Below are 144,179 nucleotides of genomic sequence, written 5' to 3'. Positions count from 1 at the left end.
TTCGAGGGTCCTTGAGTTGCTTAGGATTTCGAGGATCGCGAGACGAGATGCAAATAAAATATGATATGCATGGATGACTATGTATAACATTCCAAATTGAAAATTTGGGATGTTACAATTCAAAAGATGAGGCTTTAACTTTCTTCAAAAACTACAAAGCTGAAGCGGAGAACCAACTTGATTGAAAAATTAAACGGCTAAGGTCTGATCATGGTGGAGATTATTTTTCTAATGAATTTGATTTGTTTTGTGTGGAACATGGTATAATCCATGAGAGGACGCCTCCCTACTCACCTCAGTCGAATGGGGTGGCCGAAAGGAAGAACCGAACTCTAACTGATCTGGTTAACGCCATGTTAGACACATCGGGTCTTTCCAAGGAATGTGGGGGGGAGGCGCTAATGACTGCTTGTCATGTCCTAAACCGATTTCCAACAAAGCATAAGACCATGACCCCATTTGAGGAATGGGAAAGGAAAAGGTTGAAACTCTCTTACCTACGTACTTGGGGCTGTTTGGCGAAAGTCAATATACCAATTCCCAAGAAGCGCAAGCTTGGACCAAAAACCGTGGATTATGTTCTTCTGGCCTATGCTTTTCATAGCATTGGCTATAGATTTTTGATAATAAAATCTGAGGTATCCGACATGCATGTTGGTAAGATTATGGAGTCGAATGATGCAACTTTCTTTGAGGATATATTTCCTATGAAGGATATGTCGAGTTCATCAAATCAGGAGATACCTACTCCATCTAGTGAGGAATTCGTTGTAATTCCTGAACCCACCATTGCGATGGAACACGTTGAGAATCCTGTTGAGGGTGACAATGAAACTCCTGTAAGGAGTAAGAGATAGAGGACTGGAAGGTCCGTTGGTGATGATTTCATTGTGTACCTCGTGGATGACACACCCAGGACTATTTCAGAAGCCTATGCATCTCCTGATGCTGACTACTAGAAGGAAGCTGTTCGTAGCGAGATGGATTCCATCTTAGCTAACAGAGCTTGGGAGATCACTGACCGTCCTTATGGGTGCAAACTTGTAGGATGTAAGTGGTTGTTTAAGAAGAAACTTAGACCTGATGGTACAATTGAAAAGTACAAGGCACAGCTTGTGGCTGAGGGTTATACCCAAAAAAAGGTGAAGACTTCTTTGATACTTACTCACCCGTGGCTAGACTGACCACTATTCAGGTGCTACTATCACTGGCTGCCTCACATTTGTTGGGGAACATAGTAATTTCAAAAAATTTCCTACGGACACGCAAGATCATGGTGATGCATAGCAACGAGAGGGGAAAGTGTGTCCACATACCCTCGTAGACCGAAAGAGGAAACGTTAGCACAATGCGGTTGATGTAGTCGTACGTCTTCACGATCCGACCGATCAAGTACCGAACGCACGACACCTCCGAGTTCTGCACACGTTCAACTCGATGACGTCCCTCGAACTCCGATCCAGCTGAGTGTTGAGGGAGAGTTTCGTCAGCACAACGGCGTGGTGATGATGATGATGTTCTACCGACGCAGGGCTTCGCCTAAGCACCGCTACGATATGATCGAGGTGGATTATGGTGGAGGGGGGCACCACACACGGCTAATAGATCAAGAGATCAATTGTTGTGTCTTTGGGGTGCCCCTGCCCCCGTATATAAAGGAGTGGAGGAGGGGGAGGGCCGGCCCTCTATGGCGTGCCCTAGGGGAGTCCTACTCCCACCGGGAGTAGGATTTCCCCTTTCCTAGTAGAACTAGGAGCCCTTCCATGTAGTAGGAGTAGGAGGGAAGGAAAGGGAAGGGAAAAGGAGAAGGAAGGAAGGGGGCGACCCCCCTTCCTAGTCCAATTCGGACCAGCCCACGAGGAGGGGTGAGGCCTTTCTCTCCATTCCCGTATGGCCCACTAAGGCCCAATACGAATTCCCGTAACTACCCGGTACTCCCGAAAATATCTGAATCACTCGGAACCTTTCCGATGTCCGAATATAGTCGTCCAATATATGATCTTTACATCTCGACCATTTCGAGACTCCTCGTCATGTCCCCGATCTCATCCGGGACTCCGAACTCGTTCGGTACATCAAAACACATAAACTCATAATATAACCGTCATCGAACTTTAAGCATGCGGACCCTACGGGTTCGAGAACTATGTAGACATGACCGAGACACGTCTCCGGTCAATAACCAATAGCGGAACCTGGATGCTCATATTGGCTCCTACATATTCTACGAAGATCTTTATCGGACAAACCGCATAACAACATACGTTGTTCCCTTTGTCATCGGTATGTTACTTGCCCGAGATTCGATCGTCGGTATCTCAATACCTAGTTCAATCTCATTACCGGCAAGTCTCTTTACTCATTTCGTAACACATCATCCCGCTACTAACTCATTAGTTGCAATGCTTGCAAGGCTTATAGTGATGTGCATTACCGAGTGGGCCCAGAGATACCTCTCCGACAATCGGAGTGACAAATCCTAATCTCGAAATACGCCAACCCAACAAGTACCTTTGGAGACACCTGTAGAGGACCTTTATAATCACCCAATTACGTTGTGACGTTTGGTAGCACACAAAGTGTTCCTCCGGTAAACGGGAGTTGCATAATCTCATAGTCATAGGAACATGTATAAGTCATGAAGAAAGCAATATCAACAAACTAAACGATCAAGTGCTATGCTAACGGAATGGGTCAAGTCAATCACATCATTCTCCTAATGATGTGATCCCGTTAATCAAATGACAACTCTTTGTCTATGGCTAGGAAACTTAACCATCTTTGATCAACGAGCTAGTCAAGTAGAGGCATACTAGTGACACTCTGTTTGTCTATGTATTCACACATGTATCATGTTTCCAGTTAATACAATTCTAGCATGAATAATAAACATTTATCATGATATAAGGAAATAAATAATAACTTTATTATTGCCTCTAGGGCATATTTCCTTCAGTCTCCCACTTGCACTAGAGTCAATAATCTAGTTCACATCGCCATGTGATGTAACACCAATAGTTCACATCACCATGTGATTAACACCCATAGTTCACATCGTCATGTGATCAACACCCAAAGGGTTTACTAGAGTCAATAATCTAGTTCACATCGCTATGTGATTAACACCCAAAGAGTACTAAGGTGTGATCATGTTTTGCTTGTGAGAGAAGTTTAGTCAAAGGGTCTGCCACATTAAGATCCGTAAGTATTTTGCAAATTTCTATGTCAACAATGCTCTGCACGGAGCTATTCTAGCTAATTGCTCCCACTTTCATTATGTATCCAGATTGAGATTTAGAGTCATCTGGGCCAGTGTCAAAACTTGCATCGACGTAACCCTTTACGACAAACCTTTCTGTCACCTCCATAATCGAGAAACATATCCTTATTCCACTAAGGATAATTTGACCGCTGTCCAGTGATCTACCCCTAGATCACTATTCTACTCCCTTGCCAAAAACAGTGTAGGGTATACAATAGATCTGGTACACAACATGGCATATTTTATAGAACCTATGGCCAAGGCATAGGGAATGACTTCCATTCTCTTTCTATCTTCTGCCGTGGTCGGGCTTTGAGTCTTACTCAGTTTCACACCTTGTAACACAGGCAAGAACTCTTTTTTTACTATTCCATTTTGAACTACTTCAAAATCTTGTCAAGGTATGTACTCATTGAAAAACTTATCAAGCGTCTTGATCTATCTCTATAGATCTCGATGCTCAATATGTAAGCAGCTTCACCGAGGTCTTTCTTTGAAAAACTCCTTTCAAACGCTCCTTTATGCTTTGCAGAATAATTCTACATCATCTCCGATCAACAATATGTCATTCACATATACTTATCAGAAATTTTGTAGTACTCCCACTCACTTTCTTGTAAATACAGGCTTCACCGAAAGTCTTTATAAAACTATATGCTTTTATCAACTTATCAAAGCGTATATTCCAACTCCGAGATGCTTGCACCAGTCCATAGATGGATCGCTGGAGCTTGCATATTTTGTTAGCACCTTTAGGATTGACAAAACTTTCTTGTTGCATCATATACAATTCTCTTTAATAAATCCATTAAGGAATGTAGTTTTGTTTATCCATTTGCCAGATTTCATAAAATGTGGCAATTGCTAACATGATTCGGGCAGACTTAAGCATAGATACGAGTGAGAAACTCTCATCATAGTCAACACCTTGAACTTGTCGAAAACCTTTTGCGACAATTCTAGCTTTGTAGATAGTAACACTACTATCAGCGTCCGTCTTCCTCTTGAAGATCCATTTAATCTTAATTGCTTGCCGATCATCGGGCAAGTCAACCAAAGTCCACACTTTGTTCTCATACATGGATCCCATCTGAGATTTCATGGCCTCAAGCCATTTTGCGGAATCTGGGCTCATCATCGCTTCCTCATAATTCGTAGGTTCATCATGGTCAAGTAACATGACCTCCAGAACAGGATTACCGTACCACTCTGGTGCGGATCTCACTCTGGTTTACCTATGAGGTTCGGTAGTAACTTGATCTGAAGTTACATGATCATCATCATTAGCTTCCTCACTAATTGGTGTAGTAGTCACAGGAATAGATTTCTGTGATGAACTGCTTTCCAATAAGGGAGCAGGTACAGTTACCTCATCAAGTTCTACTTTCCTCCCACTCACTTCTTTCGAGAGAAACTCCTTCTCTAGAAAGGATCCATTCTCAGCAATGAATATCTTGCCTTCGGATCTGTGATAGAAGGTGTACCCAACATTTTCTTTTGGTTATCCTATGAAGATGCACTTCTCCGATTTGGGTTTGAGCTTATCAGGTTGAAACTTTTCACATAAGCATTGCAACCTCAAATTTTAAGAAATGATAGCTTAGGTTTCTTGCCAAACCATAGTTCATATGGTGTCATCTCAACGGATTTAGATGGTGCCCTATTTAACGTGAATGTAGCTGTCTCTAATGCATAACCCCAAAATGATAGTGGAAAATTGGTAAGAGACATCATAGATCACACCATATCTAATAAAGTACGGTTACGACGTTCGGACACACCATTACACTATGGTGTTCCAGGTGGCGTGAGTAGTGAAACTATTTCACATTGTTTTAACTGAAGGCCAAACTCGTAACTCAAATATTTTACTTCTACGATCATATCATAGAAACTTTTATTTTTGTTACGATGATTCCCCACTTCACTCTGAAATTCTTTGAACTTTTCAAATGTTTCAGACTTGTGTTTCATTAAGTAGATATACTCATATCTGCTCAAATCATCTGTGAAGATCAGAAAATAATGATACCTACCGCGAGCCTCAATATTCATCGGACCACATACATCAGTATGTATGATTTCCAACAAATCTGTTGCTCGCTCCATTGTTCCGGAAAACGGAGTCTTAGTCATATTGCCCATGAGGCATGGTTCACAAGCATCAACTAATTCATAATCAAGTGATTCCAAAAGCCCATCAGCATGGATTTTCTTCATGCGCTTTACACCAATATGACCTAAACGGCAGTGCCACAAATAAGTTGCACTATCATTATTAACTTTGCATCTTTTGGCTTCAATATTATGAAAATGTGTATCACCACGGTCGAGATCCAACAAACCATTTTCATTGAGTGTATGACCATAGAAGGTTTTATTCATGTAAACAGAACAACAATTATTCTCTAACTTACATGAATAGCCGTATTGCAATAAACATGATCCAATCATATTCATGCTCAACGCAAACACTAAATAACATTTATTTTAGGTTTAACACTAATCCCGAAAGTATAGGGAGTGCGCGATGATGATCATATCAATCTTGGAACCATTTCCAATACGCATCGTCACTTCCCCCTTAACTAGTCTCTGTTCATTCTACAACTCCCGTTTCGAGTTACTATTCTTAGCAACTGAACTAGTATCAAATACTGAGGGGTTGCTATAAACACTAGTAAAGTACACATCAATAACATGTATATCAAATATACCTATGTTCACTTTGCCATCTTTCTTATCCGCCAATTACTTGGGGTAGTTTCGCTTCCAGTGACCAGTCCCTTTGCAGTAGAAGCACTCAGTTTCAGGCTTAGGTCCAGACTTGGGTTTTGTCACTTGAGCAGCAACTTGCTTGTCGTTCTTCTTGAAGTTCCCCTTTCTTCCCTTTGTCCCTTTACTTGAAACTAGTGGTTTTGTATACCATCAACACTTGATGCTTTTCTTGATTTCTACCTTCGTCGATTTCAGCATCACGAAGAGCTTGGGAATCGTTTCTGTTATCCCTTGCATATTATAGTTCATCACGAAGTTCTACTAACTTGGTGATGGTGACTAGAGAATTATGTCAATCACTATTTTATCTGGAAGATTAACTCCCACTTGATTCAAGTGATTGTAGTACCCAGACAATCTGAGCACATGCTCACTGCTTGAGCTATTCTCCTCCATCTTTTAGGTATAGAACTTGTTGGAGACTTCATATCTCTCAACTCGGGTATTTGCTCAAAATATTAACTTCAACTCCTGGAACATCTCATATGGTCCATGACGTTCAAAACGTCTTTGAAGTCCTGATTCTAAGCCACTTAAGCACGGTGCACTAAACTATCAAGTAGTCATCATATTGAGCTAGCCAAAACGTTCATAACGTCTGCATCTGCTCCTGCAATAGGTCTGTCACCTAGCGGTGCATCAAGGACATAATTTTTCTGTGCAGCAATGAGGAAAATCCTCAGATCAGGATCCAATCCGTATCATTTCTACTAACATCTTTCAACTTAGTTTTCTCTAGGAACAAATCAAAAATAAAACAGGGGAGCTAAACGCGAGCAATTGATCTACAACATAGATATGCAAATATTACCAGGACTAAGTTCATGATAAATTTAAGTTCAGTTAATCATATTACTTAAGAACTCCCAGTTAGATAGACATCCCTCTAGTCATCTAAGTGATCACGTGATCCAAATCAACTAAACCATAACTGATCATCACATGAAATGGAGTAGTTTTCAATGGTGAACATCATTATGTTGATCATATCTACTATATGATTCACGCTTGACCTTTTGGTCTCCAGTGTTCCGAGGCCATATCTGCATATGCTAGGCTCGTCAAGTTTAACCTGAGTATTCTGCGTGTGCAAAACTGGCTTGCACCCGTTGTAGATGGACGTAGAGCTTATCACACCCGATCATCACGTGGTGTCTGGGCACGACGAACTTTGGCAACGGTGCATACTCAGGGAGAACACTTTATACCTTGAAATTTTTAGTAAGGGATCATCTTATAAAGCTATCGTCGAACTAAGCAAAATAAGATGCATAAAAGATAAACATCATATGCAATCATAATATGTGACATGATATGGCCATGATCATCTTGCGCCTTTGATCTCCATCTCCAAAGTACGGTCATGATCTCCATCGTCACCGACATGACACCATGATCTCCATCATCTTGATCTATATCAATGTGTCGTCACATGGTCGTCTCGCCAACTATTGCTCTTGCAACTATTGCTATCGCATAGCGGTAAAGTAAAGCAATTATTTGGCGCTTGCATCTTATGCAATAAAGAGACAACCATAAGGCTTCTGCCAGTTGCCGATAACTTCAACAAAACATGACCATCTTATACAACAACTTATATCTCACCACGTCTTGACCATATCACATCACAACATGCCCTGCAAAAACAAGTTAGACGTCCTCTACTTTGTTGTTGCAAGTTTTATGTGGCTGCTACGGGCTTTAGCAAGAACCGTTCTTACCTACGCATCAAAACCGCAACGATAGTTTGTCAAGTTAGTGATGTTTTAACCTTCGCAAGGACCGGGCGTAGCCACACTCGGTTCAACTAAAGTTGGAGAAACTGACACCCGCCAGCCACCTGTGTGCAAAGCACGTTGGTAGAACCAGTCTCGCGTAAGCATACACGTAATGTCGGTCCGGGCCGCTTCATCCAACAATACCGCCAAACCAAAGTAGGACATGCTGGTAAGCAGTATGACTTATATCACCCACAACTCACTTGTGTTCTACTCATGCATATTACATCAACGCATAAAACCTGGCTCGGATGCCACTATTGGGTAACGTAGTAATTTCAAAAAAATACCTACACACACGCAAGATCATGGTGATGCATAGCAACGATAGGGGACAGTGTGTCCACGTACCCTCGTAGACCGAAAGCAGAAGCGTTAGCACAACACGGTTGATGTAGTCGTACGTCTTCATGATCCGACCGATCAAGTACCGAACGCACGACACCTCCGAGTTCTGCACACGTTCAACTCGATGACGTACCTCGAACTCCAATCCAGCCGAGTGTTGAGGGAGAGTTTCGTCAGCACAACGGCGTGGTGACGATGATGATGTTCTACCGACGCAGGGCTTCGCCTAAGCACTGCTACGATATGATCGAGGTGGATTATGGTGGAGGGGGGCACCGCACATGGCTAAGAGATCAAGAGATCAATTGTTGTGTCTTTGGGGTGCCCCTGCCCCCGTATATAAAGGAGTGGAGGAGGGGGAGGGCCGGCCCTCTATGGCGCGCCCTAGGGGAGTCCTACTCCCACCGGGAGTAGGATTTCCCCTCTCCTAGTAGAACTAGGAGCCCTTCCATGTAGTAGGAGTAGGAGGGAAGGAAAGGGAAGGAAAAAGGAGAAGGAAGGAAGGGGGCGCCCCCCTCCCTACTCCAATTTGGACCAGCCCATGGGGAGGGGTGCGGGCACCCTTTGAGGCCTTTCTCTCCTTTCCCGTATGGCCCACTAAGGCCCAATGCGAATTCCCGTAACTCCCCGGTACTCGCGAAAATATCCGAATCACTTGGAACCTTTCTGATGTCCGAATATAGTCGTCCAATATATTGATCTTTACGTCTCGACCATTTCGAGACTCCTCGTCATGTCCCCGATCTCATCCGGGACTTCGAACTCCTTCGGTACATCAAAACACATAAACTCATAATATAACCATCATCGAACTTTAAGCGTGCGGACCCTACGGGTTCGAGAACTATGTAGACATGACCAAGACACGTCTCCGGTCAATAACCAATAGCGGAACCTGGATGCTCATATTGGCTCCTACATATTCTATGAAGATTTATCGGTCAAACCGCATAACAACACACGTTGTTCCCTTTGTCATCGGTATGTTACTTGCCCGAGATTCGATCATCGGTATCTCAATACCTAGTTCAATCTCGTTACCGGCAAGTCTCTTTACTCGTTCCGTAACACATCATCCCGCAACTAACTCATTAGTTGCAATGCTTGCAAGGCTTATAGTGATGTGCATTACCGAGTGGGCCCAGAGATACCTCTCCGACAACCGGAGTGACAAATCCTAATCTCAAAATACGCCAACCCAACAAGTACCTTCGGAGACACCTGTAGAGCACCTTTATAATCACCCAATTATGTTGTGACGTTTCGTAGCACACAAAGTGTTCCTCTGGTAAATGGGAGTTGCATAATCTCATAGTCATAGGAACATGTATAAGTCATGAAGAAAGCAATAGCAACAAACTAAACGATCAAGTGCTATGCTAACGGAATGGGTCTAGTCAATCACATCATTCTCCTAATGATGTGATCCTGTTAATCAAATGACAACTCTTTGTCTATGGCTAGGAAACTTAACCATCTTTTATCAACGAGCTAGTCAAGTAGAGGCATACTAGTGACACTCTGTTTGTCTATGTATTCATACATGTATCATGTTTCCGGTTAATACAATTCTAGCATGAATAATAAACATTTATCATGCTATAAGGAAATAAATAATAAATTTATTATTGCCTCTAGGGCATATTTCCTTCAACATTGTCTTCTCGTTCATCAAAAGGACATTAAGACGGCTTTCCTTGATGGAGAGTTGAAGGAGGAAATTTACATGGATCAACTAGATGGCTTTGTGGTACCTGGTCAGGAAGGAAAGGTGTGCAAGTTATTAAATTCTTTATATGGCCTTAAACAAGCTCATAAGGAGTGGCATGAGAAGTTCGAAAGAACATTAACTCTGTCGGCTTTGTAGTAAACGATGGTGACAAGTGTGTGTACTATCGCCATGGTGGGGGCGAAGGAGTCATTCTTTGTCTGTATGTCGATGACATACTGATCTTTGGAACCAAACTTCATCTAATCAAGGAGGTTAAGGATTTCTTATCTCGCTATTTTGAGATGAAGGATCTAGGAGTAGCTGATGTTATCTTAAACATCAAGCTGTTGAGAGATGAGAATGGTGGGATCACACTACTTCAGTCTCACTATGTGGAAAAAAATCTTGAGTCGTTTTGGGTATAGCGACTGCACGCCTTCTCCAACTCCATATGATGTTAGTGTGTTGCTTCGAAAGAATCGACAGATTGCTAGAGACCAACTGAGGTATTCTCAGATTATTGGCTCGCTGATGTGTTTGGAGAGTGCCACAAGGCCTGATATCTCTTTTGTTCTGAGCAAGCTGAGTCGGTTTGTGTCAATCCTGGGAGATGATCATTGCCGTGCGCTTGAGAGAGTTATGCACTACTTGAAAGGCACTACGAGCTATGGAATTCACTATACCGGGTATCCAAGGGTACTGGAGGGTTATAGAGACTCAAACTGGATATCTAATGCTGATGAGATTAAGGCCACAAGTGGTTATGTTTTTACACTTGGTGGTGGCGCTATTTCCTGGAAGTCTTGCAAGCAGACCATCTTAACGAGGTCAACTATGGAAGCAGAACTCACGACATTAGACACTGCCACTGTTGAAGCAGAGTGGCTTCATGAGCTCTTGATGGACTTACCTATGGTTGAAAAATCAATACCCCCTATCCTGATGAACTGTGATCGTCAAGATAAATAGTTCTAAGGATAATATGAAGTCCTCAAGGCATGTGAAGAGGAGACTAAAATCTATCGGAAAATTGAGGAACTCCAGAGTTATTATGTTGGATTATATCCAAACATCCAAAAACTAGGCAGATCCCTTCACAAAGGGTTTACCACATAATGTGATAGATAATGCATTGATGGGGATGGATTTGAGATCCACCGCATGAGTTGTCCATGAAGGAAATATGCCCTAGAGGCAATAATAAAGTTGTTATTTTATATTTCCTTATATCATGATAAATGTTTATTATTCATGCTAGAATTGTATTAATCGGAAACTTGATACATGTGTGGATACATAGACAAAACACCGTGTCCCTAGTAAGCCTCTACTAGACTAGCTAGTTAATCAAAGATGGTTAAGTTTCCTAACCATAGACATATGTTGTCATTTGATGAACAAGATTACATCATTAGGATAATGATGTGATGGACAAGACCCATCCGTTAGCTTAGCATAATGATTGTTAAGTTTTATTGCTATTGCTTTCTTCATGTCATACACATATTCATTTGACTATGAGATTATGCAACTCCCAGATACCAGAGGAATACCTTGTGTGCTATCAAACGTCACAACGTAACTGGGTGATTATAAAGATGCTCTATAGGTATCTCCGAAGGTGTTTGTTGGGTTGGTATAGATCAAGATTAGGATTTGTCACTCTAAGTATCGGAGAGGTATCTCTGGGCCCTCTCGATAATGCACATCATAATAAGCCTTGCAAGAAATGTGCCTAATGAGTTAGTTGCGGGATGATGCATTACAGAACGAGTAAAGAGACTTGTCGGTAACAAGATTGAACTAGGTATGAAGATACCGACGATTGAATCTCAGGCAAGTAACATACCTATGACAAAGGGAATAACGTATGTTGTCATAACGGTTTGACCAATAAAGATCTTCGTAGAATATGTGGGATCCAATATGAGCATCCAGGTTCAGCTATTGGTTATTGACCGGAGAGGTGTCTCGGTCATGTCTACATAGTTCTCGAACCCGTAGGGTTCGCACGCTTAAATGTTCGATGACGATTTGTATTATATGAGTTATGTGATTTGGTGACCGAATGTTGTTCGGAGTCCCAGATGAGACTACAGACATGATGAGGAGTCTCGAAATGGTTGAGAGGTAAAGATTCATATATAGGACGATAGTATTTGGACACCGGAAGTGTTCCGTGGGGTACCGGGTATGTATCGGGTCACCGGAAGGGGTTCTGGGCAACCCCCGGCAAACTATATGGGCCTAATGGACCAAGATAAGGATAGACCAGCCCCTAAGGGGCTGGTGCACCCCCTCCATATGGGCTGGACAAATTGGAGTAGAAAAGGGGAAGGAGGAAAGGAAAAAAGGGGATAGGATTCCCCCTTCCCTCTCTTGCCTTCCTACTCTGAATAGGAATAAGAAAGGGGGGAGGCCGAATTGGGAGGACCCCAAGAGGCCAAGTAGGATTCCTCCTACTTGAGGCGCCCCCTTGGCTACCTCTCCTCCCCTCCAACCTATATATATATATGAGTGGGGCACCGCTAGAAACCACACCAATGATTGTTAGCCATGTGCGGTGCCCCCCTCGACAATTTACGCCTCTGGTCATATTCACGTAGTGCTTAGGCGAAGCCCTGCGCGGATCACTTCACCATCACCATCACCATGCCGTCTTGCTGACAAAACTCTCCCTCTACACTTTGTTGGATCAAGAGTTCGAGGGACGTCATCGAGCTGAACTTGTGCAGAACTCGGAGGTGTCGTACGTTCGGTACTTGATAGGTTGAATCGAGAAGATGTTCGACTACATCAACTGCGTTAAACTAACGCTTCCGCTTTCGGTCTACGAGGGTACATGGACACACTCCCCCCGCTCGTTGCTATGCATCTCTTAGATAGATCTTGCGTGATCGTAGGATTTTTTTTGAAATTGCATGCTACTTTCCCCAACAGTGGCATCCGAGCTAGGTCTATGCGTAGATGCTATGCATGAGTAGAACACAAAGAGTTGTGGACGATGATAGTCATACTTCTTACCACCAACGTCTTATTTTGATTCGGCGGTATTGTTGGATCAAGCGGCCTGTTTCAACCTTACATGACCACGTTCATGAGATCGGTTCCACCGACAGACATGCAACTTGTTTTGCATAAAGGTGGCTGGTGGGTGTCCGTTTCTCCAACTTTAGTTGAATCGAATTTGACTACGGACGGTCCTTGTTGAAGGTTAAAACAACAAACTTGATGAAACACCATTGTGGTTTTGATGTGTAGGTAAGAATGGTTCTTACTAGAAGCCCATAACAGCCACTTAAAACTTGCAACAACAAAGTAGAGGACATCTAACTTGTTTTTGCAGGGCATGTTGTGATGTGATATGGTCAAGACATGATGTGATATACGTTATTGTATGAGATGATCATGTTTTGTAAAAGTTATCGGCAACTGGCAGGAGCCTTATGGTTGTCGCTTTATTGTATGAAATGCAAACGCCATGTAATTGATTTACTTTATCACTATGTGTTAGTGATAGTTCTAGAAGCAATAGTTGGCGAGACGACCATGAAACTACGATAGAGATCAAGGTGTCATGCCGGTGATGATGGAGATCATGACGGTGTGACGCCCCCGATTCAATCGTACACTAATCATACACGCAAACTGTACGATCAAGATCAGGGACTCATGAGAAGATATCACAACACAACTCTACAAATAAAATAAGTCATACAAGCATCATATTACAAGCCAGGGGCCTTGAAGGCTCGAATACAAGAGCTCGATCATAGACGAGTCAGCGGAAGCAACGATATCTGAGTACAGACATAAGTTAAACAAGTTTGCCTTAAGAAGGCTAGCACAAACTGGGATACCGATCGAAAGAGGCGCAGGCCTCCTGCCTGGGATCCTCCTAAACTACTCCTGGTCGTCGTCAGCGGGTTGCACGTAGTAGTAGGCACCTCCCGAGTAGTAGTAGCTGTCGTCGACAGTGGCGTCTGGCTCCTGGGCTCCATTGCCTGGTCGCATCAATCGGGTATAGAAAGGGGGAAAAGAGGGAGCAAAGCAACCGTGAGTACTCATCCAAAGTACTCGCAAGCAAGGAGCTACACTACATATGTATGCATTGGTATCAAATGGAATGAGGGTATCATATGTGGACTGAACTGCAGAATGCCGGAATAAGAGGGGGATAGCTAGTCATATCAAAGACTACGCTTCTGGCCACCTCCATCTTGCAGCATGTGGAAGAGAGTAGATGGTAAGTTCTCCAAGTAACATCGCATAGCATAAATCTAACCGATGATCCTCCCCTCGTCGCCCTGTGAGAGAGCGATCACCGGTTGTATCTGGTACTTGGAAGGGTGTGTTTTATTAAGTATCCGGTTCTAGTTGTCATAAGGTCAAGGTACAACTCCAAGTCGTCTTGTTACCGAAGATCATAGCTATTCGAATAGATTCACTTCCCTGCAGGGGTGCACCACATTTCCCAACACACTCGATCCCCTTTGTCTGGACACACTTTCCTGGGTCATGCCCGGCCACGGAAGATCAACCCGTCACAGCCCTACCTAGGCACAACAGAGAGGTCAGCACGCCGGTCTAAATCCTATGGCGCAGGGGTCTGTGCCCATCGCCCATTACACACCTGCATGTTGCGAGGGCGGCCGGAAGCAGACCTAGCCTAGCAGGCGTTCTAGTCTAATCCGGCGCCCGCCGCTCAGTCGCTGACGTCACGAAGGCTTCGGCTCATACCACGACGTCGAGTGCCCATAATTGTCCCCGCGTAGTTGGTTAGTGTGTATAGGCCTGTAGCCAGACTTAGATCAAATACCCTGATATCGTTAAGCGTGTTATTTTGAAGTAATCGCGAACGCCGACCAGGGCTAGGCCCACCTCTCTCCTAGGTGGTCTCAACCTGTCCTATCGCTCCGCCTCAAAGTAACAGTTAGGGGCCGTCGGGAACTCAGGCCCACCACTACCTGGATGGAGCCACCTGCCCCTTCAGCCCCCACATCAGAATCACTTGCGGGTACTCAACGAGCCGACCCGACTTTAGTCACCACCTGTATAGTATGAATATATGTATGTATTTACCTGTGACCAACACTCGACGTGATCACGGCCTGATAGTATAACATGGAAGACTGACAAGAATGTAGGGCCACTGATGATAATCTAGCATCCTATACTAAGTATTTAGGATTACAGGTAAGATATCAACAGTTGTAGCAATAATTACAGGCTATGCATCAGAATAGGATTAACGGAAAGCAGTAACATGCTACACTACTCTAATGCAAGAAGTAGAGAGAAGAGTAGGCGATATTTGGTGATCAAAGGGGGGGCTTGCCTGGTTGCTTTGGCAAGCAGGACGTGTCGTCAACATCGTAGTCGAACTGGGGGGTTGCCGGTAGTCTCGGGGTCTACCGGAAAGAAGTAACGGAGGGGGAACACAAAAAATAATAGAGCAATCAAAGTAACACAAAATGTAATGTGGCAATGCGCGATGCTAGAGGTGGCCTAACACAGTACTAGGTGATACCGACGAAGGGGGGAAACATCCGGGAAAGTATTTCCCGGTGTTTCGCGTTTTCAGACAGATGAACCGGAGGGGAAAAGTTGCGTGTTTGCTATGCTAGGGATGTGTGGCGGATGAACGGAGAGTGTATCCGGATTCGTCTCATCGTTCTGAGCAACTTTCATGTAGAAAGTATTTTCATCCAAGCTATGGTTTATTTTATATTGATTTTAAAAGATTTAAATCAATTTTAGGATTTATTTAATTAATTTAATTCAACATTATCCAGAATAGTGTTTGCTAACGTCATCATGACGTCAACAGTTGACCTGGTCAACCTGACAGGTGGGTCCCGTTCGTCATTGACTGTTTAGTCTAATTAGGGTTTAATTAAATTAACTAATTGATTAGATTAATTAAACATGATTAATTAACTTAATTAATTAATTAATTATTTTAATTATTATTTATTTTTAAAATTCGTTTTGGGGGTGGGGCCCCATAGTCAGTGGCTCTAGGGGCCAATGGGATAGGCTACCAGGCGCGGGCAGGAGCACCCGCCGTGCGCCGCGGCTAGCAGACCTCCGGGGGAAAGGGAGCGCGCGGGCGCTGGGGTCCGGCGCCGGTGGCTGTGGCCGCGGCCGCTGCTGGTCCAGCAGCAGCAAGGGCCGGCAAGCGGAGCGAGCAGGGGCTGCCGGGGAGGCGCGGTCGACGCGACACGACAGGGCGCGGGGTAGGCGTGGCTTGCGGGCGCGGGCGGAACGTGGCACAGGCGGGCGGAGGCGACGACGCCGGCGGGCAGAGGCGGCCAGCGGGCGAGGTGGAGTAGCTGGCAGCGGCGGTTGCAGGGGGCGCGAGCAGCGAAGGCAGTAGCGCCAGCGAGATGGAGGCGTGGGAGTGGCCATGACGCGAGGTACGCAGCCAGGTGCTCGCGGGGGCGCGCGTGGGCAGTGCGGGGGCTGTGAGCGCGAGCACACACACAGGCAGGCACACAGTGGCCACATCGTGTCGGGAGGCAGCGGCGGCTAGCAGCGAGGTTGCAGGCGAAGGGCATGGCGCGGGTGAGGGGCATGGGATGTGGGGCAACGGTCGACGCAGTGACCGAACGAGGCAGAGGAGGGAGAGGCCGGGGCCTCACCGGCGTGGACGAGGAGAGGGGGCGGCGAGGCTCGGAGAAGCCGTTCGGGGAGGAGACGGGGAGGTCCGGTGGGGAGGGCGGCGCCGAGCGGTGTTGGCTACGGCGGAGGAGCTCCGGCGAGTGACGAGCGGCGACGGTGGTCCGTGGCGGCGTCGAGGTCATGTGTGCGGTTGTGCTCGCTGGGGCCGCGGGGAGCAGCGGCGAACGCCACTGGGACGGCGAGGCGTCGGCTAGGCGGGGTCTCCGAGGAGGAGGCACCATCGTCGGGGGCGCAGGGCGGCTCAAGATCGGGCGGGGAGGGTGACGGGGGTTGCCTGATCCCGATCCAGGCGGGAACAGGGGAGAGAGGGGGGAGTGGGGTAGTGGGTGGACTAGGGTTTCGAGAGTGGGGTGGTGGTGGCCTAAGTAGGCCAGGGGGTGGGCCGGCAGACCACTCGGCCACACGACCAACTGGGCCAAGGCCCAGTCGGAGGGGGGGGGGTAAAGCTGTTTTCCTTTTATTTTATTTTTGTTTTATTTTATATTTTTGTTTTACTGTTTTTATTTTAGTTTCCTTTTGAATTTGGTTTTATAAACTACACCACTGGTTCCTAATTTAGTTTTAATAAGTATGCCACTGCCCCATAAGTGTTTGGCAATAAAACAAATAGTTTAATATCTTATCAAATTGAAAAGGGTAGTTAGTTAAATGTTTTGCTGCTGTTTTAAATATTTTGGTGCACTTAAACCTTTTATAAAATTGGGGTTTCTCCACAATAATTACCTATGCATTATTTGGCAACACCCCAACATTACAGTTTTAATATTTGAAAATATTTTATTGTTTGCTTGATTTTGAATTTGAATTTGAACCGGTTTCGAACTAACGCAAGATTAGCAACAATAATCAAGGTGACGTGGGATTACTGTTGCCTAATTATCCGGGCGTCACAATTCTCCTCCACTACAAGAAATCTTGTCCCGAGATTTAAGAGGTAGTGAAAAGGGGGAAGGTTTAGTTACGAAATTCTAACGGATCTTCTCGGCCTTGGTTACTCTTCTCGAAGAGCTCGATCCATTAAGTTGATGCCTTTATTCCTCTTCTCCAGGTCATCATGATGAAGTTGCCATCCTTCCTCCAGGATCTTCACCGTACTTACAAAAGGTTAAGAGGGGAAAACTCTATAAGGACGGATTCTAACAGGATTGAGCATCAGACGGTTAACTCGGGGGAAGAAGCATAAGTATCTCTCGAATTGAAACTTAAGAAGATATCGAGAGCAAAGTAAGAAGGTACCATGAGAAGTTTCAAATGGATAGGCAATGGTTCTATGTCTGAAACCAAGTGCGAAAGGGGTCCAGAGCAACGAGATTAAGTATTGCGTCTGTTACGAAAATAGATCACTAGTTAGGTGGCCCGTGAATTACATACGAGGCCACGTGCGAGGAACAACCTTGGGAACAGGGGTGTACAGGAGAGTCAGGTTTCGATCATGTGGAATTGTGGGTTATGGGCCCACCATGTGGGTTAAAAGTAGAGAATAACCGGCCAGTTATGTTGGCAGCATCGTTGGTACCAAGGGTGAGGGACGAAGAGAACTATTTTCCTGCTTGTTGAAACGAGGCGGACCAATAGGCAAAGTTCTCTTCCATCGGTGGTTACTGAAATGTCATCAACAATAGTAACACAGTCTTACTGACACAGTTGTACACCAAGGTGTTTACATAAGCAGAGAATATTACTGCTTAGATCATATAGATCACAAGAAGGGTTAAACAAATCAATGGAAGGAAAATGTGATCATCAGATTAAATAGAACAATGGAAAGGCCAATGTGTTTAAACACATATTTCAAGGGTATATCCTTTGGAAGGACAAGCAGAGCATGATATCCATGACAGGATATCATGTAGAAAACTCTTTAGGTAAGGGGAGAGAAATTTCATGAAATTACCCATACCACGGTGTTTGGATAATTGAGCAAGAAACATTTAGCATTGGGCTTCAAATGATCTTGTTGAAAATTGGAGTATCACAGACATGCTTCGAGATAGCATTGACATGGTCTTCAAGCAAAGGTCGTACTTGGGATACACGAAGGATTCATCAGGAACAACTTATAGAATAAGTCTTACAGTTTCCTCATGGAAGAATGGATAACATTGCTAAAGGGAACTATAACAATAGGGCCTCCGTCCAGGTGGGCTAGGTATGACACCACCTTACCGGGTCATATAAAGAACATCGTTGTAACTCCTGGAAATATGTTTCAACCATCATCTCAGACCGAGATTCGGTTCTGATAGGTGGCAGGATACCTCAGACTCAGGATGCCTAAGAAGGAAAGGTGCAACACAAATTGACGATATGACATTGTTAGATTCTCGGAAATGAACAATGGAAACAAGTTCCGAAACAAGAGTTCATCATTAAAACCAAGGAGAGGATGAAGAGGTGGCTGATGAACTCAGCGACAATTCATTGAGATTTTCAAAAGATGGATTTCCACACTTATGTGAACAAGGAGATAACATTTGTCGGATCAAATGATATAAGGATGTATGCTCGAGAAAAACATACACAATTAAGCATTGGTTGAAAAGTGCACCCAAAATATGGTCTTAGGTAGCATGATCAATGTTAGGAAGGTGATTTAACAACCAATAGTATAAGAATGAAATACCGACCATTAACTTGAAAGCAATAGGGTTGCTAGAAACACGAACAAGTTTGTGTTGAACGGAAGGCAATAAAGTGGTCGATGATAACACAAATCATCGAGGGCAAGGATGGTACTTCTCATCATGAATTCAATTGATATCCTGGAAGGGGTCAAAATGTTGATGATGATCACGACACACTTGTCGAGGGGTTTCATGAGGATATAATCGATCATCGATGACATCAAGGAAAAGGAAGGGTGAAGCGGAAGTTATCAGAACCATGGGTATGAAACATACTCGAAATCAAGTTTGCTATTCAAGGATAAATGATATGACAAGGAAGATCGACTTAAGATTAGCTCACTATCGAAATTTGTGCTCCGTGAAAGCACAGTTAAAAATTAGCCCAATGTGATAGCCAATCAGGCTAGGATTGACATGCTCGAGTACAAACTCGTGAATAAAGGAGATTACTAAGAGTTGTTTAATCGTGGTGCGGACCCGATTTAGTTATTGGTGTCCTTGAGTGACTAACAACTCGGAACCAGGAAACATTGGAATCGGTGAGGAATAATACTCGATGAAGGCTCATAATAAGCAACATGGTTCGATGATATTATCAAGATACCAGAGGGTAATACTCGGAGGTAGAGAAAAATAGAGGTTTGACAAGTGTATTGATCTGCAAAAGACAAGTACTTTAACTTGTCCGAGAAAAGTTATCAAGGAACATCAATATGGCCGAAACCATAGTTGCAAGGGATCCAATTCAAAGACACCGGAAGAATTATCCAACTAATTAAAAGTTTTTCAAGAAGCTTCCATGATAAGTTCCACATCGGGTCCATGGGCATGAACATAAAGTTCAAGGTCGACCCCCATTTCTTCAATGTATAACCTTCCATTCACTTCTCGCGTTCGATGAAGTTGTAGTGTTGAAATTTTATCTAGCAAAATACCAGAAGAGTATAACTCGTGAAAACTTTCGAGTTCACACATATTAAGGAAGAGATAGGTTCAACCCATCGGGGCATTCTGGAAACATATACCACAAGCTTCAATAGTAAATATCACCAGCTCGAAAGCAGAGCATGGTTGTCCAAATCAAGGAATAGGATTTACCAATGGCATTATGTATCGGGGAAAGAACTTTCGAAGTGATTGAATATAAAGGATGTTGTCGGACAAAATCCAACAAAGGTTCTGGTGGTCCACAAGGGATCTGATGTGAGCATCGGTACTCAACCAGTGGAAGGAAGAATGCAAGGAGATCAGACTATAGAAACAACTGACTAACTCAAAGATCAAATGTAAAGGAATTATGATTTCCAAATCAATGCATCAGAAGCAAACGCTCTGATTAAGGACGGATAAGTTGAATAGTCTTAGGGGTACAATCAATGGCAATTTGATTGGTCGAGATCCAGCTCATGTTTAAAAAGCCGTTTGAGCCAGAAGGACAAAACGAAGGATCTGATTAAGGAATGCGAGCATTCACAACATATTGGTTCAACAGACTCAAACTGATAATGACTAAGGATGCCAGTAATACTACCAGACCTATGAGATTAATCATAATGCAAGCAAGCAAGAATTTCAAGAGTAATAGTTGGATGAGGATTTTCGAAAGACCGAATGGTATTTCGAAGACTTTTGTGAAATACTTGAATCAAATGGGATGAGCAGATACTCGGTAAGAGCGAGGAATTATCCACATTGGTATTCATGTGGCAAGGAACTGCAAGGTAGTATGCTCAAAGTATTCTCGGAACAATGAGAGGAATTCGTGGTATCTTATAATAACAAGGTCACGGGGAATGATTGTACGAATGACAAGTGTAAGTAGTCATCCATAAGGAATTTTCGATAGTCGGGAATAACAAAAGTGGTGCGCACAAAGTCTCGAGAGAACATCTGAGAGTAACTTCGGAATCTTCTGGTGCCGTAGATGATCATCGTAATTAGGTGCTCTCCAGGTGGAAGTACTTACGAGAACCTAGAGTCAGAGTTAGTAAATTCATTTTAACCCGAATAGAAGAGAGATCAGAGTCCTAGTGTAAGGATCGAGGAGTAAAAGATCCTAATACCACCCAATTAGCGACGTGGGCCCGTAAGGCACACAGCCATGTTAGTAAAAAGTTTTGCAATGTCTAGACTCAACTTTGGCCAAGGAGTGTGGAAGGGGGATTCCTACAGGCAGTTGGCTCTGATACAAACTTGTGACACCCCCGATTCAATCGTACACTAATCATACACGCAAACGTGTACGACCAAGATCAGGGACTCACGGGAAGATATCACAACACAACTCTACAAATAAAATAAGTCATACAAGCATCATATTACAAGCCAGGGGCCTCGAAGGCTCGAATACAAGAGCTCGATCATAGACGAGTCAGCGGAAGCAACAATATCTGAGTACAGACATAAGTTAAACAAGTTTGCCTTAAGAAGGCTAGCACAAACTGGGATACCGATCGAAAGAGGCGCATGCCTCCTTCCTGAGATCCTCCTAAACTACTCCTAGTCGTCGTCAGCGGGCTGCACGTAGTAGTAGGCACCTCCCGAGTAGTAGTAGTAGTTGTCGACGGTGGCGTCTCACTCCTGGGCTCCATTGCCTGGTCGCAGCAATTGGGTATAGAAAGGGGGGAAAGAGGGAGCAAAGCAATCGTGAGTACTCATCCAAAGTACTCGCAAGCAAGGAGCTACACTACATATGTATGCATTGGTATCACATGGAATGAGGGTATCATATGTGGACTAAACTGCAGAATGCCGGAATAAGAGGGGGATAGTTAGTCATATCAAAGACTACGCTTCTGGCCACCTCCATCTTGCAGCATGTGGAAGAGAGTAGATGGTAAGTTCTCCAAGTAACATCGCATAGCATAAATCTAACCGATGATCCTCCCCTCGGCGCCCTGTGAGAGAGCAATCACCAGTTGTATCTGGCACTTGGAAGGGTGTGTTTTATTAAGTATCCGGTTCTAGTTGTCATAAGGTCAAGGTACAACTCCAAGTCGTCCTGTTACCGAAGATCATGGCTATTCGAATAGATTCACTTCCCTGCAGGGGTGCACCACATTTCCCAACACGCTCGATCCCCTTTGTCCGAACACACTTTCCTGGGTCATGCCCGGCCTCTGAAGATCAACACGTCGCAGCCCTGCCTAGGCACAACACAGAGGTCAGCACGTCGGTCTAAATCCTATGGCACAGGGGTCTGGGCCCATCACCCATTACACACCTGCACGTTGTGAGGGCGGCCGGAAGCAGACCTAGCCTAGAAGGCGTTCCAGTCCAATCCTGCGCGCGCCGCTCAGTCGCTGACGTCACGAAGGCTTCGGGTGATACCACGACGTCGAGTGCCCATAACTGTCCCTGCTTAGTTGGTTAGTGCGTATAGGCCAGTAGCCAGACTCAGATCAAATACCCAGATCTCGTTAAGCGTGTTATTTTGAAGTAACTGCGAACGCCGACCAGGGCCAGGCCCACCTCTCTCCTAGGTGGTCTCAACCTGTCCTATCGCTCCGCCTCAAAGTAACAGTCGGGGGCCGTCGGGAACTCAGGCCCACCACTACCTGGATGGAGCCACCTGCCCCTTCAGCCCCCACATCAGAATCACTTGCGGGTACTCGACGAGCCGACCCGACTTTAGTCACCACCTGTATAGTATGAATATATGTATGTATTTACCCGTGATCAACACCCGACGTGATCATGGCCCGATAGTATAGCATGGCAGACTGACAAGAATGTAGGGCCACTGATGATAATCTAGAATCCTATACTAAGTATTTAGGATTGCAGGTAAGGTATCAATAGTTGTAGCAATAATGACAGGCTATGCATTAGAATAGGATTAACGAAAAGCAGTAACATGCTACACTACTCTAATGCAAGAAGTAGAGAGAAGAGTAGGCGATATTTGGTGATCAAAGGGGGGGCTTGCCTGGTTGCTCTGGCAAGCAGGACGTGTCGTCAACATCGTAGTCGAATTGGGGGGTTGCCGGCAGTCTCGGGGTCTACCGAAAAGAAGTAACGGAGGGGGAAGACAATAAATAACAGAGCAACCAAAGTAACACAAAACGTAATGTGGCATTGCGCGGTGCTAGAGGTGGCCTAAAACAGTACTAGGTGATACCGGCGAAGGGGGGAAAACATCTGGGAAAGTATTTCCCGGTGTTTCGCGTTTTCGGACAGATGAACCGGAGGGGGAAAGTTGCGTGTTTGATATGCTAGGGATGTGTGGCGGACGAACGGATAGTGTATCCGGATTCGTCTCGTCGTTCTGAGCAACTTTCATGTAGAAAGTATTTTCATCCGAGCTACGGTTTATTTTATATTGATTTTAAAAGATTTAAATCAATTTTAGGATTTATTTAATTAATTTAATTCAACATTATCCAGAATAGTGTTTGCTGACATCATCATGACGTCAGCATGACGTTAGCAGTTAACCTGGTCAACCTGACAGGTGGGTCCCTTTCATTATTGACTGTTTAGTCTAATTAGGGTTTCATTAACTTAACTAATTGATTAGATTAAATAAATAGGATTGATTAACTTAATTAATTAATTAATTAATTATTATTTATTTTTTAATTCATTTTGGGGGTGGGGCCCCTAGTCAGTGGCTCTGGGGGCCAAATGGGACGGGCTACCAGGCGCGGGCAGGAGCACCCACCGTGCGCCGTGGCTAGCAGACCTCCAGGGGAGAGGGGGCGCGCGGGCGCTGGGGTCTGGCACCGGCGGCTATGGCCGCGGCCGCTGCTGGTCTAGCAGCAGCAAGGGCCGGCGAGCAGAGCGAGCAGGGGCTGCCGGGGATGCGCGGTCGGCGCGTCACGATAGGGCGCGGGGTAGGCATGGCTATTGGGCGCGGGCGGAACGTGGCACAGGCGGGCAGAGGCGACGATGCCGGCGGGCAGAGGTGGCCAGCGGGCGAGGTGGAGCAGCGGGCAGCGGGGGCGGCCTTGGTCGCGAGCGGCGGTTGCAGGGGGCGCGAGCAGCGAAGGCAGTAGCGCTGGCGAGATGGAGGCGTGGGAGTGGCCATGACGGGAGGCGCGCGGCCAGGTGCTCGCGGGGGCGCGCGGCCAGGTGCTCGCGGGGGCGCGCGTGGGCAGCACGGGGGCTGTGAGCGCGAGCACACACGCAGGCAGGCACGTGGTGGCCACATCGCGTCGGGAGGCAGCGGCCAGCAGCGAGGTTGCAGGCGAAGGGCGTGGCGCGGGTGAGAGGAACACGGCCAATGGGTCCCGGGCGCGGCGGACGCACGGGTAGGGCGACATCGACGAGGGGCACGGGACTGGGGCAACGGTCGATGCAGTGACCGAACGAGGCAGAGGAGGGAGAGGCTGAGGCCTCACCGATGTGGACGAGGAAAGGGGGCGGCGAGGCTCAGAGAAGCCGTTTAGGGAGGAGACGGGGATGTCCGGTGGGGAGGGCGGCGCCGAGCGGTGTTGGCTACGGCGGAGGAGCTCCGACGAGTGACGAGCAACGACGGTGGTCCGTGGCGGCGTCGAGGTCGTGCGCGCGGTTGTGCTCGCCGCGGCCGCGGGGAGCAGCGGCGAACGCCGCTGGGACGGCGAGGCATCGGCTAGCGGGGGCTCCGGGAGGAGGCACCGTCGTCAGGGGCGCAGGGCGGCACGAGATCGGGCGGGGAGGGTGACGGGGGTTGCCCGATCCCGATCCAGGCGGGAACAAGGGAGAGAGGGGGGAGTGGGGTAGTGGGTGGACTAGGGTTTCAGGAGTGGGGGTGGCCTAAGTAGGCCAGGGGGTGGGCCGGCAGGCCACTCGGCCACACGACCAACTGGGCCAAGGCCCAGTCGGAGGGGGAGGGGGGTAAAGCTGTTTTCCTTTCCTTTTATTTTTGTTTTATTTTATATTTTTGTTTTACTGTTTTTATTTTAGTTTTCTTTTGAATTTGGTTTTATAAACTACACCACTGGTTCCTAATTTAGTTTTAATAAGTATGCCACTGCCCGATAAGTTTTTGGCAATAAAACAAATAGTTTAATATCTTATCAAATTGAAAAGGGTAGTTAGTTAAATGTTTTGCTGCTGTTTTAAATATTTTAGTGCACTTAAACCTTCTATAAAATTGGGGTTTCTCCACAATAATTACCTATGCATTATTTGGCAACACCGCAACATTACAGTTTTAACATTTGAAAATATTTTATTGTTTGCTTGATTTTGAATTTGAATTTGAACCAGTTTCGAACTAACGCGAGATTAGCAACAATAATCAAGGTGACATGGCATCATTAACGTGGGATTACTGTAGCCTAATTATCCGGGCATCACAGACGGTGCTTTGGAGATGGAGATCAAAGGCACAAGGAGATGATGGCCATATCATGTCACATATGTTGATTGCATGTGATGTTTATCTTTTATGCATCTTATTTTGCTTAGTACGGTGGTACCATCATAAGATGATCCCTCACCAAAATTTCAAGGTATAAGTGTTCTCCCTAAGTATGCACTGTTGCGATAGTTCGTCGTACTGAGACACCACGTGATGATCGGGTGTGATAAGCTCTACGTTCACATACAACGGGTGCAAGACAGTTTTGCACATGCGGAATACTTGGGTTAAACTTGACGAGCCTAGCATGTACAGACATGGCCTTGGAACACTGGAGACTGAAAGGTCGAACGTGAATCATATAGTAGATATGATCAACATAGAGATGTTCACCATTAAAAACTACTCCATCTCACATGATGATCGGACATGGTTTAGTTTATATGAATCACGTGATCTTTTAGATGACTCGGGGGATGTCTATCTAAGTGGGAGTTCTTAAGTAGTATGATTAACTGAACTTAATTTATCATGAACTTAGTCCTGATAGTATTTGCATATCTTTGTTGTAGATCAATAGCTCGCTTTGTAGCTCCCCTATGTTTTTGATATGTTCCTAGAGAAAACTAAGTTGAAAGATGATAGTACCAATGATGCAGACTGGGTCCGTGATCTGAGGATTGTCCTTGATGCATCGCTAGGTGACAGACCTATTGCCGGAGCAGATGTAGACATTATGAACGTTTGACAAGCTCGGTATGATGACTACTCGATAGTTTAGTGCACCATACTCTACGGCTTAGAACCGGGACTTCAAAAATGTTTTTGAACGCCACAGAGCATATAAGATGTTCCAAGAGTTGAAATTGGTATTTCAGACTCATGCCCATGTCGAGAGGTATGAGACCTCTGACAAGTACTTTGCCTACAAGATGGAGGAGAATGGCTCAAGTAGTGAGCATGTACTCAGAATGTTTGGGTAGTACAATCACTTGAATCAAGTGGGAGTTAATCTTCCAGATAAGATAATGATTGATAGAGTTCTCTAGTCAGTATCACCAAGCTACTAGAACTTCATGATAAACTATAATATGCAAGGGCAGAAAAAAATGATTCCTGAGCTCTTCGCGATGCCGAAATCGGCGAAGGTAGAAATCAAGAAAAAGCCTCAAGTGTTGATGGTTGACAAGACCACTAGTTTCAAGAAAAAGGTCAAAGGAAAAGAAAGGGAACTTCAACAAGAATGACAAGCAAGTTGCCACTCCCCTGAAGAAGCCCAAAGCTAGACCTAAGCCTGAAACTGAGTGCTTCTACTACAATGGAAATGGTCACTGGAAACAGAACTACCCCAAATACTTGGCGGATAAGGAGGATGGCAAAGTGAACTAAAGTATATTTGATATACATGTTGTTGATGTGTATTTTACTAGTGTTCATAGTAACCCCAGGGTATTTGATACTGTTTCAGTTGCTAAGATTAGTAAATCGAAACAGGAGTTACAAAATGAACAGAGACTAGTTAAGGTCGAGGTGACGATGTGTTTTGGAAGTGACTCCAAGGTTGATAAGATCACCATTGCACACTCCCTCTACCTTCGGGATTACTGTTGGACCTAAATAAATGTTATTTGGTGTTTGCGTTGAGCATGAATATGATTGGATCATGTTTATTGCAATACAGTTATTCATTTAAGTCAGAGAATACTTGTTGTTCTGTTTACATGAATAAAACCTTCTAAGGTCATACACCCAGTGATAAATGGTTTATTGAATCTCAAACATAGTGATACTGAAGGAAATATGCCCTAGAGGCAATAATAAATTTGTTATTTATATTTCCTTATATCATGATAAATGTTTATTATTCATGCTAGAATTGTATTAACCGGAAACTTAGTACATGTGTGAATACATACACAAAATGAATGTCACTAGTATGCCTCTACTTGACTAGCTTGTTAATCAAAGATGTTTAAGTTTCCTAGCCAAGGACAATAGTTGTCATTTGATGAACGGGATCACATCATTAGATAATGATGTGATTGACTTGACCCATCCGTTAGCTTAGCAATTTGATCATTTAGTTTACTGCTATTGCTTTCTCCATAACTTATACATGTTCCTATGACTATGAGATTATGCAACTCCCGAATACCGAAGGAACACTTAGTGTGCTATCAAATGTCACAACGTAACTGGGTGGCTATAAAGATACTCTACAGGTGTCTCCGATGGTGTTTTTTGAGTTGGCATAGATCAAGATTAGGATTTGTCACTCCGTGTATCGGAGAGGTATCTCTGGGCCCTCTCGGTAATGCACATCACTATAAGCCTTGCAAGCAATGTGACTAATGAGTTAGTTACAGGATGTTGCATTACGAAACGAGTAAAGAGACTTGCCGGTAACGAGATTGAACTAGGTATTGAGATACCGACGATCTAATCTCAGGCAAGTAACATACCAACGACAAAGGGAAGAACGTAAGTTGTTATGCGGTTTGACCGATAAAGATCTTCATAGAATATGTAGGAACTAGTATGAGCATCCAGGATTCGCTGTTGGTTATTGACCGGAAATGAGTCTCGGTCTTGTCTGCATAGTTCTCGGACTCATAGGGTCCGCACACTTAACGTTCGATGACGATCAGTATTATGAGTTTATGTGTTTTGATGTACCGAATGTAGTTAAGAGTCCCGGATGTGATAACGGACATGACGAGGGGTATCGAAATGGTCGAGATATAAAGATTGATATATTGGACGAATATGTTAGGACACCGGAAGTGTTCCGGAGAAGTTTCGGATAAAACCGGAGTGCCGGAGGATTATCGGAAACCCTGGGGGAACTAATGGGCCTCGATGGGCCTTAGTGGAGAGAGAGAGGGGCGGCCAGGGCAGGCCGTGCGCCCCCTCCCCCTTGAGTCTGAATTGGACTATGAAGGGGGGGCGCCCCCCTTTTCCTTTCCTCTCTCCCTCTCCTTCCTTCCCCCTCTCTCCCTTTTAGTGGAAACCTACTAGGACTTGGAGTCCTAGTAGGATTCCCCTCTTGGGGGCGCGCCAAGGAGGGCCGGTCGGCCTCCCCCTCCCTCATTTATATACGTGGGGAGGGGGCACCGTAGAACACATAAGTTGATTGTTTAGCCGTGTGCGGTGCCCCCTCCACAGATTTCCACCTCGGTCATATCGTTGTAGTGCTTAGGCGAAGCCCTGCGTCGGTAACTTCATCACCACCGTCATCACACCGTCATGCTGACGAAACTCTCCCTCGACCTCAGCTGGATCTAGAGTTCATGGGATGTCACCGAGCTAAACGTGTGCAGATCATGGAGGTGCCGTACCTTCGGTGCTAGGATCGGTCGGATCGTGAAGACGTACGACTACATCAACCGCGTTGTCATAACGCTTCCGCTTACGGTCTATGATGGTACGTGGATGTGACGCCCGGATAATTAAGCTACAGTAAACCTCCGATAATGATGCCATGTCATCACCTTTTTGCTAAGCCAAATATCACTTGGTCAAAATTTCAGTCAAACTCATTTAAAATAAAGTTAAAGAAAATGTTTATTTAAACGGCAAAATAAAAATGCTCGTAGTGTTGCAAATATTCACTAACAACTTGTCTTAAAGACATCAACATCAAATTGTTTTTTAATGCCCTTGATACATTAGAAGGTGAACCAGCAGCTATTATTTGAGCCAATTAATTTAAACAAATAGTTTTACTTTTGAAAATAATTTGAGACTTGGTGTACAGGTTGAAAACCACTTCGTACTAATTATGTGACAAGTTTCAACTCAAACAAAAATTCTTTGCTATTTTAATTAAATGCATAACCGAGGCAAAAATAAAAAAATAAAAATAAACCAAAAGGCCCCTAGTGGGCCTCGTGGCCCAGCTGGCCATTCAGTCAGTCGGCCAGGCCGGCCCATTGCCCCGCACGCCCCACCTGGCCTATATGGCCCCCTCACCCAGTAACCTAACCGAACCCCTCTCCCCCCACGACCCCCACTCCCTCCTCACTCGCTCTCTCCCCCCACTCCCCCGATCCAGATCGGGATCGGGGCGACGACGACCGCGCCCCTACGCCGGTGCCCCACCCCGTCGCCGCACTCCAACTGCACCGGTGCCGCCGCACCACCTCGCCGCCCATCTTCGTCCTCCGCCTCGACCATGCTGCCCCTCCTGCCCCCGAGCTTCATCGCCGGCTCGCCGGGCCACCCCGACCCCATCACTGCTCCGGCGTCGCAGTCGTCCCCGTCTTCCTCCTCAACGGCTCCAGCGAGCCTCGCCGCCCCAGATCCCCTGCAACGGGGGTGAGCAACGACAACCCCCCTCCTTCTTTCCCCTCTCGTCCGGTTGCCACGGCCTCGCCGCGCCTCTTTGTCGTCCGCGCATTCGCGCAGCCCTTCCCGCTGCTGCCGCCGACGGCAGTTCGCCCACGGCCGTCCCACTCTGCCCATACCCGAGCCCCGCCTAGCTGCACCTCGCCACTGTCGCTGCTAGGCTAGGTCTGCTTCCGGCCGCCCTCGCAACGTGCAGGTGTGCAATGGGCGATGGGCCCAGACCCCTGCGCCATAGGATTTAGACCGGCGTGCTGACCTCTCTGTTGTGCCTAGGTAGGGCTGCGACGTGTTGATCTTCCGAGGCCGGGCATGACCCAGGAAAGTGTGTTCGGCCAAATGGGATCGAGCGTGTTGGGTTATGTGGTGCAGCCCTGCAGGGAAGTTAATCTATTCGAATAATCGTGATCTTCGGTAACAGGACGACTTGGAGTTGTACCTTGACCTTATGACAACTAGAACCAGATACTTAATAAAACACACCCATCCAAGTGCCAGATACAACTGGTGATCGCTCTCTAACAGGGCGACGAGGAGAAGGTCGCCGGGTAGGATTATGCTATGCGATGCTACTTGGAGGACTTCAGTCTACTCTCTTCTACATGCTGCAAGACGGAGGCTGCCAGAAGCGTAGTCTTCGACGGGACTAGCTACCCCCCTCTTATTCCGGCATTCTACAGTTCACTCCACATATGATACCCTTATTCCATTTGATACCAATGCATTCATATGTAGTGTAGCTCGTTGCTTGCGAGTACTTTGGATGCGTACTCATGGTTGCTTTTCTCCCCCCTTTCCCCTTTCCTATATCCGATTGCTGCAACCAGACGTTGGAGTCCAGGAGCCAGACGCCACCGTTGATGACGACTACTACTACTCGGGAGGTGCCTACTACTACGTGCAGCCCGCTGACGACGACCAGGAGTAGTTTAGGAGGATCCTAGGCAGGAGGCCTGCGCCTCTTTCGATCTGTATCCCAGTTTGTGCTAGCCTTCTTAAGGCAAGCTTGTTTAACTTATGTCTGTACTCAGATATTGTTGCTTCCGTTGACTCGTCTATGATTGAGCTCTTGTATTCGAGCCTTCGAGGCCCCTGGCTTGTAATATGATGCTTGTATGACTTATTTTATTTGTAGAGTTGTGTTGTGATATCTTCCCGTGAGTCCCTGATCTTGATCGTACACGTTTGTGTGTATGATTAGTGTATGATTGAATCGGGGGCGTCACAAGTTGGTATCAGAGCCGACTGCCTGTAGGAATCCCCCTTCCACACTCCTTGGCCGAAGTCGAGTCTAGACATTACAAAACTTTTTACTAACATGGCCATGTGCCTTACGGGCCCACGTCGCCATCTGGGTGGTATTAGGATCTTTTATTCCTTGACCTATACTTTGGGACTCTGATCTCTCTTCTATTTGGGTTAAATGATTTTACTAAATCTGACTCTAGGTTCTCGTAACTGCTTTCTTGTGGAGAGCCCCTTATAACAGATGATCGCCGACTGCTCCAGAAGATTTTGAAATTATTCTACGATGTTCTCCCGAGAACTTGTGTTCATCGCGTTTGGAATTCCCCTTCCATCGTCAACCCTTATGGATATTTGTATGCACTTGTCATTCTCTTGATCATTCCTCGTCGCTCTTGTTGTTACAAGATGCCTCGAAATATTCGTCGTTGTCCCGAGAATCCTTTGAGTTTACTGTCTTGCAGTTTTATTTCGCATGAAAACCCTTACGGGTTTTTCCTCATATTTATCGAGGATCTATTCTTCTCAATTGTTCATGTGTCTCACATAATTCTTCGGAATACTTTTCGATCTTTCGAAAATCCTCTGCAGCCTGTTACTCTTGAAACTCTTGCCTGCTTGCATTATGGTTAATTCCATATGACTAGTAGTTCCCGTTAACATCCCTTGTCTTAGTCATTTTGAGCCTATTGATCCAATGTGTGCATACGCACGCAGTCATCAGGTTATCCTTTTTAAAATTATCTTTCCGGCTCAGGCGTCATTTCGGACATGAGTTGGTTCTCGGCAATTCAAACCTTTATTAATTGTCCAACTAAGTGTTTTCAACTTATCCATCCTTGATCAGAGCATCTGATTCTGATCCTTCATTTTGGAAACCATGATTTATTTCTATTTAAGCATCAGACTAATCAGGTGATTCTTGAATCTGATGCCTCTACATTCTTTCTTCCTCTGAGTGAGTACCGATACTCACATCAGCTCTGTTGTGGATCGCCCGATCCATTGTTGGATTATTATCCGACAATGTCCTTCATATTCAATCACCTTGTGAGTTCTTCCCCTGATACATAGTGCCTTTGGTAAATTGTACCCTCTGCTTGGCCAACCATGCTCTGCTTTCGGGCTTGTGTATTCACTTTTGAAACTTGTGGTATATGTTACTAACAAGCCCGATGGGTTGAACCTATGCCTTCCCCTAATCCGTGAGAACCCGAAAGTTTTCACAAGTCATACTCTTCTGGTGTTCTACCAGATAAAATTCCAACACTACAGTTATATCAAAGCGAGAGGCGAATGGAAGGTTATACATTGAAGAAGTGGGAGTCGACCTTGAACTTTGTGTTCATGCCCATGGACACGATGTATATCCTATCATGGAAGCTTCTTGTAATAATAACTATTCCCTTGATATAATATCATTTGGTATCGGTGAACTGACCCTTTGCAATCGTGGTTCCGACCATATTTTCTCCTTGATTCCATATTCGGGGACAAGTTAAAGCACTTGTCTTTTGCAGATCAATACACCTCTGCAACCTCTATTATGATCTACCTTCGAGTATTACCCTCTGGTATCTTGATGATATCATCAAACCATGTTGCTTATTATGAGCCTTCATCGAGTATTATTCCTCACTGATTCCAATGTTTCCTGGTTCCGAGTTGTTAGTCACTTGAGGACATCGATAACTGAATCGAGTCTGCACTGCGATTCAAAAACTCTTAGTAATCTTCAATGCTTACGAGTTTGTACTCGATAGTGTCATTCCCAGCTGATTGACTACATCATCGTCGTCAGGCTGACTGCTTGACCATCCTACCTATGCCCTTCAACCTCGGGACACAATCCCGACAGTGCTCTAAGCTTACATCGAACCTTCACCATCATATTGTTTGTCTTGAGAGACAACTCTGAATTCTGAGATGACATCTTATCTATGGTTATAATAACCTTTTGCTTCACCATTCCCTTGGCTTGATGTCATCGCCGAGTGATTGCATCCTCATGGAGCCTCTCGACAAGATTTGTCATGATCATCATCAACATTTTGACCCCTTCCAAGATATTAATTGAATTCATGATGAGCAGTACCCTCCTTGCCCTCGATGATTTGTGTTATCATCGACCACTTTATTGCCTTCCGTTCAACACAAACTTGTTCGTGTCTCTAGCACCCTATTGCTTTCAAGTTAATGGTCGATATTTCAGTCTTAGACTATTGGTTGTTGAATCACCTTTCTAACATTGATCATGCTACCTAAGACCATATTTTGGGTGCACTTTTCAACCAATGCTTAATTGTGTATGTTTTCCTCGAGCATACATCCTTATATCATTTGATCCGACAAATGTTGACTCCTTGTTCACGTAAGTGTGGAAATCCATCTTTTGAAAATCTCAATGAATTGTCGCTGAGTTCATCAGCCACCTCTTCATCCTCCCCTTGGTTTTAATGATGAACTCTTGTTTTGGATCTCGCTTCCATAGTACATTTCTTGAGAATCTTACATTGTCGTCTCATCAATTGTGTTGCACCTTTTCTTCTTAGGCATCCTGAGTCTGAGGCATCCTGGCACCAATCAGATCTGAATCTCAGTCAGATATGATGGTTGGAACATATTTCCAAGAGTTATTACATTGGTAAGGTGGGATCATTCCTATCACACCTGGCCGGAGGACTTGTTGTTATAGATTCCTTTTCAGCAAGGTTATCCCTTCTTCCATGATGGAATTGTAAGACCTATTCTTCAAGTTATTCCTGATGGATCCTTTGTGTCTCCAGAGTCTGATCTTCACCCGTTAACCATGTCAATGCTATCTCGAAGCATGTCTATGGTATTCCGATTTTCATCAAGAACATTGAAGCTAATGCTAAATGTTTCCTGCTTAATTATCCAAACACTGTTGTATGGGTAATATCATGAGCTTCCTCCCCCTTACTTAAGTGGTTTTCTATCTTCTATCCGGTCTTGGATATCATACTCTGCTTGTTCTTGGGAAGGATATACCCCTGAAACATATGTTTAAACACATTTTCCTTCCCATTGATCTGTTTAATCTAATAATCATATTTTCCTTTCCATTGTTCTGTTTAACCTTCTTGAGGTTTAAATGATCTAAGCAGTAATATGTCACTGCTTTTATAAGCACCTCAGTGTACAACTCTGTCAGTAAGACCCGGTTACTATTGTTGTTGACATTCTGGTAACCACCGATGGACGAGAACTTTGCCTATTGGTCCGCCTTGTTCAACGAGCAGGAAGATAGTTCTCTTCGCCCCTCGCCCTTGGTGCCGATGTTGTGGCCGACATAATTGACAGGCTACCCTTTTGACATTCCTTGCTATCATGACCGAGCAAGATGTCACCGCTCCTTCTACTTTTAACCCACATGGTGGGCCCATAACCCACAGTTCCACAGGATCGAAACCTGACTCTCCTGTACATCCCTGTTTCGAAGTTATCCCTTGCGCTTCGTTTCGTATGTAATTTGCGGGCCACATTCCTAATGATCTATTCTGGTATCAGATGCAATACTTATTCTTAATGCTCTGAGCCCCTTTCACACCCTGTTTCAGACATCGAACGATTGCCTATCCGTTTGGAACTTCTCATGGTACCTTCTAACTTTACTCTCGATATCTTCTTAAGTTTCAATTCGAGAGGTACTTATGCTTCTTCCCATGAGTTATCCGTCCGAGGCTAAATCTTGTTAGAACCTGTCCTTATAGAGTTTTTCCCCTCTTATCCTTTCGTAAGTTTGATGAAGATCCTGAAGGTGGGATGACAATTTCATCATGATGCATTGATGCATAGGAATTAAGGCATCAATGTAATGGATCGACCTCTTCGGGAAAAGCAACCAAGACTGAGAAGATTTGTTAGAATTTCGTAACCAAATTTTTCCCCCTCACTCTACCTCTTAAAACTCGGGACGAGATTTCTTATAGTGGAGGAGAATTGTGACGCCCGGATAATTAAGCTACAGTAAACCTCCGATAATGATGCCATGTCATCACCTTTTTGCTAAGCCAAATGTCACTTGGTCAAAATTTCAGTCAAACTCATTTAAAATAAAGTAAAAGAAAATGTTTATTTAAACGGCAAAATAAAAATGCTCGTAGTGTTGCAAATATTCACTAACAACTTGTCTTAAAGACATCAACATCAAATTGTTTTTTAATGCCCTTGATACATTAGAAGGTGAACCAGCAGCTATTATTTGAGCCAATTAATTTAAACAAATAGTTTTACTTTTGAAAATAATTTGAGACTTGGTGTACAAGTTGAAAACCACTTCGTACTAATTATGTGCTAAGTTTCAACTCAAACAAAAATTCTTTGCTATTTTAATTAAATGCATAACTGAGGCAAAAATAAAAAATATAAAAATAAACCAAAAGGCCCCTAGTGGGCCTCGTGGCCCAGCTGGCCATTCAGTCAGTCGGCCAGGCCGGCCCATTGCCCCACACGCCCCACCTGGCCTATATGGCCCCCTCACCCAGTAACCTAACCGAACCCCTCTCCCCCCACGACCCCCACTCCCTCCCCACTCGCTCTCTTCCCCCACTCCCCCGATCCAGATCGGGATCGGGGCGACGACGACCGCGCCCCTACGCCGGCGCCCCACCCCATCACCGCACTCCAACTGCACCGGCGCCGCCCCACCACCTCGCTGCCCATCTTCGTCCTCCGCCTCGACCACGCTGCCCCTCCTGCCCCCGAGCTTCATCGCCGGCTCGCCGGACCACCGCGACCCCATCACTGCTCCGGTGTCGTAGTCGTCCCCGTCTTCCTCCTCAACGGCTCTAGCGAGCCTCGCCGCCCCAGATCCCCTGCAACGGGGGTGAGCAACGACAACCCCCTCCTTTCCCCTCTCGTCCGGTCGCCACGGCCTCGCCGCGCCTCTTTGTCGTCCGCGCATTCGCGCAGCCCTTCCCGCTGCCGCCGCCGGCGGCAGTTCGCCCACGGCCGTCCCACTCTGCCCATGCCCGAGCCCCGCCTAGCTGCACCACGCCACTATCGCTGCCGAGCGAGGCCGCCGTCGCCTCGAGCCCCTGCTCGTCGTGCCCGGCCTCCCTCCTCGGCGTCCACAGCGCCGCTCTGGCGTCGTCCTCGCGCTTGCCGCAGCCTCCTTCCCCCACACGCAGGCGACGCCCCACGCCCACGGCCCCACTCCGGCGCCGCCCTGCTGCCCTCCTGCCGGCGTCCCCCTCCGGTGACCGCCCGGCCTCGCCACGGCGCCCCTGGGCGTGTGCCCGATTGGGTTGCGCCCGAAACCATCGCCGCGCCCGTTTGCCCTCTGCACCCGGTGCCCGTAAACCCCCATTGGCCCAATGACAAGTGGGGCCGCCCCGTTTTAACAAAAAGGAAAAAATAAATAATAATAATAATAATAATAATAATAATAATTAATTAATTAATCTAGTTAATTAAACCTAATTAACCTGCCGATAAATCTAACTACTGTCAATTAGATAACAATGTATGACATGCGGGACCCACCCATTAGTTGACTGGTCAACGGTCAACTTTGACCGCTTGCATCTTGCTGATGTCATGATGACGTCATAAATTCCTTTTGATTTAATTAATTCTGTTAATCCTAAAAATGATTTAAATCTTTTAAAATTAATATAAAATAAACCATTCTCGAATGGGAAAACTTTATACATGAAAGTTGCTCAGAACGACGAGATGAATCCGGATACGCAGCCCGTTCGTCCGCCACGCATCCCTAGCATCGCGAACATGCAACTTTCCCCCTCCGGCTCCTCTGTCCGAAAACGCGAAACACCAGGAATACTTTCCCAGATGTTTCCCCCTTCACCGGTACCACCTCGTAAGACCGACGCCGCTGCTACCCAGTACGACTACGATGTTGACGACCCCTCTCTCTTACCAGAGCAACCAGGCAAGCCCCCCCCCTTGATCACCAGATATCGCCTACTCTTCTCTATACTGCTTGCATTAGAGTAGTGTAGCATGTTACTGCTTTCCGTTAATCCTATCCTGATGCATAGCCTGTCCTTGCTACTACTGTTGATACCTTTACCTGCAATCCTAATGCTTAGTATAGGATGCTAGATTATTATCAGTGGCCCTACACTCTTGTCCGTCTGCCATGCTATACTACTGGGCCGTGATCACTTCGGGAGGTGATCACGGGCATATGCTATATACTTTGCACTGTTACATTACCTGTGGTACTGTTCGGAGTTGGGGGCTGAAGGGGCAGGTGGCTCCATCCCGGTAGAGGTGGGCCTGGGTTCCCGACGGCCCTCGACTGTTACTTTGTGGCGGAGTGACAGGGCAGGTTGAGACCACCTAGGAGAGAGGTGGGCCTGGCCCTGGTCGGCGTTCGCGGATACTTAACACGTTTAACGAGATCTTGGTATTTGATCTGAGTCTGGCCACTGGCCTATACGCACTAACCATCTACGCGGGGACAATTATGGGCACTCGACGTCGTGGTATCAGCCGAAGCCTTCGTGACATCAGCGACTGAGCGGCGCGCGCCGGATTGGACTGGAACGCCTGCTAGGCTAGGTGTGCTTCCGGCCGCCCTCGCAACGTGCAGGTGTGCAGTGGGCGATGGGCCCAGACCCCTGCGCCATAGGATTTAGACCGGCGTGCTGACCTCTCTGTTGTGCCTAGGTAGGGCTGCGACGTGTTGATCTTCCGAGGCCGGGCATGACCCAGGAAAGTGTGTCCGGCCAAATGGGATCGAGCGTGTTGGGTTATGTGGTGCACCCCTGCAGGGAAGTTAATCTATTCGAATAGCCGTGATCTTCGGTAACAGGACGACTTGGAGTTGTACCTTGACCTTATGACAACTAGAACCGGATACTTAATAAAACACACCCTTCCAAGTGCCAGATACAACCGGTGATCGCTCTCTAACATGGCGACGAGGAGAGGGTCGCCGGGTAGGATTATGCTATGCGATGCTACTTGGAGGACTTCAGTCTACTCTCTTCTACATGCTGCAAGATGGAGGCTGCCAGAAGCGTAGTCTTCGACGGGACTAGCTATCCCCCTCTTATTCCGGCATTCTACAATTCAGTCCACATATGATACCCTTATTCCATTTGATACCAATGCATTCATATGTAGTGTAGCTCCTTGCTTGCGAGTACTTTGGATGAGTACTCAGGTTGCTTTTCTCCCCCTTTTCCCCTTTCCTATATCCGATTGCTGCAACCAGACGTTGGAGTCCAGGAGCCAGACGCCACCGTTGATGACGACTACTACTACTTGGGAGGTGCCTACTACTACGTGCAGCCCGCTGACGATGACCATGAGTAGTTTAGGAGGATCCCAGGCAGGAGGCCTGCGCCTCTTTCGATCTGTATCCCAGTTTGTGCTAGCCTTCTTAAGGCAAGCTTGTTTAACTTATGTCTGTACTCAGATATTGTTGCTTTCGCTGACTCGTCTATGATCGAGCTCTTGTATTCGAGCCCTCGAGGCCCCTGGCTTGTAATGTGATGCTTGTATGACTTATTTTATTTGTAGAGTTGTGTTGTGATATCTTCTCGTGAGTCCCTGATCTTGATCGTACACGTTTGCGTGTATGATTAGTGTACGATTGAATCGGGGGCGTCAGTGGACAACACTCTCCCCTCTTATTGCTATGCATTACCTAGTTGGATCTTGCGTGTGCGTAGGATTTTTTTTTGAAATTACTGCGTTCCCCAACAGTGGCATCCGAGCCAGGTTTATGCGTAGATGTTATATGCACAAGTAGAACACAAAGGAGTTGTGAGCGTGGGTATATACATATTGCTTGCTGTCACTAGTTGATTCTTGATTCAACAGTATTGTTGGATGAAGCGGCTCAGACCGACATTACGCGTACGCTTACGCGAGACTGGTTCTACCGACGTGCTTCACACACAGGTGGCTAGTGGGTGTTAGTTTCTCCAACTTTAGTTGAATCGGATTCAATGAACATGGTTCTTTCTGAGGATCAAAAAGCAATCACTATACCGCGTTGTGGTTAATGATGCATAGGTAAGAACGGTTCTTGCTCAGCCCGTAGCAACCACATAAAACTTGCAACAACAAAGTAGAGGACGTCTAACTTGATTTTGCAGGGCATGTTGTGATGTGATATGGTCAAGACATGATGCTAAATTTTATTGTATGAGATGATCATGTTTTGTAACAGAGTTACCGGCAACTGGCAGGAGCCATATGGTTGTCGCTTTATTGTATGAAATGCAATCGCCATGTAATTGCTTTACTTTATCACTAAGCGGCAGCGATAGTCGTAGAAGCAATAGTTGGCGAGACGACAACGATGCTTCGATGGAGATCAAGGTGTCAAGCCGGTGACGATGGTGATCATGATGGTGCTTTGGAGATGGAGATCAAAGGCACAAGATGATGATGGCCATATCATATCTCTTATATTGATTACATGTGATGTTTATCCTTTATGCATCTTATTTTGCTTAGTTTGACGGTAGCATTATAAGATGATCTCTCACTAAATTTCAAGGTACAAGTGTTCTCCCTGAGTATGCACCGTTGCTATAGTTCGTCATGCCGAGACACCACGTGATGATCGGGTGTGATAAGCTCTACGTTCACATACAAGGGGTGCATGCCAGTTTTGCACACGCAGAATACTCGGGTTAAACTTGACGAGCCTAGCATATGCAGATATGGCCTCGAAACACTGAGACCGAAAGGCCGAGCGTGAATCATATAGTAGATATGATCACATAGTGATGTTCTGTTGGGGAACATAGTAATTTCAAAAAAATTCCTACGCACACGCAAGATCATGGTGATGCATAGCAACGAGAGGGGAGAGTGTCATCCACATACCCTCTTAGACCGTTAAGCGGAAGCGTTATAACAACGCGGTTGATGTAGTTGTACATCTTCACGATTGACCGATCCTCAACACCGAACGTATGGCACTTTCGTGTTTAGCACACGTTCAGCTCGGTAACGTCCCGCGAACTCACGATCCAGTAGAGATCGGGGAAGAGTTTCGTCAGCACGACGGCGTGGTGACGAAGTTGATGAAGCTACTGACGCAGGGCTTCGCCTAAGCACCGCTACGATATAACCGAGGTGGATTATGGTGGAGGGGGGAACCGCACACGGCTAAGAGATCAACAGATCAATTGTTGTGTCTCCAAGGGGTGCCCCCCTCCCCATATATAAAGGAGGGAGAGGAGGAGGGGGCGGCCAAGGAGGAGGAGGCGCGCCCAAGGGGGGCAATCCTACTCCAAGTAGGATTCCCCCCTCTTTCCTAGTCCTAGTAGGAGAGGGGAAGGAAAGGGAGGAGAAGAAGAAGGAAAGGGGGGGCCTAGTCCAATTCAATTTGGGCTAGGGGGGCCGCGCGTCCCTAGCTGGACACCTCTCCTCTTCCTCCACTTGGGCCCATAAGGCCCAATAACCCCCCCGGGAGGTTCCGGTAACCTCCCGGCTCTCCGGTATTAATCCGATAACCCCCGGAACTCATCTGGTGTCTAAATATAACCTTCCAATATATCGATCTTTACATCTCTACCATTTCGAGACTCCTCGTCATGTTCGTGATCATATCCGGGACTCCGAACTACCTTCGGTACATCAAAACAAAAAAAATCATAATACCGATCGTCACAGAACTTTAAGCATGCGGACCCTACATATTCTACTAAGAACCTGGATGCTCATATTGGTTCCTACATATTCTACTAAGATCTTTATCGGTCTAACCGCATAACAACATACATTGTTCCCTTTGTCATCGGTATGTTACTTGCCCGAGATTCGATCGTCGGTATCTCAATACCTACTTCAATCTCGTTACCGACAAGTCTCTTTACTCGTTCCGTAATGCAACATCCCGCAACTAACTCATTAGTCATGTTGCTTGCAAGGCTTGTAGTGATGTGCATTACCGAGAGGGCCCAGAGATACTTATCCGACAATCGAAGTGACAAATCCTATTCTTGATCTATACCAACATCACGAACACCATCAGAGACACCTGTAGAGCACCTTTAATCACCCAATTATGTTGTGATGTTTGGTAGCACACAAAGTGTTCCTCCGGTATTCAGGAGTTGCATAATCTCATAGTCATAGGAACATGTATAAGTCATGAAGAAAGCAATAGCAGTAAACTTAAACGATCAAGTGCTAAGCTAACGAAATGGGTCAATTCAATCACATCATTCTCCTAATGATGTGAGCCCGTTGATCAAATAACAACTCATGTCTATGGCTAGGCAACTTAACCATCTTTGATCAATGAGCTAGTCAAGTAGAGGCATACTAGTGACACTATGTTTGTCTATGTATTCACACGTGTATTATGTTTTCCGGTTAATACAATTCTAGAATGAATAATAAACATTTATCATGAAATAAGGAAATAAATAATAACTTTATTATTGCCTCTAGGGCATATTTCCTTCAGTCTCCCACTTGCACTAGAGTCAATAATCTAGATTACACAATAATGATTCTAACACCCATGGAGTCTTGGTGTTGATCATGTTTTGCTCGTGGAAGAGGCTTAGTCAGTGGGTTTGCAACATTCAGATCCGTATGTATCCTGCATATCTCTATTTCTCCCACCCGGACTTGATCCCGGATGGAATTGAAGCGTCTCTTGATGTGCTTGGTTCTCTTGTGAAATCTGGATTCCTTTGCCAAGGCAATTGCACCAGTATTGTCACAAAAGATTTTCATTGGACCCGATGCACTAGGTATGACACCTAGATCGGATATAAACTCTTTCATCCAGACTCCTTCATTTGCTGCTTCCGAAGCAGCTATGTACTCCGCTTCACATGTAGATCCTGCCATGACGCTTTGTTTAGAACTGCTCCAACTGACAGCTCCACCGTTCAATACAAATATGTATCCGGTTTGCGATTTAGAATCATCCGGATCAGTGTCAAAGCTTGCATCGACGTAACCATTTACGATGAGCTCTTTGTCACCTCCATAAACGAGAAACGTATCCTTAGTCCTTTTCAGGTATTTCAGGATGTTTTTGACCGATGTCCAGTGATCCACTCCTGGATTACTTTGGTACCTCCCTGCTAAACTAATAGCAAGGCACACATCAGGTCTGGTACACAGCATTGCATACATGATAGAGCCTACACTACAAAAAAGACACATCCGTGACATTTTGGGCCGAACGAATTTTTTTTCTATCATACATATGACACTTCTATGACGATAATTGTGACAAAACCCGGTATCATCATAGATGTGGTGGGCAACTACTTCTATGACAAAAAATCATGACAGAAAATGGGCTTTTTGTCCTGGGCGGGCTGGAGACGTGATACGTCTCTAACGTATCTATAATTTTTGATTGCTCCATGCTATATTATCTACTGTTTTAAACATTATTGGGCTTTATTATCCACTTTTATATTATTTTTGGGACTAACCTATTAACCGAAGGCCCAGCTCAGAATTGCTATTTTTTGCCTGTTTTAGGGTTTCAAAGAAAAGGAATATCAAACGGAGTCCAAACGGAATGAAATCTTCGGGAACGTGATTTTCTCATCGAATACAACTCAAGAGACTTGGACCCTATGCCAAGGCACGAAACAGGAGGCCACGAGGTAGGGGGACACGCCCTACCCTACCAGGCGCGCCCCCACCCTCATGGCCCCCCTGTTGCTCCACCGACGTATTTCTTACTCCTATATATATGCATGTACCCCCAAACAATCAGAACATGAGCCAAAACCCTAATTCCACCGCCGTAACTTTCTGTATCCACGAGATCCCATCTTGGGGCCTGTTCCGGAGCTCCGCCAGAGGGGGCATCGATCACAGAGGGCTTCTACATCAACACGATAGCCTCTCCGATGAAGTGTGAGTAGTTTATCTCAGACCTACGGGTCCATAGTTAGTAGCTAGATGGCTTCTTCTCTCTTTTTGGATCTCAATGAAATGTTCTCCCCCTCTCTTGTGGAGATCTATTCGATGTAATCTTCTTTTTGCGGTGTGTTTGTTGAGACCGATGAATTGTGGGTTTATGATCAAGTCTATCTATGAATAATATTTGAATCTTCTCTGAATTCTTTTATGTATGATTGGTTATCTTTGCAAGTCTCTTCGAATTATCAGTTTGGTTTGGCCTACTAGATTGATCTTTCTTGCAATGGGAGAAGTGCTTAGCTTTGGGTTCAATCTTGCGGTGTCCTTTCCTGGTGACAGTAAGGGCAACAAGGCACGTATTGTATTGTTGCCATCAAGGATAAAAAAATGGGGTTTTCTTCATATTGCATGAGTCTATCCCTCTACATCATGTCATCTTGCTTAATGCGTTACTCTGTTTTTAACTTAATACTCTAGATGCATGCTGGATAGCGGTCGATGAGCGGAGTAATAGTAGTAGATGCAGGCAGGAGTCAGTCTACTTGTCTCGGGAATGATGCCTATATACATGATCATGCCTAGATATTCTCATAATTATTCTCAATTCTATCAATTGCTCAACAGTAATTTGTTCACCCACCGTAGAATACTTATGCTCTCAAGAGAAGCCACTAGTGAAACCTATGGCCCCCGGGTCTATCTTCATCATATTTTTCTCCTACTACTTTGTTATTTACTTTGCCTTTATTTTACATTGCATCTTTATCATAAAAATACGAAAAATATTATCTTTATCATATCTATCAGATCTCACTCTCGTAAGTAGCCTCATAGGGATTGACAACACCTATTTGTGTTGGTTGCGAGGATTTATTTGTTTTGTGCAGGTACGAGGGACTTGCGCGTAGCCTCCTACTGGATCGATACCTTGGTTCTCAAAAACTGAGGGAAATACTTATGCTATTTTGCTGCATCATCCCTTCCTCTTCAGGGAAAACTAACGCAGTGCTCAAGAGGTAGCAAGAAGGATTTCTGGCGCCGTTGTCGGGGAGGTCTTCGCAAAAGTCAACATACCAAGTACCCATCACATGCCTTATCTCTCGCATTACTTTATTTGCCATTTGCCTCTCGTTTTTCTCTCCCCCATTTCACCCTTGCCGTTTTATTCGCCCTCTCTCTCTATCCTCCATCTCTTTCTCTATTTGCCTCTTTTGCCCATTTCTTGTTTGCTCGTATGGTTGGAATAGTTGTTTTTTATTACTAAACAGAGAACCTAAGACCTATGGATCCTCATCCGCTTGCTAATCTTTTTAAGAGATCCAATTATGATGAACCAATTGCTAGTGAGTTTTGTGCACTAGATTATCTTTATGAAGTTTTGCTTGAAATTCGTGAATCTAAAAATTGTGATGAAGAACTCTATGGAGTGATTCACGATAGATCTTTGAATAAAAAGCATGATTGCAATGATTTACTACAAATTCTCTTGATGTCAATTGTGCTAATAATATGCAAAACCCTAAGCTTGGGGATGCTAGTTTTTCTATGTCCTCTACTAGTTGCAATGATCATGATTGGGGTGATTCTTCTTATGATCTTGAAAATTTATTTAAGCCCCATGATGAATATGAGATTTATAATAGTGTTTGCAATATTATTGAAAGTGGGTTTGGAAGAGTGTCAACTTTAGATCCCATATATTTGGAGAATGTTCAATCTTATGAAATTTTTGATAAAAGTGGGTTTGAAGAGGTCATGACTTTAGTTAATGTTAATCCCACTATTTTGGAAGCGTGTCAACTTTGAATGCTTGTGGATCGTGTTGAAAATATTTTATGTGATAGCTACTTTGTTGAATTTGCTGATGATCCCACATGCAATTATTATGACAGAGGAAAATATGGTGGTAGAAATTTTCATGTTACTAAATTACCTCTCGTTATGTTGAGATTGCTATTGTTTCTTTCCGCTTCCTTGCATATGCTAGTTTTTGCTTGCCTTGATAATTTGTTTGCCTATAAGATGCCTATTAATAGGAAGTATGTTATACTTAGATGAGTTTGTCACATGTTTTATGATGCTTTCTTTGTGCTTCAATACTTGTCTTTCATGTGAGCATCATTAAAATTATCAATGCCTAGCTATAAGGCTTTAAAGAAAAGCGCTTGTTGGGAGACAACCCAATATTTATCCTTGCTGTTATTAAATAAATAAATTATCTATCCTCTGTTTTGGTTGTGTTTTTTGTGTTTAATTAGTGTTTGTGCCAAGTAGAACCGTTGGGAAGACTTGAGGAAAGTCTTGTTGAACTTGCTGTAAAAAACAGAAACTTTAGCGCTCACGAGAACTGCTGACATTTTTATTTGAAGAGTGCTATTTAGTTAATTATTTTTGCAGATGATTAATAGATAAATTCCTCACGTCAAGAAATTTATTTTAGAATTTTTGGGGTTCCAGATCATGCACTAGCTACAGATTACTACAGACTGTTCTATTTTTGACAGATTCTGTTTCTCGTGTGTTGTTTGCTTATTTTGATGAATCTATGTCTTGTAAAATAGTTTATAAACCATATAGAAGTTGGAATACAGTAGGTATAACACCAATATAAATAAAGAATGAGTTCATTACAGTACATTGAAGTGGTCTTTTGTTTTCTTTCGCTAACGGAGCTCACGAGATTTTCTACTTTAAGTTTTGTGTTGTGAAGTTTTCAAGTTTTGGGTAAAGATTTGATGGATTATGGAACAAGGAGTGGCAAGAGCCTAAGCTTGAGGATGCCCTGGAAGGCATCCCCTCTTTCGTCTACTTCTATCGGTACCTTTACTTGGAGCTATATTTTTATTCGCCACATGATTTGTGTTTTGCTTGGAGCGTCTTGTATTATTTGAGTCTTTATTTGTTAGTTTACCACAATCATCATTGCTGTACACACCTTTTGAGTGAGCCATACATGATTTGGACTTTGTTAGAATACTCTATGTGCTTCGCTTATATCTTTTGAGTCATATAATTTTGCTCTAGTACTTCACTTATATCTTTTAGAGCATGGTGGTGGATTTTTTTATAGAAACTATTGATCTCTCATGCTTCACTTAGATTATTTTGATAATCTTAAATAGCATGGTAATTTATTAAAATACTAATATGCTTGTTATACAATATTAATAATAAAACTTTCTTATGAGTGTGTTGAATACTATGATAAGTTTGATACTTGATAATTGTTTTGAGATATGAAGATGGTGATATTAAAGTTGTGCTAGTTGAGTAGTTGTGAATTTGAGAAATACTTGTGTTGAGGTTTGTGATTCCTATAGCATGCATGTATGGTGAACCGTTATGTGATGAAGTCGAAGCATGATTTATTTTTTGATTGTCTTCCTTATGAGTGGCGGTCGGGGACGAGCGATGGTCTTTTCCTACCAATCTATCCCCTTAGGAGCATGCACGTAATACTTTGCTTTGATAACTTGTAGATTTTTGCAATAAGTATGTGCGTTCTTTATGACTAATGTTGAGTCCATGGATTATACGCACTCTCACCCTTCCACCTTTGCTAGCCTCTCTAATACCGCGCACCTTTCATTGGTATCATACACCCACCATATGCCTTCCTCTAAACAACCACCATACCTACCTATTATGGCATTTCCATAGCCATTCCGAGATATATTGCCATGTAACTTTCCACCGTTCCGTTTGTTATGACACACTCCATCATTGTCATATTGGTCAGCATGATCATGTAGTTGACAGTGTATTTGTGGCAAAGCCACCGTTCATAATTCTTTCATACATGTCACGCATGCATCATTGCATATCCCGGTACACCATCGGAGGCATTCATATAGAGTCATATTTTGTTCTAAGTATAGAGTTGTAATTGTTGAGTTGTAAGAAAAATAAAAGTGTGATGATCATCATTATTAGAGCATTGTCCCAGTGAGGAAAGGATGATGGAGACTATGATTCCCCCATAAGTCGGGATGAGACTCCAGACGAAAAAAGAGAGAAAAGAGGCCATAAAAAATAGAAAAGGCCCAAATAAAAAATGAGAGAAAAAGAGAGAAGGGGCAATGCTACTATCCTTTTACCACACTTGTGCTTCAAAGTAGCACCATAATCTTCATAGTAGAGAGTCTCTCATATTATCACTTTCATATACTAGTGGGAATTTTTCATTATAGAACTTGGCTTGTATATTCCAATGATGGGCTTCCTCAAAATGCCCTAGGTCTTCATGAGCAAGCAGGTTGGATGCACACCTACTTAGTTTCTTTTTGAGCTTTCATATACTTATAGCTCAAGTGCATCTGTTGCATGGCAATCTCTACTCACTCACATTGATATCTATTGATGCGTGTCGGTGTCAAAACCGGCGGATCTCGGGTAGGGGGTCCCGAACTGTGCGTCTAGGATCGATGGTAATAGGAGGCAGGGGACATGATGTTTTACCCAGGTTCGGGCCCTCTTGATGGAGGTAAAACCCTACGTCCTGCTTGATTAATATTGATGATATGGGCAGTGTAAGAGTTGATCTACCACGAGATCGTAGAGGCTACACCCTAGAAGCTAGCCTATGGTATGATTGTATGTATATGATCTATCGACTAGCCTAGCCTCGGTTTATATAATGCACCAGAGGCCTAGGATAACAAGAGTCCTAGCCGAATACGCCGATGGGGAGGAGTCCTTTTCTTGATCGCCAAGTCTTGCGGAATCTTCCTTGTACGTGGCAGCTTTCCGAACTGGCCCATGAGTATATGGCCATGGGGGTCTTCGGCCCAATCTAACAGATCGGGAGATGACGTGGTGAGTACCCCCTAGTCCAGGACACCGTCACTAGCCCCCTGAACCGGTCTTCAAGTTAGGGATGCTCCTCGATTCTTCCGAACCGTTCTTCATCTTCGGTCGTCGGTCTTGAAAACTGGTTCAACAAATCTTCTCATCTTCGATCTTGAGGATCGCCGAAATGCATTTGACAGGTTTACACATCGGGTATCCGAGGAACCCCTTTAAGTTTCCGGCCTTTATCAATGCCTTGTTATTTTTATGACACATCTCGGGTTTGAAGTTGTTCCCAGGAGGCAGTGTCCTCTTGCGTCCGAGCTCCAACGCCGGACTGCATTCGAGCTCCAACGCCGGACTATGTATCTGAGCTCTAATGCCAGACTATGTATCTGAGCTCCAACGCCGGACTATGTATCCGAGCTCCAACGCCAGACTATATCCGAGGTGTTGTAAATCACCTTGGTTCAAAGAAGTTTGAAGGAGTTTAGCCGAGCTTAATGCCGGAAATGCCCTCTATGGAGCGAGCCACTAGCGCCCGAGCTTTATGCCAGACTGCTTCCGAGGTGGTGCACCACCCCGAATGTGGGCCAATTTTTGTGAATATTTTTTATTGGTGCAATTTATTCTCTGCCGAGATATATAGCTAGTAGCCCTCAAGGTGTGTATCGGTCTAAAACCCGAGATGCACCTGAAGGATGACGTAATACCGCTGATCCCAGTAGCCGTTGAGACTCAGGTTGATTTGCAAAATCGGCCTGAGGATCAAGTCCTAGCTCGGCAGAATACTTAGGGACACAAAAAACGGCGTGCTCAGTCCTCGAGACTCAGGTTGGGTGCGGCCGACCAACCTGAGGATCAAAATCTCCTCGGCAACTATATTGCACTTAAAATTTTCTGCATTGAACAGGCAATGCAGTAGCCCCCGAGACACTGATCGGGTGGCAACACCAGATCAGGGGATCGATGTGCCCCTTTAATATTTTTTAAATAATAAGCCCGAAGCCCAGTAGCCCCCGAGCCTTAATGCGAGCACGGGTGGCCGAATTAAGGATCGATATATATAGTAAAATCACAAATTATATGTAATGACTCTATGTATCCAAGTGCTTTACATCATTAATGCTCGGATCCGCATTGTACAAAACTTTGTTGACCGACCATCGGCTTCCACCTCCTCAGCTAGTAGCCGAGGAGTGTTTGTCCTACTTTATAAAGCCTTTATGAGGGCAAAGATTTACGAAAAACAAGGCAATCTGGCCATACGGTTTTATAAACAAAGGTACGCAGAGAGATATGTTATATTACAGTTTATCATAAGAAATGTCTTCCAAAGAAAATAGTCCCGCTATCGGTTCCTTTCTTTGGGTTGTCATGCTAAGCATGATCATGAAACCTCAGCTCCAATGTAAGAGCAAAATATCGAGGATTTAGTTTGGGAGGCCAGTTAATAGCCCCCGGTAGTGTTCGGCGAAAGTCGAGGTCAAGCCGTAAACACTTCGGCCATTGTTATGAATGGCCCGTCATTTAACACCGTCATCGGATCGCTGACCAGTTTACACTTATTGTGACAGTCAGTTTTCGGCTTTCTCCACTGAGGTGCTTAACCATGTGAGCTGGAAGCACAATCGCAGTGGTTCTCCCTTTGCACACCTAGCCAAACAAAGCGGAACGTAGGAGGCAAGCGCAGGAGCCGGGCAACCCAACTACTGACCGAAGACACAATTCAAAACCGATGCATATATAGCAATATCCGAGAATGTCTTTGCCGAATCTCTAAAGGTGTCCGGCGTTGCACTGCGAGACTTGTGCTGAAAATACACAAATAGTTTAAAAGTGCCACAAGCTTGGAAAACCAAAAAACGTCAGTAAAAACTTGACGTCCGAACAAGATCAAGTGTTCGGTGCCAATCCGAAAATTGGCTTTAGAAAAAAAAGGTGCTTCTGTCGTGCTTTAACATGACACATCCTATCTCAAGACTTCAAGCGGGTCAGCCTACGGCTTCAACCTCCTATCCCGAAGGCGGAGTACTTCTCGTTAGACCAGCTTAGCAAACTAAACTCTAGCGGCTTTGAGAGAGAAATTAGGCTCCCCAGCTAGTGACCACACACTCGTGTCGAAAAAAGGAGTGATAAATAATAATAATAATAATAATAATAATAATAATAATAATAATAATAATAATAATAATAATAATAATAAAAATAAAACTTTGCAATGACTAAGAAGAAGAACACTTATTATAAAACAACTCAAATAAATTTAAGAGCCCCCAAGTGACTTGGGTAAAAGAATGATTGCATGTACCGAAGTACTTATATCATATCTATGTTCAACCGAACTTTAAACGCGTCTTGACCGACCGTCTGCTTCTCCCTCTTCGGTCAAGGACCGAAAAATGTTATGTACTCCATCTGTCGAGAATATCGACGGTGTTTCCAATAACCAGTCAATCAGGCCATAAGGCTGTAACAGACAAAGCGCGCTCAGGGAACTTATGCTATATTACTGCGAAGTGTAAGAAGCATCTTCGAAGAAAATAGTACCCCCACCGATACCTTTCTTCGGTGCTCATTGTTATTATGAGACTTGTGCAATAGACTTTTTGTACTCATGAGTTCCATTGTGTGCCGACCATCATTGAAAACTATAAGAGCGCTAGCTTTCGGCTTCACCCAGTCTGAGGTCCGGCTCGGATGACCCGATCGTGACAATCACAGAGGTGCTCCCTTTACTCCCTAGCCGGACAATCGGGAATGTAGGGGTAAACACAGGAGCGAGGCAACCCAGCTTGCAAATCGCTTAAGTCAATATGGTGCATATTGTGGCATAATACACGAACAAGGAACGAAGCCGTACAAGTATAATCATGTGCAAGAGGAAAAGCTTCATAAAGGAAGCCCCCAAGTGAATTGGGTCCTTGAATTTGTGTGTCACAAACAAAGTTTTGACAAGGAGATTTTTTACAAGCAACTTTTTTCCAAAAAAGTATAATGCTTGGTCGAACCGAACACAAGTAAAAAATTTAGAACTTGGAGCATGAAGGAAACTTAGCTAGTTAATGTGTTCGGTACTGACGACGTGGTCCAAGCTTGATGCGGGACAAGGTTCCATCCCCCAAGGCGGTCCCGAGGTGGCGGAGCAAAGAGCTCGGCACGCCGAAATGGTCACATAGCACGGCCAATGCAGGCCGGCAGAGTGATACCACAGTCCCCGGCATGGGGTAATGAAGTGTTAACGAAGCCCCCCGTCCAGCCGAGGTGACGTGGTATGTCAGTACACCGAGTTGACGATACTGCCCAACCCGGATCATTTTCCTGTGCACAAGAAATAGTGCAAACTGGAGATAATAGTAATGATAATAATAAAAAAATGTTGCATAATAAATAATTTAAGCAAAGTGAGTAATAAAAGAAATATGGCCTGGCGCCGAAGTCAATGTCGATGTAGGGCGTCGGCGTGACGCAGTGAAGGCGTGACAAAGCCTGAATTTGCAGGGCGGTCCGGGCTCCGGATGCGGCGTTCACCGAACAATGTACGGAAACTGACCGAACCACCACGCGACCGTTTTTAATGTGGCCGCCATTTGATAGACCTGTGTACAGATGATGGAACAAAACAGAGTAATAATTCCTTAAGAAAAATAAACCCAACAAGCAAAAATTGTTAGGATTAATAGCACCTGGTTTATTTGCTGTAGTATTCCAAAGAAAAGCTACTCCCAAAATCAGGAATCGATCCGCACACCCATTGCCTGATGGGTGATAAAGCGATGGCCCGGTGGTGCTGGCAAAGGTTGGCTTGCCGAGGCGAAGCCCTCGGTCCAGCTAATGTGACGAAGCTGGTCGGCTAGTGACGCCGAAGTCACCGGAGTATGTTGATGAAGAAATAGCCAAGTCCTCGGTCTAGCCGAGGTGACGGAGCCTCGATGTCAGCCGATGAGTAGAAGTAGGTCGGTGTGATGGACACCAGCTTGAAGAAGCAATAGTGTGGCCTTGCCGATGTAGGTCGTGACGTGGTCGATGCCGGCTTGATGAAGCGACCGTGCGGCGATGCCGGTATGCCCGCTCCGTGTAATCCGTGGGGCGGCGATGTTGGTGATGATTTATCCTTCGCGATGTCGGACTCTTGTTCGGCTTGCCGAGATGATGATCCGAAGAAGTTGATCTCGGCTCAACAAAGTGACGACGTGTCTAGCGCAGGTCGGCAGCCGTGGAGCAATATTGCCAGAGTGGTTTGACACCAGCATGATGTTGAAGATCATGTTCAAAAGATCTTAAAGTTAGTGGGATGTGTTCGGAAACAAAACACAATACCCCATACAAAACTTCCTTCAAAAGAGATGTCTGAAATCCCGTTTATAAAAAAGACGAACTCGGGTCGGATTCGTTTTCGCGCAGAAAACAGATCCGAAAAGTGATGCACTAATCGGAAGGTTCCCGGAGTTTGGACGGTCATTTTGAGCTGAAATTTTGAGAGGTGGTAGATATAGGAATTCCACAAACGATTAATGGTTGGATCTTACAAAGGATGTCCGAGCTAGAAGCTGGACACCACGCCCTAAACTCATCCAGATTCCCGTCCAGATTTGACAGGGCTCCGGTATATCATGGATTGCCAGAGATTCCTCCATCGGAACTCGACGAAATTTTCCAGGGCTGTTATAGACTCAATTCCGCACAATTCCACCAAAGAGATCGTTAAAAAGACACTTGAGGAGGCGGTGGCGGAGGACACAAGTTTGCTGTCCAGAAAAATAGCACGGCCTCCCGAGAGCAATGTTGACATTGAGCCCCCGGGCTCCCTGGGATTCCTCCATGATCTTGATACAGATCAGAGTTGATGTTGATGAAGTCCCTCATCCGAACATGACGATCGGAGGTAGGGCACAGTCCTTGGTTCAGCCAAGGTGACCAGTCGAGCCGGTGACGAAGATGTCGACATCGTAATTAATCTGCAGACGAGTCATCGATCCTTTTGCCGATCACACAGCGGAACTCTCAATGAAAGCACCAATGTCGGTGTCAAAACCGGCGGATCTCGGGTAGGGGGTCCCGAACTGTGCGTCTAGGATCGATGGTAACAGGAGGTAGGGAACACGATGTTTTACTCAGGTTCGGGCCCTCTTGATGGAGGTAAAACCCTATGTCCTGCTTGATTAATATTGATGATATGAGTAGTACAAGAGTTGATCTACCATGAGATCGTAGAGGCTAAACCATAGAAGCTAGCCTATGGTATGATTGTATGTATATGATCTATCGACTAGCCTGGCCTCGGTTTATATAATGCACCGGAGGCCTAGGATAACAAGAGTCCTAGCCGAATACGCCGGTGGGGAGGAGTCCTTGTCTTGGTTGCCAAGTCTTGCGGAATCTTCCTTGTATGCGGCAGCTGTCCGAACTGGCCCATGAGTATATGGCCATGGGGTTCTTCAGCCCAATCTAACAGATCGGGAGATGACGTGGTGAGTACCCCCTAGTCCATGACACCATCAATGGGCATCTCCATAGCCCGTTGATACGCCTAGTTGATGTGAGACTATCTTCTCCCTTTTTGTCTTCTCCACAACCACCACTCTATTCCACATATAGTGTTATGTCCCTGGCTCATGCTCATGTATTTCGTGAAAATTGATTTTTTTTGATAATGTCAAAAGTATGAAACAATTGCTTGGCTTGTCATCGGGGTTGTGCATGATTTAAATATTTTGTGTGGTGAAGATAGAGCATAGCTAGACTATATGATTTTGTAGGGATAACTTTCTTTAGCCATGTTATTTTGAGAAGACATAATTTCTTAGTTAGTATGCTTGAAGTATTATTATTTTTATGTCAATATGAACTTTTGTCTTCAATCTTTCGGATCTGAATATTCATACACAGTTCAGAAGAATTACATTAAAATTATGCCAAGTAGCACTCCGCATCAAAAATTCCGTTTTTATCATTTACCTACTCGAGGACGAGCAGGAATTAAGCTTGGGGATGCTTGATACGTCTCCAACGTATCTATAATTTTTAATTGCTCCATGCTATATTATCTACTGTTTTAAACATTATTGGGCTTTATTATCCACTTTTATATTATTTTTGGGACTAACCTATTAACTGGAGGACCAGCCCAGAATTGTTGTTTTTTTGCCTGTTTTAGGGTTTTGAAGAAAAGGAATATCAAACGGAGTCCAAACGGAATGAAACCTTCCGGAACGCGATTTTCTCATTGAATAAAACTCAGGAGACTTGGACCCTACGCCAAGGCACGTAACAGGAGGCCACGAGGTAGGGGGACACGCCCTACCCTACCAGGCGCGCCCCCACCCTCGTGGGCCCCCTGTTGCTCCACCGACGTACTTCTACCTCCTATATATATCCATGTACCCCCAAACGATCAGAACAGGAGCCAAAACCCTAATTCCACCGCCGTAACTTTCTGTATCCACGAGATCCCATCTTGGGGCCTGTTCTGGAGCTTGACCATAGGGGGCATCGATCACGGAGGGCTTCTACATCAACACCATAGCCTCTCCGATGAAGTGTGAGTAGTTTATCTCAGACCTATGGGGCCATAGTTAGTAGCTAGATGGCTTCTTCTCTCTTTTTGGATCTCAATACAATGTTCTCCCCCTCTCTTGTGGAGATCTATTCGATGTAATCTTCTTTTTGCGGTGTGTTTGTTGAGATCGATGAATTGTCGGTTTATGATCAAGTCTATCTATGAATAGTATTTGAATCTTCTCTGAATTCTTTTATGTATGATTGGTTATATTTGTAAGTCTCTTCGAATTATCAATTTGGTTTGGCCTACTAGACTGATCTTTCTTGCAATGGGAGAAGTGCTTAGCTTTGGGTTCAATCTTGCGATGTCCTTTCCCGGTGACAGTAAGGGCAGCAAGGCATGTATTGTATTGTTGCCATCGAGGATAACAAGATGGGGTTTTCTTCATATTGCATGAGTCTATCCCTCTACATCATGTCATCTTGCTTAAGGCGTTACTCTGTTTTTAACTTAATACTCTAGATGCATGTTGGATAGCGGTCGATGAGTGGAGTAATAGTAGTAGATGCAGGCAGGAGTCGGTCTACTTGTCTCGGACGTGATGACTATATACATGATCATGCCTAGATATTCTCATAATTATGCTCAATTCTGTCAATTGCTCAATAGTAATTTGTTCACCCACCGTAGAATACTTATGCTCTCGAGAGAAGCCACTAGTGAAACCTATGGCCCCCGGGTCTATCTTCATCATATTGTTCTCCTACTACCTTGTTATTTACTTTGCCTTTATTTTACTTTGCATCTTTATCATAAAAATATCAAAAATATTATCTTTATCATATCTATCAGATCTCACTCTCGTAAGTAGCCTCATAGGGATTGACAACCCCTATTTGCGTTGGTTGCGAGGATTTATTTGTTTTGTGCAGGTACGAGGGACTTGCGCGTAGCCTCCTACTGGATTGATACCTTGGTTCTCAAAAAATGAGGGAAATACTTACGCTAATTTGCTGCATCATCCCTTCCTCTTCAGGGAAAACCAACGCAGTGCTCAAGAGGTAGCAAGAAGGAATTCTGGCGCCGTTGCCGGGGAGGTCTTCGCAAAAGTCAACATACTAAGTACCCATCACATACCTTATCTCCTGCATTACATTATTTGTGATTTGCCTCTCGTTTTCCTCTCACCCACTTCACCCTTGCCGTTTTATTCGCCCTCTCTCTCTCTATCCTCCCTCTCTTTCTCTATTTGCCTCTTTTGCCCATTTCTTGTTTGCTCGTATGGTTGGAATAGTTGTTTATTTATTACTAAACAGAGAACCTAAGACCTATGGATCCTCATCCGCTTGCTAATATTTTTAAGAGATCCAATTATGATGAACCAATTGCTAGTGAGTTTTGTGCACTAGATTATCTTTATGAAGTTTTGGTTGAAATTCGTGAATCTGAATATTGTGATGAAGAACTCTATGGAGTGATTCACGATAGATCTTTGAATAAAAAGCATGATTGCAATGATTTTACTACAAATTCTCTTGATGTCAATTGTGCTAATAATATGCAAAACCCTAAGCTTGGGGATGCTAGTTTTGCTATGTCCTCTACTAGTTGCATTGATCATGATTGGGGTGATTCTTCTTATGATCTTGAAAATTTATTTAAGCCCCATGATGAATATGAGATTGATAATAGTGTTTGCAATATTATTGAAAGTGGGTTTGGAAGAGTGTCAACTTTAGATCCCATATATTTGGAGAATGTTCAATCTTATGAAATTTTTGATAAAAGTGGGTTTGAAGAGGTCATGACTTTAGTTAATGTTATTCCCACTATTTTGGAACAGTGTCAACTTTGCATGCATGTGGATCGTGTTGAAAATATTTTATGTGATAGCTATTTTGTTGAATTTGCTTATGATCCCACATGCAATTATTATGAGAGAGGAAAATATGGTGTTAGAAATTTTCATGTTACTAAATTACCTCTCGTTATGTTGAGATTGCTATTGTTTCTTTCCGCTTCCTTGCATATGCTAGTTTTTGCTTACCTTGATAATTTGTTTTCCTATAAAATGCCTATGCATAGGAAGTATGTTATACTTAGATGAGTTTGTCACGTGTTTTATGCTGCTTTCTTTGTGCTTCAATACTTGTATTTCATGTGAGCATCATTAAAATTATCAATGCCTAGCTATAAGGCTTTAAAGAAAAGCGCTTGTTGGGAGACAACCCAATATTTATCCTTGCTGTTATTCAATAAATAAATTATATAGCCTTTGTTTTGGTTGTGTTTTTTGTGTTTAATTAGTGTTTGTGCCAAGTGGAACCGTTGGGAAGACTTGGGGAAAGTCTTGTTGAACTTGCTGTAAAAAACAGAAACTTTAGCGCTCACGAGAACTGCTGCCATTTTTATTTGAAGAGTGCTATTTAGTTAATTCCTTTTGAATATGATTAATAGATAAATTCCTCACGTCCAGAAATTTATTTTAGAATGTTTGGGGTTCGAGATCATGCGCTAGCTACAGATTACTACATACTATTCTGTTTTTGACAGATTCTGTTTTTCGTGTATTGTTTGCTTATTTTGATGAATCTATGTCTAGTAAAATAGTTTATAGACCATATAGAAGTTGGAATAAAGTAGGTATAACACCAATATAAATAAATAATGAGTTCATTACAGTACCTTGAAGTGGTCTTTTGTTTTCTTTCGCTAACGGAGCTCACGAGATTTTCTACTTTATGTTTTGTGTTGTGAAGTTTTCAAGTTTTGGGTAAAGATTTGATGGATTATGGAACAAGGAGTGGCAAGAGACTAAGCTTGGGGATGCCCATGGCACCCCAAGATAATCTAAGGACACCTAAAAGCCAAAGCTTGGGGATGCCCCTGAAGGCATCCCCTCTTTTGTCTACTTCTATCGGTAACTTTACTTGGAGCTATATTTTTATTCGCCACATGATATGTGTTTTGCTTGGAGCGTCTTGTATTATTTGAGTTTTTATTTGTTAGTTTACCACAATCATCCTTTCTGTACACACCTTTTGAGTGAGCCATACATGATTTGGAATTTGTTAGAATACTCTATGTGCTTCGCTTATATCTTTTGAGTCATATAATTTTGCTCTAGTACTTCACTTATATCTTTTAGAGAACGGTGGTGGATTTGTTTTATAGAAACTATTGATCTCTCATGCTTCACTTAGATTATTTTGAGAGTCTTAAATAACATGGTAATTTGCTTAAAATCCTAATATGCTTGGTATACAAGATTAATAATAAAACTTTCTTATGAGTGTGTTGAATACTATGATAAGTTTGATACTTGATAATTGTTTTGAGATATGAAGATGGTGATATTAAACTTGTGCTAGTTGAGTAGTTGTGAATTTGAGAAATACTTGTGTTGAGGTTTGTGATTCCCGTAGCATGCACGTATGGTGAACCGTTATGTGATGAAGTCGGAGCATGATTTATTTTTTGATTGTCTTCCTTATGAGTGGCGGTCGGGGACGAGCGATGGTCTTTTCCTACCAATCTATCCCCTTAGGAGCATGCACGTAATACTTTGCTTTGATAACTTGTAGATTTTTGCAATAAGTATGTGAGTTCTTTATGACTAATGTTGAGTCCATGGATTATACACACTCTCACTCTTTCACCTTTGCTAGCCTCTCTAATACCGCGCACCTTTCGCTGGGATCATACACCCAGCATATGCCTTCCTCAAAACAGCCACCATACCTACCTATTATGGCATTTCCATAGCCATTCCAAGATATATTTCCATGCAACTTTCCACCGTTCCGTTTGTTATGACACACTCCATCATTGCCATATTGCTCAGCATGATCATGTAGTTGACATCATATTTGTTGCAAAGCCACCGTTCATAATTCTTTCATACATGTCACTCATGCGTCATTGCATATCCCGGTACACCACCGGTGGCATTCATATAGAGTCATATTTTGTTCTAAGTATAGAGTTGTAATTGTTGAGTTGTAAGAAAAATAAAAGTGTGATGATCATCATTGTTAGAGCATTGTCCCAGTGAGGAAAGGATGATGGAGACTATGATTCCCCCACAAGTCGGGATGGGACTCCGGACAAAAAAAGAGAGAAAAGAGGCCATTAAAAAAAGAGAAAAGGCCCAAATAAAAAAATGAGAGAAAAAGAGAGAAGGGGCAATGCTACTATCCTTTTACCACACTTGTGCTTCAAAGTAGCACCATGATCTTCATAGTAGAGAGTCTCTCATATTATCACTTTCATATACTAGTGGGAATTTTTCATTATAGAACTTGGCTTGTATATTCCAATGATGGGCTTCCTCAAAATGCCCTAGGTCTTCATGAGCAAGCAGGTTGGATGCACACCCACTTAGTTTCTTTTTGAGCTTTCATATACTTATAGCTCTAGTGCATCCGTTGCATGTCAGTCCCTAGTCACTCACATTGATATCTATTGATGGGCATCTCCATAGCCCGTTGATACACCTAGTTGATGTGAGACTATCTTCTCCCTTTTTGTCTTCTCCACAACCACCACTCTATTCCACCTATAGTGCTATGTCCATGGCTCATGCTCATGTATTGCGTGAAAATTGAAAAAGTTTTGAGAATGTCAAAAGTATGAAACAATTGATTGGCTTGTCATCGGGGTTGTGCATGATTTAAATATTTTGTGTGGTGAAGATAGAGCATAGCCAAACTATATGATTTTGTAGGGATAAATTTCTTTAGCCATGTTATTTTGAGAAGACATAATTGCTTAGTTAGTATGCTTGAAGTATTATTATTTTTATGTCAATATTAACTTTTGTCTTGAATCTTTCGGATCTGAATATTCATACCACAATTCAGAAGAATTACATTAAAATTATGCCAAGTAGCACTCCGCATCAAAAATTCTGTTTTTATCATTTACCTACTCTAGGACGAGCAGGAATTAAGCTTGGGGATGCTTGATACGTCTCCAACATATCTATAATTTTTGATTGTTCCATGCTATATTATCTACTATTTTAAACATTATTGGGCTTTATTATCCACTTTTATATTATTTTTGGGACTAACCTATTAACCGGAGGCCCAACCCAGAATTGTTGTTTTTTGCCTGTTTTAGGGTTTCGAAGAAAAGGAATATCAAACGGAGTCCAAACGGAATGAAACCTTCGGGAACGTGATTTTCTCATCGAATACAACTCAGGAGACTTGGACCCTACACCAAGGCACGTAACAGGAGGCCACAAGGTAGGTGGACGCACCCTACCCTACCAGGCGCGCCCCCAACCTCGTGGGCCCCCTGTTGCTCCACCGACGCACTTCTTCCTCCTATATATATCCACGTACCCCAAACGATCAGAACGGGAGCCAAAACCCTAATTCCACCGCCGTAACTTTCTGTATCCACGAGATCCCATCTTGGGGCCTGTTCCAGAGCTCCGCCGGAGGGGCATCGATCATGGAGGGCTTCTACATCAACACCATAGCCTCTCTGATGGAGTGTGAGTAGTTTATCTTAGACCTACGGGTCCATATTTAGTAGCTAGATGGATTCTTCTCTCTTTTTGGATCTCAATACAATGTTCTCCCCCTCGCTTTTGGAGATCTATTCGATGTAATCTTATTTTTGCGGTGTGTTTGTTGAGACCGATGAATTGTGGGTTTATGATCAAGTCTATCTATGAATAATATTTGAATCTTCTCTGAATTCTTTTATGTATGATTGGTTATCTTTGCAAGTCTCTTCGAATTATCAGTTTGGTTTGGCCTACTAGATTGATCTTTCTTGCAATGGGAGAAGTGCTTAGCTTTGGGTTCAATCTTGCGGTGTCCTTTCCCGGTGATAGTAAGGGCAGCAAGGCACGCATTGTATTGTTGCCATCGAGGATAACAAGATGGGGTTTTCTTCATATTGCATGAGTCTATCCCTCTACATCATGTCATCTTGCTTAAGGCGTTACTCTGTTTTTAACTTAATACTCTAGATGCATGCTGGATAGCGGTCGATGAGTGGAGTAATAGTAGTAGATGCAGGCAGGAGTCGGTCTACTTGTCTCGGATGTGATGCCTATATACATGATCATGCCTAGATATTCTCATAATTATGCTCAATTCTGTCAATTGCTCAACAGTAATTTGTTCACCCACCGTAGAATACTTATGCTCTCGAGAGAAGCCACTAGTGAAACCTATGGCCCCCGTATCTATCTTCATCATATTGTTCTCCTACTACTTTGTTATTTACTTTGCATCTTTATCATAAAAATACCAAAAATATTATCTTTATCATATCTATCAGATCTCACTCTCGTAAGTAGCCTCATAGGGATTGACAACCCCTATTTGCGTTGGTTGCGAAGATTTGTTTGTTTTGTGCAGGTACGAGGGACTTGCGTGTAGCCTCCTACTGGATTGATACCTTGGTTCTCAAAAACTGAGGGAAATACTTACGCTACTTTGCTGCATCATCCCTTCCTCTTCAGGGAAAACCAACGCAGTGCTCAAGAGGTAGCAAGACGCAGCTGCATGACATTCTTTGGGTTGTCCATGACAGAAAAAACCATGGTAGAAGCGAGGGGGAGGAAAATTTCGGGGAGTTCCCGATTACGGTGGGAGGTCGGGGGCCAAGCGATGCGTGTTTCTCTCGTACACATACGCGCATGTGTGCGAGGCGTTGGCTCTAACTGAACCTGAGCAAGGCGTTGGGCTCTAACTGAACCCGAGCGATTGCACTGCAGGCTATGTGTTACTGAACCCGAGCGATCGATCGATGGCTGTTAACTGAACCCGATCGAGCAATTCCTTCACTATTGCTGCTAACTGTAGCTGATCGATGCTGCCTCTGGGATGAACAGTGAGTGTTGCGGGGGGTTTGGATGAACAGTGAGTGGTGGCGTTGCCTCTGGAAGAACAGGACCCCGTGGTGTGGTGGATGGCTGGATGAACAGTAGATGGTGGAGGGGTGCCCGTGGAGGGGTGGCTGAACAGGACCCCGTGGTGTGGAGGGCTGGATGAACAGTAGACAGTGGAGGGGTGGTTGAACAGTAGCCGGTGGAGTAGCGCGCAGTGGAGGCTCGATGAACAGGAGCCCATGGAGGCTGGAGTAGGTCGACGATAGCCCGTGGAGGCTAGAGGAGGTCGACGGTGGAGATGAACAGTATCCCGTGGAGTCCCGTTTTGCGGTACGCCACACCCCTCCCGATGAACATGACCCCCGTTTCGACCGTAGGAGCTCCGCTTCGTCCGCTTTGCGGTACGCCACACCCCCTCCCGATCAACAGGACCCCCGTTTCGACCGTAGGAGGTCTGTTTCATCCGTTTTGCGGTACGCCACACCCCTCCCGATCAACAGGACCCCCATTTCGACCGTAGGAGGTCCATTTCCTCCGTTTTGCGGTAAGCCAGACCCCTCCCGATCAACAGGACCCCGTTCCAAACGTAGGAGGTCCGTTTCCTCCGTTGTGTGGTACGCCATGCCTCGTTTCCATCACATGTTCCGTCCAAGCCCTCCCGATGAACACGACCACGCATTCCATTCCGACCCAGCCGGTTGGCTCCCACGCGTTCCGTTGCCTCCCGATGAACACGACGCATTCCGTTGCCTCCCCATGAACACGACGCATTCCGTTGCCTCCCCATGAACACGACGATGATGCTGCCTCCCCACGAACACGACGACGACGATGTTTCTCCATTCCGACGCAGCCATGTACACGAGCCCTGGCCGTACGTAAGCGCGAGTAGGCGTTCGAGACCGTGCCCGTATGTACGTACGTGGCTGTATTTTCTTTCTTGCACCCTGGCCGCTGTACGTACGTGTACATGCTACATGCGCGCCTCTTCTAGGACACGTGTGCGCCTCTACATCGACCATTATATATGTATGTACACGTTCGTGACCAGAATGACAATGCTACATACGCTTCGACCAGGTGGGTCCCGATTGTCAGGCACTTCCTTGCGTGCGAAGATATAGCTGGTGGGTCACAGCAGTCAGGGGGGCGAATCGTTTTGTTTTTTTTTTGCCCGGACGCACTTCCTTGCATGCGAAGGTGTAGCTGGTGGGTCCCAGCAGTCAGGGGGGAAACCTTTTTTTCGCGAAATATGGTGGCCCGTCCGGTGGGTCCCCGGTGTCAGGTGGAGGAATAATTATTTTGCATGTAATAAGGAGACACTTCCTTGCTGCGGCCGTGGACCCAGTTGTCAGCCTCTCCACGTGCAGTCCACGTCCGATGGAAGCCATTCCTTGACCACGTTGACCATGCCGCGCCGAGAGCACTAGGGCAGTGGACAACGGCGAGGCCTAGGAAGGGGACGACACGGAGCCGGGGAAGATGCAGCAGTGGATGCCCACGCGTAGAGGAGTACGAGAGTTCACTGGTTCGCTGCGGTGTGAGGCTGCGGTCGCCACAAAATAACAGGGGGTGTGGGTGAGTAGAGGGATGGTCTGGCCAGCGGTGGGAGTAGTAGGGGGCGGTGAGGCCTCCACCGCATCGCAGCCAGGCACGGGAGGCAGGAGCACGAGGCACGACCGACACTGGTTTGGGCGGCTGGAGCAAGAAGACCAGAGGTTGAAGAAGCACTACGACCGTTGGATGGACATCGTACGGTCACTGGAGCTAGAATCGTGCATATATTGACTAAGTTGACAAAGCCCTCCGTCCCTGTCAACTTAGTAGGCCCACAAGTCAGACTGCCACTATATTGGGTCCCAGCTAACAAGGGGAGTATTCATTTTTTTGTGTGCGTAATAAGGAGGCACTTCCTTGCGTGCGAAGATATAGCTGGTGGGTCTGAGCTGTCAGCGGCGGTAACGTTTTTTTCGCGAAATACAGAGGCCCTTTCGGTGGGTCCCAGATGTCAGGTGGAGGAATCATTATTTTGCGCGTAATAAGGAGGCATTTCCTTGCGTGCGGCCGTGGACCCAGCTGTCGGCCTCTCCATGTACAGTCCACTTCAGATGCATATCGGTCATTGACCATGTTGACCAGGCCGCGCCGAGAGCACCAGGGCGGTGGACGACGGCGAGGCCTAGGAAGGGAACGACACGGAGGCAGGGAAGACTTGGCAGTTGTTTCCCACGCGGAGGGGAGTATGACTATACGAGGGTTTACTGGTTCGTTTGCCTTCGCCGGAGAATAACAGCAGGTGTGGGTGAGTAGAGGGATGGCTAGGCCAGCAATGGGAGTACGATGGGGCGGTGAGGCCTGCGCGGCAGCAGAGCCGACCGCGGGGAGGAGGGAGCAGGCAGTCCCGCCGGCGCTTGTTTGAGCGGCTGGAGCAGGAAGAGCAGAGATTGAAGAAGCACGACGGCCGTTGGATGGCCATCCAACAGTCACTGCTTGTGCGTCAACCTTTTTTTAGGAAAGCCTCAAATCTGTGGAAAACAGCATACAACCCATTGCCATTATTTCTAATAATTTACAGCCCATTTGCTAATTCTTAAGGTTTTTTGGAGCCCATATTCTTTTTGCTAGCATTACAGCCCATATTGTGGCCACGGTTAAAAAATTATACGAAATTTTGCATATTTCGGTGCGGTCCGAACTGTTTTTAATCCCGAAATTTCGACTCACATTCAAACTGATTTTAAAAATAAATGTATATCAATATAAAATCCAACAAATTCTCCACGCATAAAAATTAATGTAATTTAAAATCTCGAAATGAAAAAAAGATATTTGAAACTAATTGCCGGTTTGATGTGTTTTAAAAATATACAGCCCATTTCTCATTACTGATGGGCCATTTTCTCGGCCAGCCAAATGAAAGCTCTCCTCGTCTTGAAAGATTTGCAGCCCAACAAGCCTGACAAAGCGACTTACTTGGCAAATCACAAAAAAACTGGGCTGTGGCCGTGGACCCAGCTGTCAGCCTCTCCACGTACAGTACTCTTCCGATGGAAGTCGTTCCTTGACCACGTTGACCACACCGCGCGGAGAGCACCACGGCGGTGGACGACCGTGAGGCCTAGGAAAGGGACGACGCGGATCCGGGGAAGACGCGGTAGTGGAAGCCCGCGCGAAGAGGAGTACGAGGGTTCACTGCTTCGGCTGCGGTGTGAGGCTGCCGTCGCCGCAGGGCCTGGCCAGCGGTGGGAATAGTAGGGGGCGGTGAGGCCTCCGCGGAAGCACAGCCGGCCACGGGAGGCAGGAGCATGCGGCATGATGGGCGCTGCTTTGGGCGGCTGGAGCAAAAAGACCAGAGGTTGAAGAAGCACTATGGCCGTTGGATGGACATCGTACGGTCACTGGAGCTAGAATCGTTCATATTGACTAAGTTGACAAAGCCCTCCATCCCCGTCAACTTAGTAGGCCCACAAGTCAGCCTCCCACAATGGTGGGTCCCAGCTAGCAGGGGGTATTCATTTTTTGTGCGTAATAAGGAGGCACTTCCTTTCGTGCGAAAATATAGCTGGTGGGTCCGACATGTCAGCGGGGGGGACGCTTTCTTCGCGAAATACAGAGGCCCTTCCGATGGGTCCCAGCTGCCAGGTGGAGGAATCATTATTTTGTGCGTACAGTCCACGGCCGATGGATGTCGTTCATTGACCATGTTGACCAGGCCGTGCCGAGAGCACCATGGCGGTGGACGACGACGAGGCCTAGGAAGGGAACGACACTGAGCTGGGGAAGACTGGGCAATGGTTGCCCACGCAGTGGGGAGTACGAGGGTTTACTGGTCCGGTTGCCATCCCCGGAAAATAACAGGAGGTGTGGGTGAGTAGAGGAATGGCCTGACCAGCAATGAAGTAGGGTGGGGCGGTGCGGCCTGTGCGGCAGCACAGCCGGCCACGGGAGGCGGGAGCAGGGAGTCCCACCGAAGCTAGTTTGGGCAGATGGAGCAAGAAGATCAGATATTGAAGAAGCAGCACGGCCGTTGGATTAACATCCAACGGTCACTGCTGCTAGAATCGTTTGTGAACTAAGTTGACAAAGCCAAAGTACATGTCAACCTAGTAGACCCACAAGTCAGCCTCCAAATCTGTCCCAAACAGCATACAGCCCGAAATTTCTAGCCAGATTCAAATTAATTTTAAATCTAAATATACCTTAATTTAAATTCAATGAAATTTTACCCGCACAAAAACATTGAAATTTAAAATATCAAAATCCGAAAGAAAACAGTATTTTGGAACTAATTGCCTGTTTGTTGTATTTTTTCATTTTATAGCCCATTTATTATTACTTATAGCCCATTTCTTATTACTTATAGCCCATTTTCTGGGCAAAATGCATCCCTCCTCATCTTGAAAGATTTCCGGCCCAGCGGGGCGTAGAAAAGCAAGTAGGCCTACGTTGGCTATTCTGCAAAAAACAAAATAGTTGGCTAGCCATTTTCAGAAAGGAAAAAAACAAACTGGGTTGGTCATGTGCTAAACATATGAAATAAAATTCTGGGCTAGACGGGCCACGGGTCCCGCACAACCCAGTTGATACCCTTCTTCGTCCTGAAAAAACAAAATTACTGCGCGCGCTGCTGGGTCCCTACTGTCATCCTCACCATGTACAGTCATCTCCTTATTCCTCTCGGTTGTTAACCATGTTGACAACACCGGAGGGCGGCGCCGTGGCGAGCGAACCAAGGCGGAGGACGATGGTGAGGCCTCGGATGGGAACAAACAGGAGCCGGGGAAGATCACAGCCAGCCGTGGGAGGCGGGAGCAGGCGGTCCCGCCAATGCTAGTTTGGCTTTGGTGGCTCGAGGAAGAAGAGACTGAATAAACGCGTCAGACGTTGAATATCAATCCAACAGTCAAGATTGGCACAATCATTTGTTGACTGAGCAGACACCAAGTAGCATACTTTTTTATATATAGAAAGAAAATCAAAGACTTGGGAAGGCGTACAGAACAAGCTAGTGTACCAGTAAAGAGATGTTGCTGAGTTTTAGAAAAAAGAAAGACGTGCTCCTGTAGCTGGTTCGAATCCAAACCTAGACTATGACTATCTAATCTACTCTGTAAGTAATGAAACTGACATATCCAACGTTCGCTTCTCCTCTTCTCTACTTACTCTGCCTAGCATCAGAAGCTTTGGCCGCAGCAACCATGTCCGCTGGCTGCTCGTCCACCTGCTCTTCGGCAGACAACAACTAGATATGCGCCAAGTCAGCACCCGTACCATCGCCTGTGGGTCTCATCACACCCCCGCCGGCACGCGCACCGCGGCTGATTGCTCATCGCAACCCGCTGCCGTTGGTGTGGTGCCACTGCTGCAAATCACGCAGAGTCATCCGTCGCGTCTCAACCACAATCTGCAACCCTGGCCGAGTCTTCTACAAATGCCCGAATCATGGGGTAATAATATGTTGAAGTGTTGTTCTGCTGCTTTCAGTTGCTGATTTTTTTAATAGTTTGGTTGATGATCTTCCAATTTGATTCGTGCAGAAAAGGGAAGATTCGTGTGATTTGTATTTCTGGGAAGTTGCTGATGTGGGGGAATGCAACTATGCTGATTATTTGGTTAGCCGAGGAATCCCAATACCAGCAGGTTGGGGTGTTGGACAAGTAACTGAAGGAACGGCAGAAGAGGAAGATGCAGAGCAGAAGGTTAAAGATGCAGTTCCTCTGATCATGGCCAAGCAACAGCTGCTGAACGGCCTTGACAGCAATGAGGAGATGAAAGAGCTTGTGAAGATAATGGGCAAAATCGATGTGCTCTGTAGGATGATTGTCTCTTTATTTGCAGTGTATGTAGCACTCGTGATGTATTCAGTGGCTACGACATGAGCACTTTGCTGAAACTAGTAATGAATGAAACCTGTGTAGCAGGCTGGGCGTAGTGTTGTGAACATCTAATGATTTCTATTAACGGAAATCAGGGGGTATCCCCTTTTGCTCATATAAATAAATAAATAGCAGAGGCCATGTCGGGTCAGCTTTGTTCTTATTCGAAGATGTCGAGCAAATTGCAGTCCAACAGCAAACTATGTCATCAAATTCAAGTTTCACAGCCAAATATGAGTACAACTAAACAACAATGTCATCATGTTTTAGTTGTCATACAATCACCAAACACAAATCAGCATACATAACAAGTGATGTTCTCACAGCAAAATACTAAACAACATGTTCATCAGGTTTCAGTTGTCGTAGCAAACACAATTTCACATAGTAGATAAAAAATGTCTTCTGACAGGCAAATATGACAAAAGCAATGTAATCATCATCCGCAGCAGCAGCGTCAACATCTTCGCCATGTGTATCAGTCTGAATCGTAATTCCCCACGGTGTCATCTTCTTCTTCGTCCTCAACGTCCTCGAACGTTGGCTTCTTCTTGATCAACTCTTGTATGTCCACAGCACGACAGCAATCTTTTGCCGGCGTCATTGACGTGATGGTTCTCAAAGATATTAGGAACATCTATGTTATCTTGTACATCAGGAGCAGTGTAAGCATCATCTTGTTGTGCAACTTCATTAAATGAATTCCTCTGCTCAAACCTTTGCAATACTCTCCAGTCATCGCTACGTGCAAATGTGTCTTCCAAGAAAAATATCTGTGTTGCTTGATTTGCCAAAATAAAAGGCTCGTTGGTCTGGTACGCCGCCTTGACATTGATGGATTTGAAATAATCATCAGCTCTGGGTTTTGCGATCCTAGAAAATAGGTTATACCAACGACAGCACAACAGAACCACACACCGATGATCCTCGAAACTGGAGATATACTGCAACTGAACAATGTCTGTTATGTTAGCATACATTTCAGTTGTCTCTTTGTCATACGTATCCGTGCTCATGATGGCACTGTTTTGTGTCTTCCTGCCTTCGTCTCGTGCAAGGGTGTTGTAGCGCACATCTCCAACAACGCAAGATTCATAATGTCTTACCCGAGTATCAGGACCCATTGCTAGTGAGTAAAGGGCATCATCAACTGCCTGCCCATCCTCCCGCATCTTCTTAACCTATGGTTAGAAAATAGACAAGCTGATCATCTTATGTACTCAATATATTAAAAAACTGACAGTGCACTTCAAAAGCTTACATGGTTCTTGAACCATTTCGCAAATCCTGCCATAACCAGTTTGTCAATGTTTCTTGGATTTTGCGGCAGTAACTCCTCTTTGTAGATGTTGCACAACATAGTGATCGCGTCAAACATCTAAATATATAAGAATGTGCTGCAAGTTTAGTAGATTACGATGTATAAGCTGCAGTACTGCACTTACTTGATATAAGGTAGTATCTCAGGACAGTTATTCAACACATACCAAACCATTTTGTCCAAATCTTTAGGTTTGTCCTCTTGTCGACTCTTCCCTGTAACTCGAACAGAATAATCGAAAACATTGAGCCCGGGATTGTCTTCACCCACCTCTTTGCTAAGCTGATCAGCTGTTTCAATGTATTTTGAGCAGAATGTCAACGCTTCTGTAGCAATGTAGGCCTCTGCAATGGAACCCTCGGGTCTAGCTCTGTTCCTAACATAGCCCTTGAAAGTGCCTAGCCGCCTTTCAATAGGGTACATCCAGCCATACTGTACTGGACCTCTAAGTAGTGCCTCATCAGGTAGATGAACAGCCAAATGCACCATCACATCAAAGAAGGCTGGAGGATATATCTTCTCAAGGTCGCATAGGATAGTTGGTATCTTGTCTCTAAGACGCTCCAAAGCATCTATCCTGATATTCCTACTGCAGAGTTCCCTGAAGAATTGTCCCAACTCTGCAACTGCTCTGTATAAGTCAGGGCGGCCCAATCCTCTAAGGATAACAGGTAAAACCCTTTGAAGTAGGACGTGGCAGTCATGAGTTTTCAACCCTTGTACCTTGTTTCCATCTGCACTGACTCTCCTTTCAGGGTTGGAAGCAAATCCATGTGGGAATCTCACACGTGACAGGACCTCGCAGAATTCTTTTCTTTTTACCTTGTCCAAGACGTACACAGCTGGTGCCATATCCCGTGGTTTACCTTCATCTTGCACCTGCAAATCCTTTCTGATACCCAGGTGTGTCAAATCAATCCTAGATTTTAAGGTATCTTTCGTCTTGCCTTCAATATTAAGAAGTGTGCCGATAATGCTGTCACATATATTTTTCTCGATGTGCATCACATCAAGATTATGCCGCAGATCCAAATCTTTCCAATACTCCAAGTCCCACAAAGTGGACCTGCGGGTAAACAATAATCTCTCTTCTACCCTGCCACACTTCCTTTTCCCGCTACCATTACCAGGATGGTTTCCTGGTGTAATATGCCTGACCTTCTCTAATTCCACTTGCAACTCATCGGCGGTGAGCCTCTTTGGCGCATCACGGTTTTCATGCTTTGCATTGAACACATGTCTTCGGTATTTTCTAGGATGCGGCTTGTCCTTGGCAAGGAAACGGCGGTGTCCAATGTAACAGATCTTGCTAAGTATTGCGTATGACAGCGGATTCCTGTCACAGCGAACACATGCATTGTAACCATGTGTCGTTCGCCCTGACATAGTGCCCAAAGCCGGATAATCATGGATGCACCAAATTATAACAGCACGCAGAAAGAAATCAGCTGGTGGGCTGCTATATAGGTCTCGAGTGAGAACACCCTTCCATAGCTGTTGAAGTTCCTCCACAAGAGGCTCCATGAACAAATCAAAATCCTTTCCAGGACTTTTTGGACCTGGGATGAGCAAGGCCATCATGTAGTTTGATTCTTTGGTGCAGACATTTGGAGGCATGTTGTAAGGGATAACAAGCACTGGCCACATGCTATATGTGGCGCTCTGGTGGCCAAATGGGTTAAATCCATCTGAAGCTAAGCCAAGTCTAATGTTTCTCGGGTCAGCAGCAAACTCTTTGTGTTTATCATTGAAGCTTTTCCACTCACTACCATGAGATGGATGGCTCATTACATTCTGATCTCTGTACTCCTGGTTCCTAGAATGCCACAGTACATCCTCTCTTGTTTCAGCATCATGAAACAACCTCTGCAATCTTGGTGTAATTGGAAAATGTCTCAGAACATTATGAGGAATCCTCTTCACAGCATCGCCATCTTTCCATCTTGATGATTTGCATTTCGGGCATTCACTTAAGTTGGCATAATCCTTCCGGAACAGAACACAATTATTCTTACAAACATGGATCATATCATATCCAATTCCAACTGCACGAAGGAAATTCTTCATTTTACTGTAGGTGTGTGGCAGCTCAGACGCATCTGGGAAAGATTTGCGGAAAGCAGCCAACATCGCATCGAATGATTTGTTGGTCATCCGCTCAGATGTCTTCACCTGAAGAAAGGTGACCATAGCTGAGAATACTGACAGCTTATTTCCTGGGGTGACAGCAACGTTGCATTGTTCCAACATGCGGGCCCACCGTTTTTCTTCTGCAGGTGAAAGTTCATGGAATGCACGAGCATTTCGTAGCATTGTTTCAATGTTGGTCAAACTCACTGGCTCCGCCACCACCACCTCCTCCTCCTCTTCCACCTGAGCATCAGGCAGATCAAGATGGTGATCTGCTGCTTCCACGTAGTCAATAACATTGACGTTCACAACTTCACCATGATGAACCCACCTAGTATATGTGACCGACATCCCATACAAGTGTAGATGATTTTGCACAGTTGACTGGGGTCTTGTAACTGAATTCATACAACTGCTACACGGGCAGAGCACATCTGATTTCGGACCACCGTACTCAGCTCTGATAAAGTTCATGAAGTTTTCAACCCCCTCGACATATGCAGCGGAGAATCTTCAAGCAGAAGTTATCCAAGTCATGTCCATCTGTTAGACATACAAATTAGTTCTTCTACTAGATATTACAGGAAAACATATATGCTTTTTTATGAAGTCCAGAAAAAAATACCTAGGTCGATGTCTAAAGCTATGGCAAGATATTTGGATGAGCATATCTAAGTAACGAAATATATGTAAAGCTAATTCAGCAAACATATTTGAGTGCCAAATTATGGCAGGTTGTTTCAGCAGTCAATGAGGCCGAGCGCACAGCCATCGAACTATCGAAGGCCATCGCAGCAAAAAAGATCGAGTATAAAACGGTGTAGAGCTATTTCACCTAACAGATTGGCTACTAGACCATGGCAATCTACGTCACAATAAATATATGGCAGGATATTTTAGCAACTAATCGGCCTTGGCATGCCATCTCAGCTAAGCAGATTGAGTGCAGAATAGGGCAAGGAAGCTTCTTAAGCAGAGCATATTAACAGTAAACTACTTCGGCAAACAGTGAGATTAACAGTGTCTATCAGCTAACATTCAGCGCTACACCGACATGAACGGGGCCTTAGTCTAGAATGCGCGTACCGTGGGAGAAGCTGACCGTCGTGTGTCTCCACATGAACGTCGCCAGCGGTGGCGGCACTGACCCCCGTGTGCCTCCACAAGAATGTAGCCAGAGGTGGCGGCGTGGCTAGAGGACAGCAGTCTACGAGAGCGTATTGTGGGAGCGAGAGGATCGCCGAACCGCGGCGCCGACGTATCGGCACGGCGGGGAGGGCGTCTTTGGCGGAGCGAATGGACTGGAGGGGGACAGGGGGGAGGGGGGTTTGGGGAATATTATTGGCTAGTTGGCCGAAGGGCGGTTGAATCGGATTTGGGGGGAATTTTTGGGTGTGGGGGGGGGAGGATTTTCGCGCGGTGGGCAGGGGGAGTTTGGCGCATGGTCGGTTTCTCCAAGTGCAGTCCCACGTGTCAGTGAAGAGGCAAGCCGAAGCGCGTTCCGTTTGCGTGAGCCGTGTGTAGGACCGAACATGTGTGGGGTGCAATGCGACCGCGTCAGGAGTGCTGTGAGTGTACCGCCTTTTTTCCTTTTAAACTAGGTGCTTCGCCCCCTCAAAAAAAATTTGTTGCTTCGCGCAATGCATTGATACTACTACTAGTAATCCGGTAATCCCGACTAAAATGGCGCGGCCGGGTCTTTTCCCGTGCGATATGCTGGGAGGTTGGCTTAGTTGGGTTTTTTAGGATGAGTAATGCTACACCTACGTAATCCCAGTTACGTAATTAACATAATGTGAAACGTGTGAGCTGTCGATTGTAGATTGGGGGATGGAGGGGCCCACCGCCATGAAAACCAGGGGAGGAGAGAGAGAGGCAATTTACGTTAACCCTTTCATAGGTTCTCGTAGATGTAGAAAGATGTGAAATGCGTGAATGTGTAGTGGACGTACTATTAGAGTGCCTAAGATAATTTGTGTATGTATAGACCCAATGTGTTTATTTTACTTCGCATGTTAGATTTGTCTCAGTTCAATAAAAAGCAAAGTTGGTGATGATGGTGTTCCTGTCATCCTGCAATATAGGCCGTCCGATCTATATCTAACGGATAGGAAGGAAACTATGACAATTTACCCGCACTCCTCTCCACATTTGCAGATAAGGCTTTCCCTCATTCATCCTTTTCTCCCACAAGATCTTGATCTTCCGTGCAACGCACGGGCATCTTGCTAGTACTCCTACAATATGTATATTATTGTGAAAGTTCATATACACCGGCCGAGATTAATGCAAACACGACATATTTTCATTACATTTTGAACTTTTATAGGACAGAAAAATAAAATAAACCCGACCCTAAACCTATTCTACGGCGGCGACCGACGTCCTCCATCTGCGATCTCTATGTACGGGGGCGGGGTTCAAGACCCGTGAAGTGAAGGTGCGGTCTCCGGCGAGGAAGAGTAGAACCCGGGATACAGACCGGCCAGTTGGCACACCATGCCCTGCCGCCTCCCATGCCCTACTCATCCTCGGAGGAGTCCCCGACCTCGGCGGTGCCAGACGTTGGACGGTGGCAAGTAGGACGCATGGCTGATGGTGCTCCCGTCGTCGGCCGCCAGCGTGGCCACCGCTTGTGCGGTCGCGTCCGCGTCCGGCTACGCCGCTATTGCGTCGTGATAGGTGACTTGAGCAAGGACGGCGACATCGAGCTTCATCCCCGAAGACAAGCTCTCCCGCAGAGCGTTCGCGCTTGCGGTCATGGCGGATGTGGTGCCAGGTAGGAGGACGATGCACTATGGTGTGGAGGTTAGCTGGGCGTTGCCGCTCTAAGTAGCGCATTCTGGTGAGGCCAAGCGTCCGGGTGCGTCATTAAGTCGCCGGAGTTGGTTCCTCGGGTACCGAGCCTCTTAACGACGACATACGAACGGATGGCATGAATGCGGGCAGTTGGCGCCGGCTGGGAACGCACCGCGCGACGGTGCGAGGGACAAGGGTTTTGGTGTGCCAGGGTAGTCAGCTGCGGTCGTGGCAACGTTGGATATGCCCTTTGCTCACATGCGATCCCCGCATGTCATTGAAAACGCAAGATGACCCGGCATGGTCTCAGGTCCAGAGGATGCAGTTGGCTGCGCTACGCCACTCCGCGGATGCATCGCGGCGCTCCATGCATCCTCGACGAGCCGGGTGTTGGGGTGTGTTTGGATTGTGGCCAAAGTGCACCTTACCAAAATTTTGTTCATGACCCAAAGATTGGTCTTTGTTTGGATGGTTGCCATTTTTTTGGCATGGCAATAAACTCTAGCCAACTCTAGTTCATTTTTCTTGCCAATGTCAGCCAAATCATGGGAAACCAATACCTCAACCAAAATTTTGGTCATGACCCAAAGATTGGTCTTTGTTTGGATGGTTGCCATTTCTTTGGCATGCCAGTCTAGCCAACTCTAGTTCATTTTTCTTGCCAATGTTGGCCAAATCATGGGCAACCAATACCTCAACCAAAATTTTGGCTACCCAATGCTTTGATGGGGCAACCTTGGGCACAAACCAAACATACCGTTTGTCGTTCCACAATACTAACGCCACCCTCGGCACATTGAAACCGACCGTGTCTAGCTACAATATGAGTGTGTCGCTCACCGCGGTCGCCGTGTCCAGAGGCGGTGCTGGAGCTGCGCCCCGTTGTTGGCCCCAACGACCCACATGAACGGTTGTCGGTGGCGAGGAGGTCATGGGCCAGCTCCTCCATTGGACTAGTCTGCCCCACATGTCGGTTTCCCTATTTTCCCGGCCATATTCAAGAGTCAGTGCTCTGAGTTGCACATTAGGCCTTTCACTATGTAGGCCAAGGGAGACAACTTATTGTTTATTTGAGTCGTTCGAGTATAATCATGTGGCGTTTGCTTATTTCTCATTCCTCTCCAACCCTCTTCTCCATCGATCATGTCGCCCTCCAGTCGAGTCCATCCTCTCGCATGCCTCATTTGAACATTCCGCCGAGTATCATTCGCATGTATCCACCCTAGTCCTCTTTCAATAGATCTCCGGACCCCGAGATGAAATCGAGAGGGAATGAGTGGGGGCACGTGATACCTAAGGCGGATTCAAAATTTTGAACCGGTGATCATAGCATCCGCAAATCATATATAAAGGGTATTCAATGTTCATTTCTTTTTTGAACATACAATATACTCCCTCCTATCCTTTCTAGTTTACATATAAGTTTTATGTGTAGTCAAAGTATCTCTACTTTGATCAAAAAGGTATCAACATTCAACAATGCCCAATCAATATTGTTAGATTCATACGTACTCCTAGATTTGTACTCGAGATGGTTTCCAATTTGCCTATCGACAAGATTAATAGTACATGAGATGTATAATGTGAAAATTATATCATTGGAAACTCCTTTCACATAGGAATTTGACCGTATGCTTTGTGTAAGTTGCATGTCATATATTATTACTCTAACATTTGATCAAAGTTAGCCTCGAAAAACTCATTAGACCCTGTATGCTTTGTGTAAGTTGCATGTCTTATATTATTACTCTAACATTTGTGTAAGTTGCATGTCATATATTATTACTCTAACATTTGATCAAAGTAGTGTAGTGGAAGTGGATCCTCTGACGTAGGTATCCCTGCCTTACCCTCCCTTTCGGTCGCTTACTGGCGGACCCCATGCTTGCTAGGCCCCGCATGTCAGTTACTCAATGGGTTTGGCCACGTCAGGGGATACTCATCCGTAGTATACTCCCTCTTTTTTTATTTACTCCACATAAAACGGAGGGAGTGGTGGTATAATAAATGATGCGGGCAGGGGAGGGGGAGGGACGTCGGTTTGCTCTCAACTGCGGTCCCACAAGCGAGCGAAAACGCAAGACGAAGCGCGTTCCATTCGGTGAGCGACGTGGAGGGTCCAGCGTGCCGGGCTGTAACGCGAACGCGACAAGAGCGATGTACAATCAAAACCTATTGACTGATCGTCACCGGAACCACTATTCACACCAGAACCTTCGCTGCTTGGCCTACGCCAGCCACTGCCCTAAAACCACACCAAATCTCTAGCCCATTCCCCCACCTTTCGATCCCCTAGCCCTCATCAAGCGTCCCCTAGTTCGCCGGAAAGCCATGGTGCGCCGCAAGATCACTTACTACAAGATGCTGACATTGGAGCGCCGCGCAGAAATCATGGCGGCGGTCGGCGCCACAGACCTCCGTTCCCAAGCTCGCTTTGCGGCGAGCCAATCCCCGAGTTCTCTGGAGCCAAGCTACGAGGAGGAGGAATCTGATCCAATGTTCATGGCGGAGGTCGCGGCGTAGAAGGCCCCCGATGGGTATGAGACGATGGACGTCGACTTCGTGCCGGTGTCCGAGTCCCCCATGGTGTAGGCGGACCAGCGGTTCAACATGGCGATACTAAAGGAGGACCGGGAGACAGAGGCTCAACTCGACGCGGAGCGCGCGCATGCCGCTGCCATCGAGGCTCTCTTGCAGGTGGAACCGGATGTCGTGGATGTGAACCGGGCGGCGGAGGCTCAACTTGAGGCGGAGCGCGCGGATGCCGCTGCCATCGAGGCCCTCCTGCAGGCGGAACCGGACGTCCTGGACTTGAACCGGGCGGCACAGGCTCGACTTGACGCAGAGCGCGCGGATGCTGCTCTCATCGATGCCCTCCTGCAGGCGGAACCGGACATCCTGGAATTGAACCAGGCGGCGGAGGCTCGACTCGACGCGGAGCACGCGGATGCCGCTGCCATCGAGGCCCTCCTGCAGGCGGAACCGGATGTCGTCGACTTGAACCGGGCTATGCTCTCGTCTGTGCAGAGCGCCCGCACGCTCCGCTTGAACGAGTAGCTGGAGGCCGAGGACAACCACGGTGTGGAGACACACATCGGCAGCGACGGCTGGTTCGCACCGGCAACCAAAGACGACGAGGTCGTCTCTTTCCGCGAGCAGTGATAGTTTTTCTTTATGTTGTTGTTTTTATGGATCTTTTGCTGTGTAAAAACATATATTTGTTATGCAAGTCGCTTGACTTGGGTCAGTCTACCATTTCAGGCGGTTGGATGAATATCCTACGTCTCCTAACCCTTCTTTCCTTCTTCCTCACCTCTTCTTCTTCCCCAACAGACCACCGCACGGGCCGTACGGATACTCCCCAACATGCGGTTGGATAAACATACTCTATAAAAGAAAATTGTGTGTCAGCGATAGGATGGCTAAGTTTGGTTTGTTCACATGCGACAACACGTGTCAGTGAGGGTGCGTTCCCTTGGTTGGGTTTGCGGCGTGCAGGAGCGACTGTGTGAGGGTGCGGTGCGACCGCGGCGTGCATGAGCAACCGTGTGAGGGTGTGGTGCGACCGCGACAGCCGTGCGCAAGTGTACCTCCTTCTCATTTTGAAAACTTTAGGCAAGCTTGGCAAAAATGTGTGGCGAAGTTTGGCAATGCAAGGCCTAGACCCAAACAGGATAAGTACGTACGTACTAGGAGTACTAGTGTTAAAAAACAAAGGCGGGGTTTTCCTTCGCAGGATTTAATCGATACAAATCCTCATTTCATGTGTCAAATAATGCGTATTTTTTTCTCCAAAGACCAAAGAGCTAACCATCTCACTCCTCATAGCTTGATTAATGTAGCGCCATGCAAACCAACCTTCTCACTTCCGCATGCATGCATGTCGTCTCTCTCTCTCTCCCCTGGCCATCTCTCTGCACGCATGCGCCTCTCGCTCTCTCTCATGTTTCTGCATGAAAGCAGCTCTCTCTGCCTTTGGAAGATGCGAAGCACATGGGAAAGAGAGATGGGATTACTGCAGGCACGCATGCGGTGGAAAGGGATGGAGGGCCCGGTTGGAAAGAGCAGCGAAAAAATGCCAATGCACAAAGCATTGCAGGGAAAATGAAATTTTCTTAGACGCAGACAAAAAAGGACCGGAGGGAGTACTACTAGGAGTACTAGTGCGGTGAGATGGTTTCTCGAAGAAGACGATGGAGAAGCGGAGTCAGCGAAGAGTGAAATGATGGTTGCTTCGTCCGTGCTTTTGTGATTTGACGCCTCACTGCTTTGTGATTTGTGATAGAAGGGACAGGGGAGTAGACTCTGTGCTCTATACTGTACTACATGCGTCCAAGCATGGGAGAAAGAGGAGAGACGTTGCATTTTTCTATTCCTTCAATCAATCAACCAGGGAGCTTCGGTTCCATCTTTTTGGCTTTGGCAACACCGTCCACAATGGTTCCCACGATGCCAAAAGCTATTTTCACATTTGGCTATACATTGTGGATGCACTTAACCGTACCACTTGGTTTTGCTCCTGTGCGCTATCTATACAAATCTCAATTATATTGATCTAAAACATTATAGAATCAAGATTAGTAAAAAGGAGGTGATTTTGCCGCGCGGATGGCGGGTGAGGTTTCTTATTTTTGCAATGCTACATCCACGTAATGGTTTACGTAAAGTTACGAACTGATGTGATGTGGTACTATTTGATTGGATTAAAGGAGAGGATTAGGCCCACCCCACCTGAAAATCAGGGGGGCATATATAGATTAGATGGAAAGTATACGTAGCATCTACGTAGCCCTTTGTAAGTCTAGGATTAGGCTTCTTATTTTCGGAGGACGATGTCCTCGCGGTTTGCTAACATGCGGTCCCACGTGTCAGTGCTTTACCAAGCCGATCAGCGTCCCACATGAGGCAGAACAACGGCAGAAGCAACACGTGGTTAAGTTGAAGAAGATGAGGGAGAAGCGGATTCAGCAATGAGTGAAATGATGGTTGCTTCGTCCCTCCAACTTAACCGCGGGAAAGGTGCAGCTTTGTGATTTGACGCCTCATTGCTCATTACTATGCCGGCGCCATGACTGGGGTGCTTCACCCCGGCTGCTCTGCATTGTATTCCGGTATGGCACATGGACCCGGTAGCTTGATGTCCCACATGTCGGTGAAAGGGACTAGAAGATTTATGAAAGCGAGCGCTCCACTCTTACGATGGAGGAGTAGACGACACGACGGCCCAGTGAACTGTCACTTGTACAGAGTACTATAGTTTTGCTGTTTCGCATGATCCATCGATACAAACCTGATTAAACAGGAAAGGGCGGGATTTTTCCCGCACGGTAGATGATACTGGCCATACATTTCAAAGGCAATTTTAATGTATGCAAACTGAATAATTATAAGTAACAATATGATATCTAGTAAAACTAAAAACACATATGATTTATTGTGTTAGAGTGTAGTAGTAGTGCTGTATTGCATAGTTGTTAGATGTAACATGCGAGAACGTGTAGAGATGTAGTTTTGGAGGGCCTACAGAGAGAAAAGTGTAATACGGTCACCGAACTTCAGAAAAAGCTGATTACGGTCACTATATACATTTTGCGGTGATTATACGGTCACTTGCTCACAGTTCAACATCGGATTGCACTCTGTTGACCGGCCAAATAGTCTGCGTGGCGCCATGTTGACTAGTTAAATTGACCATGTTCCTTGTGGGTCCCACCTGTAAGTTCGCATAGGCAAAAGGACAGATAAACACAAATTTACGCAGGCGCGACAAGGCTCCAACCCGTGCGCGGGAATCACCTGGTTGTGTATGTGTCTGTCAGGGCCTGATGTGTGCGCATGCACGTGTAGGTTGAGCACTTGAGCGTGAGAGTGTGTGTAGGTTGTGTGGTGTACTGGTGTGTGCATGCATGCGTGCGTGCGTGCGTGGCTGGGTGTGTACGTGTGAGTGTTGCGTGCGTGCGTGGGTGCATGTGTTGCGTGGATGCAGTTCTTGTGCATGCGTGCGTGTGTGTATAATCACCACACCAGCTCATGTGTGTTAAAACAGATGGCTCAGCATACCAATACAAGGCCACCTTGTCCGCTGTGCCCGCGGTCATGACTTCAAACCACCGTCCAAATATAGTCGTTTGTTTTCATTCTTACTAGCAAGATGCCCGTGCGTTGCACGTAACATCAAGATGCATTTGTATGACTTGTTTATCTTGTGAGAGAAAATGATGAATGAGGGAAGGCCTTATTTGCAAATGTGGAGAGGTGTGTGGGTACCTTTTTGCAAAATTGCCATAGTTTCTTTCCTATCCGTCAGATATAAATTGGACGGCCTATATTGCAGGATGGCAGGTGCCACATGGAGCGTTTAACTGGTCAACTAGTCATGTCATGAGCAAATACAGAGTTGTACGGTGAGCCCGTGACTGTATAATAACCACTAAACGTAAATGGTGACCATAATGAGTGGATTCTGAAGTCCAATGTACGTATCGTGCTTTTGCTTCAAATACAATTATCGTCATTGCATATATCGCGAGAGAAAGATGAAACATGCGTGAATTTTCTGGGGGCTTACTTTTAGCGGACCTGGAGATAGTTTTGTGTGCATATGTGAAAGGGGCGTACAGGGGGGTATGCGATGGAGAGAGAGATGCTCTTCGTTTCTCTTTATTATGACTAACTTTGTATATAGTATAAAAATATACAAATTCACAGTGCGGAATAAATATCATTGTGGGCACCATGCAATGCAAATTAGCGTTTGTACTCCTCCATATAACATTGTAATGTTTTATATATGTAGAAACTCTAAAATAATATTTTGGCTACACTTTATTCAAAAGGAATGTTGTATGCGAAATAAACATGAAGAGAGGGCTTTTGAGATCAATGGGGTACGTGATGTAACATGTGTGAATGTGTAGTTGATGCATTTGGCAGGGCCTAGAGAGGTATGTGTGTGTATTACGTATTCGAGAGAGGCATGGATAGAGGGGCCGACGGGGGGCGTGGGAGAGATAGCACGAGAAATGAGAGTGGTCTAGAGAGAGAGACGAATATGATGTCACGATAAGAGATTCCATTCCCTTGAGTGTGTATATGCAAGGGGGGAGGGAATAGAGGCACCAGGAGAAATTTTCTGTGTGTGTGGTGTTTGTGTTGGTATGTGTGGGTGTGAGAAGATAATGAGACGTGGGGGCAGAGGGTGTGTCACCGTGTGAGGTCCGGTGGATCGAGGTGAGGCCCTTCGTTCCATTCCGTCCTGCGCCACATTGGTTGGCCCGTGATGCATTTAGGAAGACCCATGGATGACTAGTCGTACAAGACAAAGATAGCAGAATTGTGAAGGACTCTGTGTCCACTGACAAAGCCGGCTAGGATTTGTAACCCTAGGTTCTCGGACTAAGGTAACCCCTTTATCTCTGATATTACTATTCATCCAACCTAACTTTAAGGGGCAACCTACAGAATGCTCTGCTAGAATCATACTCGTCGATTAGGAAGAGAGGTGTGAGACAATGCGTGAGAGACAGGCGTAAAGATAATGTGCGTACATGAGACACGTAGGCAGGTCCATGTATATAGAAAGGGTCGATGAGGATTGTGCGTGTGTATGTTTGCGAGAGGAAGAGTGCTTGTGATAAAGGTTAGTGGAAACAGTTGTAAATGGTTACGAGAGGGAGGGAGGGTTATATCTAGAGCATGTGTGCGAGAAAGACACCTCGGGAGAGAGTGTGTGAGCATGTGTGAGAGACCACCGATGGAGAGTGAAACTACACGTAAAAGACTGCTCTACACATTGATTAAAGATATAAATTGTATCCAAATATTAGGATGGGATCATGATATTTGCAATTCGCGTAAGGAGCGGTCATTGATCCATCAGACATCTAGATTCTATCGAATTTGAGCATGTCTATGTTATTATTCGACACAATTGATCCACATAGTTAGTATTTTGAACTCCAGACAATGCATCGCTTTAGCAATCGAATATAAACGTGAGTATAGTTCATGTTGTGTGTGTAAAGCACATTATACATACGAAAGTTACACAATGGACATTATAAATAGCTACCTATGAACTAGCATACATTTGAATTCAACTTAAGGTGGTTTAAAAAAATCGAATTCAACATGAAGTCCATTCAATTATTTGAATTTGATATCATGGCATTTGTAAACCATACCTAAATTATGGGGGCACCAATCTTTGCTCTGATTTTGTACATAATAGCATATGTAGTCGTGTACAAAATAGATTCAAATTTAGCTCCTCCATTCCAAAATAATCGTAGTTATAGGATTTTCATGTGTCAAAATTTCAAAAAGAAGCGGATAATTTAATGAGGTTTTCAAACATACAAGGTCAAATATAACGTTGTCTATTTAGGTCAATCCTAATAGTTCAAGAGTACTCTAAACGTGAATGCCTGTGTTTCAAAATTTCCAACGAAGCGCCAAAAGAGCCTCTACTCGCCCGAAACCACGTGAGACCAATGTTTGGTAGTACAAGGAAATTACTTTTCTAATAACTCCGACCCGTGAAACATACCGGCCCGGCGTCCAAAGGTCTAAACCGGGGTAGGTTTGTAGCTTCATCAAGACGCCACGCAACTGCATCCGAAAAACATTCATACACAATGGCTGCCTAAGCACACATGCGCGCGGCCGAAATCGCTCACACCCACTATTTGGGACACCTGGGATTACCATCCTACCCCCGACCCGCAGTAGGTCCAAAATTTAAGAGGGGGGCAAAGTTTTTACTTTCCCCAAATTTCAAACAAGCGCGTCCCATCTTCTGTACAAAAAAGCCAAAAACAAGCGCGTCCCAGACCGAAACATAGTTCCCCCACCCGTCTGATTCCCCATTCGTACTCCGTGGGCGCCAAAACTACCTCTCCACCGGCCGTGAAACCCCGGCGTCCTCCGTCCTCCGTCCGCCACCCCATCCCACCCATCAACCGCCGCCCTCCTCCATCACGCCGGAGCCAATACCCTGACGTCGTCGTCCACCGCAACCTCAACCGCAACACCCTCCACGGCTAGTAGTTGGAGCCGAGGCCGAGCCGTCCGTACCCGAGCCAGTTCAACCACGCCATCCTGCGCCTCACCGCTGCCGCTCCAACTTCACCACCCTCCACCGCACCGGAGTTGTTCCTGCTACACCGTCCTCCGCCGCCTCGGATCTGCTTCCCCTCCGCCGACATACGGCCACGGCAACACAGTCAACAATTTGGCCATGGGTTCATCCAAGCCTGCACCCTCCAGAACATCGGTTTCCCTGGTAAAAAGAAGAAGATCGGCGCGACATGTGGAGGTGACCACACCGGCAACCGAAAAAGGTACTCCTCTTCCCTTATTCGTGCAAATCTTACGTCTCTACTTGCACAGTATTCATCCCACAAAAGACACTAGTTGACCGCTTCTTCTTGATACTAGATGTTCCTAGTAACTCGCGATGCACAAGGTTTCTCCTCATATACTATTTCACCTTAGGTAGAGGTCCGTCGCCCCCCTGAATTTCAATTTCTGGCCAGTTGATTCCCAACTAACGGAAGCATTCCCCGGCGTAACAGGCGCTAGTACGCCTATTACGCCGGGGAAGCAGCGCCTTGGTGTTTATCTTAGGGGCGTGTGCGGCCTAGAGCTACTGGCGCCTGATCTGGAGGTCAGCCGGGATTAAAGGGATGGCCTGGGGGCGCTGCCAAGCACGGCAGTGGTGTGAGGTCGATGGGAGGGCGGGGCGGCGGAGGCAGGGGTCTGGGCCGGTGGTCGCTGGCGGTTCGAGAAAGATCGTCAACAGTGACTGGCAGGAGGTAGACGAAGGCCATCTACCCGTTCCTTATAGATCAGACGGTTCATTAAAAAAATCGATTGACCTATTTATTTTTAGTCAACTGTTATCTTAGATATGACCACATGTGGTGGTGTGCTGGAGGAGTACCTGCATTTCCTATGCTCATATATTACAAAATCATACGGAGTAGAATCTAATTTTGTTTGCCATGCAATGTTGTAGAGCTATCATATGTCTCCTGTCATTTATTTTTCAGCCACCTGCTATCTGCTACTTTTACAGTGCACTAGTTCTGCACACACTTCACCCTTACTCTCACTATTGTGTTTTATGCAAGGGTATTTCAGACTCTGATGCCATGAGAGAAGCCAAAAAGAAAAGAGAGAAGTCGCTCCAACTTCGTATGCGGGTAGGCAAGACACGTTACATCACTATAAAGGGTGCAGTGTCAGCAGATGGAGACGGTAAACGTAGCTCTGGAGTTGATGACCTCGCTCGCAATGAACCACCATCCCAGGTGCTCGCTTTAACTTTGCGGTGTCATATGTGGTTGCATGTTCCATATGGTGTCTAGCTTGTATTCGAAAGACCGAAGTCGGTAAGATAAGGAAAGGTATTTTTTTACATGAACCACCATCCGGTGAGCACCAGAAGACAAATAGCTAGTCAGGGCACTGGCCGAGCCAGTGACAAGCCCAGCAAAGATAGGCATCACCTGGAAGCCAACTGAAAAGCTGCGATGGTGGCGAAGCAGCCCGCCTCCCACCAGGCTCTCAGGTCCTAGATGATCATGCTCACCACTCCAGCCGGATGTCTAGCTTGTATTGCTTCCAATTTGGTTAAATTGCATCTGCTTAGCTTACACATTATACCTTTGAATATGACATGCCTTTCTGTTTTTGGTACATACTAGTACATCTGTGTATTAACCATGTTCTTACATCAAACTAATGTTCTTGTGTATCCCTCATCAATCACTTATGACGAGGCAGGCAGGCAAGGGGACTACTCCTCATTTAAAGAATGCAGCGTCAGCCTCCCGACATGATTCTCAAGAAACAGAAATGCTAGATGAAGATAGTGAACGTAGCTCTGTAGTTGATTACATCATTTCCCCTACACTAGCATCGCAGGTGCTTGCTCTAACTTGGCAGCGTGATATGTGGTTGCATGTTGCATATGGTGTCTAGATTGTAATTCTTCCAATCTGGTTAAACTGCATGTGCTAGTCTGCTTAGCTTATACATTATACCTGTTAATGTGACATGCCTTCCTGTATTTAGTACATAGTACATCTGTCTATTAAGCATGTCCTTACATAAAACTATTGTTTTTTTGTATCCCGCATCAATCAACATGACGAGACACCTTTAGTATATGCAGTGCGATATTAGTTGCATCTTTCATATGATTTATAGCATGCGCTGCTTCTAATTTGTTGAAATTCCATTTATGATGGGACGCTTTTAACTTGGCAGAGTCATATTGGTTGCATCTTTCATGTGGTGTCTAGCTTGCATTGCTTCTTATTTGCTGGAATGGTTTCTGCTTAGTTTACACAAACAGTTGTGAACATGCCATGCGTCCTGTTTTTCGTACATATTCCATCCTGGTATCATGTGTTTGCCTTACATCAAAGTAGTGATTGTCAGTATCATGCATGAATGAGTTCTGAAGAGAGAATTTTATTGCTTTTTCTTGTCGGTTTTACTTGACAATTCAAAATCAATAAAGCGGAAGGAAGTTAGCAAGGCAGCGGATAAAGGTGCTCCTTCCGAATGGAGGGCCTCTACAGTTTCTACTCCTCCACACCCCCAAGATGATTTCCAAGACAACACATGCATAGACACTCAACAAAGCTGTGTTTATGATGAGCACGTCTCCCCTAGTGCAGCATCACCGGTGCTCCCTCTAACTTGGCACTGTTATATGTGGTTGCATGTTATGTGTGATGTCTAGCTTGTATTGCTTCTAATTTTGTTGAATTCCATCTGCTTACTTTACACATTATACTTGAATAAGACACGTGTTCCTGTTTCTAGAACATACAATATCTGTCTATCACACCATGTTCTTACATCAAATTACTACTGTTGTGTAACCTGCAACAATCACTTATCATAAGACACGTTTGACTTCGGAGTGTGATATAGGTTACATCTCACATTCTTTTCTAGCTTGTACTACTAATTTGTTGAAATGGCACTTATGACGAGACAGTTTTAACTTGGTAGAGTGATATTCGTTGCATCTTTCATATGGTGTCTAGCTTTCATTGCTTCTAATTTGTTGAAATGCCTTCTCCTTAGTTTACACATCATAAGCTGTGAATATGCAATGCTGTGAATATGCAATGGCACTAATGATGAGAGACCTCTAACATGGTAGTGTCATGTTGTTTGCATCTTGCATATGATTTATTTCTTGTACTGCTTCACATTTGTTTAAACGCCATTTATGATGAGACACTATTAACTTGGCAGAGCGATATTTGTAGCATCTTTCATATGGTGTCTACCTTCCATTGCATTGCTTCTAATTTGGTGAAATGTCTTCTTCTTAGTTTACACATCATAATTCTGGTTATCTCTTCCGTCCTGTTTTTCATACATATTACATCCTCCTATCATGTGGTTGTCTAACATCAAAGTTCAGTTATGCTCCATCACGCATCAATTTGTTCTGAAGAACTAAATTGTTATTCATTTTTCTTGTCGGCTTGACTTAACATGGCATAGAGAAAGAGGAAGAAACACAGAATGGCAGGGAATGAGAAGCGGATGAATCCTGCAGATTCTGCTGGTACTGATGGTGCAATAGAAGGTCAAAGTCCAGCGCAAAATTCTACAAACACGACAACCCATGCTACACAAGTTGCAAAAAAAGGCAAATAGAAACAAATAGCTGCCACCAAACAAGCAGAGACAGCCCTAGTTCTTGCAACACCTACCACAGTCCTACCAGCTGCACGACTTACTCGTGCGTCAACTGAGCTAGCAGCACGTTCCCAAGCTCCCTTGCCACCTGACACTACTTCCCAAGCACTCTTGACACAAGACGAGTTGGCAATATCATATGAACCTTGTGAGCTTCAACAACAAGAAGGTAGTTGCTAGAGTCAAGTTACAGTTGCATGCTTCTTTATATGTAGTCTCACAGTTTGATGTACACTAACACTTCCTATGTTCGTTGTTGGACTAGCACCTAGGAACAAGAGGAAACAAACATCAGGGATAATGCTCGATAGGTTAACTAAATCTAGAGGAGGAAGAATGGAGATCCGTTTTGAGGCAGGTTTAAAAAGGCCACGTGATGCTACAGAGTCAGCCAAGTTAGTATCAGAGGCAGCGGTTGCCGTTAGGTGTCATGTACGTATCCTCCCAACATGGATTCAGTACAGGAATGACAAAGACGAAACCCAGTTCAACACCTTCCTCGACCATTTATCTGTAAGTATGGTTATGTATGGAAACTAGTAATATCGTCTTGCTCTGTCCCATACTTTCTAGGTCGCTGATAATGAGACTCCCATAATTTTCAATAGATGAGGTTCAAGTTGGATAGCCAAGTTGATGCAACCAGACAAGCTTGGACCCATGTTTTCAAGTCTGCTCTACAACAGTATCAATATAACATGAGGAAAACTCACTTTGAAGGTAAGGCTAACAATGAACTTTCCCAAACATCTCCAGTGGAAAATATATCGGATGAAGACTGGAGGGGCCTTGTTAAACACTGGTCTGATCTGAAGTATCAGGTACATTATATATATGTGATCAGATCACATGTTGAAGTCCTATTTACGCATGTGCCACACAAATCTATCTTCTTGTAGGTGAACTGTTCAAAGAACAAGGCCAACTGTACGAAAGTGAAATTCCAACAGACGACAGGATCTCATAGTTGCACACAGCGAGGCTCTTGTAATTAGCTGTTGTTTCACTCTTTTCGCTGTACCATATTATCATATCTATATTGACTTGTTCGAAATGCAGAGGAAAGCCCGCAAGGACCAAAAAGTACTTGAACCAAATGTTGTGGAAATCTTCAAGGGCTGTCACACCGGCAAGAAGAAGGGCATGACTACACCAGTCAAAGCCGTTGTTGTAAGTCCTTAATCCTCATGCCTTTTAACTACTACTTACTCTGACTTGTGCCTTGAACTGCATGGTTTGCAGCCAATGTCTCTTACTCTTTTCAATTTTATACACAATTGTCTTAGCGTATCATTGCACCTTACAAGGTTTAAAACAGAGGAGTGATGTTCCTTTGATCTTGACCCGTAATCTAGTTCCGTGCTGGACTTGCCCACACAACGTTACAATTGCCTGTTTGTCTGTTCTCAGATGTTTTATGATATGAATGATGTCATACTATGCTTACCATATTATGAACTTCGTCTCTTTATCCTTAGCCCTCAATACAATGTGAAGAAATAGACAATACATTAGTGATGGTACATGGTCATATGTTTGGAACCTGGTTTTATTATGTACTTTGCAATGAAATACAACTAATAGTTTACATGGGTTCACCAGAATAAGTTCTGTATATAGACCAAAGCTATTTTGTTTGGTTTTGCTGCCTACTTAATATCTTATGTTCTAGTACTACTAATGTAAAACCTCAACTTTTCAGCGAGCTATGGAAAAAATGGTGGAACCGCCACCTTCTGAAGGTGGCGAGGCAACTATAACCGCAATGTCAGCTGTTGCTGCAGTGGGTCAGTACCTGTCCACTAATGGTGCCAAAAGCACGTTCCTGCGTAATACTGGGTTGGTTGTTAAGGCAATATCATCCAAACTGCCTCATGATCAAGATATGCACGCTCAAAGCAATGTTGTATCTGCGCTCCAGACACAAGTCCATTCCCTAACAGAGACCGTTTGTGAAGCAAGGAGAAACATTGCTCAATGTCGTCAAGATATGCTATGTTGTTTAGCAGCCTAGGGGAAATGAAGGCGTGGGTTATGGTGCTCATCGGACAATACATCATGAAAACATAACAGTCAGGTCAAATGAAATGAGCTTCTGAACATCTGGTGGTGCATTTATCTGCTAGACTGTTAAGTTTTATGCCAACCTTCCTTTGGTTATATAGTTGTAATTTGTTTTGGTGTGATACAAAATTTATTCTTAACGTGCAGCCACCGGCTGAAGAAAACAGCAAGCCATTTTTGTATAGTGTAGGGTGTTCCCTATATTTGCACTGGTGGCGATCTTTGATGCCGAGTGGATGTAATCTGTGCAATCGCCTTAATAGCCTAGCATTAGTTTCGGCCTTATTTATTTCCTAGTCTTCTTTTTCCCTGGTTTGCTAGTGGCCGCAACTACCATGGGCCATATACGGGCCGTAGGATCCATGGGTCTCCTATGGGTCGTCGATAAATGGGCTTGTAATCGGTGGGCCTCGGGCCGTCGGATAAATGGGTCTACATGGGTCGTAATCGGGCGTAATTGGTATCAGCCCAGCACGGTAACAGGCCGTTAACAGGCCGTAGGACAGCAAATGCTTAATTCTGTCATAGGCATAATGGGTCGTTAATGGGCCAGAATATAGCACGGGCTGGAAACGGCGCAACGGGTTAACAGGCCAGAAACAGGCCGACTCTTGCCATGGGCCGAATTTGGCCCATTAGGGTAACAGGCCAGTAACGGGCCGACTCTTGCCATGGGCCGAATTTGGCCCATTAGGGTAACAGGCCAGTAACGGGCCGACTCTTGCCATGGGCCGAATTTGGCCCATTACGGGTACAGGCCCGTAACAGGCCGACTCTTGCCATGGGCCGAATTTGGCCCATTAGGGGAACAGGCCAGTAAGGGCCAGAAGCAATCGAGGGCCGAAAAGGAGCCCAAGAACGTATGGGCCGTCAATAGACCAAAAGCTAACACGGGCTGGAAACGGCCCATGTAAATCACAGGCCGTTAACGGGTATAAAGAAAATTACTATTCATTATGGGCTAGAGTCACCGTGGGCCTGTAAAGGGCCGAAAGATACGAAGGCCTCATGTGGGCCGAAAGACGTCGTGGGCCATACATGGGCCGAAAGTGAAATGAGTGGTGTTATATTTGAAGGCCCACATGACGTTGTTGGGCCGATTTCCTTTAGGGCCTATTTGCGAAGAGGCCGTTAATAGGCTTTTCATGGGCCAACCCATATGAGGCCAGTAAAGATGAAAACTACTCCATCTCACGTGATGATCGGACATGGTTTAGTTGATATGGATCACGTGATCACTTAGATGATTAGAGGGATGTATATCTAAGTGGGAGTTCTTAAGTATATGACTAATTGAACTTTAATTTATCATGAACTTAATACCTTATAGTATTTTGCATGTCTATGTTGTTGTAGATAGATGGCCCGTGTTGTTGTTCCATTGAATTTTAATGTGTTCCTAGAGAAAGCTAAGTTGAACGATGATGGTAGCAACTACACGGACTATCCTCATTGCTGCACAGAAGAATTACATCCTGGAAGCACCTCTAGGTGATAAACCCGCTGTAGGAGCAACACCAGATGTTATGAACGTCTGATAGAGCAAAGCTAATGACTACTCGATAGTTCAGTGTGTCATGCTTTACGGCTTAGAACCGGGACTTCATCGACGTTTTGAACGTCATGGAGCATATGAGATGTTCCAGGAGTTGAAGTTGATATTTCAAGCAAATGCCTGGATTGAGAGATATGAAGTCTCTAATAAGTTCTACAACTGCAAAATGGAGGAGAATGGTTCTGCCAGTGAACATATACTCAGAATGTCTGGGTACCATAACCACTAGACTCAGTTGGGAGTTAATCTTCCTGATGATAGTGTCATTGACAGAGTTCTTCAATCACTGCCACCAAGCTACAAGAGCTTCGTGATGAACTATTAGATGCAAGGAATGGATAAGACAATTCCCGAGCTCTTCGCAATGCTAAAGGTTGCGGAGATAGAAATCAAGAAGGAGCATCAAGTGTTGATGGTCAACAAGACCACCAGTTTCAAGAAAAAGGGTAAAGGGAAGAAGGGGAACTTCAAGAAGAATGGAAGCAAGTTGCTTCTCAAGTGAAGAAGCCCAAGTCTAGACCTAAGCCTGAGACTTTGTGCTTCTACTGCAAAGGGACTAGTCACTGGAAGTGGAACTGGCCCAAGTATTTGGTGGAGAAGAATGATGGCAAAGTGAAAGGTATATTTGATATACATGTTATTGATGTGTACCTTACTAATGCTCGCAGTAGTGTCTGGGTATTTGATACTGGTTCTGTTGCTAATATTTGCAACTCGAAACAGGGGCTACGGATTAAGCAAAGATTAGCTAAGGGCGAGGTGATGATGCGCATGGGAAATGGTTCCAAAGTCGATGTGTTCGCCTTCGGCACGCTACCTCTATATCTACCTTCGGGATTAGTTTTAGACCTAAATAATTGTTATTTGGTGCCAGCGATGAGCATGAACATTATATCTGGATCTTGTTTGATGCGAGACGGTTATTCATTTAAATCAGCAAATAATGGTTGTTCTATTTATATGAGTAATATCTTTTATGGTCATGCACCCTTGTTGAGTGGTCTATTTTTACTAAATCTTGATAGTAGTGATACACATGTTCATAGTATTGAAGCCAAAAGATATAACATTAATAATGATAGTGCAACTTATTTATGGCACCGCCGTTTAGGTCATATTGGTGTAAAACGCCTGAAGAAACTCCATGCTGATGGGCTTTTGGAATCACTTGATTATGAATCACTTGATGCTTGCGAACCATGCCTCATGGGCAAGATGACTAAGACTCTGTTCTCCGGAACAATGGAGCGAGCAACAGACTTGTTGGAAATAATACATACTGATGTATGAGGTCCGATGAGTATTGGTGCTCGCGGTGGGTATCATTATTTTCTTACCTTCACAGATGATTTGAGTAGATATGGGTATATCTACTTGATGAAACATAAGTCTGAAACATTTGAAAAGTTCAAAGAATTTCAGAGTGAAGTGGAAAATCATCGTAGAAAGAAAATTAAGTTTCGATGATCTGATCGTGGAGGTGAATATTTGAGTTATGAGTTTGGTCTTCATTTGAAACAATGCGGAATAGTTTCGTAACTCACACCACCTAGAACACCACAGCATAATGGTGTGTCTGAACGTCATAACCACACTTTATTAGATATGGTGCGATCTATGATGTCTCTTACTGATTTACCGCTATCGTTTTGGGGTTATGCTTTAGAGATGGCTGCATTCACTTTAAATAGGACACCATCAAAATCCGTTGAGACGACACCTTATGAAGTGTGGTTTGGCAAGAAACCCAAGTTGTCGTTTCTTAAACTTTGGGGTTGCGATGCTTATGTGAAAAGGATTCAACCTGATAAGCTCGAATCCAAATCAGAGAAATGTGTCTTCATAGGATACCCAAAGGAGACTGTTGGGTACACCTTCTATCACAGATCCGAAGGCAAGATATTCGTTGCTAAGAATGGATCCTTTCTAGAGAAGGAGTTTCTCTCGAAAGAAGTGAGTGGGAGGAAAGTAGAACTTGATGAGGTAACTGTACCTGCTCCCTTATTGGAAAGTAGTTCATCACAGAAATTAGTTCCAGTGATTCCTACACTAGTAAGTGAGGAAGCTAATGATGATGATCATGAAACTTCTGATCAAGTTACTACCGAACCTCGTAGGTCAACCAGAGTAAGATCCACACCAGAGTGGTACGGTAATCCTGTTCTAGAGGTCATGTGACTTGACCATGATGAACCTACGAACTATGAGGAAGCGATGATGAGCCCAGATTCCGCAAAATGGGTTGAGGCCATGAAATCTGAGATGGGATCCATGTATGAGAACAAAGTGTGGACTTTAGTTGACTTTCCCGATGATCGGCAAGCCATAGAGAATAAATGGGTCTTCAAGAAGAAGACTGAAGCTGACGGTAATGTTACTGTCTACAAAGCTCGAATTGTTGCAAAAGGTTTTCGACAAGTTCAAGGAGTTGACTACGATGATACCTTCGCACCCATAGCGATTCTTAAGTCTATCTGAATCATGTTAGCAATTACCGCATTTTATGATTATGAAATTTGGCAAATGAATGTCAAAATTGCATTCCTTAATGGATATCTTAGAGAAGAGTTGTATATGATGCAACCATAAGGTTTTGTCGATCCAAAAGGTGCTAAGAAAGTGTGCAAGCTCCAACGATCCATTTATGGACTGGTTCAAGCCCCTCGGAGTTCGAATATACGCTTTGATAGTGTGATCAAAGCATATGGTTTTATATAGACTGTTGGAGAAGCCTGTATTTACAAGAAAGTGAGTGGGAGCTCTGTAGCATTTCTGATATTATATGTGGATGGCATATTGTTGATCAGAAATGATTCTGAATTTCTGAATAGCATAGAAGGATACTTGAATAAGAATTTTTCAATGAAAGACCTCGGTGAAGCTGCTTATATATTGGGCATCAAGATCTATAGAGATAGATCAAGACGCTTAATTGGACTTTCACAAAGCACATGCCTTGATAAAGTTTTGAAGAAGTTCAAAATGGATCAAGCAAAGAAGGGGTTCTTGCCTGTGTTACAAGGTGTGAAGTTGAGTCAGACTCAATGCCCGACCACTGCAGAAGATAGAGAGAAAATGAAAGCCATTCCCTATGCTTCAGCCATAGGTTCTATCATGTATGCAATGATGTGTACCAGACCTCATGTGTGCCTTGCTATTAGTTTAGTAGGGAGGTACCAAAGTAATCCAGGAGTGGATCACTAGACAGCGGTCAAGAATATCCTGAAATACCTGAAAAGGACTAAGGATATGTTTCTCGTTTATCGAGGTGACAAAGAGCTCGTTGTAAACGGTTTTGTCGATGCAAGCTTTGACACTGATCCGGATGACTATAAGTCACAAACCGGATACGTATTTTTATTGAATGGTGGAGCTGTCAGTTGGTGCAGTTCCAAGCAGAGCGTCGTGGCTGGATCTACGTGTGAAGCGGAGTACATAGCTGCTTCAAAAGCAGCAAATGAAAGAGTCTGGATGAAGGATTACATATCCGATCTAGGTGTCATACCTAGTGCATCGGGTCCAATGAAATTTTTTTGTGACAATACTGGTGCAATTGCCTTGGCAAAGGAATCCAGATTTCACAAGAGAACCAAGCACATCAAGAGACTCTTCAATTCCATCCGCGATCAAGTCAAGGAGGGATACATAGATATTTGCAAGATACATACGGATCTGAATGTTGCAGACCCGTTGACTAAGCCTCTCTCACAAGCAAAACATGATCAGCACCAAGACTCCATGGGTGTTAGAATCATTACAATTAATCTAGATTATTGACTCTAGTGCAAGTGGTAGACTAACGGAAATATGTCCTAGAGGCAATAATAAAGTTGTTATTTATATTTTCTTATATCATGATAAATGTTTATTATTCATACTAGAATTGTATTAACTGGAAACTTAGTACATGTGTGAATACATAGAAAAAATGAATGTCACTAGTATGCCTCTACTTGACTAGCTCGTCAATCAAAGATGGTTAAGTTTCCTAGCCATGGACAAGAGTTTTCATTTGATGAACGGAATCACATCATTAGATAATGATGTGATTGACTTGAACCATCCGTTAGCTTAGCAATTTGATCGTTTAGTTTACTGCTATTGCTTTCTCCATAACTTATACATCTTCCTATGACTATGAGATTATGCAACTCCCGAATACAGGAGGAACACTTAGTGTGCTATCCAACGTCACAAGTAACTGGGTGACTATAAAGATACTCTACAGGTGTCTCCGATGGTGTTTGTTGAGTTGGCATAGATCGAGATTAGGATTTGTCACTCCATGTATCGGAGAGGTATCTCTGGGCCCTCTCGGTAATGCACATCACTATAAGCCTTGGAAGCAATGTGACTAATGACTTAGTTACGGGATGTTGCATTACGGAACGAGTAAAGAGACTTGCCGGTAACGAGATTGAACTAGGTATTGAGATACCGACGATCAAATCTCGGGCAAGTAAAATATTGATGACAAAGGGAAGAACGTATGTTGTTATGTGGTTTGACCGATAAAGATCTTCATAGAATATGTAGGAACCAATATGAGCATCCAGGTTCTGCTATAGATTATTGACCGGAAATGAGTCTCGGTCATGTCTACATAGTTCTCGAACCCATAGGGTCCGCACGCTTAACATTCGATGACGATTGGTATTATGATTTTATGTGTTTTGATGTATCGAAGGTAGTTTGGAGTCCCGGATGTGATCACGAACATGACGATGAGTCTCAAAATGGTCGAGACATAAAGATTGATATATTGGACGGATATGTTCGGACACCGGAAGTGTTCCGGAGAAGTTTCAAATAAAACCGGAGTGCCGGAGGGTTATCGGAAACCCTGGGGGAACTAATGGGCCTCGATGGGCCTTAGTGGAGAGATAGAGAGGGGCGGCCAGGGCAGGCCGCGCGCCCCCTTCCCCTTGAGTCCAAATTGGACTAGGAAGGGGACGGGGCCCCCTTTTCCTTTCCCCTCTCCCTCTCCTTCCTTCCCCTCTCTCCCTTTTGGTGGAAACCTACTAGGACTTGGAGTCCTAGTAGGATTCCCCTCTTGGGGATGTGCCAAGGAGGGCCGGCCGGCCTCCCCCTCCCTCCATTATATACGTGGGGATGGGGCACCCCAGAACACACACACGTTGATTGTTTAGCCGTGTGCGGTGCCCCCCTCCATAGATTTCCACCTCGGTCATATCATTGTAGTGCTTAGGCGAAGCCCTGCATCGGTAGCTTCATCATCACCGTCATCATGCCATCGTGCTGACGAAACTCTCCCTCGACCTCAGCTGGATCTAGAGTTCGTGGGACGTCACCGAGCTGAACGTGTGCAGATCGCGGAGGTGTCGTACCTTCGATGCTAGGATCGGTCAGATCATGAAGACATACGACTAAATCAACTGAGTTGTCATAACGCTTCCTCTTGCAGTCTACGAGGGTACGTGGATAACACTCTCCCTTATTGTTGCTATGCATCACCTAGTTGGATCTTGCGTGTGCGTAGGATTTTTTTTTGAAATTACTGCATTCCCCAACATATACACATATTCATAATATTGATGCCAAAAGATGGAAAGTTGATAATTATAGTGCAACATATTTGTGGCACTACCGTTTAGGTCATATTGGTGTAAAGCGCATGAAGAATCTCCATGCAGATGGGCTTTTGGAATCACTTGATTATGAATCATTTGATACTTGCGAACCATGCCTCATGTGTAAGATGACTAAATCTCCGTTCTACGGAACAATGGAGTGAGCCAATGACTTCTTGGAAATAATACATACCGATGTATGCGGTCCAATGAGTGTTGAGGCACGCGGCGGGTATCGTTATTTTCTGACCTTCACTGATGATTTGAGCATATATGGCTATATCTACTTGATGAAACACAAGTCTGAAACATTTGAAAAGTTCAAAGAATTTCAGAGTGAAGTGGAGAATCATCATAACAAGAAAATAAAGTTTCTACGATCTGATCGCAGAGGCAAATATTTGAGTTACGAATTTGGCCTTCATTTAAAACAATGTGGAATAGTTTCACAACTCATGCCACCTGGAACACCATAGCGTAATGGTGTGTCTGAACGTCGTAATCATACTTTGTTAGATATGGTGCGATCTATGATGTTTCTTACCAATTACCACTATCATTTTTGGGTTATGCATTAGAGACAGCTGCATTCACTTTAAATAGGGCACCATCTAAATCCATTGAGATGACACCGTATGAACTGTGGTTTGGCAAGAAACCTAAGTTGTTGTTTCTTAAAGTTTGGGGTTGCGATGCTTATGTGAAAAAGCTTCAGCCTGATAAGCTCGAACCCAAATCGAAGAAGTGCGTCTTCATAGGATACCCAAAAGAAACTGTTGGGTACACCTTCTATCACAGATCCGAAGGCAAGATCTTTGTTGTTAAGAATTGATCCTTTCTAGAGAAGGAGTTTCTCTCTAAAGAAGTGAGTGGGAGGAAAGTAGAACTTGATGAGGTAATTGTACCTTCTATCTAATTGGAAAGTAGTCAATCACAGAAATCAGTTCTAGTGATGCCTACACCAACTATAAAGGAAGCTAATGATAATGATCATGAAACTTCAGACCAAGTTACAACCGAACCTCGTAGGTTAACCAGAGAACGTTACACACCTGAGTGGTATGGTAATCCTGTTCTGGAAGTCATGTTACTAGACTATGACGAACCTACGAACTATGAGGAAGCGATGATGAGCCCAGATTCCGCACAATGGCTTGAGGCCATGAAATTTGAGATAGGATCCATGTATGAGAACAAATTATGGACTTGATGGTAGCTGGAACTACGTCGGTATTTCCCTGGAGAGGGAGGGATGATGTAGCACAGCGATAGTAGGTATTTCCCTCGGTTATGAAACCAAGGTTATCGAACCCAGTAGGAGAACCAAGCAACACAATGTAAACAACCCCTGCACACAAATAACAACACCTCGCAACCCGACGTGTTAAAGGGGTTGTCAATACCTTTCGGGTAACGGCGCCAGAAACAGCGTGTGACGAGAGATAAAGTTGTAAATATTGATAGATCGAATGTCAAATAAAATAAATTGCAGCAAGGTATTTTTTGATTTTTTGTTTAATAGATCTGAATAAAAATGCAAAGGAAAAGTAGATCGCAAGGCAAATATATGAGAAAGAAGACCCAGGGGCCGTAGGTTTCACTAGTGGCTTCTCTCAAGAAAAATAGCAAACGGTGGGTAGAAAAATTACTGTTGGGCAATTGATAGAACTTCAAATAATTATGATGATATCCAGGCAATGATCATTACATAGGCATCACGTCCAAGATTAGTAGACCAACTCTTGCCTGCATCTACTACTATTACTCCACACATCGACTGCTATCCAGCATGCATCTAGTGTATTAAGTTCATGGAAAAACAGAGTAATTCAATAAGAACGATGACACGATGTAGACAAGATCCATTTATCTATATGGAGGTAGATATAGATCTCGTCTTTTTATACTTAGTAGCAATGATACATACATGTCGGTTCCCTTTCTGTCACCGGGATCAAGCACCGTAAGATCGGACCCACTATCGGGCACCTCTTCTCATTGCAAGATAAATCAATCAAGTTGGCCAAACAAAACCCAAATATTGGAGAAGAAATACGAGTCTATAAGAGATCATGCATAAACGAGATCAAAGAAACTCAAATACTTTCATGGATATAAAAAGATAGATCTGATCATAAACTCGAAGTTCATCGATCCCAACAAACACACCGCAAAAGAATTACATCATATGGATCTCCAAGAGACCATTGTATTGAGAATCAAGAGAGAGAAATGAAGCCATCTAGCTACTAACTACGGACCGGAAGGTCTACAAAGAACTACTCACGCATCATCGGAGAGGCACCAATGGAGGTGGTGAACCCCATCTGAGATGGTGTCTAGATTGGATCTGGTGACTCTGTGGCGGCTGGATGAATATTTCATTGACTCCCCTGGGGTTCTGCTATTTTTGGGGTATTTATAGAGCAAAGAGGCGGTCCGGGAGGCACCCGAGGTGGGCACAACCCACCAGGGCGCGCCTGGGCCTCCTGGTGCGCCCTAGTGGATTCTGCCCCCTCGGGGCACCCCCAGGTGCAACCAGGGCCCATTGCCTTCCTTCTGGCCCATAAAAAATCTTCGTAAAGTTTCGTGGCATTTGGACTCCATTTGATATTGATTTTCTGCGATGTACAAAACATGAAAAAACAACAACTGGCACTTGGCACTATGTCAATAGGTTAGTACTAAAAATGATATAAATGACTATAAAATGATTATAAAACAACCAAGATTGATAATAAAACAACATGGAACAATCAAAAATTATAGATACGTTGGAGACGTATCAGCATCCCCAAGCTTAACTCCTACTTATCCTCGAGTAGGTAAGTGATAAAAACAGAATTTTTGATGTGGAGTGCTGTTCATCAAGTCATATCATATTATTTTCTTTATAGCATGGATGGACTTTTGTGTGATTCAAAGCAATAGTCTAGTTTTGACATATTAATTTAGATACTCAAGCATATCAACAAGCAACCATGTCTTTCAAAATATCAATGCTAAAATAAGTTATCCCTAGCCAATCATGCTCAAACATTGATCCATTCATGAAACACACTTGAATATTAACTACACCGAATACTTGAGCACGATCATATTGCCTCCTAGTTGGTGCTTTTAAGAGAGAAGATGGAGACTCAAATTTCACAATAAAAATCGCATGAAGTAAAAGAAAGTCCCTCCGCAGAGGGAAGTAGGGATTTGCAGAGGTGCCAGAGCTCAAAGCGAAAAATTTGAGATAAAAACATTTTGGGAGGTGTATCCATCCCACCAACGAAAACGACTTAGAGTTCCCAATACTTTCCATGCATAGATATGCCATAGGTGGTTCCCAAATAGAAAATAAAGTTTATTCCTTTTGCCACCATAACTTTCACTTTCCATGGCTAACCGTATCCGCGGGTGCCCTCCATACCAACACTTTCCAAGGAACTTATAATTTGACCACATAAAGTAAATTCATTTCTTCTTGCATTTCGGGACTGGGCATCCCTAATACCTTTGCCTTACTCTCATGCAATGACAAGTGAATAAACACTCATCTTGAGAATAACACATCTAGCATGGAAAATATTAGCCACCCCTCACTACTCCGCGAGCGAAACAAACACACAAAAGAGAAGTTTATTTTGAAAATTAGAGATGGCACATGCAAATTTGCTTAGAACGGCAAAAGAATACCGCATATAGGTAGATATAGTGGACTCATGTCGCAAAACTGGTTTAAAGAATTTTGGATGCACAAGTAGAGGTCATACTTAGTGCAAAATGAAGGCTAGCAAAAAGATTGAGAAGCGACCAACCAAGAAATGAATAATCTCATAGGCAGGCATTAACCATAATTAACACCGAATAATGCACCACAAGTAGGATATAATTTCCATTGCATGATTATTGACTTTCGTGCATGCATAGGGAATCACAAACCTTAACACCAATATTCTTACTAGAGCACAATTACTCATAAACATAACTCACATATCACATCATCATATCTCAAAACTATTACTAAGAATCAAGTTTATTTTGTCCAATAATCTTCATGACATTTTCTTTTTCTTTATCCTTCTTGGATATCTATCACTTTGGCACTAACTTTCATGTGTTGCTTTTCATAAGCTCAAACAAATATAAGTGAAGATCGTGAGCATAACAAATTTTCTTTCTCTCAAAATAATTTAAGTGAAGCAAGAGAGATCTTCTTCAAAAATTTACTAACTCTAAAATAAATCTAAGTGAAGCAAGAGACCATTTCTTAAAAAATAACAAAGCACACCGTGCTCAAAAAGATATAAGTGAAGCACTAGATCAAGTCCTAGCTCATAAAAGATTTAAGTGAAGCATAGAGAGCAATTCTAACAAGTCATGACATTATTTTGGCTCTCTCTAATAGGTGTGTCCAGCAAAGATTGATGACTTAAAACACAAAATAAAACAAGCAAAGACACATATCATACAAGACGCTCCAAGCAAAACACATATCATTTGACGAATAAAAATATAGTCTCGAGTAAAATACCGATAGTTGTTGGAAGAAAGCGGGGATGCCACTCGGGGGCATCCCCAAGCTTAGTTGGTTGCTCATTCTTGGATAATAGCTTGGGATGTCGGGGCATCCCCAAGCTTAGTTCTTACATCCTTCCTTCATCCATCGTAAGATAACCCAAAACTTGAAAACTTCAATCACACAAAACTCAACAAAGCCTTCGTGTGATCCGTTAGTATAAGAATAATAAACCACTACTATAAGTGTTGTATCAAACCAATTCATATTTTGTTTTTGTATTATATCTAATGTATTCCAACTTTTCTATGGCAAAAACTCATCAAAGAAAACCATAGATCCATCAAAATAAGCACACAACACAAAGAAAACAGAATCTATCAAAACAGAACATTATGTAGCAATCTGACTATTTCGAATACTTATGTACCTAAAAAAACTCTAAAAAATTAGGACGACCTGATAAATTTGTATATTGATCTACTGCAATTGGAATGGGATTTTATCGCTCTCTGGTAAAAAACGAAAATTAGTTTCGTGAGCGTAAAAGTTTCTGTTTTTTCAACAAGATCAAACAACTATTGCCCAAGAAGATTCTAAAGGCTTTACTTGGCACAAACACTAATTAAACCATAAAAAACACAATCATAACATTAGCGTAATTGTGCTAACACTCAAGAACAGAAAGCAAAAAAGCAAAAATAAATTTTATTCATTGGGTTGCCTCCCAACAAGCGCTATCGTTTTATGCCCCTAGCTAGGCATTGATAATTTTAATGATGCTCACATGAAATATACTAATTGAAACACAAAGAGAGCATCATGTAGCATGTGAAAAACACATTTAAGTCTAGCATACTTCCTATGCATAGGCATTTTATAAGCAAACAAATTATCGAGGCAAGCAAAAACTAGCATATGCAAGGAAGAAGAAAGAAACAATAGCAATCTCAACATAACGAGAGGTAATTTAGTAACACAAAATTTTCTACAACCATATTTTCCTCTCTCATAATAATTATAAGTAGGATCATGATCAAATTCAACAATATATCTATCATATAAAATTTTCTCTTCATGATCCACATGCATAATAGTTTTATAATCTTCCAAGATAGTGAGATTAACATCAACTAAAGTCATGACCTCTCCGAACCCACTTTTATCAAAAATTTCATAAGACTGAACACTCTCCAAATATGTGGGATTATTTTTACTTAAAGTTGACGCTCTTCCAAACCCACTTTCAATATTATTGCAAACATATTCATCATGAGGCTTAAATAAATTTTCAAGATCATAAGAACAATCACCCCAATCATTATCATTGCAAAAAGTAATAGACATAACAAAATTAGCATCCCCAAGCTTGGGGTTTTGCATATTATTAGCATAATTGACATTAATAGAATTTATATTAAAATCATTGCAATCATGCTTTTCATTCAAGGAGCTATCATGAATCACTTCATAAATTTCTTCATCACAATTTTCAGATTCATGAATCTCAAGGAAAACTTCATAAAGATAATCTAGTGAATTCAATTCACTAGCAATGGCTTCATCATAATTGGATCTCTTGAAAAGACTAGCAAGTGGATGAGGATACATATCAATTGATTTTTAACAAGAAAAGATGCAAGCAAATAGAAGGCACATGGTAACATAAACAAAGGTAGCAAAAAAGATTGCAGACAAAAACAGATCTGGCAAGAAAACGGCGAACGAAAAAGAGGGGCGAATAAAAATGGCAAAATTTTGTGAAGTGGGGAGAGGAAAATGAGAGGAAAATGGCAGATAATGTAAATTGCAAGGAGATGAGATTTGTGATTAGGAACCTGATTATGTTGAAGATCCTCCCCGGCAACCGTGCCAGAAATTCTCCTTGATGGTAGCTGGAACTATGTCGGTATTTCCCTGGAGAGGGAGGGATGACGTAGAACAGCCACGGTAGGTATTTCCCTCAGTTATGAAACCAAGGTTATCGAACCAGTAGGAGAACCAAGCAACACAATGTAAACAACCCCTGCACACAAATAACAACACCTCGCAACCCGGCGTGTTAAAGGGGTTGTCAATCCCTTTCGGGTAACGGCGCCAGAAACGGCGTGTGATGGGAGATAAAGTTGTAAATATTGATAGATCGAACGACAAATAAAATAAATTGCAGCATGTATTTTTGGATTTTTTGTTTAATATATCTGAATAAAAATGCAAAGGAAAAGTAGATCGCACGGCAAATATATGAGAAAGAAGACCCAAGGGTCGTAGGTTTCACTAGTGGCTTCTCTCGAGAAAAATAGCAAACGGTGGGTAAACAAATTACTGTTGGGCAATTGATAGAACTTCAAATAATTATGACAATATCCAAGCAATGATCATTACATAGGCATCACGTCCAAGATTAGTAGACCAACTCATGCCTGCATCTAATACTATTACTCCACACATCGACCGCTATCCAGCATGCATCTAGTGTATTAAGTTCATGGAAAAATGGAGTAATGCAATAAGAATGATGACATGATGTAGACAAGATTTGTTTATCTATATGGCGGTAGATATAGATCTTGTCTTTTTATCCTTAGTAGCAACAATACATACATGTCGCTTCCCTTTCTGTCATTGGGATCAAGCACCGTAAGATCGAACCCACTACCGGGCACCTCTTCCCATTGCAAGATAAATAGATTAAGTTGGCCAAACAAAACCCAAATATCAAAGAAGAAATATGAGGCTATAAGATATCATCATAAAATAGATCAAAGAAACTCAAATACTTTCATGGATATAAAAAGATAGATCTGATCATAAACTCGAAGTTCATCGATCCCAACAAACACACGCAAAAGAATTACATCATATGGATCTCCAAGAGACCATTGTATTGAGAATCAAGGAGAGAGAGAGAGAGAGATGAAGCCATCTAGCTACTAACTACGGACCCGAAGGTCTACAAAGAACTACTCACGCATCATCGGAGAGGCACCAATGGAGGTGGTGAACCCCATCCGAGATGGTGTCTAGATTGGATCTGGTGGTTCTGGACTCTGCGGGGGCTGGATGAATATTTCAACGACTCCCCCGGGGTTCTGCTATTTTTGGGGTATTTATAGAGCAAAGAGGCGGTCTGGGGGGCACCCGAGGTGGGCACAACCCATCAGGGCGCGCCTGGGCCTCCTAGCGCGCCCTGGTTGGTTGTGCCCCCCTCGGGGCACCCCCTGCTACCTCTTGAGCATGCATAGGTTTTCCCTTGAAGAGGAAAGGGTGATGCAGAAAATTACCATAAGTATTTCCCTCAGTTTTTGGGAACCAAGGTATCAATCCAGTAGGAGATTACACGCAAGTCCCTCGTACCTGCACAAACAAACAAGAACCTCGCAACTAACGCAATAAAGGGGTTGTCAATCCCTTCACGGTCACTTATGAAAGTGAGATCTGATAGAGATAATAAGATAAATATTTTTGGTATTTTTGTTGTGTAGATTGGAAACTAAAGATTGCAAAATAAATGGCGACAAAAATGGCTTGTTGACGGGAGAATAATATAATGGAAGATAGACCCGGGGGCCATAGGTTTCACTAGTGGCTTCTCTCAAGATAGCAAATTCTATGATGGGTGAACAAATTACTGTCGAGCAATTGATAGAAAAGCGCATAGTTATGAGAATATCTAGGCATGATCATGTATATAGGCATCACGTCCATGACAAGTAGACCGAAACGATTCTGCATCTACTACTATTACTCCACACATCGACCGCTATCTAGCATGCATCTAGAGTATTAAGTTCACCAGAATAGAGTAACGCATTAGGCAAGATGACATGATGTAGAGGGATAAACTCAAGCAATATGATATACACCCCATATTTTTATCCTCGATGGCAACAATACAATACGTGCCTTGCTGCCCCTGCTGTCACTGGGAAAGGACACTGCAAGACTGAACCCAAAGCTAAGCACTTCTCCCATTGCAAGAAAGATCAATCTAGTAGGCCAAACCAAACTGATAATTCAAAGAGACTTGCAAAGATATTAAATCATGCATAAAAGATTTCAGAGAAGAATCAAATATTGTTCATAGATAATCTTGATCATAAACCCACAATTCATCAGATCTCGACAAACACACCGCAAAAAGAATTACATCGAATATATCTTCAAGAGAATCGAGGAGAACTTTGTATTGATGTCCAAAGAGATAGAAGAAGCCATCTAGCTAATAACTATGGACCTTAAGGTCTGTGGTAAACTACTCACACATCATCGGAGAGGCTATGGTGTTGATGTAGAAGCCCTCCATGATCGATTTCCCCTCCGGCGGAGCGCCGAAAAAGGCCTCAAGATGGGATCTCATGGGTATAGAAGGTTGCGGCGGTGGAAATAGGGTTTAGTGGTGCTCCTGTATGTTTTGAGGGTATATGGGTATATATAGGAGGAAGAAGCAGGTCGGTGGAGCTGCAAGGGGCCCACGAGGGTGGGGGCGCGCCTACCCCCTGGGCGCGCCCTCTTGCCTCGTGGCCTCCTTGCTTCTTTCTTGACGTACACTCCAAGTCTCCTGGATCACGTTTGTTCCAAAAATAACTCTCCCAAAGGTTTCATTCTGTTTGGATTCCGTTTGATATTCCTTTTCTGCGAAACACTAAAATAGGCAAAAAAGCAGCAATTTGCACTGGGCCTTTGGTTAGTAGGTTAGTACCAAAAATAATATAATAAGGTATATTAAAGCCCATTAAACATCCAAAATAGATAATATAATAGCATGGAACAATCAAAAATTAAAGATACATTGGAGATGTATCAAGCATCCCCAAGCTTAATTCCTGCTCGTCCTCGAGTAGGTAAATGATAAAAACAGAATTTTTGATGTGGAATGCTACCTAGCATAATTCTCAATGTATTTTTCTTTATTGTGGCATGGATGTTCAGATCCAAAATATTCAAGATAAAAGTTTAATATTGACATAAAAATAATATTACTTCAAGCATACTAACAAAGCAATCATGTCTTCTCAAAATAACATGGCCAAAGAAAGTTATCCCTACAAAATCATATAGTTTGGCTATGCTCTATCTTCATCACACAAAGTATTTAAATCATGCACAACCCCGATGACAAGCCAAGCAATTGTTTCATACTTTTGATGTTCTCAAACTTTTTTAATCTTCACGCAATACATGAGCATGAGCCATGGATATAGCACTATATGTGGAATAGAATGGTGGTTGTGGAGAAGACAAAAAAGGAGAAGATAGTCTCACATCAACTAGGCGTATCAACGGGCTATGGAGATGCCCATCAATAGATATCAATGTGAGTGAGTAGGGATTGCCATGCAACGGATGCACTAGAGCTATAAGTGTATGAAAGCTCAACAAAATAAACTAAGTGGGTGTGCATCCAACTTACTTGCTCACGAAGACCTAGGGCATTTTGAGGAAGCCCATCATTGGAATATACAAGCCAAGTTTTATAATGTCAAATTCCCACTACTATATGAAAGTGATAACATAGGAGACTCTCTATCATGAAGATCATGGTGCTACTTTGAAGCACAAGTGTGGTAAAACGATAGTAACATTATCCCTTCTCTCTTTTTCTCTCATTTTTTTATTTGGGCCTTTTCCTATTTTTTATGGCCTCTTTTTTTATTTTTTCGTCCGGAGTCTCATCCTGACTTGTGGGGGAATCATAGTCTCGATAATCCTTTCCTCACTTGGGACAATGCTCTAATAATGATGATCATCACACTTTTATTTACTTACAACTCAAAAATTACAACTCGATACTAGAACAACATATGACTCTATGTGAATGCCTCCGACGGTGTACCGGGATATGCAATGAATCAAGAGTGACGTGTATGAAAGAATTATAGAGGTGGCTTTGCCACAAATACGATGTCAACTACACGATCATGCAAAGAAATATGACAATGATGAAACGTGTCATAACAAACGGAATGGTGGTAAGTTGCATGGCAATATATCTCGGAATGGCTATGGAAATGCCATAATAGGTAGGTATGGTGGCTATTTTGAGGAAGGTATATGGTGGGTGTATGATACCGGCGAAAGGTGCGCGGTATTAGAGAGGCTAGCAACGGTGGAATGGTGAGAGTGCGTATAATCCATGGACTCAACATTAGTCATAAAGAACTCACATACTTATTGCAAAAATCTATTAGTTATCAAAACAAAGTACTACGCGCATGCTCCTAGGGGGATAGATTGGTAGGAAAAGACCATCGCTCGTCCTCGACCGCCACTCATAAGGAAGACAATCAATAAATAAATCATGCTCCGACTTCATCACATAACGGTTCACCATACGTGCATGCTACAGGAATCACAAACTTTAACACAAGTATCTCTAAAATTCACAACTACTCAACTGGCATGACTCTAATATCACCATCTTCATATCTCAAAACAATCATCAAGTACCAAACTTCTCATAGTATTCAATGTACTTTTTATGATAGTTTTTATTATACCCATCTTGGATGCCTATCATATTAGGACTAATTTTATAGCCAAAGAAAATTACCATGCTGTTCCATAATACTATCAAAATAATATAAGTGAATCATGAGAGATCAATAATTTCTATAAAATAAAACCACCATCGTGCTCTAAAAGGATATAAGTGCAGCACTAGAACAAAATTTATCTAGCTCAAAAGATATAAGTGAAGCACATAGAGTATTCTAATAAATTCCGATTTATGTGTGTTTCTCCAAAATGTGTGTACAGAAAGTATGATTGTGGTAAACTAAAAGCAAAGACTCAAATCATACAAGACGCTCCAAGCAAAACACATATCATGTGGTGAATAAAAATATAGCCTCAAGTAAAGTTACCGATGGACGAAGACGAAAGAGGGGATGCCTTCCGGGGCATCCCCAAGCTTAGGCATTTGGTTGTCCTTGAATTTTACCTTGGGGTGCCTTGGTAATCCCCAAGCTTAGGCTCTTGCCACTCCTTGTTCCAAAATCCATCAAATCTTTACCCAAAACTTGAAAACTTCACAACACAAAACTCAACAGAAAATCTCATGAGTTTCGTTAGTATAAGAAAACAAACCACCACTTCAAGGTACTATAATGAACTCATTATTTATTTATATTGGTGTTAAACCTACTGTATTCAAACTTATCTATGGTTCATAACCCCCGATACTAGCCATAGATTCAGCAAAATAAGCAAACAACACACGAAAAACAGAATCTGTCAAAAAAAGAACAGTCTATAGTAATCTGTAAGTTTCGAATACTTATGTAAAACCAAAAATTATTAAATAAATTGTTGGACATTAGTAATTTGTCTATTAATCATCTTAAAAAATAATCAACCTAATCGCACTCTCCAGTAAAATATGGCAGCTAATCTCGTGAGCGCTAAAGTTTCTATTTTTTACAGCAAGATCACAAAGACTTCCACCAAGTCTCCCCAAAGGTTCTACTTGGCCCAAACACTAATTAAAAATAAAAACCACATGTAAAAATAAGCTATATGAATTTTTTATTACCAAACAGGAACAAAAAACAAGAAACAAAAATAAAATTGGGTTGCCTCCCAACAAGCGCTATCGTTTAACGCCCCTAGCTAGGCATAAAAAAAAGAATAGATCTAGGTATTGTCATCTTTGGTATGCAATCCATAATTGGCTCTCATAATAGATTAATAAGGTAATTTAATTTTCTTCCTAGGAAAGTGTTCCATGCCTTTCCTTAACGGAAATTTGAATCTAATATTTCCTTCTTTCATATCAATAATTGCACCAATCGTTCTAAGGAAAGGTCTACCAAGAATAATAGGACAAGTGGGATTGCAATCTATATCAAGAACAATGAAATCTACGGGCACATAATTCCTATTTGCAACAATAAGAACATCATTAATCCTTCCCATAGGTTTCTTAATGGTGGAATCCGCAAGATGCAAATTTAAAGAACAATCATCAAATTCACGAAAACCTAACACATCACACAAAGTTTTTGCAATCGTGGAAACACTAGCACCCAAATCACATAAAGCGTAGGATTCATGATCTCTAATTTTAATTTTAATAGAAGGTTCCCACTCATCTAAAGTTTTCTAGGGATAGAAACTTCTAATTCAAGCTTTTCTTCATAGGATTGCATTAAGGCATCAACGATATGTTTGGTAAAAGCTTTATTTTGATCAAAAGCATGAGGAGAATTTATCATGGATTGCAACAAGGAAATACAATCTATCAAAGAGCAATTATCATAATTAAATTCCTTGAAATCCAAAATAGTGGGTTCATTGCTATGTAAAGTTTTGACCTCTTCAATCCCACTTTTACCAATTTTTCCATCAAGATCTAAAAACTCTGAATCATTGGGACACCTTTTATCTAAAGTTGACTCATCTCTAGTCCCATCATTATCAAGATTCATATTGCAAAACAAAGATTTAATAGGAGACACATCGATCACTTTTAGATCTTCATCCTTATTATCGTGAAAACTAGAAGAACACGCTTTTATAAAGCAACCTTTTTAGCATGCATCCTAGCGGTTCTTTCTTTGCACTCATCAATGGAATTTCTCATAGATTTGAGAGACTCATTGATATCATTATTAGGTGGAATGGATCTAAGTTTCAAATAATCAACATCAAGAGAAATTCTATCCACGTTCCTAGCCAACTCATCAATATTAGGCAATTTTTCTTCAAGCAAAGCATTGAAATTCTTTTGCAAAATCAGAAATTCTTTAACACTAATCTCAAAATGAGAGGGCATCTTATTAAAATTTCCATAAGATTTGTTGTAGGAATTACCATAATTATTAGAGGAATTACTAGGAAACGACCTAAGATTAAAGTTTCCTCTAGATGTGTTGTTACCAAAATTGTTCCTACCAACAAAATTCACGTCCATAGATTCATTATTATTCTAAATCAAAGTAGACAAAGGCATATCATTAGGATAAGAAGAAACACTCTTATTAGCAAACAATTTCATAAGTTCATCCATCTTTCCACTTAAAACATTAATTTCTTATATAGCATGAACCTTTTTACTAGTAGATCTTTCGGTGTGCCATTGAGAATAATTAACCATAATATTATCTAGGAGTTTAGTAGCTTCTCCTAAACTGATTTCCATAAAAGTGCCTCCCGCGGCCGAATCTAAAAGATTTCTAGAAGCAAAATTCAATCCAGCATAAAAAATTGTATGATCATCCATAAGTTTAATCCATGAGTAGGGCAATTACGTATCATTAATTTCATCCTCTCCCAAGCTTGTGCAACATGCTCATGATCAAGTTGCTTAAAATTCATAATATCGTTTCTAAGAGAGATGATATTAGCAGGAGGAAAATACTTAGAGATAAAAGCATCTTTAGGAAAACCAAGTTTTAGCACGATCTCTAAGCGAAAACAGAAATAGCTTCAATTTAACAATATCATTATCCACATCTTTTTTCTTTTGCATATCACATAAATCAACAAAGTTGTTTAGATGGGTAGCGGCATCTTCACTAGGAAGGCCAGAAAACGGATCTTTCATAACAAGGTTCAGCAAAGCAGTATTAATTTCACAAGATTCAGCATCGGTAAGAGGAGAAATCGGAGTGCTAATAAAATCATTATTGTTGGTATTGGAAAAGTCACACAATTTAGTATTGCCTTGAGCCATCATGAAAAACAATCCAACACACAAGCACACAAGAAGCAAGCGAAAAGAGACGGACGGAAAGAGGGTGAACGGAAAAGAGGGCGAATAAAACGGCAACGGTGAAGTGGGGGAGAGGAAAACGAGAGGCAAATGGAAAATAATGTAATGTGAGGGGTAAGAGTTTGTGATGGGTACTTGGTATGTCTTGACTTGTGCATAGATCTCCCCGGCAACGGTGCTAGAAATCCTTCTTGCTACCTCTTGAGCATGCGTTGGTTTTCCCCTGAAGAGGAAAGGGTGATGCAACAAAGTAGCGTAAGTATTTCCCTCAGTTTTTGAGAACCAAGGTATCAATCTAGTAGGAGATTACACGCAAGTCCCTCGTACATGTACAAACAAACAAGAACCTCACAACCAACGTGATAAAGGGGTGGTCAATCCCTTCACGGTCACTTACGAAAGTGAGATCTGATAGAGGTAATAAGATAAATATTTTTGGTATTTTTGTTGTGTAGATTGGAAAATAAAGATTGCAAAATAAACAGCGACAGAAATGGCTTGTTGATGGGAGAATAATATAATGAAAGATAGACCCAGGGGCCATAGGTTTCACTAGTGGCTTCTCTCAAGATAGCAAATTCTACGATGGGTGAACAAATTACTGTCGAGCAATTCATAGAAAAGCGCATAGTTATGAGAATATCTAGGCTGATCGTGTATATAGGCATCACATCCGCAACAAGTAGACCAAAACGATTCTGCATCTACTTCTATTACTCCACACATTGACCGCTATCCAGCATGCATCTAGAGTATTAAGTTCATAAGAACAGAGTAACGCATTAGGCAAGATGACATGATGTAGAGGGATAAACTCAAGCAATATGATATAAACCCCACCTTTTTATCCTTGATGGCAACAATACAATACATGCCTTGATGCCCCTGCTGTCACTGGAAAGGACACCGCAAGAATGAACCCAAAGCTATGACAGCCTGGTTTTTGCCCTCCTTTATTTGCCCGATTTTCAGTGGTTTGGTTTTGAAATTTGGAGTTTTTGAATCCTTTCATATGGACTTAAACACTTGGGTACCCCTTGGCTTTCACCCAAGTGTCCCATTTTCCTCTCTAACCATTATTCCCCCTCTGGTTCATCTCAAAATAATATTTGGAATATTTTTCCTTAATGAAAATATTCATTTCCCTCTCTTAAACCCTAGCTAGATCAATGTGCTCCACAGCAACCCCAATTTTTTTTGCCCACAAAAATCTGGGAAAATTCAAAAATATTCTTGAAACCCTAGGGCACCTTCCTGAGCAAAAATATTGCATGACTTTTTGGAATATTTTTGCTATGGAAAATATTTTCTGTTCTGGACAGAAATGGTAGTTTCTACAGGAATTACCATTTTACTTGCTCCTTTGGGGCTGATTTTTCTTGTGCATCATCACCTTAGTAGATGATTGCCACCCTCCAAAACTCAACTCCCAACTCCCAGCCATTTGACCATGGTAAGCTCTCAAAGTTACTGATCAGAAACTTACTAGGCTTGTGAAATCGTTTCTACTGCGTCTGGATCCAAACTACCATGAACAACATGCCAGCCATGAAGTTTGGGCTTAGGCCGGCATGAGGTAAGAGTTCACGTGGTAACTGCGTTCGTCCAGACGTGCTGGCATGCGGCCGACGCGCTCTGCGACGCGCCGAAGCCCTTGTTGATCGTGTGCTTGCTTCCCCACCTACTTAAGCGTGCCAAACCTCACCACCATCTTTGTCCTAGCCCCCTTAACTCTCCCCTGGCACTCGCCGATGCCGGAGCTCGCCGCAGCGAGCATGGGCACGGTCTGGCCAATGAAACAGTGCGGTGCGCATTGTGCTCGTCGTCACCCCAGTGCCCCTGTGCTCGTCCCCATTCGCCCACAATCCCCGAGTGAGCTGTGTCTCCTTCTCCCTCTCTCACTGACGCCTCGTCGCCGGGTGCCGTGTCCAGGTGTCCACCGGCTGATCCCGAACCCCCTCGACACTTGGCTATAAATAGAGCCTTTCCCCAGCCTCCTCGAGCATCATCCACCACTCCCACACACTCCACAACCTAGTAGAAAGCCGTAGCCCGACCGGGTAGGACGCTGGCCGCCATCCCCGAGCTCGAGCTCGCCGGCGATCCCCTCAGGTTGTGCCCGTAGCTTTGGCCCCTCCCAGGCCTGGGCAACTCTTCTAGGGACTCCGCCACTCTGCGGTGGTGTCGTTCTGCCCGGTTGGAGCCCCCGTAGTCGCCTCTGCTCGCCGTCGTCTTCGTCTCCGGCGAGCTCTGCTTCCTGTCTCCGCTAGAGAGGAAGATTCCGACACTGTCCAACCACCCCTAGCTACTCTACGGGTACGGGAAGGTGCGCCTCCGTCTCCTCTCTCGATCCCTCCCTCTCATTGTGGCCAAGGAGCCTTCGTCGCTACTGTTTGCTCCGGTGAAGCCGCGTTGTCCCCTGTTTCTTTCCCCCTCTCCCTTGCACCTGACTAGTGGGACCCGCTAGTCAGCCACTCAGTACGCGTGCGAAGCGGTATGAGTGGTGGCGCCCCGAGGCTTTACGCCTTCCAGTCTGTTTATTTAAATTCAAATTCATATTTATCCAGAGAGCTTCAAACAGCTATAAGTTTTCAACCATAAGTCCAAATGAATCGATTCTTTTTGCATTGTGTTCTTTGCAAAGAAATCTAGCAGCTTGCCAAAATGGGATTTTTCCCTGCTGCCTAGATTTTTGGAGATTTTCAGAAGGGTTCTTGATGATTTATTTTTGTGTTTGTAATTGTTTTCAGAGCCGTGAAGCTTGTCTTGAGGATCACCAGGAGGCTTGTGAACCTCATCTGCACTAAGGCAAGCCACAACAGCATTTTCATGGTGCCATTGCAATATTTGTGATTTTCCTACTTGAATGAATGATTTAATCCATGCATATAGATCATTATTGTGTTATTTATATTCTGTTAAGTGCTTGTTCAAGTTAATATGCTTGTGTTACAGAAAGTTTAGAGCCAACTAAGTTGATAAAGAGACTAGAATTAATTTTTTGCTATGAAAGAAATAATAGGGTTATGGATATAAGTAATTAATTGAAGTTATTTTTCTTGCATGAGAAAAATGATAAAACTTGTTATAAAAGATTATGTTTAATGTGAGGTTAATCTTGACCAGAGGAGTGTCAAGAGTTGTTGATGGTTATGCTTAGTGTGGATAAGTTGACTCAGTCTTTTCCGTTAATATATGATGCATATGTTATTGTTGCACTTCATGGCATGCTATGACACCGGTTATTTTCAATTTAAGTTGAACCTGGTAATAATTCAACTTGAATATATTGTTGACCGGGTCATGGTGCCACTAAATTGAGTTTTTCCCAGTGCAACCACATTTGCCTGTATGGGAAGGCCTTTATTCAGTCCGTTGTCATGCCTCTGGTCGGTGCCCCCAACTAGGGAAGGTTATGGGCGTGCGGTACCCTGGCCCGGTAAGCAGACATCACCTTGTGTGCCCGTTGTTGAGATTTTTGGTACCGGTCCCCATGAGGGATGTTTTGGCCACGACGGTGGTCGTTGTGTCTTTGGTAGACACGGGGCCACCCAGGACTAGCCCAGTTGGGAGTGGGTCGGAGTGGCCGAGAGAGTGTCATGGCAATGGAGTGGTTTCATCGGAATGTCGTTGGTCCACCCGAATGGGAGTACGAGGCCATGGGTTCCGTGGTGTGGGTACAGTGCACTACCTCTGCAGAGTGTATTAATCTATCGATAGCCGAGTCCACGGTTATGGACACGCTCGAAAATAGGTCACACCATGGGTCAACATTTAATAAAACTTGCACACTAAGTTATGAACTCTGCACTGTTGAGGATGGCAGGAAGGCCATCGGGTTGGACAGGACCAAGTGTTGGTCGTGGTTGTGATCGCCGGAAGGATCATTGTTTTAGACCCAATATGGGTCGTGGTTGTGATCGCCGGAAGGATCATTGTTTTAGACCTAGTATGGGTCGAGGTTGTGACCACCGGAAGGATCACGAGATATTCATGGTTAAGATTGTGAGGTTGGTATGGTGGTGATCCAGGTAGTGATCACCGTTGGTAAGAGGGATTTTCCCTCACAAGAATATGATCACCGCATGTTGAATATATTGTTGCATTATTAATTATTGGTTAGATATCACGATATTGTTTGTCATTTTGTTTATGTCTGTTGTGAGCTTGCAAGTACATTCAATGTACTGACCTGGCGTGTCATGCCAGATTTCAGGAAAGTCATGTTGGAGAGGAGTGCTGTCCAAGTCTAGATCGTGTCCACATCACTGTCCCTGTGCTATGGAGCTTCCGCTACAATGTTGTTCTGCTGCCGTGTAGTCGTTATGATCGAGGCCTTTATGTTCACTAAATAATGTACATATCGTTCAGCCGCACCGTGTGTGCCGCTTGGCCTCGCTACCTATTGTAATGTAAACTTTGATCCGCTAGAATCAATAAAGCGGTTGTTTTCTGTACCAAGATGTTGTGTGTTGTCATAAGACATGGTCTCTGGGCTGGCAATGCATGGTAAACCGGTCGCTCTGAGCTAGGGTGCCACAACGCTTGGTATCAGAGCCGCGCTGGCTGTGGGCCACGCAAGACTACGACGTGATTGACTGGACAGTAGATGCGAGTTTACGTTGAGTGCCGGTAGCATTGGTAGCTGGTTGTTGCATTGCATATACTTGTCTTATTTTTATGCTAACCTACTAATGGTTGTGAGTGTAGATGGATCCGGTGCCATATCCGTGCCAGTTGCATCTGATGCCGTACACGTCGCCACATCTTCTTCATAACGTGTGGCGTCAGTTGTACCCCCTTGATGACGATCCAGTTTATCATGTGTACCGGGAGCGTCTAGCTGACTCAGTGTATGAGTATCAAGCAGTGGTTACTCTGCGCGCCAGTTCCGACTCCAGCACTTACACTCGTACCTCTCGAAGCGGTTACGCTTCTACCGCATCCCAGGCTGTCCAGTTTGCTGCATTCGAGGTCCTTGTTGAGCTTCGTTACAACGAGGTCCGGATGCAGAACCACCCAGGTTTCTACTACTATCCTTCTCTGCACGACAATGGTCGTGTCCGCTTCCCTATCATTGATTCGGAGTCCGATAGTGTAGCTAGCCATCTTGCTCGTTACATTGCCTCTAGCTATCTTATAATCCACGAGCTAGCTTGAGAGCTGACTCGTGCCCGTACTGCTTTAGCATCTGCTCTAGTCTCTACTAGATCTGCCATTACTCCATCCTCCTTGGGATTTACTCCTTATATTTCAGTCAGTTCTAGTTCCCCTGTTTCACCGGTAACTCCTCCGAGTAGCTCGGGTGCCTCGACCGTGAATCCTCTCAATGCCCCTGCTGAGTGGGTTTCACTTCTCACTACTCATGTAGCCCCGATGCTTCACCCTGCCCCTGCCCCTGAGGGAGAGCCATCGAGGCAACGTCGTCGTGTTACGTTTAACCCGGAGGTCTCAGTTAACCATGTCAGTTCAGGATCCAAGTCAGGAGAGGACCCCGCAGCACCAGCAGAGCAGTAGAGTTTCTGAGTATTTGCAGTCGTCCGGATGATGTACGAGTGTAGTCGTATGATTCATGAGGTTTCGCTTCATGTATGAGGGTAGTTGAACCTGGCATGTTATGTATCTTTCATGTATGAGTCTATGTATAATTATGTTGGAACTCCATTTCTTTCACCGTATTTTATTCGTCATTTCGGTTTTTCTCGGGATTTTGTTGCTGGCCTTTCCCCAATTTTATTTGAATGCTTCTCATCTCGGTTGTGTTGTCTTGGGAAAATCACAATTGGATGCCGCGGGGAGGTAGCAGTAGCAGCGTTCGCGAGGGTATTCCTGTTCGTCGTTCTGCACGACAGGCAGGACACTCCCCCGAGCCGTACATTCCACCACCGCCTCCACCGCCAAATCCGCCCACCACCAAGCAAATACTACATATGTTTGAGGAAAGACGGAATAATGATCTGATTGAAATTTTAAAAAGTGTGCAAGCTATGGTTGGGCAGAATGGGAATCAGAACGGTCATCACTCAAAGCTGTCAGATTTTCAAAGGACCAAGCCTCCCAGTTTCAGTCAGGTTATTGACCCCTTGGAAGCAGACGATTGGCTGCGAACCATTGAGAGGAAACTTGAGATTGCTCGTACTGAAGAAGGTGATAAAGTTCCATTTGCAACTCATTATCTTGAAGGCGCTGCTGCCATATGGTGGGAAAATATAAAAGCCATGTGGCCTGCTGATGAGGAAATCACCTGGTCAAAATTCACGGATCAGTTCCGGAAATATCATATCCCTACTGGAATTATGAAGACTAAGCAGCAAGAATTTCTCGCGCTCATCCAAGGAAATCAGTCTGTGGGTGAATATTTGCAAAAATTCAATCATTTGTCACGTTACTCCCTTCATGACGTGGCCACTGAAGAAAGAAAGATTGACAGATTTCTTGGTGGATTAAACCCGCAACTCCGGTGTACTCTCAGCATGTTTGATTTCCCAGATTTTCAAACTCTGGTGAACAAAGCTTTCATTGCGGAAAGGGAGCACAAGCTCGTGTCAGACAACAGGCCTGTCAATAACGATCACAAGCGCAAGTTTGAGCCAAAGAAGGATGGGCAACCCGTGCAAAAGGCTCGTACCTGGCAGCAGACTCAGGTGGAATACAAGCCCAATTGGCAACAGAATGTTAACAAGACCACCACCCAAGTCAAGAATGTCGTGCCCAACCCAGTGCACGAGGAGCGCCAGCGCATCAATGCTTGCTTCAGTTGTGGGCAAACCGGACATTATGCCAGATAGTGTCCCAAGAACAGCAAGGAGAATGCTCTATTCAGGCCACAAGTCAACTTTATGGAATCATGCCCGGACCAACACCACATCACTGGGCACGTTCATCACCTCTCCGCAGATGAAGCCCAAGAAAACCTCGAAGTCATCATTGGTACGTTTCCTGTCAACAACATACCTGCAGTAATTTTATTTGACTCTGGGGCTTCCCACTCTTTTAACTCTCGAAGTTTTGTTGCCCAAAACAAATTTCCTTGTTTGCTTTTGGGCAAGAATATGCTGGTACAAACCCTAGGATCCTTAATCAAGAGCAATCCGGTCTGCCGTAATCTGGAAATCAATATCAATGAAGTCTGCTTTTCAACTTCTTTGATACTTATTGAGTCTACTAAACTGGATGTTATCTTGGGTATGAATTGGCTGACTCAATACCAAGTATGCATAAATTGCACGACTTGAGAAGTCACTTTGACCAGTCAAAAGGGACAGACTACAAAATTGTATGCTCCCAGAAGCATACCCAAGAAAGAAATGGCCTTCACCGCTGTGGCTAAATTGGAATTAATTCTTGTGGTTAGTGAGTTTCCTGACGTATTTCCAGAAGAGCTGCCGGGCATGCCACCAGATCGAGAGCTTGAGTTTGCAATAGATCTTGTGCCCAGAACCGCACCGTTATACAAGAAGTATTACCGGATGCCCTCGTCATAATTAGTGGAGATAAAGAAACAGCTTGATAAAATGCTCCGAAAAGGATATATCCGTCCCAGCTCTTCACCATGGGGATCACCTGCTATCTTCGTGGACAAAAACGATGGCAGCCTCCACATGTGTGTGGATTACCGTCAGCTGAACAATGTCACCATCAAAAATAAATATCCACTGCCAAGGATTGATGACTTGTTTGATCAACTCGGTGGGGCCAAAGTATTCTCCAAGGTTGATTTATGGACTGGATATATCAGCTCAAGATTAAAAAGGAGGATATTCCTATGACCGCCTTTACCACTCAGTACGGTCTTTATGAATATACAGCTATGTCCTTTGGTCTCACCAATGCCCCTGCTTTCTTCATGCATATGATGAACAAGGCATTCATGGACTTCCTTGATAAGTTCGTGGTAGTCTTCATCGATGACATACTTATTTACTCAAGGAGTGAAGAAGATCACAAGGAACACCTCCGAGTAGTGTTACAACGACTCCGCGATCATCAGCTATACGCCAACTTCAGTAAATGCGAATTTTGGCTCAAGTAGGTTGGATTCCTTGGACATTTGCTATCCGCTGAAGGTATAGCTATGGACCCAAGCAAAGTAAAGGATGTGCTCGATTGGTTGCCACCCACAACCGTATCACAGATCCGGAGTTTTCTTGGATTAGCCGGGTATTACCGTCATTTCATTGAAGGGTTTTCCAAGATTGCTAAACCCATGACGAAGCTGCTCAAAAAGGATAAAAAGTTTGAATGGACCGAGGACTGTGAGAAAAGTTTTAATGAGCTAAAGATACGGCAAACAACCGCACTAGTGTTAACCCTTCCAGATATCTACCGCAGTTTTGATGTGTACTGCGACACCTCCAAACAAGGACTTGGGTGCGTACTTATGCAAGATGGCAAGGTAGTAGCCTATGCATCATGACAGCTATGACCCCACGAGGGAAATTATCCCACTCATGATCTGGAATTAGCAGCGGTGGTTCATGCTCTAAAAATTTGGAGACACTATCTCATCGGGAAGAGGTGCCAAATTTTTACCGATCACAAAAGTCTCAAGTATATATTTACTTAGCCAGATTTAAATCTCCGGTCGAAGGTGGCTTGAGTTAGTCAAGGATTATTATCTTGGAATAAATTACCACCCGGGTAAGGCCAATGTGGTCGCCGATGCACTCAGTCGAAAGCCTGTCAGCCTGAATGTCATATTGGAATCCTTGCCTCCTGAACTTCAAGAGGAGATTGCTCAGCTCAACCTGGTCATAGTTGATGCTGGCCTTGCTAATATTTTGGAAGTCTCCCCCACCCTTGAAGAAGAAATCCGCAAAGCACAGCCAGATGACACCATTCTGCAGAAACATGCCAAGAATGTGGTAGCAGGACAGACTTCAGATTTCTCAAAGGATCAATGCGGTACTCTCTGATTCCATGGAAGAATTTGTGTACCAAATCAGGCGGATATAAAGCATAAAATCCCGTTGGAAGCACATGAATCTTCGTATTCTATCCACCCTGGAGGTATGAAAATGTATGAAGATCTACGACATGTATTTTGGTGGGATGGGATGAAGAAAGACATTGCTTATTTTATAGCCTGTTGCGACACATGCAACAAGGTAAAGGCAGACCATCAGAAACCATCCAGACTTCTCCAACCCCTGCCAGTCTCGCAATGGAAATGGGATGATGTGTGCATGGATTTCATCACAGGACTACCTAAGACTCCGCGAGGCAATTATGCAATCTGGGTCATAGTGGTCACCTTAACCAAGGCTGCTCACTTTATCCCGATCAGAACTACATATCGAGCGGATCAACTTGCACAACTGTATGTATCCAGAATAGTTAGTCTGCATGGAGTACCCCGAACCATCACTTCTGACCGAGGTTCACTTTTTACCTCCGCTTTTTGGTCACGTCTCCATCAAGCCTTAGGGACAGCCCTGAAATACAGTACCGCTTATCATCCTCAAACCGATGGATAGACAGAGCGGGTGAACAAAATACTCAAAGATATGTTGTGAGCCTGTGCTTTGGCCCAAGGATCTAAATGGGAAGACTGTCTGCCATATGCCAAGTTCTCTTATAACAACAGCTTCCAGACCAGCCTAAAAATGTCACCATATGAGGCTTTGTATGGCCGTAAGTGCCGCACTCCATAAATTGGTCTCAAACCGGAGATAGCCGTATCTTCGGAACAGATCTCATGATGGAAGCTGAGAAACAAGTTAAGGAAATTCGAGACAGATTGCAATTGGCCAAATCCCGACATAAGAGTTACTATGATGCAAAGCACCGACAGATCAGTTTTGAACCTGGAGAACAGGTATACCTCTGAATCACCCCTGTGAAAGGAGTCAAGAGATTTCATACTCGTGGAAAGTTGGCACCCAGATTTATTGGTCCATTTCTAGTTATTTCATGAGTGGGTACTGTTGCATATCAGTTGGAACTACCCCCTGAATTGTCGGACGTGCACATCGTGTTTCACGTTTCACAGTTGAGGCGATGCATATCACCGCCTAAGAAAAAGACTGCTATGACTGAGCTAGAGTTGGCAAAGGACTTAACATATGAAGAGAGGCTGGTTAAATTTTTGGATCAGATGGAAAGGGTCACTCGCAGCAAAGTAAGAAAGTTCTACATGGTTCAGTGTGAGCATCACACCGAGTCAGAATCCACGTGGGAACGGGAAGAGTTTCTCAAGACACATTATCCTGAATGGTTTTCCCAAGCAACCGAATCTCGAGGACGAGATTCATTCTAAGTGGGGGAGGTTTGTGACAGCCTGGTTTTTGCCCTCCTTTATTTGCCTGATTTTCAGTGGTTTGATTTTGAAATTTGGAGTTTTTGAATCCTTTCATATGGACTTAAACACTTGGGTACCCCATTGGCTTTCACCCAAGTGTCCCATTTCCCTCTCTAACCATCATTCTCCCTCTGGTTCATCTCAAAATAATATTTGGAATATTTTTCCTTAATGAAAAATATTCATTTCCCTCTCTTAAACCCTAGCTAGATCAATGTTCTCCAAAGCAACCCCAATTTTTCTTGCCCACAAAATCTGAGAAAATTCACAAATATTCTTGAAACCCTAGGGCACCTTCCTGAGCAAAAATATTGCATGACTTTTTGGAATATTTTTGCTACAGAAAATATTTTCTGTTCTGGACAGAAATGGTAGTTTCTACAACAACTACCATTTTACTTGCTCCTTTGGGGCTGATTTTTCTTGTGCATAATCACCTTAGTAGATGATTGCTACCCTCCAAAACTCAGCTCCCAACTCCCAGCCGTTTGACCACAGTAAGCTCTCAAAGTTACTGATCAGAAACTTACTAGGCTTGTGAAATCGTTTCTACTGCGTCTGGATCAAAACCAAAGCATGGTAACATTCAAAACTACCACGAACAACATGCCAGACATGAAGTTTGGGCTTAGGTCGGCATGAGGTAAGAGTTCATGCGGTGACTGCGTTCGTCCAGGCGTGCTGGCATGCGGTCGACGTGCTCTACGACACGCCCGAGCCTCTGTTGATCGCGTGATCGCTTCCCCGCCTGCCTAAGCGTGCCAAACCTCGCCACCATCTTCGTCCTAGCCCCCTTAACTCTCCCTTGGCACTCGCCGACGCCAGAGCTCACCGTAGTGAGCACGGGCACGGTCCAGCCAACGAAATAGTGTGGTGCGCACTGTACTCGTCGTCACCCCAGTGCCCCTGTGCTCGTCCCCGTTCGCCCATAGTCCCCGTGTGAGCTCCTTCTCCTTCTCCCTCTCTCACTGATGCCGCTCGTCGCCGGGCGCCATGTCCAGGTGTCCACCGGCGGAGCCCGAACCCCCTCGATGCTCGGCTATAAATAGAGCCCTTCCCCGGCCTCCTCGGGCATCATCCACCACTCCCACACACTCCACAACCTAGTAGAAAGTCGTAGCCCGGCCGGGCAGGCCGTGGGCCGCCGTCCCCGAGCTCGAGCTCGCCGGCGATCCCCTTGGGTCGTCCTCGTAGATCTGGCCCCTCCCAGTCCTGGGCAACCCTTCCAGGGCCTCCGCCACTCTGCGGTGGTGCCGTTCCGCCCGGTTGGAACCCCTGGAGTCGCCTCTGCTCGCCGTCATCTTCGTCTCCGGCGAGCTCTGCTTCCTGTCTTCGCTAGAGAGGAAGATTCTGACGTCGTCCGACCACCCCTAGCTACTCTACGGGTACGGGCAGGTGCGCCTCCGTCTCCTCTCTCGATCCCCCCATCTCGTTGTGACCAAGGAGCCTTCGTCACCGGCGTTTGCTCCGGCGAAGCTGCGCCATCCCCTCTTTCTTTCCCCCTCTCCCTCGCACCTAACTAGCGGGGCCCGCTAGCCAGCCAGTCAGTACGCGTGCGAAGTGGTACGAGTGGTGGCGCCCCGAGGCTTTACGCCTTCGACGTCACCCCCCCCCCTCCAGTCTGTTTATTTAAATTTAAATTCATATTTATCCAGAGAGCTTCAAACAGCTATAACTTTTCAACCATAAGTCCAAATGAATTGATTCTTTTTGCATTGTGTTCTTTGAAAAGAAATCTAGCAGCTCACCAAAAATGGGATTTTTCCCTGCTGCCTAGATTTTCTGGTGATTTTTAGAAGGGTTCTTGATAATTTCTTTTTGTGTGTGTAATTGTTTTCAGAGCCGTGAAGCTTGTCTTGAGGATCACCAGGAGGCTTGTGAACCTCATCTGCACTAAGGCAAGCCACAACAGCATTTTCATAGTGCCATTGCAATATTTGTGATTTTCCTACTTGAATGAATGATTTAATCCATGCATATAGATCATTATTGTGTTATTTATATTCTGTTAAGTGCTTGTTCAAGTTAATATGCTTGTGTTATAGAAAGTTTAGAGCCAACTAAGTTGATAAAGAGACTAGAGTTAATTTTTGCTATGAAAGAAATAATAGGGTTATGGATATAAGTAATTGATTGAAGTTATTTTTCTGGCATGAGAAAAATGGTAAAACTTGTTATAAAAGATTTTGCTTAATGTACGGTTAATCTTGACCAGAGGAGTGTCAAGAGTTGTTGATGGTTATGCTTAGTGTGGATAAGTTGACTCAGTCTTTTCCGTTAATATGTGATGCATATGTTATTGTTGCACTTCATGGCATGTTATGACACTGTTATTTACAATTTAAGTTGAACCTGATAATAATACAACTTGAATATATTGTTGACCGGGTCATGGTGCCACTGAATTGAGTTTTTCCCAGTGCAACCACATTTGCCTGTATGGGAAGGCCTTTACTCAGTCTGTTGTCATGCCTTTGGTCGGTGCCTCCAACTAGGGAAGGTTATGGGCGTGCGGTACCCTGGCCCGGTAAGCACACATAACCTTGTGTGCCCGTTGTTGAGATTTTTGGTACTGGTCCTCGTGAGGGACGTTTTGGCCACGACGGTGGTTGTTGTGTCTTTGGTAGACACGGGGCCACCAGGACTAGCCCAGTTGGGAGTGGGTCGGAGTGGCCAAGAGAGTGTCATGGCAATGGAGTGGTTTCGTCGGAATGTCGTTGGTCCACCCGAATGGGAGTACGAGGCCATGGGTTCCGTGGTGTGGGTACAGTGCACTACCTCTGCAGAGTGTATTAATCTATCGATAGCCGAGTCCACGGTTACGGACATGCTCGAAAGTAGGTCACACCATGGGTCAACATTTAATAAAACTTGCACACTAAGTTATGAACTCTGCACTGTTGAGGATGGCGGGAAGGCCATCGGGTTGGACAGGACCAAGTGTTGGTCGTGGTTGTGATCGTCGGAAAGATCATTGTTTTAGACCCAGTATGGGTCGTGGTTGTGATCGCCGGAAGGATCATTGTTTTAGACCGAGTATGGGTCGAGGTTGTGACCACCGGAAGGATCACGAGATATTCATGGTTAAGATTTTGAGGTTGGTACGGTGGTGATCCAGGTAGTGATCACTGTTGGTAAGGGGGATTTTTCCTCACAAGAATATGATCACAGCATGTTGAATATATTGTTGCATTATTAATTATTGGTTAAATATCACGATATTGTTTGTCATTATGTTTATGTCTGTTGTGAGCTTGCAAGTACATTCAATGTACTGACCTGGCGTTTCATGCCGGATTTCAGCAAAGTCCTGTTGGAGAGGAGTGATGTCCAAGTCTAGATCGTGTCCACATCGCTGTCCCTGTGCTATGGAGCTTCTGCTACAATGTTTTTCCGCTGCCGCATAGTTGTTATGATCGAGACCTTTATGTTCACTAAATAATGTACATATTGTTCAGCCGCACCGTGTGTGTCGCTTGGCCTCGCTACCTGTTGTAATGTAAACTTTGATCCGCTAGCATTAATAAAGCGGTTGTTTTCTGTACCAAGATATTGTGTGTTGCCAGAAGACATGGTCTCTGGGTTGGCAATGCATGGTAAACCGGTTGCTCTAAGGCAGGGTGCCACAACACTTGGTATCAGAGCCGCGCTGACTCTAGGCCACACTAGACTACGATGTGATTGACTGGACGATACATGCGAGTTTACGTTGAGTGCCGGTAGCATTGGTAGTTGGTTGTTTAATTGCATATACTTGTCTTATTTTTATGCTAACCTACAAATGGTTGTGAGTGTAGATGGCTCCGGTGTCGTATGCGTGCCAGTTGCAGCTGATGTCGTACATGTCGCCGCATCTTATTTGTAACGTGTGGCGTCTGCAATACCCCCTCGGTGACGATCTAGTTTACCGTGTGTACCGGGAGCGTCTAGCCGACTCAATGTATGATTATCACACAGTGGTTACTCTGCGCACCAGTTCTAACTCCAGCACTTACACTCGTACCTCTCGGAGCGGTTACGCTTCTACCGCATCCCAGGCTGTCCAGTTTGTTGCATTTGAGGTCCTTGTTGAGCTTCGTTACAAGGAGGTCCGGATGCAGAACCACCTAGGTTTCTACTACTATCCTTCTTTGCACGACAATGGTCGTGTCCGCTTCCCTATCATTGATCCGGAGTCCGATAGTGTAGCTAGCCATCTTGCTCGTTACATCACCGCTAACTATCTTATGATCCACGAGCTGGCTCGAGAGCTGACTTGTGCCCGTACTGCTTTAGCATCTTCTCTAGTATGTACTAGATATGCCACTACTCCATCCTCCCTGGGATTTACTCCTTATATTCCAGTCAGTTCTAGTTCCCCTGTTTCACCAGTTACTCCTCCGAGTAGCTCGGGCGCCTCGACCGTGAATCCTCTCAGTGCTCCTGCTGAGTGGGTTTCACTTGTCACTACTCCTGTAGCCCCGATGCTTCACCCTGCACCTGCCCCTGAGGGAGAGCCCTCGAGGGAACGTCGCCGTGTTACCTTTAACCCGGAGGTCTCAGTTAACCACATCAGTTCAGGATCCGAGTCAGGAGAGTACCCCGCAGCACCAGCAAAGCAGTAGAGTTTCTGAGTATTTGCAGTCATCCGGATGATGTACGAGTGTAGTCGTAAGATCCATGAGGTTTTGCTTCATGTATGAGGGTAGTTGAACCTGGCATGTTATGTATCTTTCATGTATGAGTCTATGTATAATTATGTTGGAACTCCATTTCTTTTGCTGTGTTTTATTCGTCATTTCGATTTTTCTCAGGCTTTTGTTGCTGGCCTTTCCCCAATTTTATTTGAATGCTTCTCATCTCGGTTGTGTTGTCTTGGGAAAAATCACAATAGGATGCCGCGGGGAGGCAGCAGTAGCAACGTTCGCGAGGGTACTCCTGTTTGTCGTTCTGCATGATAGGCAGGACACTCCCCCGAGTCGTACGTTCCACCACCGCCAAATCCGCCCTCCACCAAGCAAATACTACGTATGTTTGAGGAAAGACGGAATAATGATCTGATTGAAATTTTAAAAAGTGTGCAAGCTATGGTTGGGCAGAATGGGAATCAGAACGGTCATCACTCAAAGCTGTCAGATTTTCAAAGGACCAAGCCTCCCAGTTTCAGTCAGGTTATTGACCCCTTGGAAGCAGACGATTGGCTGCGAACCATTGAGAGGAAACTTGAGATTGCTCGTACTGAAGAAGGTGATAGAGTTCCATTTACAACTCATTATCTTGAAGGAGTTGCTGCCATATGGTGGGAATATAAAAGCCATGTGGCACGCTGATGAGGAAATCACCTGGTCGAAATTCAGGGATCAGTTCCGGAAATATCATATCCCTATTGGAATTATGAAGACTAAGCAGCAATAATTTCTCACGCTCATCCAAGGAAATCAGTCTGTGGGTGAATATTTGCAAAAATTCAATCATTTGTCACGTTACTCCCTTCATGACGTGGCCACTAAAGAAAGAAGGCTTGACAAATTTCTTGGTGGATTAAACCCGCAACTCCGGTGTACTCTCAGCATGTTTGATTTCCCAGATTTTCAAACTCTGGTGAACAAAGCTTTCATTGCAGACAGGGAGCACAAGCTCATTTCAGACAACAGGTTTGTCAATAACGATCACAAACGCAAGTTTGAGCCAAAGAAGGATGGGCAACCCGTGCTAAGCACTTCTCCCATTGCAAGAAAGATCAATCTAGTAGGCCAAACAAACTGATAATTCAAAGAGACTTGCAATGATATTAAATCATGCATAAAAGATTTCAGAGAAGAATCATATATTGTTCATAAATAATCTTGATCATAAACCCACATTTCATCGGATCTCGACAAACACACCGCAAAAAGAATTACGTCGAATAGATCTCCTAGAGAATCGAGGAGAACTTTGTATTGAGATCCAAAGAGAGAGAAGAAGCCATCAAGCTAATAACTATGGACCCGAAGGTCTGTGGTAAACTACTCACACATCATCGCAGAGGCTATGGTTGATGTCTACTACACAACCTTATTCTTGTAGACGTTGTTGGGCCTCCAAGTGCAGAGGTTTGTAGGACAGTAGAAAATTTCCCTCAAGTGGATGACCTAAGGTTTATCAATCTGTGGGAGGCGTAGGATGAAGATGGTCTCTCTCAAAAAACCCTGCAACCAAATAACAAAGAGTCTCATGTGTCCCCAACACACCCAATACAATGGTAAATTGTATAGGTGCACTAGTTCGGCGAAGAGATGGTGATACAAGTGCAATATGGATGGTAGATATAGATTTTTGTAATCTGAAAATATAAAAACAGCAAGGTAACTAATGATAAATATGAGCACAAACGGTATTGCAATGCTAGGAAACAAGGCCTAGGGTTCATACTTTCACTAGTGCAAGTTCTCTCAACAATAATAACATAATTGGATCATATAAGTATCCCTCAACATGCAACAAAGAGTCACTCCAAAGTCACTAATAGCGGAGAACAAACGAACAGATTATTGTAGGGTACGAAACCACCTCAAAGTTATTCTTTCTGATCGATCTATTCAAGAGTTCATACTAGAATAACACCTTAAGACACAAATCAACCAAAACCCTAATGTCAACTAGATACTCCAATGTCACCTCAAGTATCCGTGGGTATGATTATACGATATGCATCACACAATCTCAGATTTGTCTATTCAACCAACACAAAGAATTTCAAAGAGTGCTCCAAAGTTTCTACCGGAGAGTCAAGACGAAAACTGAAGGAAATATTCCCTAGAGGCAATAATAAAGTTGTTATTTATATTTCCTTATATCATGATAAATGTTTATTATTCATGCTAGAATTGTATTAACCGGAAACTTAGTACATGTGTGAATACATAGACAAACAGATTGTCACTAGTTTGCCTCTACTTGACTAGCTCGTTGAATCAATGATGGTTATGTTTCCTAACCATAGACATGATTTGTCATTTGATTAACAGGATCACATCATTAGAGAATGATGTGATTGACTTGACCCATTCTGTTAGCTTAGCACTTGATCGTTTTAGTTTACTGCTATTGCTTTCTTCATGACTTATACATGTTCCTATGACTATGAGATTATGCAACTCCCAATTATCGGAGGAACACTTTGTGTGCTACCAAACATCACAACATAACTAGGTGATTATAAAGGTTCTCTACAGGTGTCTCCGATGGTACTTGTTGAGTTGGCATAGATCGAGATTAGGATTTGTCACTCCGATTGTCGGAGAGGTATCTCTAGGCCCTCTCGGTAATGCACATCACTATAAGCCTTGCAAGCAATGCAGCTAATGAGTTAGTTGCGGGATAGTGCATTACGGAACGAGTAAAGAGACTTGCCGGTAACGAGATTAAACTAGGTATTGGGATACTGACAATCGAATCTCGGGCAAGTAACATACCGATGACAAAGGGAACAACGTATGTTGTTATGCGGTTTGACCGATAAAGATCTTCGTAGAATATGTAGGAACCAATATGAGCATCCAGGTTCCGCTATTGGTTATTGACCGGAGACGTGTCTCGGTCATGTCTACATAGTTCTCGAACCCATAGGGTCCGCACGCTTAACGTTCGGTGACGATCGATATTATGAGTTTATGTGATTTGATGTACCGAAGGTAGTTCGGAGTCCCGGATGAGATCGGGGACATGACGAGGAGTCTCGAAATGGTCGAGACGTAAAGATCGACATATTGGATGACTATATTCAGACATCGAAAAGGTTCCGAGTGATTCGGGTATTTTTGGGAGTACCGAAGGAGTTACGGGAATATGGGAGTACATATGGGCCTTAGTGGGCTTTAAGGGAAAAAGAGAAGCCACGAGGGCTAGCCGTGCGCCCCCCATGGGCCTAGTCCGAATTGGACTAGGGAAGGGGCTGCGCCCCCTCTTTCCTTCTCCTCCCCTTCTCCTTCCTTCCCCTCCTAGTAGGACTAGGAAAGGAGCAATCCCACTCCTACTAGGAGGAGTATTCCTCCCCCCTTTGGCGCGCCTAGAGAGGTCGGCCGGCCTCCCCTTGCTCCTTTATATACGGGGACGGGGGGCACCCTAGAACACAACAAGTTGATCTGTTGATCTCTCCCGGCCGTGTGCGGTGCCCCCCTCCACCATAATCCACCTCGATCATATCGTAGCAGTGCTTAGGCGAAGCCCTGCGTCGGTAGCATCATCATCACCGTCACCATGCCGTCGTGCTGACGAAACTCTCATGTGAAGCTTTGCTGGATCGGAGCTCGCAAGACGTCATTGAGTTGAACGTGTGCAGAACTCGGAGGTGCCGTGCGTTCGGTACTTGGATCGGTTGGATCGTGAAGACGTACGACTATATCAACCGCGTTGTGCTAATGCTTCCGCATTCGGTCTACGAGGGTACGTGGACACACTCTCCCCTCTCGTTGCTATGTATCATCATGATCATGTGTGTGCGTAGGAATTTTTTTTTAAATTACTATGTTCCCCAACAGTGGTATCAGAGTCTGGTTATCGCGTAGATGTTATATGCACGAGTAGAACACAAGTGAGTTGTGGGCAATACAAGTCATACTGCTTACCAACATGTCATACTTTGGTTCGGCGGTATTGTTGGATGAAGCGGCCCGGACCGACATTACGTGTACGCTTACGCAAGACTAGTTCTACCGACGTGCTTTGCACACAGGTGGCTGGCGGGTGTCAGTTTCTCCAACTTTAGTTAAATCAAGTGTGGCTACGCCCGGTCCTTGCGAAGGTTAAAACAACACTAACTTGACGAAATATCGTTGTGGTTTTGATGCGTAGGTAAGAACGGTTCTTGCTCAGCCCATAGCAGCCACGTAAAACTTGCAACAAACATAGTAGAGGACGTCTAACTTGTTTTTGCAGGGCTTGTTGTGATGTGATATGGTCAAGACGTGATGAGATATAAGTTGTTTCATGAGATGATCATGTTTTTTTGAAGTTATCGGTAACTAGCAGAAGCCTTATGGTTGTCTCTTTATTGCATAAGATGCAAGCGCCAAATAATTGCTTTACTGTATCGCTATGCGATAGCAATAATTGCAAGAGCAATAGTTGGCGAGACGACCATGTGATGACACATTGATAGAGATCAAGATGATGGAGATCATGGTGTCATGCCGGTGATGATAGAGATCATGACGGTACTTTGGAGATGGAGATCAAAGGCGCAAGATGATCATGGCCATATCATGTCACATATTTTGATTACATGTGATGTTTATCTTTTATTCATCTTATTTTGCTTAGTTCGATGGTAGCTTTATAAGATGATCTCTCACTAAATTTCAAGGTAAAGTGTTCTCCCTGAGTATGCACCGTTGCCAAAGTTTGTCATGCCGAGACACCACATGATGATCGGGTGTGATAAGCTCAACGTTCATCTACAACGGGTGTAAGAAAGTTTTGCACACGCAGAATACTCGGGTTAAACTTGATGAGCCTAGCATATGCAGATATGGCCTCGGAACACTGAGACCGAAATGTCGAGCGTGAATCATATAGTAGATATGATCAACATAGTGATGTTCACCATTGAAAACTACTCCATCTCACGTGATGATCGGACATGGTTTAGTTGATTTGGATCACGTGATCACTTAGATGATTAGAGGGATGTCTATCTAAATGGGAGTTCTTAAGCAATATGATTAATTGAACTTTAATTTATCATGAACTTAGTCCTGGTAGTATTAGCATATCTATGTTGTAGATCAATAGCTCGCGTTTAGCTCCACTGTTTTATTTTTGATATGTTCCTAGAGAAAACAAAGTTGAAAGATGTTAGTAGCAATGATGCGGATTGGATCCGTGATCTAAGGATTATCCTCATTGCTGCACAGAAGAATTATGTCCTTGATGCACCGCTAGGTGATGGACCTATTGCAGGAGAAGATGCAGACGCTATGAACGTTTGGCAAAGCTCGGTATGATGACTACTTAATAGTTTAGTGCACCATGCTTTATGGCTTAGAACCGGGACTTCAAAAATGTTTTGAAAGCCACGGAGCATATAAGATGTTCCAAGAGTTGAAATTGGTATTTCATACTCATGCCCGTGTTGAGAGGTATGAGACCTCTGACATTACTTTGCCTACAAGATGGAGGAGAATAGCTCAACCAGTAAGCATGTGCTCAAATTGTCTGAGTACTACAATCACTTGAATCAAGTGGGAGTTAATCTTCCAGATAAGATAGTGATTGACAGAGTTATCTAGTCACTATCACCAAGTTGCTAGAACTTTGTGATGAACTATAATATGCAAGGGATAACGGAAACGATTCCCAAGCTCTTCGTGATGCTGAAATCGACGAAGGTAGAAATCGAGAAAAGCATCAAGTGTTGATGGTTAACAAGACCACTAGTTTCAAGAGAAGGGCAAAGGGGAGAAGGGGAACTTCAAGAAGAACGACAAGCAAGTTGCTTCTCAAGTGAAGAAGCTCAAGTCTGGACCTAAGCCTGAGACTAAGTGCTTTTACTGCAAAGGGACTAGTCACTGGAAGCGGAAGTGCCCCAAGTATTTGGCGGATAATAAGGATGGCAAAGTGAACAAAGGTATATTGGATATACATGTTATTGATGTGTACTTTACTAGTGTTTATAGCAACCCCTCGGTATTTGATACTAGTTCAGTTGCTAAGAGTAGTAACTTGAAACAGGAGTTGCAGAATGAACAGAGACTAGTTAAGGGTGAAGTGACGATGTGTGTTGGAACTAGTTCCAAGAATGATATGATCATCATCGCACAATCCCTATACTTTCGGGATTAGTGTTGAACCTAAATAAATGTTATTTGGTGTTTGCGTTGAGCAAGAATATGATTTGATCATGTTTATTGCAATACAGTTATTCATTTAAGTTATAGAATAATTGTTATTCTGTTTACATGAATAAAACCTTCTATGGTTATACACCCAATAAAATGGTTTGTTGGATCTCGATCGTAGTGATACACATATTCATAATATTGAAGCCAAAAGATGCAAAGTTAATAATGATAGTGCAACTTATTTGTGGCACTACCGTTTAGGTCATATTGGTGTAAAGCGCATGAAGAAAATCCATGCTCATGGGCTTTTAGAATCACTTGATTATGAATCAGTTGATGCTTGCGAACCATGCCTCATGGGCAAAGATGACTAAGACTCCGTTCTCCAGAACAATGGAGCGAGCAACTGACTTATTGGATATAATACATACTGATGTATGAGGTCCGATGAGTGTTGAGGCTCATGAAAGGTATCATTATTTTCTGACCTTCACAGATGATTTGAGCAGATATGGGTATATCTACCTGAAGAAACATAAGTCTGGAACATTTGAAAAGTTCAACGAATTTCAGAGTGAAGTGGAAAATCATCGTAACAAGGAAATAAAGTTTCTATGATCTGATCTCAGAGGCGAATATTTGAGTTATGAGTTTGATCTTCAATTAAAACGATGTGGAATAGTTTCACAAACTCATGCCACCTGGAACACCACAGTGTAATGGTGTGTCCGAACGTCATAACCGTACTTTATTTGATATAGTGCAATCTATGATGTCTCTTACCGATTTACCACTATCGTTTTGGGGTTATGCATTAGAGACAGCTGCATTCACATTAAAAAGGGCACCATCTAAATCCGTTGAGACAACACCGTATGAACTGTGGTTTAGCAAGAAACCTAAGCTATCATTTCTTAAAGTTTGGGGTTGCGATGCTTATGTGAAAAAGTTTCATCTTGATAAGTTCAAACCCAAGTCGGAGAAGTGTGTCTTCATAGGATACCCAAAAGTAACTGTTGGGTACACCTTCTATCACAGATCCGAAAGGCAATATCTTTATTGCTAAAGAGTGGATCTTTTCTTGAGAAGAAGTTTCTCTCAAAAGAAGTGAGTGGGAGGAATGTAGAACTTGATAAGGTAATTGTACCGTCTCCCAAATTGGAAAGTAGTTCATCACAGAAATCAGTTCTAGTGATCTCTACACCAATTAGTGAGGAAGCTAATGATGATGATCATGAAACTTCAGATCAAGTTACTACTGAACCTCGTAGGATAACCAGAGTATGGTCCACACCAGAGTGGTACGGAAATCCTTTCTGGAAGTCATGTTACTAGACCATGACAAACCTACGAACTATGAGGAAGCAATGATGAGCCCAGATTCCGTGAAATGGCTTGAGGCCATGAAATCTGAGATGGGATCCATGTATGAGAACAAAGTGTGGAGTTTGGTTGACTTGCCCGATGATCGGCAAGCCATAGAAAATAAATGGATCTTCAAGAGGAAGATGGACGCTGGTAGTAGTGTTACTATCTACAAAGCTAGACTTGTCGAAAAAGGTTTTGAAAAAGTTCAAGGTGTTGACTACGATGAAATTTTCTCACTCGTAGCGATGCTTAAGTCTGTCCGAATCATGTTAGCAAATTGCCACATTTTATGAAATCTGGCAAATGGATATCAAAACTACATTCCTTAATGGATTTCTTAAAGAAGAGTTGTATATGATGAAACCAGAAGTTTTTGTTGATCCTAAAGGTGCTAACAAAATGTGCAAGCTCCAGCGATCCATCTATGGACTGATGCAAGCATCTCAGAGTTGCAATATACGCTTTGATGAGTTGATCAAAGAATATAGTTTTATACAGACTTGTGGTGAAGCCTGTATTTACAAGAAAGTGGGTGGGAGCACTACAACATTTCTGATAAATATATGTGAATGACATACTGTTGATCGGAAATAATGTAGAATTTTCTGGAAAGCATAAAGGAGTATTTGAAAGGAGTTTTTCAAATAAAGACCTCGGTGAAGTTACTTACATATTGAGCATCAAGATCTACAGAGATGGATCAAGACGCTTGATAAGTTTTTTTTAATGAGTACATACCTTGACAAGATTTTGAAGTAGTTCAAAATGGAACAGTCAAAGAAGGAGTTCTTGCCTGTGTTGCAAGGTGTAAAGTTGAGTAAAGACTCAAAATCCGACCACGGCAGAAAATAGAAAGAGAATGAAAAGTCATTCCCTATGCCTTAGTCATAGGTTTTATAAAGTATGCTATGCTATGTACTAGACCTATTGTATACCTTAACATGATTTTTGCAAGGGGGTACAATAGTGATCTAGGAGTAGATCACTAGACAGCGGTCAAAATTATCCTTAGAGGACTAAGGAAATATTTCTCAGTTATGGAGGTGATAAAAGAGTTCATCGTAAAGAGTTACGTTGATACAAGCTTTTGACACCGATCTAGATGACTCTAAGTCTCGATCTAGATACATATTGAAAGTGGGAGCAATTAGCTAGAGTAGCTCTATGCAAAGCATTATAGACATAGAAAATTTGTAAAATACATACGGCTCTAAATGTGCCAGACCCGTTGACTAAATTTCTCACAAGCAAAACATGATCACTCTTTGGGTGTTAATCACATAGTGATGTGAACTAGATTATTGACTCTAGTAAACCCTTTGGGTGTTAGTCACATGGAGATGTGAACTAATCACCTAAAGATGTGAACTATTGATGTTAAATCACATGACGATGTGAACTAGATTATTGACTCTAGTGCAAGTGGGAGACTCAAGGAAATATGCCCTAGAGGCATAATAAAGTTGTTATTTATATTTCCTTATATCATGATAAATGTTTATTATTCATGCTAGAATTGTATTAACCGGAAACTTAGTACATGTGTGAATACATAGACAAACAGATTGTTCCTATGACTATGAGATTATGCAACTCCCAATTACCGGAGGAACACTTTGTGTGCTACCAAACGTCACAATGTAACTGGGTGATTATAAAGATGCTCTACAGGTGTCTCCAATGGTACTTGTTGAGTTGGCATAGATCGAGATTAGGATTTGTCACTCCGGTTGTCGGAGAGGTATCTCTAGGCCATCTCGGTAATGCACATCACTATAAGCCTTGCCAGCAATGCAGCTAATGAGTTAGTTGCGGGATAGTGCATTACGGAACAAGTAAAGAGACTTGCCGGTAATAATATTGAACTAGGTATTGGGATACCGGCGATCGAATCTCGGGCAAGTAACATACCGATGACAAAGGGAACAACGTATTTTGTTATGCGGTTTGACCGATAAAGATCTTCGTAGAATATGTAGGAACCAATATGAGCATCCAGGCTCCTCTATTGGTTATTGACCGGAGACGTGTCTCGGTCATGTCTACATAGTTCTCGAACCCGTAGGGTCCGCGCGCTTAATGTTCGGTGACGATCGGTATTATGAGTTTATGTGATTTGATGTACCGAAGGTAGTTCAGAGTCCCGGATGAGATCGGGGACATGACGAGGAGTCTCTAAATGGTCGAGACGTAAAGATCGATATATTAGACGACTATATTCGGACATCGGAAAGGTTTCGAGTGATTCGGGTATTTTTCGGAGTACCGGAGGAGTTACGGGAATACGGGAGTACATATGGGCCTTAGTGGGCTTTAAGGGAAAAAGAGGAGAAGCCACGAGGGCTAGCCGCGCACCCCCTATGGGCCTAGTCCGAATTGGACTAGGGGAGAGGCTGCGCCCCCTCTTTCCTTCCCCTCCCCTTCTCCTTCCTTCCACTCCTAGTAGGACTAGGAAAAGAGAAATCCTACTCCTACTAGGAGGAGGATTCCTCCCCCCTTTGGCGCGCCTAGAGAGGCTGGCCGGCCTCCCCTTGCTCCTTTATATACGGGGGCGGGGGGCACCCTAGAACACAACAAGTTGATCTGTTGATCTCTCCCAGCCGTGTGCGGTGCCCCCCTCCACCATAATCCACCTCGATCATATCATAGCAGTGCTTAGGCGAAGCCCTGCGTCGGTAGCATCATCATCACCGTCACCACGCCGTCGTGCTGACGAAACTCTCCTGTGAAGCTTTGTTGGATCGGATCTCGCAAGACGTCATCGAGTTGAACATGTGCAGAACTCGGAGGTGCCGTGCGTTCGGTACTTGGATCGGTCGGATCGTGAAAACGTACGACTATATCAACCGCGTTGTGCTAACGCTTCCGCATACGGTCTACGAGGGTACGTGGACACACTCTCCCCTCTCGTTGCTATGCATCACCATGATCCTGTGTGTGCGTAGGATTTTTTTTGAAATTACTATGTTCCCCAACAAAAACATGTGACAACCCCTATGCATAAGTTCACGAGGTCATGGAACTCGCAAGTTGATCACCAAAACATACATCAAGTGGATCACGTGATATCCCATTTTCACCACAGATAAGCACATGCAAGACATACATCAAGTGTTCTCAAATCCTTAAAGACTCAATCCGATAAGACAACTTCAAAGGGAAAACTGAATTCATCACAAGAGAGTAGAGGGGGAGAAACATCATAAGATCCAACTATAATAGCAAAGCTCGCGATACATCAAGATCGTGTCGACTCAAGAACACGAGAGAGAGAGAGAGGGAGAGAGAGAGATCAAACACATAGCTATTGGTACATACCCTTAGCCCTGAGGGTGAACTACTCCCTCCTCGTCATGGAGAGCGCCGGGATGATGAAGATGGCCACCGGAGAGGGATTCCCCCCTCCGACAAGGTGTCGGAACGGGTCTAGATTGGTTTTTGGTGGCTATGGGGGCTTCTGGCGGCGGAACTCCCTATCTATTCTGCTCCCCGATGTTTTTAGGGTATATGGGCATACATAGGCGAAAGAAGTCGGTCAAGGGAGCCACGAGGGACCCACGAGAGTGGGGGCGCTCCCTGGGAGGTAGGGCGCGCCTCCCTGCCTTGTAGCTTCCTCGAAGCTTCCCTGACGTCTACTCCAAGTCTCCTGGGTTCCTTCCGTTCCAAAAAATAACTCTCCCGAAGGTTTCATTCCATTTGGATTCCATTTGATATTCCTTTTTCTTCGAAACACTGAAATAGGCAAGAAAACAACAATTTGGGTTGGGCCTCCGGTTAATAGGTTAGTCCCAAAAATAATATAAAAGTGTGTAATAAAGCCCATAAACATCCAAAATGGGTAATATAATAGCATGGAACAATCAAAAATTATAGATACGTTGGAGACGTATCAAGCATCCCCAAGCTTAATTCCTCCTCGTCCTCTAGTAGGTAAATGATAAAAACAGAATTTTTGATGTGGAATGCTTTCTAGAATATTCTTCAATGTATTTTTCTCTATTGTGGCAAGAATATTTAGATCCATAAGATTCAAGACAAAAGTGTAATATTGACATAAAAATAATAATACTTCAAGCATACTAACTAAGCAATCATGTCTTCTTAAAATAACATGGCCAAAGAAAGTTATCCCTACAAAATCATATAGTCTGGCTATGCTCTATCTTCATCACACAAAATATTTAAATCATGCACAACCCCGATGACAAGCCAAGCAATTGTTTCATACTTTTGATGTTCTCAAACTTTTTCAATCTTCACGCAGTACATGAGCGCGAGCCATGGACATATCACTATAGGGGGAATAGAATGGTGGTTGTGGAGAAGACAAAAAGGAGAACATAGTCTCACATCAACTAGGCATATCAACGGGCTATGGAGATGCCCATCGATAGATATCAATGTGAGTGAGTAGGGATTTCCATGCAACGGATGCACTAGAGCTATAAGTGTATGAAAGCTCAAAAAGAAACTAAGTGGGTGTGCATCCAACTCGCTTGCTCACAAAGACCTAGGGCATCTTGAGGAAGCCCATCATTGGAATATACAAGCCAAGTTCTATAATGAAAAATTCCCACTAGTATATGAAAGTGACAACATAGGAGACTCTCTATCATGAAGATCATGGTGCTACTTTGAAGCACAAGTGTGGTAAAAGGATAGTAGCATTGCCCCTTCTCTCTTTTTCTCTCATTTTTTATTTTTTTTATTTTTTTATTTGGGCCTTTTCTCTCTTTCTTATGGCCTCTTTATTTATTTATTTTTTGTTTTTCGTCCGGAGTCTCATCCCGACTTGTGGGGGAATCACAGTCTCCATCATCCTTTCCTCACATGGGACAATGCCCTAATAATGATGACCATCACACTTTTATTTACTTACAACTCAAGAATTACAACTCGATACTTAGAACAAAATATGACTCTATATGAATGCCTCTGGCGGTGTACCGGGATGCAATGAATCAAGAGTGACATGTATGAAAGAATTATGAACGGTGGCTTTGCCACAAATACGATGTCAACTACATGATCATGCAAAGCAATATGACAATGATGAAGTGTGTCATAATAACGGAACGGTGGAAAGTTGCATGGCAATATATCTCGGAATGGCTATGGAAATGCCATAATAGGTAGGTATGGTGGCTGTTTTGAGGAAGGTATATGGTGGGTTTATGGTACCGATGAAAGTTGCACGGTACTAGAGAGGCTAGTAATGGTGGAAGGTTGAGAGTGCGTATAATCCATGGACTCAACATTAGTCATAAAGAACTCACATACTTATTGCAAAAATCTATTAGTTATTAAAACAAAGTACTACGCGCATGCTCCTAGGGGGATAGATTGGTAGGAAAAGACCATCGCTTGTCCCCGACCGCCACTCATAAGGAAGACAATCAATAAATAAATCATGCTCCGACTTCATCACATAACGGTTCACCACACGTGCATGCTATGGGAATCACAAACTTTAACACAAGTATCTCTCAAATTCACAACTACTCAACTAGCATGACTCTAATATCACAATATTCATATCTCAAAACAATCATCAAGTATCAAACTTCTCATAGTATTCAATGCACTTTATATGGAAGTTTTTATTATACCCATCTTGGATGCCTATCATATTAGGACTAGTTTCATAACCAAAGCAAATTACCATGCTGTTCTAAAGACTCTCAAAATAATATAAGTGAAGCATGAGATTTCAACAATTTCTTCAAAATAAAACCACTGCCGTGCTTTAAAAAGATATAAGTGAAGCACTAGAGCAAATGACAAACTACTCCAAAAGATATAAGTGAAGATCAGTGAGTAGTCGAATAATTATGCAACTATGTGAAGACTCTCTAACATTTAAGAATTTCAGATCTTGGTATTTTATTCAAACATCAAGCAAAACAAAATGAAATAAAATGATGCTCCAAGTAAAACACATATCATGTGGCGAATAAAAATACAGCTCCAAGTAAAGTTACCGATGAATGAAGACGAAAGAGGGGATGCCATCCGGGGCATCCCCAAGCTTAGGCTCTTGGTTGTCCTTGAATATTACCTTGGGGTGCCTTGGGCATCCCCAAGATTAGGCTCTTGCCACTCCTTATTCCATAGTCCATCAAATCTTTACCCAAAACTTGAAAACTTCACAACACAAAACTTAACAGAAAACTCGTAAGCTCCGTTAGTGAAAGAAAACAAAACACCTGTAATATCCCAAATTTTCAATTTGGAATGTTATACATTAGATCATCATCGCATATCATATTTTATTTGCTTTTGGTTTTGATCCTAGAAATTCTACGCAACTCAAGGACCCACGGAGAGAGTTGGGGATTTCATTATTTTCATATTTGAGTTTTCTCAAATTTTGAAGATAGGATCATTTGATTTTAATTATTTTATCATCAATTATTTCTATTACAAAAATATGAGAGAGGAAATAAAATGACTTTCCCAAAATAAAGAAATATTGAGGATTTAATAATAAAATAAAATAAGGTTTTATTTCGGAGTTTTTCATTATTTTATTTGAATTTAGGAAAAATATGCGTTTCTCAAAATTGCATTTAGGCCCCAAATAAATGTTCACCTTGTGCAGCTTGATTTTAGAAGCCCGGGAAAATTTATTTCGGGATTTTTGGAGTCAGTTTAGTATTTCTTTTTATTTTTCTTCCGCGCGTAATTATTTAAAAAAATCGCACCGACCTAACCGGGCCGTGTCCGCCTGGGACTCTGGCCCGGCAGGCTTTATAAGTAGGGGGGAGCCCAGCCGAAGCCACAGCCCAGCCCCGCGCCCCCAAACCCTAGCCGCGCCGCCGCCGCCCGAGGTTCGCCTCGAAATCCATGCCGCCGTTTTTTTTTCTTTTCGAAAAACCGTCGGTTTTTTTAGTTTCGGTTTTTTTAATAGATCGGTTTTCCGATTTATTTATTTAGTGAGCGTTCGTCCGTTCGTTCGTTCTAGCGAATGTTCGTCGTTTTTTTTTCTTGGATTAAATCTGCGATTTTTCTGATCGCGATTTCTGATCCGATTTTCGTTTTAGTATAACTTTTCGCTCGTTTATTGGAATCAGGCGATTCAAGTGCCTGGATTTTCGTCTCGAAACCCTCTATCCGTTTAACCAACTTAAACAAGTTTTTGCTACTGTAAAAATTGCCTTAGGTCTAGATTAGTAGAACAAAGTTGTTTTCTTTCGCCGTTTGACTTTCGTTGCTTCGTTTGATTTGATTCTTTTTGCCAACCGGAGTTCTTAAGTTGAACCTTCTGGTTAGATCTATTATTTAACTTTTACCTGTGCATTAGATGAGTGTTTATTGTATGCTTGTTTGTTTGTCTGCGATAGCATACCCGGAGTGCGCCGCCTGTTACTTCGAATCTCTAGGTTTCGCGGATCATCAGCAAGGCAAGTAACACTTTGATCATACCTTTTCTACTACCAAGTTTTATTGCATTAGATCAATCCTCAAACATTGCATGATTAGGATCTAATTAAATTGTGGGATGGGAAGTAGTTGAGGTAGTACCTATCACCTGTTATATATATCAAACCTTTGGGAGTTACTTCTACGTTTGCCATTATGCCATGCTATGCTAGTAGACGTGGATTGGGTGAGTGATATCCATGACAGATGTGAGTTTGTTAATTAATGGTTTATCTAAGGTGGCAACTTAAACACACATCTGGGTGGATTGAGGTACCTGGGTATTCCAGGATTGCCTGTTTTTCTTTATGGACCGCCACCCAGGCTCAAAGGGATCATGAGACTATTCATACTAGAAACTTCCGTGTGCAGCCACAAGCTATTATGGGCTCTAGCATAGTTGACTAAGTCGTGTGAACTCTTACAGTGGTAGACTAGCAGATGTAGGGGATGTAGGTGGTACGGTCTACCCGATCGTAAGGTGCTAGCGCTTCTGAAAGACTATGTCTCGGTCATCCGTCTTCTCAAACACCATGTAGTGCGAGAAACCAAACGGAGGCGACCGAGTCTTATGGGGAAAAGTGCGCAAACCTCTGCAGAGTGTATAAACTAATCATGGTTAGCCGTGTCCCCGGTCATGGACTTCTTGAGTATCTAGTACTTGGATTATCATGTGAATCTCAACATGTTACTCTAAATTAATTTTGTTGGGTTTTGTAATGATGATGTTTAATTGGGATTGAGGATGCTGTCAACCATTCTCAATGTTTAACAACTACCATGATAGTAAGTAAAATTATTCCTTTGTAGTAGGGGAAAATTGGCTTTACGCAAAACTGTAACCATAGAGCTTTCCACCAGCCAAATATGCATATAGTATAGCAGTTTCATTCCATTACTCTCTATGTGTTACATTGCCAGCATATTCCATGTGCTGACCCATTTCGGGCTGCAACGTTAATGTTGCAGACTTCTCAGACGACGACTAAGGAGTTTTTAGGTCGTGGTTCTATACTCAGTGATGCCGTTGGAGTTGATGGACTCATTTATCTTCCAAGCCTTCCGCTGTTATCGTTATTAGATGGCCTTAAGCCATATTTATTGTAATAAGTTCTGTATTGAGACACTCGATGTAATAAGTGTGTGATTGCTACTTCGTTATAAATCCTCCGAGTACTGTGTGGTGTCAGCATTACTGATCCAGGGATGACACGGAGCACAGAGATCAGACTGTTTGAGGTCTGGTCGCTACAGAGATGGTATCAGAGCACACGCTGACTGTAGGACACGACCACTAAGCTAGAGACCTAGAACACTATTCACCCTTTTCTCTTCTGACTCCTCATCTGTTCTACTCTTTAGGATAGCGGATGCAAGGAACAAGTTCACGCAACCGGATGAAGATACACCCTTTGGACGTCACTTGAAGGAAGTCACGAGATACCTGAACATAGGAGTACCAAGCTTCACCGGAACCTACAACGCCACTTTACCTGAAGAAGAGCGCTGGATGATTCAAGTTCAAGTTCCAGGAAGGACGTTCATGCCAGTCACTGAGCCCATAGAGTTTTCTTTTGATGCACCAACTTGGAGTCTAGGAAAGAGCATGGCAGCTCACATCGCCATGGGACGCATTGGAGAAGTCTACCGCAATGATCTCAAGGCAACTATCTACCAGATTTGTGAGCGCCGAGATGAACACTGGGAGATGATCAGCACCAGAAAGGATAGATCAATTGCAGCTTTTATCCAGGAGTTAAACCATCACATTCGACAATAGGAGAATCAGATGTGTGCCGACATGATAGACCTAAAGAAGGCTAGGACAAGAATCAAAGAACTGGAGGAAGAACTCAAGGCTACACGTGAAGATTATGAAGAGGAAATTGAAGTACTAGTGGATAAGAATGACGACCTGATCAAGAAGATTGGAATATTTATGGGAGACCCTACACCAGTAGATGAAGACGAAGAACCCAAGGAGATTTGCCCGGAAGACTATATCATCATCGACGACACCGACTCGGACCCAGATGATAGCGATGATGACTATATTGATGAAGCCGGAGCAGATATCATGGAGTCTGCAACCGAAGAATATTTCTAGTAGACCACCTCATCAGTAGTAGTAGTCCACCATGTAAATACAGTAGTCCGAGCACTTTTGCGATAGTTAGATCGATTGTATGCCCTTGTTTGATTGAGTGAAGTGAATTGTTTGCTTTGGCCTCATGTGCATATGGGTAGTGTTTTCTCTTTAGACCCCCTCTATTCTTAAACCTCATCTTTTCTAAACCCTTAGATGCCTCCGAGACGTGACCCCGGATTTACCTTTCCACCGGAGCTCACCCAGTTGATCCAGCAGCAGAACACATTGATGCAGTTGCTAGTCCAGAATCAGAATCAGGGGAACAACAACAACAACCCACCACCACCACCACCTGTTGATCACTTAGCCCGTTTTCTTAGGCTGAATCCGCCGGTGTTTTCCAGTAGCACCAAGCCGATAGTAGCAGATGATTGGCTCCGCAAGACAGCTAGAGAGTTGACCACAGCAGGATGCACAAATGCGGAGAAGGTGAAGTTTGCCGCACATCAGCTTAAAGGACCCGCAGCATCATGGTGGGAGAATTTCATAGCCACTTTCCCTGTCGACACTATCACATGGGACCAGTTTCAGCAGGCCTTTCGTACTGCCCATGTTTCAGCAGGAGCTATGGCCATGAAGAAGCGTGAGTTTCGCAACTTGCACCAAGGAGGACGGACAGTTGGCCAGTATGTGGAGGACTTTAGTAAATTAGCACGTTATGCCCCAAATGACGTTGCTACGGATGCAACTAAGCAGGAGAAGTTTCTGGAAGGACTGAATGATGAGTTGAGCATGCAGTTGATGGTAGCAACCTTCAACAACTACCAGGAGTTGGTAGACCGTGCTCTTATGATTGAAGGCAAGCAGCAGCAAATTGAGAACCGCAAGAGGAAGTATGGACAAGGAAAGTACAGTTCTGAAGCTCAGCAGAAGCCACGTTTTACTCCTAGACCGGGAGGACATTTTCAGCATACCCATGGAGGAGGTAGCTCGCACAATCACAACGGCACCAGGAATGGTAATGGAAATGGAGGAAGCAATGGCCAGAACCTCACCAACCCATCAACCCCAGTCAAGAAAGACCTGAGCCAAGTCACTTGCTTTAAGTGCCAGAAGACCGGACATTATGCCAATGAATATCCTGAATCCCAGAATGGAAATGGCAATGGAAGCTCTGGGAAGAAGCCGAATCCTTTCAACAGGGGACAGGTGAACCACGTTAACGTGGAGGAGGTTGAAGAGCAGCCGGATGCAGTAATCGGTAAGTTTTTGGTTAAGTCATTTACTGCACTCGTTCTTTTCGATACTGGTGCATCGCATTCATACATATCAAGGGGATTTGTGGATAAGTATAAACTGCCAACCCAAGCCCTTAGGTCACCCATGTTAGTAACCTCGCCTGGAGCAGAATATATGGCTAGTCTATGGTGTGATCGGTTACCATTAAGGATTGGTAACTATGTTTTTCCCTCAGACCTAATAGTATTGGAATCCCAAGGATTGGATGTGATATTAGGCATGGATTGGTTATCAAAGTATGAAGGGAATATTGAATGTGCTAGTAAGTCAATTTTGCTTACCACCCCAGAAGGGAGAAGGATCAAGTATGTATCCCGACATGTGCCAAAGAGGACTCAAGTAAATTGCTTAACAGGAGTTGTGCAGGAGGAAGTACTAGTGGTAAAGGAATTCCCTGATGTATTTCTAGAGGAGTTGTCAGGCATGCCACCAGATAGAGACATTGAGTTTTTGATTGAGCTATTGCCAGGCACAGGGCCAATATCAAAGAGACCATACAGGATGCCTACAAAGGATTTGGTGGAAATTAAGAAGAAGATTAAAGAGTTACTGGATAAGGGATATATTCGCCCAAGTTCTTCGCCTTGGGGATCGCCAGTACTTCTAGTGGAGAAAAAGGATGGATCATTAAGGATGGTTGTTGATTATCGTGGATTGAATGAAGTAACGATTAAGAACAAGTACCCACTACCAATGATCAATGATCTGTTTGATCGATTGCAAGGAGCTGAGGTATTTTCCAAGATCGATCTGCGATCAGGATACCACCAGTTGAAGATTCGAGAACAGGATATTCCTAAGACAGCTTTTACCACCAGGTATGGGCTGTACGAGTATACCGTTATGTCATTTGGTCTGACTAACGCACCTGCCTATTTTATGAACATGATGAACAAAGTGTTTATGGAGTTCTTGGACAAGTTCATCATGGTGTTCATTGATGATATCCTAGTTTACTCGAAAAACAAAGAGGAGCATAAGGAACATTTGTATTTGGCTCTTGGAAAGCTCAGAGAACATCAATTATATGCCAAGTTCAGCAAATGTGAGTTTTGGTTGAAGGAAGTAGGATTCCTCGGACACATTATATCCGGAGAAGGAATAGCAGTTGATCCCACTAAAGTTGATACCGTGACCAAGTGGGAAGGACCAACCACCGTTGGAGAGATACAAAGTTTTCTTGGACTCGCCGGATACTAGCGGAGATTTATTGAGAATTTCTCAAAGATTGCGAAGCCTATCACTGAGTTGTTGAAGAAGGATACCAAGTTCATATGGACTGAGGAGTGTGAGGCTAGTTTCCAGGAGTTGAAGAAACGCTTGGTTACTTCACCAGTGTTGATTTTGCCAGACCAGATCAAGGATTATGAGGTGTATTGCGACGCTTCACGTTGAGGACTTGGAGCAGTGCTTATGCAGGAAGGGAGAGTTGTTTTATATGCCTCACGACAGCTTAAGCCTCATGAGTTGAATTGTGCTACGCATGATTTGGAGTTAGTAGCCGTAGTGCGTGCATTGAAAACATGGAGACATTTCCTCAT

This window comes from Triticum aestivum, chromosome 2A (genome assembly GCF_018294505.1).
Source record: "Triticum aestivum cultivar Chinese Spring chromosome 2A, IWGSC CS RefSeq v2.1, whole genome shotgun sequence".
Classification (NCBI taxonomy): Eukaryota; Viridiplantae; Streptophyta; class Magnoliopsida; order Poales; family Poaceae; genus Triticum; species Triticum aestivum.
This window is presented reverse-complemented; position numbering follows the sequence as displayed.